Source organism: Gobius niger, assembly GCF_951799975.1.
Source record: "Gobius niger genome assembly, chromosome: 8".
NCBI classification, from domain to species: domain Eukaryota; kingdom Metazoa; phylum Chordata; class Actinopteri; order Gobiiformes; family Gobiidae; genus Gobius; species Gobius niger.
This window is the reverse complement of record NC_136859.1, coordinates 6318764-6458133: the sequence shown is the minus strand read 5'-3', so window position 1 is coordinate 6458133 and position 139370 is coordinate 6318764. Positions and strand designations below refer to the sequence as shown.

The window sequence follows — 139370 nt, the reverse complement described above, 5'->3', positions numbered from 1 at the left end:
ATTATTTGCTTCTTCTTTTTTATAGGCCTTCTATAACAACTCTCAGATCGTTGCCACTCCTACTTTTATGTTGCACTATTGCTGTGTGTCAGATGCCCTCCCATGCTCCTATGAGGGAAGGTCTTGTGCACTGTAACGCACCCAAATTACTGCACTTTCATTTTCTTTGGATTCTGTGTATTTGTCAGAAAACGATCCAGTGTTGCGTTCATTTCTCGCCAAGATCTTGCACTGATGATGGGAGAGTGTGACCACTGTGCAAAGCCTTCTCCAGCACATCCCAAAGATTCTCAATGGGGTTCAGATCTGGACTCTGCTGTGGCCGATCCATGTGTGGAATTTATGTCTCACACTCCCTGATCCACTCTTTCATAATGTAAGCCCGATGAATCCTTCTCCTCTTGGGACACGCCTGTGCCATCAGGGAAGAAGAAACACATTCAGGATGTTCAGGTCGTCAGCTGATTTGATTCTTGCTGAAACGTTTTAAAGAGGGGCAGAGGACAATTTCTTAGAAGAAAGTGAAACATCTTTGCAATCAAGACAAAAACATGTTCCAAACACATTACACCAGACCTATTGACAAATGTACAGTGACACTTTGGGTTATTTTTAAAACACTTTGGGCTCTTTTGCAAAAATGTCTTATCTCAGGGCGGCTCCTGGTTCAGTGTCAGTAGCTGCAGAGTTGCTATCAGTGAGATCAGAGTTGCTGATAAATAAGCACTAGTGTTACTTTCCAATCCTAAATGTCAATAAATAATCAACATCATAATAGTCAGGGTTTACATTGCAGCAAATCAAATGTAATGTTTTTTTATTTTTTCTATGCAGTTCTAATACCCAAACACTTGTCAAACAAAATTGTTAAGCAATGTGCCTGTCACTACCAAATAAAAAGTCAGCACCTGGAACTGTTTGACCTGCTTTGCTGTAGTTGACCTATATGAATGGAATGGAAAATGACCAAGTTTTCCATTCAATCATTTTTTTCCTTCCCTGATGGCACAGGCATGTTCCAAGATGACATCGCCAGAATTCATCAGGCTCACATTGGGAAATTTTCACTCGTGGATTGGCCTCCACAGAGTCCAGATCGGAACCCCATTGAGAATCTTTGGGATGTGCCGGAGAAGGTTTTACGCAGTGGTCGCACTCTCCCATTATCAATACAAGATCTTGTTGAGAAATGAACACAACACTGGATCTTTTGACATCGCAGAGGCTTGTCGAAACAATGCCACAGCGACTGCGAGCTCTAATCAAAGTATAGAGTGTATCAGTGTCAGTATCTCCTATTCCCGTGGGCCTACCGTGAATTGAGGCTGAGAAATGGCCTGGAGTGCCCTCTGAAGGCAGCAGTGGGAATGGCACGTTGCGCACTTGATGGAGAGTTTTGTCTTCTCTCCGTGACACAACAACAAACAGGAAATAAAATGCTACTAAGCAGTAGAAGAAAAACGACAAGATTTACTCAAACCCGCATGAAACGGCTATCCAAGTATAGTATTTGGCGAGGGAACAAGTTGATTAAAACTTTCCTTATTAATTCATGCGCGTTTGCTTTTGGTTTCAGTTTGGCTATAAGATCTTTTTACTCCACTTGCTCTTAAGCTAATAGCGCTCGAGTGAATGGCTGCGTGGGGGGCGGAGTTGATAGACCTCTAACGACCAATTCTGTGGCTCTGTATCTTTTAACACGCACTCGTTGAAACAATGGCCGCGCAGTAAAAAGAAAACACGCAGCCGAGAGAGACGTCGCACACACACGGAGGGCCAGCAATCACAGCGCGACTGGCCGTCAGAGATAAGCGCAGACCTTATCCAAACAAACAGCACATCTGGGAACCGCGGAGAGTCGTGATTGTGGGGCTCAGCTGGAGTAGGGTTACCATGCGCGCGCGGTGATTAACGAGCCCGCGCGAGGAGGGCAGGGCGTGGGCGCGAGGGGCACGGAGGAGTGGGGAGAGAGTGGGAGAGTTTACGCACGACTTTGGAGAGATGAGATGTATGGAGTTGTGAGCAGAAAGGTAAAGGTCTACAATGATGTTTGGGCTTTTGCGCCTTTCTGTGCGTAAAAATGGAGGTCATTAAGGGCTAAGGCGAAACACTGCAGGTTAATACAGGAAAAAGTGAATATATATGAATTTGAAAATGTTTCTGTTGATGACTGTGTTAAATAAAAGAGGGGACAATGCAGCGCAAGTATTATTTCCTTTAATATGTTCATACGGAAATTAATAATGCGCAATATCATAAAGCCTCACCCGAAAACTGTACAAGTGCGTAATTGTGCCATTGAATCTAATGGGTAGATCCATGTTTCATTTATTGGTAATTTTGTGGTGAATATTGGATGTAAATATTTTTGTCACTGAAGATTTTGTTTTCTTATTTTAATATTTGAATACAGTAGCTTTGACCGGGGCAACAAAAATATCAGTCTTATGTTTCTAAGATCAATCTATTGGGCTGGGAATTGCATTAAGCTCTAGGGGGGAAATAATTTAGCATTTTGTCAAGGATGAAAAAACTGGAACTATTGTTACGTTATTACGTGATGTTTTCAGGGGCGGACTGGCCATATGTCCATTCTGGAAGAGCACAGAAGGGCCACTGGCTCGAGGGCCACCAGTCCCGCCTCAACCGAGCTTTACCCAAATCTAAAAGCTAAAAAGAAAAGCATCAAAATAGAGAAAAAGAGGATGAAAAGTAAACAAAAACATGAGAAAAACACAGGAAAAAAAACACAACAAAAAATTATAGATTTTTTTTTTTTTTTTAAACAACAAAAATATGACAAAAATGTGGCCACATGACGAAAAGTTTCCATCACTTTTGTAGGTCTTAGCTTTCAAATGAGGTGTTACATTGTTGATCTCCAGTCGAGAAGCTTTTAGATTTGGGTAAAGCCCAGTATAAGAAAACATGAATCTAAAAGGAATTCCGTGGAGTATGGTGTGCCACAAGGTTCAATTTTGGCACCGTTATTATTTATTATTTATATTAATGATTTCGCTTCTGTTTCTACGACCACCTTTCCCGTTCTTTTTGCTGATGATACCAGTCAAAAAAATAATGATAAAAAGTCGACCTGGGGAAAATGCACTCGTTAATGGTGGCAGGTGGTAAGAGGTTCAAATATGTATTTGTGGAAGTGCACAATTACGCTAATTTGGGCCAGGCTGGTCAGAGTCCAGGGCTGTTTTTCAGTCCCAGTCCGCCCCTGGATGTTATCACATGCATTTTGAGGAAAATACTCTTCGAATATGCGTTTTTCCAGCTTTATTTATTTTTTCATCCGGGTGAAAGCAAAGTTGACGGGGAAAATGGGCCCAAACCACATATTTAGAAAGAGAAAGAGCGCCTCTTCTTATGGCTCCTCCTCGTAAATATCTGGCTTTCCATCACTAGAGCTAGAATAAAGAACAAACAACAGACTCAAGCTTGTCCAAACCAGCTCAAAAATCAGCCTAATCAGCTCTGAATCATGTCCAATGTATGCACCTACAATGCACGATTAAATGCGTAAATATAGCACTTTGTCTTCTCATTGATAAACAAAAAAAGATATAAGGTTCAATGAAACCAGAAGAGGCTCAAAACCTCAAATACCACCAGCGGTCCAGGTACCACTGTCTGAGAACCGCTGCGCATCATCCTTGTGTTGCGCAATGAAGTTTGGACATTGTGCTGCAGCCTGTGCGTAAAACTTACCCAAGTTTCATTATTTGCAATAAGTGTTTTAGTTTTCTATAGTAGATTCCTTCGATTATACTCTACTGTTGTCATCCACTTTGTTTTTCAGAGAATTTAGGTCGATTTCTTTCAATGCGCAACTTCTTTATGGCTTTTCCAAATCATTTTCAAAGTGTAATATGTCATTGTCGGACGCTTGTTGGTGTAACACTTCAGATAAGTCTACGTGCTCGTGCGTAAAACCTCTCCATTTGTTTAGGACAATATAATAATAAAGTAAAAGTTGAATTAGGCCTATAGCATAAAAAAAACTGACATGCAAAATCCAAAACATCTAGAACTATTTTTTACAACCCTTCACAAATCCAGCCCCTGTTGTGAAATTCTCGGCTGTTCTTACTCAGACTCTGGAGACGCGTTTATGAATGACCTGTTTTTTGGGGCCGTTCCTCTGACGCCGCGCTCGTGAGGAAACAGGAGCTGAGGAGTGAGTGAAGAGTCACGACGCGCGCGGGGGGTTCAGACAGGCAGGCGCGCCCCCGCCCCGCCGCGCGCTCCCGTGCCTGCCGTGGCCTCGTATTTAAGCGGGATCCCGGACGCAGCGCGCGACAGTCCGACGTGTTCGCACCGCGTAAAAGAGGACAATGTACTGGGACACGGCCATCAGACACGGAGAGAGCAAAGCGAAGGTACTGCGCCACTCGTGGGATTATGTTCTAGTTTGGAATTTAAGTTTTCTCTGTGGTTATTTTCTTTATTTGGAACTTGTGTTTTCAATAGGTTAGGCTGAAGCTTTTAATTCCCCATTTGCCATGATGTTAATTGGCGGAGGCGGGTAATTCATGGCGTAACATTGTGAAGTAACTGTACTTAGTCGTTACACAGTACTTATTTCTTCTTTAGTTGTTATAAAGTAACAGCACTTTTACTGGTTTCTAATATTGAGTAAACATGAGATACGAATAGGAATCAGAGTTTATCTAATTTAAGCTTTTGAGTCTTAAAGGGATGATTTGTTGATCTAATTTCAGGGAGAATTCTATATGTTTAGTTTGTCCTATGCGATACTATAAAACAGTTTCTTAATAGGTTTACTTGGTTTCCAAATTATTGTTTTTCCCACTAAATAGGCTACTTTTTACTTCTTCTTGAAGCTATTGCAAAGTAACGTTTCTCTCAAATGAGTATAAATACTTTTGGCTACTCAACCAGAACCAGAAGACATCACTTGATTTGATACGGTTTTAATTGAAGGTTAAAGACGCAATACCTGCTTTTTTCTTGCATTTGTATCAATTTCCTGAATTTGTAGGTGAGTTTTCTTGCATTGACCCTACGATTCATGAAATGTGCCTAACCATGAACTCGAATTAGGAAAGTTAGGAGAGTTTGGATCACAACGAACATTTTAACATCTGGTATAGTGCCTTTAAGAAGAGTAAGTGAAGCCAGTTTTTCACAACTCACTCTGGCCTGTGCTACTTGTTAACAATCCATTATCATTTTTGTTTGATTGGTTCTATCTCTCCACATGTATCGTGTGTGTGTAGAGGCTGAATGAATGACTTTTCCTGTTGAATGAAGGGGAAGAGGTGGACAAGGGACTAAAACTGGGAAACTTCTAAATGCCATTTTACAGGAGTGAGAATGAACGGTTTAGTCCTGGTCCCAGTTTTGTTCTGGTTCTGGTCAGAAGTGCAGGACTTAAGACTTGAGAACAGATACTACTGGTCAAATATTACTCCAATAAAAGATACGTTAGGAAAGTGCTGTATTTTGCTGTAGAAAATAGTGAAGTATTCAAACTTAAAGCCACACTGCGTAACTTTTGGACCATACTGTTGCCATCAATACAAACATGCTCCTAATGACTGAGCTCGATGCAGAAAATGTTATTTTTGCAATGTGTAATCAAAGAATGGATCTGGATGAGGGGCTAGCCCATTAAAATCTCAAATTCTTCTGAGTTTAGTCGACATCTCCATGGAAACGAGCCGGAGACGTACCCACTCCCAGTAAAGTTACTGTCATGTCTTAGGAGAGCTGAGCCGCTCACAGCAAAGGCACAAGTTTAATCTTAAGTTTTATCTCTTATAAAAAAAAATGCTTGTGTTTCAGTTTTATTTATTGGGTAAAATCTTACGTGGTGTGGCTTTAAATTGAAAGTAATAAATGATAAGTATTAGTCTTTAAAAAACACAACAGTTGTGCATGAATTCACTAAACACATGGCAACATGACCGGGACAAACTTTCTTCCTTGCTGCGAGTCAATGGCAATGACAGTACATCTGCACAGCGCCACCTATTGTTCTGGAGTGTGTGTTTTAGGCTTTTTAAATGAACAAAATTGCTTTTATTCTCCGCGTCTTCTCTTTTCATCATGATATATAGTCCTGGTTTAGTTCTGGTTTAGTCCTAAGCTCAAAGTTGCAGGCGTAACGTGCAGCATCTATGGGGTAAATGTTGATCACATGAATGAAATGAATGGTTTGTGTTTTTCAGATGGAAATTTGTCAAAGTGGATTCTACAGCGAGGACTACAGGACTCAAGAGGTCCCCGCCGGACTGGACTTCACGAACTACGGTCAGTCCAGGACTAAACTAAACACGGATGAAACCATTAAGACTAAACCATGACTAGACCAGGAAAAAATGCAGGACTTACTGAATCAGGAATGACCAAGACAAGGACTAAACTAAAGCTGAACAAAGTTGAACAACATCAGAACTGAGCCAATATTAAATCAAAACTGATATGTAAACATCAGGACAAAGGATTGTTGAGATTTAAACCAAGACTAAAATCAAGCTTTGTCCAGGCTTGGGGTTAAACCGGATTAAGCCATGTTAACGGTTTTCTTCTTCATCCAAAATGCTGAGTGTTATTGAACAAAGTGGTGGCTCAGATGTTATTGTTGTAGTGAAGAGCAGCTTCGACAAACGTGTTTCCTCTGTCCTTCAGATCAGGAAAGTCTGCTGTCACTATCTGAGTGTAGCAAAAGTCTGCTTCCCCCGGCTTTAGTCCTTGTTTTACTCCTGGTTCAAAGCCCTGGTTTCAACTTCATTCCTGATCTAACCTTAGTCTATATAGTCCACATTATGTATCCTGGTTTAGACCTTTTCTAGTCATGTTTTAGTCCAAGTTTAAGTCTGCTTTAGTCATACTGCAAGTTAAAAGTTATTTTGAAACATCTACCATTGGAATAAGTATTTCCATTTTAACCCTAGACCATCATCACTAACGCCGGGTGATTTTTACCTGAGATAATCCATCTGATAAAAAGTACTTCAAAATCTATCAACACATGACACATTTGAGTCGTGTTTTTTCATATTAAACTGTGTCATGTCTAATAAAATGAAAGAAAAGCATCATGAGGGGACCATATAAAAATGCCTCAAAATTACTGGAAAATTAGAAATTTGGGAACAAAAAATTCCTAAAAAATAAAATAATGAAGATGGAAACTTGTTTTTTTGTCGACCCATTCCTGGTATATGTGAGACTTCTCTGGTTCAGGCTCAGTGTCCTCGGCACAAACACCCACAGGAGAGAAAAACTAAATATGTCATATTTTGAATGGGTATAAATGACCAGCTGACTAAAATAACTATGTGTTACTCACTTACTGTGAGGCCAGAGACACCGAGCTCTGCGACAGGAGCAAAGCTGTAGATGAAGTTGCAAAATAAATGTGGCAGTCCTGAATGTCAGCCTTGAAAGGGGCAAGAGCCTGATTAAATACACTAACCCTACCCTACCTTCTATCACTATTGCTGGGTTATAAACACCCAAACATTTGTCTGTAGGAAAGTGTGTTTTGGATTAGGAAAACACCCAGGCCATCAAAGATGTCAAAGACAATGCTGAATCTGCCCAGAGATACTCAGATAAAAACAGCCTAATGAAAATCACATAAAAAATAGTGTTCTAAGGTTAAGTGCAATGAGATTTTCCCCCCTGAAGTTACCTGTTTCACTTGCCTGCTCAAAGCACTTTTCTGAAGAAGAGTTGACTTAATTCTAGCAGTTTAGACTTTAGTCGCCCCACTTTGTCAAATGTTGGGCCTGCCTTAGTCCTGCAGCTGCTCCTTCATTGTGCAAACTGTTAGTCTGCGTTACTATGTGTCTGTAATCACGCGCTGCAGACTTCCTTTGGGACAGATTTAGCGCGGGACGGTCCACTCCCCGCTCCGGCCTTTCCTCTCCATCAGACCCCCCTCCTCGCCTGAAACCCTCCCCAGACCCTCCACAGACCCCATGTTGTTTCCTCCGTGGCCCATTCACAAAGCAGCGCTGAAATGTCCGCTGCTGAATCGACACTAAACGCATCACGACCGCTTTCCTGTTCGACCCCATCACACGAGCGCAGCTTTTTCCTCCCACTTCTGCCCGAGACATTTGTGAATTAATGGGACTAAGGCTGGTCTAAAACAAGACTAAGGCAGGTCTGAAACAAGACTAAGGCACGTCTAAAACAAGACTAAGTCAGGTCTAAAACAAGACTAAGGCAGGTCTGAAACAGGACTAAAACTGGATTAAAACAGGGCTAAACCAGGACTAAACAAGGGCTAAACCAGAACTAAACAGGGTTAAACCAGGACTAAATCGGGGCTAATTCAAGTCTAAACCATGACCAAATTGGGTCTTAAACCAGGACCAAGCAAGGACTAAACCCGGGCTAAACCAGGAGTAAACTAGTTCTAAACCAGGACTAAACATGACTAAACCCAGATTAACCTGGGACTAAATTGGGTCTTAAACCAGGAATTAACCAGTTCTAAAGTAAGTCTAAACCAGGACTAAATCCAGGCTAAACCAGGCGTAAACTAGTTCTAAACCAGGGCTAAACATGGCTAAATCCAGATTAACCTGGGACTAAATTGGGCCGTAAACCAGGAATTAACCAGTTCTAAAAGAAGTCTAAACCAAGACCAAACCTGGTCTTAAACCAGGACCAAGCAAAGACCAAATCCGGACTAAATATGGGCTAAACCAGGCGTAAACTAGTTCTAAACCAGGGCTAAACATGACTAAACCCTGATTAACCTGGGACTAAATTGGGCCTTAAACCAGGAATTAACCAGTTCTAAAAAAAGTCTAAACCAGGACCAAACCTGGTCTTAAACCAGGACCAAGGAAGGACTAAGCCCCGGCTAAACCAGGCGTAAACTAGTTCTAAACCAGGGCTAAACATGATTAAACCCAGATTAACCTGGGACTAAACAAAGGACTAAACCCAAACTAATCTGGGACTAAACCAGGATTAAACCATGCAGTCCTAACCCTGTGTGACTGCTCTGTGTTTTAGACTTTGGTGGTGAAGACCTGTCTTTTCTGTTAGACCCCAGTAAGTCCGGACCTCAGGCGCTCGCACCGGAGTCCGGCTTCACGGAGGCCCAGGCCAAACCCAGCCAGGACTACTGCAGCAAAGGTAGAAAACACTTCAGTCATGTACTGTTTCATCACAATTTGGAAACTTTTGAGTAAGTTTTGTCTTGTTTTTCTGCAGTACATCCCGGTGACGGCATCTTTGGCCTGGACTCGTGTCAAGACTTCAGCTGGTGGAGCTCATATCCAAACGGTGAGAGAAATGATCTGGATGAAATAAGTTTTGGGGTGTCGGCCGTGGATCATTAGGTTGCTGTAATGAATACTCAAAGGCCATAGTGCAAAGTCATTCATACTGTATATTAGATTTGCCGTATAATTTGTAGTTACATATTCTTTTCCCTTGTCCTTCCTCAGAGGTGGTGAGTGTGGAGCAGTCCTTCCATGACTCCGGTACGGGCATGTCCTACCACAGCCTCGTGCCCCAGAGCAGCCACTTCAGCCCGGCCGCAGAGTCCAGCCACAGCCCCTACAGCTCCAGCCCCTCCATCACCTCCATCACCTCCATCACCTCCATCGCCTCCGCACCAGGTCAGCAGACGGGCAAACCTGAAACCCATCACTAATGCAGACACTGTTATTTTTAGCATTTTCAGTGTTTTATTTTTGGCAATAGCAGTATTTAATGTGTTAAGCTTCTCTCTATTCAAATATAAGGACTGTTGCTTTATCAAGAATTTAATACAACATTTTTTTCTACCTTTTCAATGGGGAAAAGTCCTCGAAATATTAGTTTTTTTCATGTCAAAGCTATACAGCAAAACTCTCAACACTCAATAAATGAAGCGGAAGAATTACTTTTCTTTTAGGTTTTTTTTAATCGGTAAAAAATGAGTAAAATCCTTAAGAATCATGTGTATATATTGAGTCACCTCTTCTCAGACTTGACTCATAACTTTGCTTTACTTAACTTTGTGAATGATAGGTTGTGTTCACGACATTCTAGATTGTAATAGTTTCAATCGGAGCAGGGGCCGAGACAAAAAAAAAAAAAAAACTTTTGTCTTCCTTGATCATTACGTGGAAGTGATTGGATTCTCAAACCTGCCACGTTCATCTTTCCTCTAACCAGCATCGAGCACATCATTCTGAATATCTGGAAAGTCATGTGACCTCAGTTCATATGTGGTGAGAGAGAAGGCCCTAAAGTTTGTGACAGTTTTTGTTTCATGTCGATAGATCCAGCCGTTACAGAGATATGACCCGTAAACCCAAGGCCGTGGGAACCCAGGGTGCTGAGGGGGCTGCAGCACCCCCTGGTGGATAGTTTGGGAACAGCAGGCAATATTAATAAATAGGAAGAATGTGCAGAAAAAGCGTTTTGGGGGGTAAATTTTGTCCCTCAGCATCCCCTAGCTAAAATATCTTCCCACGGCTCTGCGTAGACCAAGTCCAAAATCCAGCCTTTTGACGGTTACCATAGTTACCGCATTAAATTATGGGCTGTTTATGATTGCTGTATTCCTAATCATGAGGAGGATTTTTGGTTTGGCTGCAAGTTTGTCTATGCTTTGGCAACCTGGAAAGTTTGGCGGTGCGGCTTTAACAATAGGGTAAAAAAGTTATTATTTAACTCATAAAATTATTTAATATTATGAATATTTCATAACTTGACGTAAATGTATCTGTAGGTAATAAGGAAGTGTTCAAATAAAACATTGGTTATACAAAAATTTTTATACAGTTTTGGTTCTTCAGACAATTGAAGAGCGCTCCACACTTGTTGACAGATCCTGTGGCTAAAACCAGTTTATAAATGAACTTAAAGGAATTCTCTGCTACTTCCACAATTCACATGCTACCCTTTAATTCAGAATAAGAGTTAATGGAGCCTCCAGAAGTTAGTCCCCTGTGACTGAACTCCGGAGGTTCTTAGCTTTCAGTTCAGTTGTCGTAGTTGCGTCGACAGACTTCAGCTTTAATTCTAATCTAATCTCCGCTCCCTGCAGGCGTCAGCGACCAGTCCTACTCGTGTCCGGACTACTGGCCTGAATACCCCGCCTCGTCCTTCACCTCTCCTCCCCCCTCGGGCCCTGTTCCTCACCCGCCTCACCCCAGCGCCAGCCCTCGGACGGCGCACACGTACTGCCCCCGAGTGGTCAAACGCAAAACTGCACCCACAGCAACGCACAGGGTGGACAGAGAGGGGTCCATCACTGCCATGTCTGCATATCCAGGTACTATAAAACTTTCTCTCATGAAGCACATCCTGGACATTTATGAGATTGTAATGTATTAGTATTAGTAGTAGATTTATCTGTTGTAACAATGTACATAGTTGTAGTAGAAGTAATAATAATAGGCTTTGTGCATGGAATGTTTTTGGCTAACTTCCTGTTGGCCAGTGTAGGTAAAGACTACTTCCTGTCCACATTTTAATATAAATTAAAGATTAATAAGACTTAAAAACAGATGAAAACTTAAAAAAAAACCATCAAACTGAGTGTGTTTCATAAAAATTAGTTCAGATGGTGCCGCAATTTTATCACTTTTAAGCATAAAAGACAGTACTTAACAGCTGCTTGTTTTCTGCCATGTATTTTTTCATGTACTTTTTTTCTCCACAGTCCTATGTAAAAGGGAATAAATCAACCCCAAATTAATCTTATATATAAATATAAAAACTATCATTAAAAATAAAATATTTGTTTGACAGTGTTTGGTCCAAATGCTGAAAACTGTAGTGCTGCCCCCTGCTGTCCTGACTGAAGCCTTGATCATTTTTGGCCTCTATTGACTATTGCCTCATTATTATGCATGACGTCATCAAAAGTATCGATATAGAAATAAAAACATCGGTATCGTATCGTCCCGCAAAATATCGCGATATATTGGAAAATCGATATATTGTCACACTCCTAAGTAGAAGTAGACTCGTATTTACTCTTCTTGTTCTTCTCTGCAGGCTCTGGTCCCATCCAGCTGTGGCAGTTCCTCCTGGAGCTGCTGTTAGACTCGGCCTGCAGGAATTTCATCTCATGGACCGGAGACGGCTGGGAGTTCAAGATGTCCGACCCCTCCGAGGTAACTACACCGACAGAGCAGTCGAAGTAGTAGTAATATTCACTTTTACACACACCTATATAGATAATAGCTGTATTTACCAGTACTTATTTTCTTCACTTTTCTATATTGAAAAATAAACGAAAAACAATTAGATAGTAAAATAGTACTAGATACTGATACCTGAACAAACCTAAACTAAAATAGTTCTCATCAAGACCCATAAAACAGAACAATAATGATATTATGTTCCATAAAATACTATTTATTTTAAATGTGTATGATTTACTTGAGCTAAACCAAGTCACTTCCCTTAATGATGTCCTTGGATCCAACAGCATCAAAACTTTTTGTTTTATATTTTCAATAACAGTTCTACCGAAAACAATTTCCCATATCACAGTGTTATCAGCTAACAGCATCAAATCCTATATATTTTATTATTTCCAGGTACCAAGCACCGTAGTATTCATATGTTGTATTATTACCAGGTGGCTAAAGACTGGAGTCAGTATTGTTAGTTGTAGCGGTAGCGGTGATAGTAATAATAATACAGTAGTAGTAATTGTATTTGTATTATTTCCAGGCATTCAAACGTTTAGCCAATATTGCAGTAGTAGGAATCCTATTTGGTATTATTTCCAAGTATCCAAAATTGGGGCCAGTAGTAGTTGTAGAAGTAGCATTAGTACAGTAGTAGTAATGATATTTTGTGTTATTCCAGGTGGCCAAGCACTGGGGTCAGTAGTAGTAGTTGTAGTAGTAGCAATGCAGCAGTAGTAATTGTATTTGGTGTTATTTCCAGGTGGCAAAGCAATGGGGCCAGTACTAGTAGTAGTTGTAGTAGTAATAATGCAGCAGTAGTAATAGTATTTGGTGTTTTTTCCAGGTGGCAAAGCGCTGGGGTCAGTAGTAGTAGTTGTAGTAGTAGCAATGCAGTAGTAGTAATAGCATTTGGTGTTATTTCCAGGTGGCAAAGCGCTGGGGCCAGTAGTAGTAGTTGTAGTAGTAATAATGCAGTAGTAGTAATAGTACTTTGTGTTTTTTCCAGGTGGCAAAGCGCTGGGGCCAGTGCAAGAACAAGCCGAAGATGAACTACGAGAAGCTGAGCCGCGGTTTGCGATACTACTACCACAAAAACATCATCCACAAAACCGCCGGGAAACGCTACGTGTACCGCTTCGTGTGCGACATCCAGGGCATGCTGGGTAAAACGGCGCAGGAGGTGGTCAGCGGCGTCAACGGCCCGAGCACGACGGCGACATCAGCGGCGCCGGACGGCCACTGGAGCTCGTCGTGAAGGCGCAGGAGCCGCTTGAGCTGAATAATATCAAATAATATCAAATGACTGGAATCTGCCTCATGAAATATCCTTCCTTCCAAATACCACCAGTACTGACTAAAATAAGAGTAAAACAGAGCCAAAGTGGATTAAATGAGACTAAATGTTTAAATTACCAATGTATTATCAAATATGAATCTTTCTCAGGGCCAAAGCACTACACGGAAAACTTAAACTCAATGTACCTGTCCCAAAATGTCTGTACGCTTTGTAAATATGTAAATAATTGTGTAGAGTTTTGTGCATTTAAATATTTTTTATACAAAGCTCTGTCTACCTCTGTATAAGGAGATTATAAGTCTACGCACTCATTGTGAATAAATATATGGATGAAGTAAAGATTGTGTGCGCGAGTATTCACTTTGGATAAAAAAATACATTAAAAAAGACTTAATTAATAGCACTAATGGAAATGGTAGAAAATGGTAGGGAAAACATTAACTATTGAATATATTGCTTTTCCTACATTACCATAAAAATCTGTCTTTTTCTGGGGCATGGCCATAATATCCATAGACCAGGGGTGTCAAACATACGGCCCGCGACCCTGATCCGGCCAGTGCCTTGTAGAGCATAAATTCGAGAGTATGTAAAAAAGAAAAGCAAGTCTCTAGCCCATTCCTGTGCGGAGTTATGATATTTTTAAGAATAAGCAGAATGCCCATTCTAGCCACTAGGGGGCATTAAATTAAAAAAACAAGTAAAGAGTTCCACACGTGTCCAGCAGAGGGCACTGACATAATCAGAGCTCAGGATATGAACAACACACTATACAGCCTCGTAATAATAATAATAATAATAATAATAATAATAATAATAATAATAATAATAATAATAATAATAATAATGATAATAATAAGGTCTCCAAGGTCTGACAGGATTGGGCAGAGCAAAGGAAGTGTGGCCACCGGGTGGTAAATGGACATTCTGCACCAGGGCGGCTGTGGCTTCAATAACAGCTTACCTAGTGTGGAGTGAATGAATAATGACTATGTATTACTTTGAGGAACTTGTGACACAGGCTTGTAAAGTGCAATACAAGTGTAAGCCGTTATTATAAATGAAGCTACATCAAAGTTGGGGCTGACCAAATCACAGCTTATTATTATTCATTTATTGGAATTTTTTTCTCCATTATAAGCGGCCCGTGACCCGCCGTGGGAGCTGAATTTCAGCCCGCGACCCAAAATGAATTTGACACCCCGGCCATAGACTAACATTATCCAAGACAATGCACAAATGTAGCGCAAAAGGCCACGGAACAGCTTCGTTATACATATCGGGTCACTACTGGTAATGACATGTAACACTGTTGTCTTACTTCAGTATTTTTTTAATCGGGCCTCATTGGCATATTATGAAGGTTTTAAAGACACAATCTAGATCTAAACCAAGACAAATTAACAAAACATAAATATTAAAAGTGTTTTTTTAATTTGTGACACATTGTACACACATTGTACACACTCATTTCTCTACAGAGATTAATACAATGTAACTTAACTTAGCTTGAAGAAACATTGTCTTTCATTATTGCTGTTGCATAAATTAGGTTTTACAAACAGGCACTATATCCACAGCTGGTGCCGCTGCCTCTTTAAAGACTGTGTGTGTTGGCTCTCAGTCGTCACAGAGAAGGGTTGTTTCCTTTGTCGTCATGATTAAATCCAGTGATGGTCAAACTACAGAACAAAGCTCTAAAATATAACTCTAGATAGAACATGCCAACTGTTTCTGTGGCAATTGTGGTGGCTGTCTTGCGATTATTGGCCAATTTCTATTTGAAAATAAAGTAAAAAGGGTTAAGATTAAATCAACAGAAATGTCGAGTAATGAACCCAAAAACTGCAAAGTAAATTTACAAACCATCTTTGATTAAGTTATCATTACAGCGATCTAAAAAAAAATCAGTACAATAACAACTTAAATAGCCCTTACACAGTGTTTTTAAAACAGTTCATTTGCAACAGTGTAAATCGAATCACCAAAATCTAATTTTACAATGTCCACTGGGTTTGTGGGTATAAAATCTGCAGACAAATCTTATTTACAAATATAATTGGAATTCATTTAAAAAGTAGAATTGTAATTTCTGAATGTGAAGTATAAAATACTCAAAATAAAAGTCTGCTTTAGTAAATGAACTCTTCTTCAACTCTGTTTAATTTGGCTTTTAGACTTCATGTTAAATAAATAGATACAACATTTTCCCAGAGTTTGAAGCTCAGTCTGAGATGTTGTTGTGCAGCAGTTTGGATCTGAAAAAGAACAAAACAAAGAAAAGAATAATGATTTTATGAATATGTGCGTCTTATGAACTTAGTGAACAAGCTTCACTCTAATCCAAGTCTTACACAGGTCTATGTGAGTGCTAATGTTTGCTAATTCAAATTGTGACTATGATTTAAGTGTGAATAATCTTCACTTAAAATGACTGCACCTTGTTTATACTGAACTCAGTTTGAGTCTTCTTCCTGCTCTATTTGGCTTTGGCCGCAGCTTTCTTCTTGGAATTTTGCTTCTTGTTTTTCTGGAAAATGGAAAAAACAAAACATAAATTATTTGAACAACTAATATAAATTCTATTTGCAGAATGTATTAGTATGAGAGAAGTAGTGTTGCCTCCCCTTCACTCGGTTACTGCCTGTGGATTTGAGTAGTGGTAGTGGAAAACATTACTTTGACTTACAGACTGACTAAAACTCTGAATAAATATATTATAGATCAGTTATTATACCATCACATTAGCACAATATCAACACATGCCGAAGCCAAACCGCTACTAAAAATACATCAAATTATAAATCTGAATATTGTAACAATAGAAATCAATTACAAAAAAAACATCCCAATTGAGCAATTGAACTTTGGCCAAACAATGACAGGCCACTTCATGTGTAAATTATAATTTTTAGATAAAATGGGACCATCTTGTTTTTCCGTTAACCAAAGACAATTATAAAGTGACACCTCATGGACCTCTGGTCCTTAGGCCCAACCTGAGCTCTGCGTAAAAGACACTTACACCTAATTATTGCTCTAATCACAGCAATGTGATGCTTTACAAAAGGAACCTGTTACAAACATTTGGGAAATGCAAAAAAAGGAACCTGCCAAATGACAATATATGCATAATTGTGATCATGATTAGGTTGTAATGTTGGATTAATGTTTTTGGATTAATACGGCTGTACCTTGTTTTTGCTGGCTGCAGTTTGAGTCTTCTTCGCTTTGGCTTTTGGCTTTTTGGGCGCGTTTTTCTTCTTTCTGGGGGGCATCTTCTTAAAAACGACACAACAAATTCCACAAATGATTATAATGACTAACGTAAGTTGAATCATCAGTGTATAATGGTATAAGCAGCAATTGTGCCTCATCTTCACAAGGTTGTTGTTTGTGAAGTTGAATAGTAGTCGAGAAAAACACTACTCGGATTAAATACACAATGCATATTTTACACTATTACACTATTATCCAAATCAAATAGTCTGAACTCTGTATGTTGTGGAATGGACGGCCTCCAGATGTTGCTAACAATATGAACAAATGTACCAAATTTCACACTTTTATCAACAATTGAACAACAAAAACAATAACAAGCCACTTTACTGGATAGAACATCATGTTTTTCCCATTAAACAAATATTACCAAGTGGCATACGCTTCATGGAGCACTGTGGCTGAGGCCCAGCCCTGTAGACACTGTTATTGCTCTAGTCACAGTAATGTAGCTCGAAGCTTTACCAAAAAAAAAGCACAATTGAGATTTAATTGCTATTAATCCAGCTGTACCTTCTTTGCAGCAGGGCCGGGCACATTTGAAGCAGACGGTGTCCTCTGAAAGATAAATTATTTGAAAACAAACAAATCCACAAATTGTTTAAATTAAATGATTGATGCATAGGAGGTGGGCAATACTGTAGAGGTGGGCAATATTGTAGAGGTGGGCGATACTTTTATTTTATTTTATTGACCTTTATTTAACCAGGATGGTCCCACTGAGATTAAGAATCTCTTTTTCAGGGGAGTCCTGGCCCCGGAGGGGAAACTATTGTACATGTTTTTAGTGGTAGGGGAAACCGGAGTACCCGGAGGAAACCGTACACAGACACGGGGAGAACATGCAAACTCCACACAGAAAGGCTCCGTCCAGGTGGGAATCGAACCCAGGACCTTCTAGCTTTGAGGCGTGAGCGCTAACCGCTACCGTGCCTCTGTAGAGGTGAGCATTATTGTAGGCGATATTGTAGAGGTGGGAAATATTGTAGAGGTGGGCGATTTTGTAGAGGTGGGCAATACTGTAGAGGTGGGCGATGTTGTAGAGGTGGGAAATATTGTAGAGGTGGGAAATATTGTAGAGGTGGGCGATATTGTAGAGGTGGGAAATACTGTAGAGGTGGGCGATATTGTAGAGGTGGGAAATATTGTAGAGGTGGGCGATATTGTAGAGGTGGGAAATACTGTAGAGGTGGGCGATATTGTAGAGGTGGGAAATATTGTAAAGGTGGGCAATACTGTAGAGGTGGGTGATATTGTAGAAGTGGGTAATATTGTAGAGGTGGGCAATACTGTAGAGGTGGGCGATATTGTAAAGGTGGGCAATACTGTAAAGGTGGGCAATACTGTAGAGGTGGGCAATACTGTAAAGGTGGGCGATATTGTAAAGGTGGGAAATGCTGTAAAGGTGGGCAATACTGTAGAGGTGGGCAATACTGTAGAGGTGGGCAATACTGTAGAGGTGGGCGATATTGTAAAGGTGGGAAATATTGTAGAGGTGGGCGATATTGTAGAGGTGGGCGATATTGTAAAGGTGGGAAATATTGTAGAGGTGGGCGATATTGTAGAGGTGGGCGATATTGTAAAGGTGGGAAATATTGTAGAGGTGGGCGATATTGTAGAGGTGGGCGATATTGTAAAGGTGGGAAATATTGTAGAGGTGGGCGATATTGTAGAGGTGGGCAATATTGTAGAGGTGGGCGATATTGTAAAGGTGGGAAATATTGTAGAGGTGGGCAATACTGTAAAGGTGGGAAATATTGTAGAGGTGGGCAATATTGTAGAGGTGGGCGATATTGTAAAGGTGGGCAATATTGTAGAGGTGGGCAATACTGTAAAGGTGGGAAATATTGTAGAGGTGGGCGATATTGTAGAGGTGGGCAATATTGTAGAGGTGGGCGATATTGTAAAGGTGGGAAATATTGTAGAGGTGGGCGATATTGTAAAGGTGGGAAATATTGTAGAGGTGGGCGATATTGTAGAGGTGGGCGATATTGTAAAGGTGGGAAATATTGTAGAGGTGGGCGATATTGTAGAGGTGGGCAATATTGTAGAGGTGGGCGATATTGTAAAGGTGGGAAATATTGTAGAGGTGGGCAATACTGTAAAGGTGGGAAATATTGTAGAGGTGGGCGATATTGTAGAGGTGGGAAATATTGTAGAGGTGGGCAATATTGTAGAGGTGGGCGATATTGTAAAGGTGGGAAATATTGTAGAGGTGGGCGATATTGTAAAGGTGGGCAATACTGTAGAGGTGGGCAACACTGTAAAGGTGGGCAATATTGTAGGGGTGGGCGATATTGTAGAGGTGGGAAATATTGTAGAGGTGGGAAATATTGTAGAGGTGGGCGATATTGTAGAGGTGGGAAATAATGTAGAGGTGGGCAACACTGTAAAGGTGGGCAATATTGTAGGGGTGGGAAATATTGTAGAGGTGGGCGATATTGTAGAGGTGGGAAATATTGTAGAGGTGGGAAATATTGTAGAGGTGGGAAATATTGTAGAGGTGGGCAATATTGTAGAGGTGGGCGATATTGTAGAGGTGGGAAATATTGTAGAGGTGGGAAATGCTGTAAAGGTGGGCGATATTGTAGAGGTGGGCAATACTGTAGAGGTGGGCGATATTGTAGAGGTGGGCGATATTGTAGAGGTGGGCGATATTGTAGAGGTGGGCAATATTGACAAAAATGTATATCCTAATATTTTGGGGGACTTGATTAGTTTGATTATAAAGCAAAATATTAGCTTTAAGGTTGCATCAATAGGTTCAGATCACAAGTATACTTCTATTTTTATTGTTTACCAGTTTATGCAACTGTTTTGTTGGTTTCATGACACTGGATATAATTGTAAATCTGCATCAGCTTCGACATTATCTACAATATATTGCTAATGTCTATGTAGTGGCTAAACTTTCTTTAGCTTTGAACAGCAATTATACTTTTCCTCTCCTGTAGCTGAGCAATAGTAATAGAACATTTCTTATACAGATATATCAGATATATTATGTAGGCTAATAAACCTATTATCTCACAATACCAATAATAAATGGTGAACAGATTATGACAAAAAAGCAGAAAAATTATTCTTTCATTTTGAGGTTGGAAATTGTGGAAAAACTCACCTTTAACTGAGCCTTCATAAGTAGTTCTGTAAGAAAGAAAAAAATACAACAATTGTTCAGCAAACAACCCCTCAAAAGACACAGTAATTAGAATAAAACAAGAATTTAACCCTCACTTCAACCTATGGATTGTCAGTTTCCAGAAGGTTTACGCACATGTTTCCAACCGCGGTGTAAGTGAGTACAATTTTAGTCTCATGAAGTTGTAATTCGTTACATGACAAGAGTCGCATGGACATCATCTGAAAGCTCAACCCCTTGACTTACAATAGGCATTTCCTTTGTTTTAAACTTATTGCAGTAAATAGTGTTTTTTTACTGGTAAAAACAGGACAATTGATTGTGTTAGAAAAACAATATGTGCTTTTATGCTGCATTTCTTGCGATAAAAAGACAAAATCTGTTTTACAATACAGTACTTACAAATCAATGCATGATGACCTCCTTCATCTAATTTGACCTTGTTGTTAATTTTTCAAGAAAATGCTCTGGTCTGTCTGTGGTAACATGTTTCTCCAATAAAAGGTCCACATGTATACTGCTTTTATTTTATGTTTTTGCACAGAAACACTAATAAGAAAGAAGAGTTGATGGGTGTTAAACTTTGAAAAATCTTGCCAAATTATGATTTCTCATACTTCAAAAATGGCCGTAAATACTCAGGGATCCAAGTTAGTTGTCTAGCGTAATCAAAGATTGCTATTTTTTGATGGTAAACAGATCCAAACTCCTCTGCAGTACCAACTTGCGTACCACTGTTGCCCACTGTCCATTGTATAGACTTTAGGGCAACAGTGGCGAAGATGGTAGAGTGGGTCGTCTCATGATCGGAAGGTCGGGGGTTCGAATTCCATCTCCTGAAAGTGCTTGGGCAAGACACTACACCCCCATTGCCCCCAGTGTCTGCGTACATTGGTGTATGAATGAGAGTATGAATGGGTAAGTGGATCCTTACTGTAAAGCGTTTTGACTGCCTAATGTAGGTGGAAAAGCGCTATATAAGTTGAGTCCATTTACCTTTTAAATTTGGAAAAGTCTCTTTAATCATGGCGTCTGTCTTCAGGAGGTTGGTGAAATTCTGACATGTTTCATTTCCTTTATTCATGAGCTTGTCCAGCAGCTCACCAAGTTGGCCTTCCACATTTTCTTTGCTGCCTTTGAGATTGTTGTACTCCCGGTCAGAGATGAGGCTGTGTTCTTGAACCTTGTTGAGGATCAGCTTGTGGTCTGCAGACAGAATGTTTATAAGGGAAGTTTTATTCCCTCTGATGAAGTCTTTGGCAGGCATGGCAGACCTAAAACACAACACAATCAATCTGTAAGAATATGATTAGGTAGGCGTAAAATGACTTTATTTGAAATGGGTGTATTTAGTGTCTCTCTCAATTTAAAATACATTGTCCTCTTGACACTGCACTGGGAAATGAAGTTCAGTGATGAAAGATTGCGTAATTGGTAGTTACATTCCCTTCCTGTTAACCCTTGGTTTGGCGCTAAGATCTATACTACACTAATTGTTCATGGATTGTTTTCTCAGGCTTGTCCCTTCATGTTATGTTTCTTCGCTTACATAACCTTGTAAAAAAGTACAGACTCGCAGTAAATTCAACATGCTTCTTTCTTTACTTAAAGGAATAGGCCACCGTTTTTACATACTGAGATATGTTCTTACCTAACCTTAGCCGTGTTAATATATATCCGTCTGGTCTTTGTCCGTGCGCTCTGTCACGCAAACGGAGCACATACGCAGCCTCTCCCACATGTCATATAGCTCCAAAAAGGCTCACGATAGAAGCTACCAAGCTCTTCCACGAGTTGCCTATTTAAATAAAGTTACGTGAAGTGTTTTCATGCGAAGTATATTTACACAGAAATGTAACATGTCGATTTTATAAGCAGATAAAAAGGGGTACTATATTGTGAGGCGTAATGATACAGGAGCACAACGTCCGCGCAGTAACTCCTAAAGACTTCCCCCGCTCACTTCCGTCAATAGAAGCTGCGTGACTTGTACAGAGCCTTTTACAACAAGCAGAAAATATATTTTCGGAAAGTGCTGCGCATTCCTACCTCATGGTCGAGGTCCTGAGTCCTGTGTCGTTGCCCAGGGTGAGTTGGAAATCTGTGAAACATTACTACACTATATACTTTCTGCTTGTTATCACAGCCCCGCACGATGCACGTAAAAGGCATTGTTCACAAGTTATCGTGCTAAAACTTGACGCTTCTTCAACTGTTCTCTGCGAGCTCTCTACAAGTCACGCAGCTTCTATTGACGGAAATGAGCGGGGGAAGTCTTTAGGAGTTACTGCGCGGACGTTGTGCTCCTCGTATCATTACGCCTCACAATATAGTACCCCTTTTTATTCTTTTTATAAAATCGACAAACAAAAAACAAACAAAACAAAAACAAAACTTCACGTAACTTTATTTAAATAAGGAACACGTGGAAGAGCTTGGTAGCTTCTATCGTGAGCTTTTTCGGAGCTATGTGACATGTGGGAGAGGCTGCGTATGTGCTCCGTTTGCGTGACAGAGCGCACGGACAAAGACCAGACGGGGATATATTAACACGGCTAAGGTTAGGTAAGAACATATCTTAGTATATAAAAACGGTGGCCTATTCCTTTAACAAGTGCCACATTTCAAATCTCAACTCAGTCCGCTGACTTAGCACACATTAAAGAGTGCGGAGCGCAATGTTCCAACGAGACACAAAGTAGTGCGTACTACTACAGAATTATTTGGTTAGATCAATACATAACACTCCATATTCCACCAATTTGCTCAACTGGTCTTTTCTACATTGGAGGTGGTGGTGTGGTCACTGTTGGTCATACATGTGAGCTGGCCCCAGAGGCGCGCGCCGTGCGTAAAAGTGCAGTAACGCAGTACCTCTGACAAACAGGGTTTTAGAAAACAGAGAGTGGAGGGACGGGGACAGGCCGCTCAATCAGTCCCGTCGCCAGACGTCAGTCTTAAGGGGGGCATATTTAGTATTAGGCATATTTAGTATTACTATAAAGTACATATTTTTCATATGGTATTCGCGTAGCCCTGGCTCACACTGATCATTAGGCTACATTAAACATAATCAACAGAAAATGTGACCACACCAACTACAGCTGTAACGTCAGTCCTCGTGGCAGAAACGTCATTACAGTTGCAGGTGGCGTTTCTCCGAGCTGAACCTCCTCATCAACACATCCTTCCACTCAGACTTGAACCTATGAGTAAGGTCCTTTTCCAAAGCAGCTGAATGAGCTGGGCCTTGCATCTGTGCAGAATACTGCGCCGATGCAATAAAAACACGTTTCTGAGCGTGGAAAACGACCGGACTCTGGGGCTGTAGAACGAGCACCTGCACCCCCACACTCCCCCCCACACTCGCGACACCGTTTTGGACCATGAATGTGGCTCGGTCAGTGCTGTGGCCGCGTCCACTTGTCAGTCTCTCTCAGCCTTCACTGAAAGCTCCAGTGTCTGAGTGTAAAACGCACACGAACGCGGGCTCTTTTCGGCGGACTTCAGCGCTTTGTAGTAAAATACACACGAGCACCTGTCACTGCCTTCGCCAAGAGTCTCTCACGAGCCGGACGGGAAATGAGCATAAAGAGGCGACATCGTGGACTCTCAGAGCGGAGGATGATCGTTAATACGACTCTATCATATCAGCTATATTTTATTTTGTGCCCAGACAACACGGGAGCCGTGCGCATTGCGCACGAGCGCAGCTTGGAGGGAACCGTGCCAGTAGAGACAGAGAAAGAGAGAGAGAGGGATGAAATGCGCCGGTCCCCTCTCTCCGTGTCAGCGGAGGAAATAGTTACTTGTTGTGGAGTTTGGGCTGGTCTCTAGTCGGGCAGAAAGCGCAAAAGTAACACTGCGCAAATGAGTGATCTTTGCCCAATTTGTAGTGGTTATATAGTAATTATGTCTGGGGGCAACAGGCAGCTATGGCCCGCCCATAGCGACGGGTATGCGCTCAATGAAATAGCATCATACTTCTCTAGCCAACATTGTTTACTAGCATGCAGTATAGATCCATCTCACCTAGTTTCTCCGCCTCTTTGATGCAGCCGATGTCTCTCAATAGGTGTAGAACTTTTGTTTCTTTAGATCCAGGAGGGTTTTCAAGGTAGCAGCTCCTACGTCAGCAAGGCATCGCTCAGACCAAGCGAGAAAAAAACGCTTTCCCTGAATATTTAAGTGTTTAAGCGGTTTGGTTTGACCCAAATTGCCCAGCCAATCAGAGTGACATCCGAACGCTGTAACGCCGGGCTCCGACCAATGGAATGAATGGAAGCTCGCCGCTCTCCTCACTTCCACCGCTCTAGGCCTGAGCCCGGTGTTAAACACAAGGAAGTGAGACTGGAGGAGGGCAGTCACCGGTGGATGTGGGGACCGAGGGACAGCTCAACAGACCGGTGTGACAGATCAACGTAGGGATCAAATCAACGAAGGGAAAACAAAGCGGAAGTGCGCGACGCGGACGCGCAGCAGAGACGCGGCGCGCACCAAACCAAGAAATGAACGAGTTTTTCCCATGGTTATTCCCTTGGATTAGTTCTATGCTTGGAATCAACCCATCGGAGTAACTTTGCATGGAATTCTTAGACCAAGGCATCATCTACTTTAGAGGTTCTTCACAACGCTTTGAGTGGACCATGTCATGTGGCTGAGCCACCCGAACAGTGTACCACACGTGAGGAAATGTGACAACCACTCTTCGGATGTTCAGCATGAGGCCTCCTTGATATAGTAAGCAAGTTAAAATTGTTGTTATGACACCATACTTAATGAACAAGTGACATCCATATGAGGATGAAAAATGGCATGCGTAAGCTATGTGTGTACGTGTTATGATAAACACAGGCATCAACAATAGTGTCACGTGTCACAACATTGCTTGTGTTGAATGCTAGTAGCATACAAACAAACAAGGTTGGACGCGTGCTTGGTATCAGAGCTGACATCACAGTTCTTCAAATCGGTAATGTCACTCAAAGCACTTTGGAGGCAGGTTAAAGGAATATGCAGTTAATCTCAAAAAACAGAGCCTACATTTAATGTTCCAACAAGATATAGCCTATAGTACATCGAGCATTTGTGCGATGGAGCAAGATTATATAGCCTATCTATGTATCTGTAAAACACTACACATATCCTGTGGGTATTGCGCAAGGCATAGGCTTCTACATGATGGGATTAAGTATCTGTATCTAACATGAGCTTTGTGCGCAATGATACACCGAAATGCCAACAGCCCATCAAGCTATATGACCGATAGACCACATCAAGGCGTTATCAACCATATTTAGTTTTTTTTTTTTATCTCAATGAGGGTTTTTTTTCTCTCCTGGTTAAATAAAAGTTTGAATTAATAAATATTATTTTTTTCTACTTTTTCACGTTTCAGATGAGGACATATGCTGCATCATTACCTGTTCAAGCCTACAGCATTTCGAATATTTGGACATTGGATCACAGAGGACGTTTGTGTAATTTCCAGTGGCACACATCTTGACTCCTGGCATCAAAGATGGAACAAAAATGGCTTTTGCACAAATATTGTTGTAACATTATTTTTGCCTAATAAAACCACTGGAAAAGAATGCTTCCAATTGTTATTGCATGTGTCATACAAACTGAGTATTAAAATAAACATCTACTGGCTGCATTTATAAGCTACCAAGAAAAAAGAAGGATAGCATGTTTTTTTTTTATTGTTGTAACAAGTGCAATGATCAAAATTATAAGAAGTTGTAAATTTAAAAAATAGATATCTAAAATGAAACTTAAGGGAACTTATATCGGTGCTTAGCTGTTTGGGTGGTTATGAGGAAATGATGAGACATTGCCTTTATACAAGTTGTTATATTAGGCAACTGTAAGTGGGTTCCCAGTTTAAATGAATAAAAAATGAACAGGGGTAGGAATTGAACACGTACTCTCGTGGACGGGAGTTCAACGCTCTATCTATGTGTCTACGCGAGCATGACATGTATTGCTGCATTATCCCAGACTGTTTTGGAGAAAAATGTGTAGTGCCTTTACGAGTTAAGCAATATCAAGTGTAGCAAATTTATTGCGATTCGCCTGGGTGGCCAAAGATTTGACCGTGGTGAAACTCTAAACAGCAGGTCCTTCATCGGTGTGAAGTGGATGATGCCTTGGTCTAAGAACCACACGCAAAGTTTCTACGATGTGTGGATTCCAGGGGAATTATTCTTTGAATTCTTTGTTTGGTGCGCGGCGCGTCTCTGCTGCGCGTCCGCGTCGCGCACTTCCGCTTTGTTTTCCCTACGATGATCTGATCCCTACGTTGATCTGTCACAACGCACATCGACGCAGCAGCAACGCAGGCCAACCGGACAACGCAGCAGGACCGTGGACAGTGGGCCGCAGCAGCAGCATGTGACACGCCATTACCAGCTAAGTTAAGGGACGAACCCATGATTGCCGCTTGTGTGTGCGTGTGGGCTGAGGGTTTGGCGAGTAGTCTACTGACGGCCGCTGTTATCACTTACAGCTGCACTGTCCTACTACTGCACGGAGGGGTGTTGCAGACCTGGGGAAGAGTCGCGGGACGCTTGCGGAGGCGAACTCGCATGATACGCCTGGAACCAGAGGAGTAAAGGGACGCACCCTGAGTTATCGACTGCCTGCGTATTGGCCTTCCATTCGATTTGCCCCATACCAATTGTTGCACTTTGTTGTTGTAGCTGACGTGGAGCATCAATACAGCGGAGACGCGGGACTGGCGACTTGGCGCTGCTGTTTCGCTAGTCTCGGACGGCTAGTGCCTCTTGACCGGTTTCATCACTGGTGACTCGCATCCCCTAATTGCCATTGTCCCGGACAATTTTGGACCCCCACCTTTTAACAACGTTTTTATAAGAACAATTTTTATGAACGATTTTATCCCTAGAAGACTTTGTAGAAATAAACGTGTACATATCTTCAACTGTGTATTGTGTTGTGTGGCCCGGGCTTTGAACAATTTCAAACTGCGACATGTCCTTACCACACCTCCAGCGTTGACGATGTCATGGCGGTCAAATGTCTTCCTGACTTGGCATCATGGGCAAAGTGAGGCTTCATGACACATCAAAGCAGTTGAAGAAATTGTGCAAAAATCAATTCAAATCACAGTTCGAAGCAATCTCTCTCCACATTAACATCAAATGGAAAAATGTCATTACTCATGTATTACAACCACATTCACAGTGTTTCAGGGTTCAAATAAAACCACATCCTAGCTGATATTGCAGCTATTGAAATACGGGATTTATTCTTTTTGTTATTGTCTGATACTAGAACAATCATACAATTGTCTTACCTTTGGTGAATTATTCTTCCCACTGCTGCTTCTGTTTGCTAATCTATATAAATAACACATGCTTGCAGTTTTAATTATATAAACATAAGGCTTTTTGGCCTGTACAAAGTGAATGAGAAAGTCACAGATGTCCCTTAGTGAAATGTTTTAACCTCCCCCCATCTTAACCAAGCACAACCAAATCTAAAAGCTTCTCGACTGGAGCTTACAGCCTATAGGCCAGTGCAACCATTTGAAAGCTAAGACCTACAAAACTGATTGAAGATTTTTCCTCGCATTGTCGTCACTCTTTTGTCACAATTTTGTATGCTTTTTTTGTATTACTTATCTTTTTTATCATGTTTTTGTTGTTTTTCATCACTTTTTGTTGCCTTATTTGAACCTTTTTTTGTTGCTTTTTCATCACTTTTTTGGATGCCTTTTCTGTTGCGTTTTGTAACTTTTTTATGCTTCTTTTCGGGTGCGTTTTCACCTTCATGGCTACATCTTTTCATCACTGTTTTGACGTGTCAAGAAGCTTTAAGATTTGGGTAAAGTCGAACTGGAGAAATTGTGCTCAGCTACAATGGGGGTTAAGGGATTAAAACAACGATGTTTGAATCAATGAATGGTTTATATGGTTTCTCAAACAGTAACAAAACATATTCATTTGAAGCCGACTCAGTCATGTCCATTATTTTAGTCTGTGTGGTCGTGTGTGTTTCTGTGTGTTCAATGATTTCAATCTGAAAAGCAAGGAATGGTATTTGGTTTCAATATTTGTGAAATAACATGTTGCTAGTTGTGGGTGTGTTGCCCCTAATCCACTTTTGAAATAGTATGTGTTACAGTATGGCGCCCCCAAATCTGATGTCAATGTAAATGAGAGCATGCTGTGTGTGTGAATATTGAGCAAATTAAATGGTCAATATTTGTACTTTTCAAGGATCCACTCACATCATTCATGCACTAAGACACTGGAGGAAAGGTGGGTAAAGTGCTTAATGACATGACAGTGTGCACCAGCATAAACTAGGATTTGCACCGCCAACCTTCCAGTTTTCACGCTTAACCATTTGAGTCATATCGATGCTGAATAGTTTTGTTTCTCTTTGCTACAGAGACATTATGACAATGGTTATTATACAGTTGTCTTTGGTTATTATACAGTTGTCTTTGGTGGTGAAGCAGTGACATGTTAAAACTCAGACAGAAACAAAAGCGGCTTAATGGAAGCTTTATTAAGCACATATGAGTCGCTCAGACCCTGACAGGAGACATTATCTTACAATAAGCAGATGCGTGATCATGTGGAATGAGCAGATGAGATGCCTGCCCCGTGGAGAGGTGGCAGAGGATGAGGAGAGCAGGTGCTGGGAGATGATTGGCTGAGGAGGCTGCGGGGGAGCTGAAGCTGGAGATGAGGCAGATAGTGAATATTAGATTGTCCAGGTGTTTTCTCATTGTCTTGTAATGTATTAAAGTACTTTTGCATTATTTGATTTTTGCCCCTTAATGTTTATTTAAAAACATTTTTAAACCCTTTTTAAACAGACAAATAAATAAATACATATATTAACATTGGTTGAGTTGGGGATTGTTGATTTTCTCTCTCAAAAAAAAAGTTTCATTGATCTTCTGTATTATCATGCATGCGACTACACAAAGCCACCAGCACATCCCAAAAATATATTCACGACTATCTTCAGAAGCATCCTCAACTCAATCAATCCAGTCAATGATGAATATAAAATAAAACATTTCTACACCTACGACGAGTCTAAAATGCTTAAGTTCCCAGTTTCCAGTTTGAAGATGTGACTGTTTCAGTTAGAGCCGTCGTTTCTTCGCAGCAGGCTGGGAACTGAAAAAGAACGACACAAAGTCATGTTCACACTCAGAAGATTACATTACCAACACTTAACATTCAGAGAAAAACATAAATCAGTGCAATTTTGAAGGAAGTGAGTCAGGATAAGGCAAGGCAAGTTTAGCGCAATTCATGCACAAGGCAATTCAAAGTGCTTCACAGTCGAATAAAATTACAAGAAAACAGATAAAATCAATACAATAATTTAGACATGTATACATACCGTTTTTTTAAAGGACAACGGTGTGATGTGTAAAGTGTGAAGTAACAAAAGGGGCAGATATTATAAGACCTAAGTTCTTCTCCTCTGCTCCGTTTCCTTCATACTGTGTTGGCTTGGCAGTTTTATTGTGATTGTATGACATCTCTTTTGAATGATATAAATAAATAAAATAAAATAAAAATATAAAAATGAAATCATCAACATAAAATGTATCAATTACAGTAAAAGGCAAGAGTGCAGATAAAATATGTTCAGTCATACACTAGGAAAAAGAAGTGTTTTCAGCCTGGATTTGAACATTGTCAGAGTTGAGGCCTGTCTCACATCCTCATGAAGACTGTTCCAGATTTTAGCTGCATGAAACTGAAACGCAGCCTCACCGTGTTTGGTTCTGACTCTGGGAACCATCAGGAGACCCCTCCCTGAAGTTCTCAGGGCCCGAGATGGTTCATACAGTTGTAACTAAAAGAACTAAAATAATTAAAGTGTTCACGACTAAAAGTCTGTCCCAGGGCAGCTGTGGCTCTGGTAAGAGCTTGTCACTCCCAAATATGGATGCCTTATCAACAAGGATTAAATCAGGGACAAAAAATCCAAAGTAAACAACAACAACAAAATCAGAGGTGAACAGCGGAACTCGAGTTGTGTCTCCTTCAGTGAGCCTGAGCCTTTTATAAGGACTTTAAAAAGCTCTAAGTTACACAAAGCGTAGAGTAAACCCAAGTTTAAAACTGGGCTAAACTTGTTAGAGGTTATAATGTTGTAAATGTGATTTTTGTTTAGATCAATGGATTAGTCTTACCTGGTTTCTGACTGGTCGGTCTTTGTGGGGGAGCGGTCATGGATGTATTTTATAGTGGCCGCCATCTCAGGATTTTCAGGAGTTTTCTTTGACTTGAGCCGCTGAACGTATCTACACACATGGAGAGAAATACTTAATAAAAGAAGTAGTAGTAATACTGGGCCTCACCTGAAATTTTATTAAAAATAGTTCGGCCACTCAGGACTCAAGAGTGCACTCAATTTGGTTAGAAATCAAAATTTGATCCTACAGTATAACCACTCCAAGGCAAATTTATCTGTAGATTTATTTGCACAATTCATACACAAGGCAATTCAAAGTGCTTTCCAATTGCATAAAATTACAAGAAAGCAGATCAAATAAATAAAACATCAACATCAAAATTGATTAATTACAGTAAAAGGCAAGAGTGCAGATAAAATACGTTCAGCTGTCATGCACGGGTAGTTTGTGGCCATACCGCCTTTGCGATGCCCAATCCTGTCAGACCAGCTAAGCAGGAAGGGCCTGGTCGGTACTTTGATGGGAGACCGTTTGGGAACGCCAGGAAGCCTGGTGAATGTACTGAGTGAGTGGTTGGTGGTGGTCGGAGGGGCCGATGGCACAGACTGGTTGCCTCCTCGCTTCTGTCTGTCTACCCCAGAGCAGCTGTGGCTACAATAGTAGCTTACCACCACCGGGTATGGAGTGAATGAATAGTGAAATGTAAAGTGTCTTTGAGTGTCCAGAAAAGCGCTATATAAAACCAATGCATTATTATTATTATTAATGAGAACCATTTTTCAGCCTGGATTTGAACATTGTCAAAGTTGAGGCCTGTCTCACATCCTCATGAAGACTGTTCCAGGAGACCCCTTCCTGAAGTTCTCAGGGCCCGAGATGGTTCATACGGCTGTAGCATGTCAGAGATGGACTTCAGTCCTAAACCATGAAAAGACTTGTAACAAGCAGAGCTGTTTTAAATTCTATTCTCTGAGTGACAGGAAGCCAGTGCAGAGACCGGAGCACTGGACTAATATGGTCATATTTCCTGGTTCTGGATGTTCTGCAGTGAGCAGCTATTACAGTCGTCTAACCTGCTGGAGACAAATGCATGGATAAGTCTCTCTAAGTCTGGTTTTGACACTATTCCTCTGATCTCAGCAATGTTTTTCAGATGGCAAAAAGCTGATGATGTTCTTGCTTTGATGTGGCTGTTTAAGTTCAGGTCTGAGTCCATGATTACGCCGAGATTTCGAACCTGTTTTTTGTTTTGTTTTAGAGAGAGAGACTCAAGGTGACTGACTCTGACTCTGTGGGCCAAAAACAATGATCTCAGTTTTGTCTAGTTTAATTGGAGAAAGTTGCTTTGCATCCATTCACCAATTGCACAGGTAGTACCTGTAAACACAACTGTAGTAGTAGCAATAGTAGCCATCACTGTCACAGTAGTAGAAGAAGTGATAATATTTACAAACAGGTTAATATAAACTCTTACTCCTTTTTTTTCTCATCAGTAGACTCATACAATTCCTTGCAAGTTGATGTTTTATATTTTCCAAATCCAACAAGAGCCTGTCCCTCTTTGTAGAGACGCACCTTCTCCTCAGCATCAGGGTAATGGGACACGTACGCCAGATCGTCCTGAGAAAGAATCCGAAATGTATGTTTAAAATAGATTCATAACTTCAATTATGATAATTCGGTGCATTGTGGACTGAGCTGTGGCTACACAAGGAGCATCATCAGGAGGTCAACACTGACACACGATGGAAATGTCACCTTAAAACTCGACATACTTAAGACATGGTGTTGTGGCACTTGAAGGCATGTGTGGTTTATTTATGAAAAACTGTTGTTGTTTTGGTGTTGGGGGTTTGCGTGTTGATCTACTGTATCAAGGTAAGCCCGTGTGTAGAGGCGAAACGGCCCTATGCTGGTCGCCTCCTGGCTGCTGAGTTTTTAAGGGTTCCCAACGCGTGTCTCCACAAAATCACTCCAATATTGTGCTTTATTGGCCCCTGTGACCAATTCCTTTATTTTCGTACACAACATAAGATGTCCACATGACACGGTAAGAAATAGTTTACCTCAAAACCAGCCGCACCTGGGTCACTAATTAGGCCCCTTTTGTAGGGAAATCTAACAGTCAATCAAATTCACCAGCGCCCCCTACCGGCTGGGAGAAAGGTGCATTTTGGCTCCTACACCGTGCATAACGTATGCTCAAACAGACTTTTCAAGGCAATTTCGCTTTTGTTTACAATTTGACATCGATTCTAAGGAAGAAAACAAGGCAGCGCGATGTAAAGAGGAACATAATGTGACAGTTTCCATAGAAGAGTAGCGTGAGGGTTGCTTGTAATGAACCACGCCTCAGTCGGCCTCTTTTTCTTAAATAACGCCCTCTCCTCGTGGTGCAGCCTTAGGCGCAAAACCTGCGCTGCACGCAAGGTCGCGCGTGTACCACGATGCATTTAGAGTTGCCAGTCACAAGATCTGGACCCATGAGAAGCCTAAAAGCCATCTACCAAATGATGGTGATTGCTTTTTGGAAACGTTTGTACCTTGAAAAGCCTTACCAGGTGCGGGGACCGCTTATGGCTATATGCACATAACATTGGTTACCAATAGGGGTGCAACTGATCAAAAACTCACGGTTCGGATCGTTCCTCGGATCAGAGTCACAGATCAGAATATTTTTTTCCGAGCAGCAAAAGGCATATTATCTTGTTCATTTAAACATGGACCAATGACCAATAATAAAAAACTTTATAAGATTGTACATGTAATTCACCCCCCCCCCCCCCCCCCCCCCATACACACCCCATGTGCGCTGCTTCATGGAGAAGGACGTGTTATTAGAAAATGTTTTGAACGAAGGGGAGCGCATGGCTCGGTCAGCGCTGTGGGCGGGGCACATCCACTTTACAGACTCTTTCAATCCTTCAGCGACAGCTCCTCATTTCGAACAGTCTACGTGGCGTCTTTCCAGCAAACTTCAGCGCTTTGTTGTAAAATACAGACTAGCCCACACCTGCCACTGCCTTTACCCAAAGCCGCTGTCACGAGCCGCTGCAGGGGGACGGAGAAATGCGCATAGATGGGCCGGCATCGAGGACTCTCAGAGCGGGGATGAAGGTGGCGTTGACAAGGGAGACGCTGAGCTGATGAGGATGGTTAATAAGCCTCTATCATTATCAGCTATTCTCAGGGTTTTGTTCTGTGCCCAGACAACACGGGAGCCGTGCACTCTGTCCAACCTCTTTCCTTCATCATTATCTGACAGGGAAGCCCAAATGTTCCCATTTAAATGATGCGGGCTGTTCAAGCTGCTTCGTTCCTCCGCTCGCCATGACCACTCTGTGTGTGGAGTGAATGTTTTTTTTTCATAAATCAATCAGCGGATCATGTGTGTCCCGCGCAAAGATATTGATCCGAATCACCACTAGTTACCAAGTTGGTGGCAAAATTTAAACGTAATAAAAAGTTTTGTTTCCATGGAACCCACCTTGTGACAGAGGGATAACTACAAAGATATGATTTGATAAAGTTTATAAAGTGAATTTCAGAACGTTTGTAAAGGTGTTATCAACAGAGTTAGCAGCTTTTAGACAAAATAAGCGGCTGTCTGCTTTTGCAGCTTACCTTGTGTTTTAGGTAGATAATTTGAGTCTCCCCCTTCTCTTTCTCGATCTGGTGGCTGCCCAGCAGAAATGCAGCGTACCCCACATCGTTCTGCCGCAGCCAGTCAAAGGTTTTGCCTTCCAGATTTTGGTAACTTCTTGGCTTTGGGTGCGGCTTTTTGGGCCGTTTTAGGCACGTTGTTGGTCTCATAGTTGTGAGGTTTTGGTGCAGGGCCGGGTTCATTCAAACTTCTTCTTAGGAGAAATGGCAAAACAAATATAAAAAATGTCTTATTACTATCTTTTCTTTGTATTGTTTAAACAGTATTAAAACATGACCTTGATAGGATATGTTTTATATGGCCCGTTCAAATCCACTTTAACGAAATTAAGAAATAATTATTATTACTGCAACTTCTGGAGCATCCTAGGGGCACCAGGTTAACCACCCATACAGCTGCTGGGTCACTGAAAGGTCAAATATGCACAAATATATATATTTTTCCCATAAAAAGTTGCATAATGCACCTTTAAATGTTTCACTCAATACAGAATGTGAGCATTTTAGGGTGTCCTACTTGACCAATCACAGGTCTCACTTTAACAACTGCTTAATAAAGCAATTTGTTTCCTTCTCTGGTGTATAGCAGAAATATTGAGCTGTTTGAAAATGTATAATATTGAACACATTAGCATTTTTCTATATAAAAATAGAGAAAATCTAAATCTATTGAATCATCATCACAACATCAACAAATGACAAACTATGACCAAAAATGCACCACAATATTAAGATGAAATTATTTCACAGTTAATAATAGGCCTCAAAATAACCCATAGCCTAACTGTAAAATGAATGCTTTATATTAAAGTGATAGTCTGGAAGTCTACATGTTTTACAAATGAAAAAATAATGTGAAAAATCAAGCACCTGGTCTTGCGTTTTGATGTGAAGTAAGTGATATTTTTTTGTAAAGTCCCTCCTTCCTGGATCTCAGCAGCTAATCAGAGTCTAGTATCCTCCCACGTTGAACAATGAGACGAGCTTTTCCTGTGAACCAGCCTGCCAGGTCCAATCAGGAGGGAGGAGGAGGGGCTTGATTGTTAATTTTTGAAAATTCTATCCTGCTCTCCACATTTTGTAAAGAATGGCTTTCTGGTTAAAGAGAGGAGGAATGTGATTGTTCACTTTCAAATGTCACTCTCTCCTCACTTTGCAAACTTACAGACCATCATTTTAAGAGGCGCTTGATAAATATTAGTGTTAATAAGCATTAATACAATGTGCTTGTAAATATATCAATAAGCTGCTCATTATACTATTATCAACTACCATGCTAATAAACCATGAACAATATGCTTATTCAATACTTTATTACGATCATCCCTTAATATAAAGCTGTATCTATGTTGCCTCACTAGCTATTTGTTTGGCATACTCACGTTGGAATGAGCCTCTTTTCGTGATTCTATAACAAAGAATAAAACATCTTTAGAAAATAAGCATCACATTAATACTTAACTTCACATAACAAGACTTAAACCTCTGGATGGTCAGTTCCAGCAGAAAGTTTACTATTGTTTCCATCGAGGAAAGCTACTTCAATTATGTCCATCTCACCCAATTCCGTCGCCCCTTTGTTGCAGTCGATGGCCCTCAGAGCTCGGATGGTTCTGTCCACAGCTTCTGATTCATTATTATGTCGCGACATCAGGAGTCCCCTGACCTCGACGCGGCTCTTGCCCTCCACTTCACCTTTTCTGATGCGCGGATTCTCATTGGGATTATCTAACTCGGAAATGAAGTCACTGAATTCACCGTCGTTTAGATCCTTCAGCGCATCCAGGATTTCTTTCCGTGCATCGAAGCAGTTTGGCATTGTTTCGGCTTGTATTGTGGAATCCTCCCTGTCCCAACGGCAAGTAAGTGTCCTTTCAGACCACAGTAAAGGCGTGAAATCGATGCATAAATGTCACTTGTTCACACCACCATTAAAGCCATTTCAAAGTGGCTCAGGTGTGCACCCCATGACATAGTGTATCCTCTTCTCTGTGGAAATGAATTAGTGTTGGCCGTGTTTTACTACTTTTAAGTCCCGCCCCTCCGCTTCATACAACCTGTTGAAGAGGCGCTCTCCGCGGACATGAAGCGCAAGCGCAATCAGAACCTTCGAATGTAATCCGGTGGCCAATGAGCTGGATAGTGCGCCTTTTTACGCACGGTACGCGCTAAGATTTGGCAACGGTCAAGGCCTTTGAAACATCCCCTTTCACTTTCATTTCTGTTACGAGACATGGCAAGTGTGCACCTTTTAGTCCTCGCAGCCTGTAACAGTTAAATATTCATCCAGTGAGTCACTCAGTGTAAGCTTTATGCAGCAAACAATTCAGTGTCCATACAGAGAAATTAGGTATTGCTTTAGGTTAGGGTGTGCTCATTATTAATAATTAGTAATAGTATAGTTAAGGGTTGGCTATGAATAAGTGATTATTAATGGCCTAATTGTATGTTAACAGATAAAAGTATAATAAGCAGTGTGTTAATGCTTTACAAGCATGTTATTAATGCTGTCCTGGAACCCAATAGCATCAAAACTTGTTTTTGTTTTCGGCACCTTCTTTTGAAACTTTTATTTTTTCAATACTAGTACTACCTAAACATTTTCTCCCATACCACAGTGATATTGTTTAACAGCACCAAGTCCTATATGTTGTATTATTTCCAGGTGGTTAAACACTGGAGTCAGCATTGTTAGTCGTGGGCTCGTGGCAGTAGTAGTAGTAATAATGCAGTAGTAGTAATTGTATTTGGTGTTATTTCCAGGTGGCAAAGCACAGGGGCCAGAGCAAGAACAAGAACAAGCCAAAGATGAAATACGAGAAGCTGAGCCGCGGTTTGCGATACTACTACCACAAAAACATCATCCTCAAAAAGTCGCATCTATTTCAGTCCAATAAAAACGATAAGAACATCAATAGAATTGTAATTTCTAAAGTATAAAATACTGAAAACAAAAATAAAGTCTGCTTTAGTAAATGAACTCTTCTTCAACTCTGTTTACTTTGGCTTTTAAATAAATAGATAAAAAATGTTCCCAGAGTTTGAAGCTCAGTCTGAGATGTTGTTGTTGTGCAGCAGTTTGGATCTGAAAGAGAAGAAAACAAAGAAAAGAATAATGATTTTATGAATATGTGCGTCTTACATGGACTTGAACAAGCTTCACTCCGAGTCTTAGTCTTGTGAGTGCTTGTGTTTGCTATTTCAAATTGTGATTATGATTTCATTGCGAATAGTCTTCAATTAAAATGACTTTACCTTGTTTATTCTGAACTCAGTTTGCTTCTTCTTCCTGCTCTATTTGGCTTTGGACGCAGCTTTCTTCACTTTCTTGGGACTTGGCTCCTTGTTTTTCTGGAAAATGGAAAAAAAAAAAAAAAAACTGAAATAATTGAAAAAGCTAGTGCATGTTTTTTTTTTTTTTTGCGGAATATGTTAGTATAAGAGAAGTGGTGCCTCCCCTCACACGGGTACTGTCCGTGAAGTAGAAGTGGAGGAAAACATTACTTTGATAGGATAAATATATGCATGATTTTCAAACTGAACAAAAGAGTCTAAACTTACTCTGAATAAAGGTCAATTATTACAACATTAAAGGAGAACAATATCAGCAAAACCAGGACTAAAAATGTATCAAAATATTGTACAAATAAAGAAGAAAAAACTGTTAACCAAAGAGATTAATCCAGTGGCCCTTCATGGATCACTGGTCCTTAGACCCGGCCTGAGCCCTGTGCACAGGACACTTACTGTAGGTTTAATATTCATGGTATATAAGATACCTTATATACAATCTAGTTACATTATTCTGTCTATTTGCTCCCCCTGAGTGTTTCTTGAGAGCTGATGTAAGTGAATTTCTCCATTTTGAAATCAATAAAGTCCTGTTTTATCTTATCTTGTGCGTTTCAGTTTGAGTCTTCTTCCTTTTCACTTTGGCTTTGGGCGCAACGGTTTCAATTTGTTTCAGATTTTTCGGAAAAAACGGCCAAACCAGTGCCGACTATGGCGCGGTAAGAATGTCCGGTTCATGGCAATAATTTCTGAAGTTTGTCCATAATACATAGATTATTAGATTATGTTTAGTGGCCATTAAATGTGAACCTGATCCACTATATAAAAATGGTTTTGGATTTGGATCAGTCAATGACAGTCTGTGGGGCTTTGCTTTCCTAACACCTCGTTCCAGCTTGTCACGCCGGCCATCACTTTGATACGACACTGGGACTATTGTTTAACTCACAGTGGGCTAAATAAGAAGCTTGGTGTCCACTGAAGGTACGGAAAAGAAAGGAGGAGATGAGAATGAAACGGAGGGACTCTTGTCTGTGTTGCTTGTGCTCGTGATATATATATGTACTTTTTTCTTTTTTAATTTAGTTGGTGCGCCGTGTATTCAGGTGCACTCAATATTTAGATAATTATATGTTGCAAGTTTTTTTGGCATGGGAACACTAAATAAGAACAAAAAGTTGTCTGACAAGTATAAATAAATTTGAATTTGAAACTTTAAAAAATCCTGCAAAATTACACTTTTCAAAAATGACACTTTCTAACCCTTAAATTGATTCAAGAATCAAAAACATTTGTCTTGAAAGAGCATAAATTGCTATTTCTCTTAGAGATCCAAACTCCCCCACAATACTAACTTACGTACCACTGTTGTCCACTGTCCATTGTATACTTAAATTTGGGAATGTCCTTTGAATCACGTCGTCTGTCTTCAGGAGCTTGATGAAAATCTGACATGTTTTTTCTCCTTTTTTCATGAGCTTGTCCAGCAGCTCACCAAGTTGGCCTTTTGCATTTTCATTGTAGTCTTTAAGATTTTGAATAGCCCGGTTAGAGATGAGGCTGCGTTCTTGAACCTTGTTGAGGATCAGCATGTGCTCTGCAGACAGAATCTCCAAAAGGGAAGTTTTATTCCTTCTGATGAAGTCTTTGGCAGAAGACATGGCAGACCTAAAACACAACACAACCAGTCTGTATGATGATTATGTTAGATGCAAAATGGGTTTATTAAAGGTTAAGGTGTACTTTATTGTCCCCTTAGAAAATGTTGTCCTCTGCATTTGACCCGTCTCTCCATGCTGCTGGGGCGACTCGTCAGGAGCAGTGGGCGACGGCAGGGCCGCACCCGAGGACCCATCTCCAGATGTCGAGTTCGGTAGATTGTCAGAATCACCAGGCTGGAGGACTGACCTATTTAAAATGGGTCAATTTAGTGTTTTTCTCAGTTGAAAAGACACTGACACTGCGCTGGGAGAAGAAGGTGGGTTCATGGACTCTTATGAAAGATGAAAGATGAATTGGTAGTGTTTACCTTTCTGCTAACGCTCGGTATGGCACATCGGCACTATGACTTTAACTAGACTAATCATTTGAAGCTATGTTTCCGCCAGCCCATCCTTCCATGTTCTATCTTTGAATTTGTTCAACTGGTCTTTACTCTAGAGACGTGTGTGATGTAGGCCACAGTCAGAATGCTAGATTGTTCATTTTTGTTCAGTTCCAGAACTCTTCATTTTTTTTTGCCTCGATATGTTGTAAGATATCATATGGTTTCCAAACAAAACGTTCTCCACTGATTATTTTGCAGTTAATGAGAAAGAAGTGATTAATTTGCGCACTACATTTGGGGCCTGATTTACTAAGCCTGGTGCTAAAGTACGTAGTATTGCTATGTGGGCGTGTTGCACCTGATTTACTATTAGACTTTGTAAAAGGTTCATACTGTCTTCTTCGATTAGACTATTACTAAGTAAGTCTTTAGTAAGACAGAAGGTTTGTTTACCTGCTTTACTAGTTTTGATCACTTCCTATGATCTTCCTCAGAAGCACCACCTGGTGGTGGAGGTGTCCTGTCGTAGGCAGCTTATATGGAATTTCCAGTCAGTAGAGTGAGCTTACGCCCCCTACTGACTGGCGCCTTCTCCAGGACAGCATACCAGGTGTGGGATAAGGCGATCTCGATAGCAGGAAACGTGCACCATCAAGATCAGGAAACATGCACCAACATCTATGAACCGGGATGACGGAGCGTACACCTTTCCGTACTGACTGGAAAATCCATGAAAAGCTGCCTCGACAGGAGAGGTGTCCTGTCGACACCAGGTGGCGCTTCTGAGGAAGATCACAGGAAGTGATCGAAACTAGTAAAGCAGGTAAACAAACCTTCTGTCTTTCTAAAAGAACAAAACAGTAATAGTGTAACTGAGTTTACTGTGTAAGCAGAAGAATCGCAAAACTGCTTCTCTTTAAAAGGTTAAATGGTCTCAACTTATATGGCGCTTTTCTACCTTCACTAGGCCCAAAGCACTTTAGAGCACAGATCCACTCACACCAACGTACACAGAGGCAACGAGGGTGAAGTTTACACGTCTGAGCGCCTTTGAGGACGAGAACCACTTATAAAAGCCCTCAAGGATAAAGGACAAATAGCCACTGATGATAATAATTCTATTGATACGAATACTAATTATTATAGAAAATACATTTTCTTATCTGAATCCCTGGCTTTAGAGAAATAGCCCCACTAGCTGCGATTTGAGTCTGTCTCCAAATATCTTATCCATGTTTGCACTGCGTTGATAGTGCACGTTTAGGCGCATGATACGTCCTGGTTCAGGGGCCCCTCACAGGTGCCTCTCACAGGGGCCTCTCACAGGTGCTGTGTGCTTCACCACACACAATCTATCACAATCACTGGCTTTTTCCTCCACTTTCGTAAACACTATGGTGTAAACAATTAGTAAATCAGCCCCTACGTCACACAAAGCTGTTGAACTTTTAAACCAATCAAATTTCTTTGCTGAACCCTCCAAAATGATTGGATCCTTTATCCAGAAAAATTGAGTTCTGGGGGATCAAATGGAGCACTGGCAATATGTGATCATTTGGCTCACTATGTGGATTTGTGTTGTGGTAGGTTTGGTTTATTACAGTTCACTTTGTTCAACATTATTTAAGTATGTTTAACTTTTTGAGGAAGCAGAGATGGAATAGAGTCTCTGAAAGGTTGAGTGAACACTAAAAGCTGCTTTATAACTTCCCATGCATAATTTTATCTGTGAAGTTTGGAAAATTAAAATGCCCCTACTCTCCTGTGCCTTTTTAAAAAAATAATTGTGAGTGCGGAATAGAGATGAATTGAAGGTTATAGTGTTGTAAATGTGGTTTTGTAACGTTTAGATCAATGGATTAGTCTTACCTGGTTTCTGACTGGTCGGTCTTCGTGGAGGAGCGGTCATGGATGTATTTTATAGTGGCCGCCATCACAGGATTTTGATGAGTTTTCATTGACTTGAGCCGCTGAACGTATCTACACACATGGAGAGAAATACTTTTTGTAAAAGAAGTAGTAGTAATACTGAGCCTCATCTGAAATGTTCTTAAAAATAGTTCGGCCACTGAGGACTCAAGAGTGCACTCGATTTGATTATATTTCCCATCAAAATTTGATCCCACTGTATAACAAGTAGCTGTAAACACAACTGTAGTAGTAGCAATAGTAGCCGTTATTGAAGTGATAGTATTTACAGGCAGCTTAATATAAACTCTTACTCCTTTTTCTTCTCGTCAGTAGACTCATACAATTCCTTGCGAGTTGACGTTTTATATTTTCCAAATCCAACAAGAGCCTGTCCCTCTTTGTAGAGACGCACCTTCTCCTCAGCATCAGGGAAATGGGACACGTCCTCAGCCAGATCGTCCTGAGAAAGAAACCAAATGCATGTTTAGATCTGGGTAGACCTTGGTCAGAGGCCTGGTCAGAGGGTCAGGTCATAAGTGATATTGATTAAGCAAATGTAATGGTTTAATCATCACCCAATATGACAGACAAAGGAGTACAGGTGCATGAAACACTCCAATTTCCTTTTATTTGCATGACATAAATGCGTAATGGCAGGGCGCTAGCCATTTTTTTCCTTTTATTTATATTTTTGCGTCTGTCTTGATCCAAAAAGCATGCTACAGTTGTTCTTTAATTTTGTTTTTCAATCCTTTTGGACACTAAGGATATTGAAATGGCTAGTTTTATTTTATTTTATTTTATTTTATTATGATTATCATTGTTATATTTCATGATGATTATCATTGCAATGTATGATTATCTATTCATTAAAAAGGAAAAAATCAGAACATGTGCATCTTGAAACGCACAACAGTTCCTCCACTTCTGAAGTAAGTTTATGAGAGTGGCATGACTACAGCATGTGTAGGGGGTGAAGTGTCAGGTTGGGAACCACTGGTTAACCTGCACCAATCACAGCACTGTGGCTGGTCGCTGCAGGAGGAAAGGCTCCTGTCACACAAATCTGGTCAAAACACCTCTTCCAAAAAGAGCAGGTGATAAACATGTGATAACATGTGATAAACAAGTGAATTTCAGAAAATGTTTGTCTAAAAAGTTCACAACATTTGGACAAAATAAGAGGTGTGGAGACACAGGGACAGTGCATGACCAACACTGTTTCAGCGTTTGCAGTTTACCTTGTGTTTCATGTCTGGCCTTAGAGTCGTGCTCCCATTCTCCCTCTCCATCTGGTGACTTCCCACGACATCTCCAGAATCTGGTAACTTCTCAGCTTTGGGTGCCGCAATTTTCACTTTTTGGGGCGTTTTTGGCACGTTGTTGGTCTCATGAATTGGGGGTTTTGCTGCAGGGCCGGGCTTATTCAAACTGGGGAGATTCTTGGGAGAAAATGTAAAAATATAAGAAAAACATTTTATTAATTGAAGGCACGTGTTAGCATTAGCAGTAATTATAACATTTTCTTAAAATCATTTATTTATTTAGTTTTAAGTGGGACAATGTACATTAATGAACATTAAGACAATGTAAATGTACCCGAATTAGCCAAAAGTCTAGTTTTCATCGGTAATCTCCCTGCCAGATCTCATTCGTGGTCATACCGCCTATGCTATGCCCAATCCCGTCAGACCTTGGAAGCTCAGCAGGGAAGGGCCTGGTCGGTACTTGGATGGGAGACCGTTTAGTAACACCAGGAAGCCTAGCGAATGTAATGAGTGAGTGAGTGGTTGGTGGTCGTCGGAGGGGCCGATGGCCCAGACTGGTTGCCTCGCTTCCGTCAGTCTACCCCAGGGCAGCTGTGGCTACAATAGTAGCTTACCACCACCGAGTATGGAGTGAATGAATAGTGCAATGTAAAGCGTCTTTGAGTGTCCAGAAAAGCGCTATATAAAACCAATGCATTATTATTATTATTATTTAAGCTAAGCAGTGCAAAACCTTAGGGTAAACTTTTTTAGATGAAGGTTCTTCTCATTGTCTGTAGGCTACTCTGTAGGAGCACTTTGTAGGAGAACAGACGATGACTCTAGAACCAACACCTGTACGACTGGGACCTTACACAGACATAAGATAAACTATAGTATGTTTTATGTTGATGATCCCAATCAGTGCTCATGTTAATATGGTATCAATAAGCATGAGTAATTAATGAATAATATGCTTAGTGGCCTATCCTAACTCTTTAACCCGTAGCCCTTAAAGAAACAGGTCACCCTTTTTACATACTGAGATATGTTCTTACCTGAGCTTAGACGAGTTCATTTGTACCTGTCTGGTCAGCACAGACAGCGTTAGCATTTAGCCTCTTCTCCTCTATAGCTCCAAACCAAGTGAAGATAGAAGCTACCAAGCTCTTCCACGTTTTCCCTATTCAAATACATGAAGTGTTGCACCAGGAGTACGCACGTACAATATAGTTCCCCTTTTTATCCGCTTAGAAAAACTTTGTGTATCTACTTTATCGTGTAACACTTCACGTAACCATATTTGAATAGGGAAAATGCGGAAGAGCTTGGTAGCTTCTATGTTCACCTGGTTTGGAGCTATAGAGTGTGTGCTGTGTTTACGTGACTGAAGACACGCATGAAGACCAGACAGGTACAAATGAACTCGTCTAAGCTCAGGTAAGAACATATCTCAGTGTGTAAAAACTGTGGCCTATTCCTTTGAGAAGAATACTTTATTGTCATTAACACTAAACAAGCAACCAATATGTAGCCTCACTAGCTATTTGTTTCTTGGCATACTCACATTGGAATGAGCCTCTTTTCGTGATTCTGTAACACGAAAATAAGCTTCAAAATAATGCTTACATTCACATGAAACAAGACTGGACTGTCAGTTTCCAGAGTTTACTAATGTTTCCATCGAGGCACTTTCAACGCAGTTATGTCCATCTCACCCAATTTCGTCGCCCCTTTGTTGCAATAGATGGCCCTCAGAGCTCGGATGGTTCTGTCCACAGCTTCTGATTCAGTGTCATGTCGCGACATCAGGAGTTCCGTGACCTCGACGCGGCTCTTGCGCTGCACTTCACTGGTTCTGATGGGCGGATTCACCATGTCATTCTTTAACTCGAAAATGAAGTGACTGAAATCATCGTCGTTTAGATCCATCAGCGCGTCCAGGATTCCTTTCCGTGCATCGAAGGAGGCTGGCGTTGTTTCGGCTTGCATTGTGGGATCTTCCCTGTCCCAATAGCAAGGTAAGTTTACTTTTTTACCGCAACACGCTACTTTTAATCAACACATGTCCAGACCACAGCAAAGAGGTGACATCGATGCATAAATGTCACTGTCCACACCAATTAAAGCTAGTTCAGTAGCTCAGGTGTGCGCCCCCTGAGAAAGGGTATCCTCTTCTCAGCGGAAATAGAAAAGTGTTGGCGCGTGACATCCCAACTGTGAGGCACTATTAGGTCCCGCCCTCCGCTTCAGAAATTAAAACTTCATCAAATTCTTCTGTAACCTGTTGAAGAAGCGCTCTCCGCGGACATTTAGAGCAGAGCCATCAGAGCCTCCGACTGTAATCCGGTGGCGAAGGACCTGAGTGCGCCTTTACGCACGGCACGCGTCTCTGTTTTGGCAACGGTCTATGCCTCAGAAATATCCTCTTTCACTTTCATTTCTTTTACAAGACATGGCAGGCGTGCACCTTTAGTCCTGACTGTAGCAGTTTAATATTCATCCAGTGAGTCACTCATTTATGTGTCCAGGGCTATAGCAAACTTAAACTGTCCAAGCATTTCAAATGGTCGCGAGGCACGGTTGAAGGGGAGCTTTACGCAGCAGACAAAGTCGGGGTGTCCATACAGAGACATTAGTTTCGGTTGTTGTTTTAGCAGATTTTTGGCCTCTAACTTGTGGACAGGCAGATCTTGTCTTTTAGCTTTGTCTCAGTCTGTTAGTTTAAATAAGATAAGATAAGATAAGATAAGATAAGATAAGATAAGATAAGATAAGATAAGATAAGATAAGATAAGATAAGATAAGATAAGATAAGATAAGATGATAGTGTATTGATCTCACAGATAGAGAAATTGCATAAAAGGGGGTTATGTCCTTTCAGATCTTGACCCATTCAAGCGAAGAACCGTGAACGTAAAGAAAACCGTTGCTGTCTATTTCTCTTCTGACTTCAGCACTTTTGAAGTTGCCATCCGGAATTGTTTTCTCTTTATCAGGAGGGATCTGTCCCATGAGCCTGACCTTTTTCACATTTGTCTTATTGCGTCACATCTTGGTCACAAACCTCCACACTCCATTGTTCAAGGAGGTATTTGACAGAAAACCTGAGGCCTCACTGTGACGTCATTCACCAACATCATCTTTTTACTTTTGAAAACTTATACATACAAACATATACATTTTAGCACTCTGTCATGTGTCGTCGCTGTCAGGGCTCCCTCAGACCCTCGGTCAGTGCGGACTTTGTTCTCCCAAAATGCACAATTGTTGATATTGTAGACCCCTCCTGGAACCGCCACCTTAAAGGGGCTAGATGCAAGTTTGTCATTTTATGCTCACTGCTGCCACCTCAGGTCTTATGCGCAACTGCAGCTTCTATATGACGCTCGTGCATGACGGTACTTCAGACCCGAATTAACACCTTTTTGACAGTGCAGGATTTTAGAGGCAGTTGTGGTGAACAGGTCTGAGCTCATTCTACACATTAGGACATGGCTGGAACACGTAGGGGGAGGGAAATACATAATTTTAACATTTAAACTCTGTATAGTCCCTGTAACGTGGTGGAGGGGTTTGAGCGCCCGAATGATCCTGGGAGCTCTGTTGTCGTGGCTTTGTGCCACTGGTAGGGTCTCCCATGGCAAACTGGTCCTAGGTGACGGGTCAGACAAAGAGCGGTTCAGAAGCCCCTTATGAGAGACCACCAGGCCCGGTTAATCCTGAGGCCGTCCTCCTGTGGACCCACCACCTGCAGGAGGAACCATAAGGGGCTCAGACAGTTGCCCCCACGACCCAGCAACAGACAGGTGGAAGAAGATGGATGGATGGATGGATGGATGGATGGATGGATGATGAACAGTCTGAAAGGATCAACCTCTAATACGAAAACAAGTGCGTGGAACCTTCAGCAGATTCTGATCCACAGACCTCAGAGCCTAACTATTAAAATCATGAAGACACAAAAGCATGAATGACAAGCTTATGACCATATTCTTAAGTTTAGAGATGTTCCTCAGAGGAAAGTGGCTGTTCCTCGTCAGCTGCTTACAGTGCTGCACTAATGACAGATCAAAGATAACTCCCAAGTTTCACAGTACTGTTTAATCCCTGGTACTAAATCATCAGCGGCAATAACCAATGTTTCTGTTTTGTCTGCATTGAGCTGCAGAGAGTTATCCATTAGCCATTGTTTTATTTCATCTGGACAATGGAGCAAGGCATATTTATTTATACCACGCATTTTGTACAAAAGGCACCTCAATGCACCTCCATTTCTTATTACTGTATACTGCACAACTTTGTTATTAACTGCACAACTTTGTTATTGTAAAAAAAAAATAGAAATATAACTTGATTGAGATTTAGAGGAATTTGATATAGGACCTTACTTTTCTTTATTTCCATGTTTAGGTTATTCCAGTGGGCAACTTTCTTCACACACTTCTCTTCCCTTTGCTGTGACTCATCTACAGCTGCAGTTGCCGTCTCCCTGAAACCTGACACTGCTGCTCACTGGGCTGCAGCAAATGATGTCTCGTGCGGATGTTGACTTACACTTTATTTCACAGTACTGTGATACATTGTACCAACAGAATTTAGTACAATCTACTTTAAAATAATATGTAATAACTTTTTCATACACAATGGAATAAGACGACCCTTAGGGAAAGGCATAAGGTTAGGGTTAGAGTTATGTCTTATTACATTACGTACCTCCAAACTACAAATACATATTATTCTATTGTGTGTCTAACCCATAAGTACATGTTATTACACATTGTTACAGAGCACATTGCATTGTACTAAATTTGGCAGGTGCAATGTATCAAGTGTATAGTGCAAAATAAAGTGTTAATGTTAGTCTTTTTGACTGTAAACTGTGGTGTAGATCAGTCTAATCCACACAATAACACATTGAAAAGGTTCTGGCCGTTAAAGATTGAGAATAAACTTTTATTTACATGACACACATTTCATAGGTTATAATGAATCCTGCTGGAAGCATTATCATTTTCATCCAAATATATAGTTCTGAGCAAATTCTAAGACATACGTTTTCTGACTGGCTTCTTAAAACATATTATAAAAATGAACTAGTCTTTTGAACGGCTGTTTTAAATCAACAAATCCCAAAGATTCAGCTTTCATGGTTTCAGTGTGGACTGCAGATGTGGTTGGTACAGTACAGACTAATTCCTCGTTTCTAATCTTAGTCTGTTGATTCTGTTGACATTGATCGCTGCACTGAAAGTGAACTCATGTGGGTGTTGTCATAATGTTGTGCCTGGTTTTGTGTTTGGTTTTAGTTATAACTGTTGAAGCTGGTGCTGACAGCCTGTGTATTGAGGCTGAGGGTATCAGAAGGTGTTACATATAATGTTTAATATTCATTACACAGTATTTCATTATAATATATTGACATGCTTGTAAAAGGGTCCTATGGTACCTCTCAGATTAGTAGATCAATGACATCTTAAAGACCCTATACCTGATTTTTGATCAATGAAAGGGGAAGCCACTAAATTAAAATGTTAGTTGTGGTCCAAACTCAGTTTTATTTATAATTTATTTAAGTTTATAGGCAAATGTCACAACTTGCAGGGTCTCTTTTCAGGCTCACATTCACAAAAATGCTGCAAAAATAGCCTGAAAGTTCATGAAATTGATACAAACGTTATATAATTTGATGCACAGTGTTTTCCTTAAAAGCATTTTAGTTTACAATATACTAAAGGAGGATAAAATAATTTTCATTCCATCTCTAGAAGTAAAATCAAGTGTAGCTCCTTGAAGGCTGTAACTGTGTCTCTGAAGAAGTGTTTGATAAATCACAGAAAGTCTGCCTGCTTGTGTTAATGGAAGTAGCAGTAGTACAGTTGTAGTATTTATATATTTTATTATTTCCAGGTGGTCAAACGCTGGGGCCAGAGCAACAATGAACTGTGAGAAAAACATCAACCATAAAAGTGCCCACAAACGCTACGTCTAAAGCATTGTTTGCTACATGCAGGGGATTTTGGGTGAAAGTGTGCAGGATGTGGTCAGCTGCATCTGTTCAGAGCTAAAGGTTTGCCGCTGCTCAACTTTCCCTCCCCTCAAGTCCTCATATGCAATCTTTTGGTGCACAGAGATAATCTGAAAATGTGACTCAAGAGGGCCAATATAGAGATTAGATTAGAAATATTTAATAAACGTAAACCTAAACCTATTCAGAAACTTCTGTCCCTGTGCCCATGAGCCTGTCTTTGAAAGTGATTATGTGATGATATTATCGGTCAGCCTCCATCTTGCTGAGTGAGTGATATACTGAACCACATACAGTGATGTTTGAGCTCTCAGAACAAGCACAAATCACTAATTTCCTCTTTATGTCTCTACATGCTTTTGTAAAAATGTAAATAAGCAAAGTTCTTGTGTGCACTTCAGACAAACACGTCATGCACAGGTCATAGTAGTTGTAGTAGTAGTAGTAGTAGTAGTAGCGCTAATAACAGTATGATTCTTTACAGCTGGCCAAATGCTGCATTAATGTAGCTGCAGCAGTTGTAGTTATGACATCTTTCTGTTTATAGGGAGCCCAAACTATGGTCCATGGTAGCAGTATTAGTAGTAGTACTAGTTGTAGTCGTATCAGCATGTGATATTTGTGTATGTGTTACACTCGTGAAGACAGACACATGGGCCGGTGGGTAATAGTTTCACTTGTACTCTGTAAACACAGCTGGCTTCTCTGCCTTTAGGCCCTTTACACTATGGAGATATTTTAATTACCCTGTCACTTATCTTCTTGTACAGTCTCCCTGTTACATGAGTTATACAAAACAAAAACATCCTTAAACTTGACGTGTAATGCTACCAATTGCAAATCTCAATTCATTATTTATCAATGGACAAGTGCTACAACAATGATTTACCTGGAACTATACAGAAGTTGTTCAGTCGTAAATTAGGTGGGTATATCAACTAAGGGGAATTGGGAACTTTAAACTCAAGGCCCACTAGTAAAACAAGGAAAGGTTTCTGTGTGTCTGTGTGTGGTGTCAAACTATGAAACGGTCTGGAGGATGAGCACAAGAAATGCAAGAGTATTCACATATTCAAGTCAATGTATAAACAACTCCTAATTGCAAAGTATGAAGTAAATAAAAGCTCATGTCGATTACTGTCATTGAATTTTTTGAATGTGTTTATATTTGATTAAACCCCTCCTGGAACCGCCACCTTAACGTGATGGAGGGGTTTGAGCACCCGGATGATCCTGGGAGCTCTGTTGTCAGGGGGCTTGGTGCTCCTGGTAGGGTCTCCCAGGGCAAACAGGTCCTATGTGACAAAAAGCGGTCCAGAAACCCCTTATGAGAGACCAACAGGCCTGGTTAGAACCATGTGGCCGTCCTTCTGTGGACCCACCACCCACAGGAGGAGCCATAGGGCCTGGTGCAATGGGATTTGGGCAGCTCCAACAGCGGACAAGTGGGAAAAAATGGATGGGTGGAAGGACTTTTTTTTTTTTTCATATGAAAGACAGGAATTATAATTTGCATTCAGTATATATTGTAAATGGGGTGGGGATAATAATAATAAGTTCATCCCACTCCCATTCGAGCATGAGAACAAGTCTGATTATGTTTGTATTTATGATGTTTTTCATATGTAAACATAATGTACATATGGAAAAATGTATTGGTTTGTAAGTTGCTTGAATAAAACAGTATATTATTTCACAGTAGGTGCAGCTCTTGGACTGGTTAAGCACTTTACTTCTATAAGGAGCTGAAGTATTGCATGTTGGTTTTTCTTTCTTACTAAAAAAGATACATAGATAAAAATCTGTTATAGAATTATGATCACACACAAACATGTGTATAAGCATTTAAATTGGGGCGTTTATCAAGACAGGTTCTGAGTGCAAACAGGAAATATTTTGCACCTAATTTACCTTTTGAAATGTGCAGTTACAGTATTAGGGCTACAAATCTGACATATACATGAGGTAATACTTCATGTGTGAAAATTGCACAAATTAATCTGTTGGTGGATCCACCTTTGCACAAGTTGCTTGTGTGAACACTTGTTAAATAATCCCTCAATGGCAAAAATAGGCTCATTACACCAAGAATCCACTCGCCCCTTCACATCACTGGAAAGGTGGCTGAAGTGCAGTTTTTAAGACGACACTGTACCATTTGAGACATATTGATGCTTAATGGTTTTGTCTGTCTTTGCTATAGAGAGATACGACCATAGTTTGGATATCATGACAGCGTTGATCTTCAGCACTGAATCAGGAAGCCGTGACATAAAGACTCAGAAACAAAAGAGGCTTGATGGAAGCTTTATTGAGCGTGTAAGCGGCGCTCAGACCCCGGCAGAAGACATTATGCATGAACATGATGACTGAGCAGCAGCCGGACACTGGCAGAGGTGGCAGAGGATGAGGAGAGCAGGTGCTGCGACGTGATTGGCTGAGGCGGAGGCTGCGGAGGAGCTGAAGCTGCAGATGAGGCGATGATCGGATGTGGGATATTGGTTCTGCATATTAGATCGTCCAGGTGTTTTCTCAATGTCTTTAAATGTGAGTCTATTTAAAAAATGGTTTCAAATGTATTTATTTTTTGTTTTTTGTGCAGTAATGTTGCTTTAATTGATTTTTGCCCCTTAAATATACATGTTTGAAAAAAAAAAACATTTTAAACCCATTTTTTTTCAAAACAAAAATAAATAAATAAATACATTGACATAGTATCACCTGGACTGGGTTGGTTGAGTTGGAGATTCTCTCTCTAAATTTTCAATCAAGAAATGCAGACGTCTAATTCTCCTTAGATGTGTTGATTTTCTCCAGTGTCTTTCTGCATCTCAGGTTAAAACATAATGTAATGTAAAATGTGGCTACAAAAAAGGTCACACGCTCTTAATATTTTGCTGGACTGCGTTTCATTAAGCTTCTGCAATGCTGTACATTTTTCACCAATCGTGACTTGATGATGGGAGAGTGTGACCACTGCACAAAGCCTTCGCCAGCACATCCCAAAGATTCTCCATGGGATTTAAGATCTGGACTCTGTGGCCGCGCCATCTTGTACTCCCTGAACCACTCTTTCACTATGTGAGCTCGATGAATCCTGGCATTGTTATCTTGGAACATGCCTATGCCATCAGGGAAGAAGAATCCCATTGATGGAATAACCTGGTCATTCAGGATGTTCAGCTGATCTCATTCTTTGAGCTCTTTGTGTTGCTGAACCTACACCTGACCAACTGCAACAGCTTCAGGCCAGAACAGTTAGTTACTATTGCTTTAAAGCATTTAACCAATTTCTTGGCAGCTTTTTCCAGGATGTTTCACGAGAAGCATCCTCAACTCAAGCAATCCAGTCAATGATGTTTTAAAATTAAAAATTTCTACACCTACGACGGGTCTAAAATGCTTAATTTCCCAGTTTCCAGTTTGAAGATGTGATTGTTTCAGTTAGAGCCGTTGTTTCTTCGCATCAGGCTGGAAACTGAAAAAGAACAACACAAAGTCATGTTCACACTCAGAAGATAAACATTACCAAAACTTAGAGACAAAGAAAAAAATAAAGGAGGGTGGGTTTGAAGGAAGTGAGTCAGGATAATGAACTTAAAGTCTGGAAGTATAGTCTGTCTCAGGGCACACCCAACAATGGATGCTCTATGTTAGAGCCATATGAACCATCTCGGAACCTGAGAACTTCAGGGAGGGGTCTCCTGGTGGTTCCCAGAATCAGTAATAAACATGGTGACTTTCTTGAAGTGGACAAATAAGGCATAAATGATGCTTTTAAAATCCTTTTGGCACCTCATTTTACATTTTAAATATAATATTAAATATAATGACTTTGAGACACAAGGGCCAAACCTTTGCAACTCCATTGTGCTGTGATTTACATGAGCACAGAACTACTCAGGACCAATCCAATTGGTACCGCTACTGCAGGTTTGTTTCTGACGATGCTGTAACACGATTAAAAGCTAAAACAGAAACACAAAAACTTCTGGTATCTCCCCCGGACAGGACCCGAGGAGAACAGTGTCTGCTGCTCACCTCTGTATCATTATTATAGGACTATAGGAACAGTGGTCTCACCTGGGCTCTGGAGGCGCTCTCCCCAGGGTGGAGCTCCTCCCCTGAGGTCCAGCCTTGGAGCCAGTGGAGACGGCAGCCATTTTGTCACGATAAAGGATGTACTTTATCATGGCCATCATCATCTCTCCTGCTCCAGTCTTCTCCATTGACCGGAGCCATTTCACATAGCTACGCACAAAGAGAGGAATATGTTTAGTGAAAGTAGAAGTAGTTGTAATAATTAGCAGAGGCAGCGTTTGCAGACGTGCTCCCGAGGTGGAGAGTGAAACATCCACTTCATTCACACAGGGAGTGTTTTACCCACAGACATATTATTAATGATGACGCCTTGTGCTCACACCTCCCCATTTACATTAGACTCCATTTGAGAGAAAGTGCATGATGGCTGCTCAGTGTTGAAGTCTTAAAATACAATACTTGGGCCAAGTCCATATGTTTAGATACTCACTTTCAGTTTTATTTTAGCGTTTTGCAGCTGAATTAGTAATAGTAAGCATTGCTTGGTGAGTATTTTAAAGTATTTGGTAGTACTGAAGTATTTGCTTTTCCCTCAAAAATCAGTTAAAGATCAACTAAATTCATGTTAACACTCAAAAGTCAATAGTGACAAGCAGTTCGCTTAGTGGAGGGGGAGGGGTGGATGTGCGTCAGGGTCTACAGTAGGTGCTGCCAAGAGTGAGAAGTAGCATGGCTTCCACTTGTTCAGGCTTTATCAATTATATTCAAGACACCGTTTAATTTCCAGCACTGTGTTCTGTATGAATCAGTGAAGTGCAGCGAAAGACAAAACTGCTGCGTGCATAAAGGGAGGGTGTTCATATTATATTAGACTTGAAGGCATTTTTGTTGTGAGCCCTGTTTCTCTGAAGTGGTGCGCCTCAGTTAGGTCTTAGTGTCTGCAGCCCAGGAGCCTTCAGCGCACAGTATCACCTCATCATTAAAACATCAAAAAGACAAAACAATTACAGTAATACAATTATCCTCCCCCTCCCCGTCTTTATGTCTGTCTCTTTCTCCTGCTGTGTGAACTTTCCCCGCACATGTAACCTGACACCACTATTAGGGAGCACTTGTATATGAAGAGTTTGAGACGTCACTGATTAGACACACGTGCACTCACAAAGAGGTCTATTCAAACTATAGAGAGCAAAGAATGCAGAAGATCTACACTGGCTACACTGTTTTCAGAGGCTGAAGGACAGACATGTTTATGGGCCCCTGCCTGGCTGGCAGAAGGTGATGAATAAGTTTAAATTCCTGGATGAATGTCAAACCATGTGACATCAGGCAGTGTCTGATATTTTGGAAGGCTAGTCGCAGAATGGGCCATCGTAATAGGATTTCTGTCAGTGTCCCATCAACACCGCACGCCGCCAGAGTCACAAGCAAGAGGCCAGGCATGAGCGGGTCTGACTCCGCATTTTACAGGACTTTCCCTGCACTTTTCCACAGAAATAAACAGAATGTGGCACCATCCTCAGCTAAACACACGCCGCCTGGAGCCTGAGACTGCTACGACAAAACTGTGGTCGTAGCTACAATTCTCTATTTGAACCATCGCACAGTAGCAGATTTTATAATCCCCACGACGTGCAATGTGACATCTAGAAATCGCACAGTGTGCACCAGCTATTAAGGCCCCGCATGATGCACGTAAATATTTAAAAAACTATCGGTGCAAACAATCCAAAGTTAGTCTGGAGCCCGGCCAATGAGCTGGAAACTGATTTGCAGCACCATGATTATTAGTAGTAACATGGAGACATTAATAAACATCAATTCTCACCTCTTCTTTTCCTCTTCCTTGGAGTTGTACAAATCCTTTCGAGTTTCGTCTGTATATCGGCCGAATCCCACAGGAGCCAGTCCCTCTCTGTAGAAGTGCACCGCCTCCACAACATCAGGGAAAGGGGACACGTATTCAGCCAGAGCGTCCTGAGAAATCAACCAGAAGTTTGCTTTCACCTCCACCTGAGTTCATTCTGTCAACTAAAATACTATGTCTGAGATTTCGTCAGTGTCATTTTCTCTAACCATAATAAAAAGAACTACTACAATGAAAAATCGGACTTGTGTTAATTCTTGTTTGTCGCTGACTGTTTGTGGTTGTACCTTGTTTTCCTGGTTGGACACAATCTTTTTCCCCTCATCGATCTCGCTCTGGTGAGAGCCCACCAGATAAACGGCGTACTGACGATCGTTCTGCATCACCCATTTGAAGGTCTTGCCTTCGTGTTTGCCAAACCGGAGCTTGGTTCCTCCAAGTTTTGGCGATCTATTGGCTTTGGTTTGCGCTTTCTTCGGCTTTTGGGGCTCCTTTGGCTCCCTGTTGTCCCGATTGCGAAGGAATGGCGCAGGACTGGGTTCACGTTCATCAGAGGGATTGTTCTGGAAAATAACAGATAAATCAACCAGTTATTCACGACTGATGAAGAAAAGGCGTCTTACAATCACATTAAATATTTTAATTGGTAGCAGTAATGTTAGTATTGGTAAGAGAAATCATAGAAGAGACCAAAAGACAGTAATAGTAGTGATAGTGGGAGGAGGGGCAGAATGAATGGTATTAGTGGCAACAGTGTGAGTAGCAAATGGATGGAAGAAGTTGTAGTGGAATTAATAGTGGACAGTAGTCACGGCTTATGAACACAACATGAGCTTTACCCCCAGGCTATATGCCTCATGAACACTTAGCTTCTTTTCATGCTTTTTTTGACTGCTTAAAATGACAGAGGTGTGTGCCCTATCACTTCACTACATATTATGAACTAAGTGTTTTAACATTGTATGTGGCAAATAAATGGTATGTCTGTCTGTCAGTCTGTCTAGTGTATTGTATTGTATTGTATTGTATTGTATTAACTATCTTTTGTTATGTAATCCCCCTCCTGGAACTGCCACCTTAACGTGGTGGAGGTGTTTGAGCACCCGAATGATCCTGGGAGCTCTGTTGTCGGGGGCTTCGTGCCCCTGGAAGGGTCTCCCAGGGCAAATAGGTCCGAGGTGACGGGTCAGACAAAGAGCGGTTCAGAAGCCCCTTATGGGAGACCAACAGGCCCGGTTAATCGTGAGGCCGTCCTTCTGTGGACCCACCACCTGCAGGAGGAGCCATAAGGGGCTGGTGCAATGTGATTTGGGCAGCTCCAACAGCTGCCCCCACGACCCGGAAACGGAAAAGTGGAAGAAGATGGATGGATGGATGTTATGTAATCTTTATTTGTAATTTGCCTTTTGGTATGTAATTTTAATTGTGTAGAACTACAGATGGAAATTAGCATAGTGCTAAATCTGGTGCTTTTCAAAGCCATCTCAAAGCCATCTTTTCAATGTAGTTGCACACTGTCCTGATATAAATAAACTAAACTAGTAGTAATAAAGTGTCAGTGTCCCAGTGATAGCTCAGTAGTAACAATAGAAGTAGTTGTTGTTATAGCAGCAGTCGTTTATTGTAGTCGCCTAGTAGTAACAGTGATAGTAGTAGATTAATAGCAGTATATACAGCAGAATAGTAGCAGTAGTGGAAATGGGATGTAGCGATATTTTGATATGACGGTCACAATTTTGATTCAATTTCTCTCGGTGTAAGAAAAAATGAAGTATGAATCTTATATGAAGTATTCTTTAAATAAACAGACTTTTGTGAGCTCTACATCTTAAAGCCTTAATGATTGTGAACTAGCAGTTATTTGTTTCTCTTTACATTCCCATGACAGGATTCCTCTCTGGAAGTAGTGAAACTCATAAACTCACCCCGTGATGGATTGGGATGTTAGAAAATGAGATTAAAAGAGACGTTCATGTCGAATACAGCACGAATAGTTGTCGTCTAATACACATGTAATCCTATATTGAAAAAAAGACTTGAATAGCTGCGCCTGCAGAAAACTTAACAGGAAGAGAGTGAAAGAAAGCAGAAGTGAAGAAAGACCACAGTAAGTGTAAGTCATCCGTCTTATACTTTACACTTACTGGTGCTTTTGAGGGAAGCTTGCACTTGGATTCTTCTGCAACATGCAGACACATTAATAAACACATTTATAAACAATAAATACATTCAATACTATTTCATTTATTAATTTATTTGAATGGCACAGTGCATATTAATGAACAGACAACTAGTGCTGTAAATATGCCGGATTTAGCTCAAGGCTAATTTCCATCCGCAGTCCCATGAGGTAACTATTTTTGTAGTACTTCATACAGTGGAAGAAGTACTGAATATCTTTAAGTAAAAGTATAGATAAAGAAACAATGCACCTGTGTTTAAATTTGAGATGAAAGTATTACTAGTGAAAAGTTCTGAGTATAAAAGTACAATTTTGAATGCTATTTAAAAGTTAAATAATACTGAAAGAGTGTGTAGAGGACAGAAAGTACATATACCCTTTTCAGGCAAGATAGATGAATAGGAAGAAGTAGATCACTGACACTGATTGATTTTATTCATGTTTCTGTAGCCTACTTTATGCGTAAAAATGGCCAAAATGACTTAATCGTAATCTGAATAATACATATATAAGATACAAAGAGTTTTTTTCGGATGGGATTCAGGCGTTGAATGAACTAGTTATAACGAAACAAATCTGGTAAAAGCGGCTAGCGGTTCACCGACAACATTATGCTGTGGTCTTGGTGTCGTGGATGTTGTTGTTCGCCACTTAGAGCAGATAACCGAACTGTTCCACAACCTGGAAACTGAGAACTACAACAAAAGAGTCTTTCCAGCGTCTCCCTTTAACAGATGTCTAAGCAAATAAACAAACAAACTACGCCGTCACAGGAACACATGTCTTGTAGCGAAACTATCCCCGCCTCCACCACCCGCGGAAAGATCTAGCGAAAGTGACAAGCTACAGTAAGAACGGTCTATGCCCCGCTGTATTGACTCTCTCAGCTGCGCTTCCAGGCTCATATGCAGCCTATAGTCGCTGACAAAGTGTATTTTAGTTGCACTTTATGAACCTCCACAAGATAGACTTCATGGATTATCTCCAATTTTGCGCTCACGACCCAAATCAGGGCTGCTTGTACTTTTACGCACGGCTGTTTGGCTACCGCCCCGCCCCCCCCCTCACAACTTTAACACTGACTTTTAACGCCATTTGAACTCGTCCATCTTACCCAGTATGCGCGCCTCGTTGTTGCAGCCGATCGCCCTCAGAGTTTCCACGGTTCTGTCCAGAGCCCCGTCCTCCTCGCACCGGGAAATCAGTAACTTCATGATCTGCCTGCGCGTCTTCTTCTCTACCTCAGAATCACAGATGCGCGGCGCCTCCTCGGGGTCGGTCAACTGGTCACAAAACGCACGGAATTCGTCGCTCTCCAGGAGCTTGAGAGCATTCAGGATCGCATTTCTGGCGTTTTCGAGCGTCATCGTCGTTCCGGGGTTGTTTTGTTGCTGTTTTCTGTATGCGCCTTCCGTGTGCGTGCGTCTGGGAAGGTTTTGATATCGCCGCGTGGAGTTTTCTTCCAATGAATGAGCGCCGGTCGCGTTGCTGATATTCGTTACCTCGGTTTGGGGGAGGGGCTTAAGACCTGAGTGCGGCGGCGCCAAGTGAGTTTAGTGAGTCCCGCCACTTGTTGGAGAAGAGAAGAAAAGAGAGAGAGAAGATAATCACTTCTTAACCCCACTTGAACCGAGCACATTTTCTTAACCTCTTAACTCCCGCCTGAACCGAAAGGATCTTTTTCCTCACGTCAACAGATTTTTTTTCCATAATTTTTTTTGTTGGGTATTCAAATCATTTTTGTAACTTTTTTTGTAACTTTATTTTTTGTCATTTTTTTGTCAATTTTTTATCAATTTTTTGCCATATTTTTGTCATTTTTATGGTTACATTTTGTCACATTTTTGTCATTTTTTCGTCAATTTTTTGTCAATTTCTTGTCAATTTCTTGTGACATTTTTGTGACATTTTTGCCACTTTTTCATATTTTTTTTGTCACTTTTTTGTCACATTTTTGTTTTTTTTATTCAATTTTTTAATCAATTTTTAGTCATTTTTTGTCCATTTTTTGTCAATTTTTTATAAATTTTTTGTCATATTTTTGTAATTTTGTTGTCACATTTTGTCACATTTTTGTCATTTTTTTGGTCATTTTTGTCACATTTTTGTCATTTTTTCTTAAATTTTTTAATCATTTTTTTAGTAAATTTTTTATCAATTTTTTGTCATATTTTTGTAATTTTTTTGTCACATTTCGTCACATTTTTGTCATTTTTTCGTCAATTTCTTGTGACATTTTTGTGACATTTTTGCCACTTTTTCATAAATTTTTCGTCACTTTTTTGTCACATCTTCATCATTGTTTTCGTCTCAGTTTTGTCGCTATTTTCACAGCTTTTTTCCAGAAGCTTTTGGATTGGGGTAAAGCCAAACTGGAGAAAATGTGCTCGGTTCAGGTGGGAGTTAAGGGTTTAAGTGACAAAAAAGTGACAAAAAGCGATGGAAAAACGAGGAAAAAGATCCATTTAGGAGACTGTTGTAGGTCTTAGCTTTCAAATGAGGCACTACACTGGCCTATAGGCAGTGACCTTATGGATTTGGGTAAAGTTGAATTGTAGAAAATGCACTTGGTTAATGCGGGCGGTAAATAATATCACAATGGAGAAATGTACTTGTTAAATAGCTTTACTTTACTATATTTGTTTATTTAAAGAGGACAGTGCACATTAATGAACACAGTACAGTTACTTGTGTAAATGTGCCAAATTTAGCCATGGGCTGCTTTCCATCCGTAGTCCTCGTACATGTAAGACAAAACATGTTTAAAACAAAGAAAGAACACTCATGGAAAAGATTGTTTTTGGTTTTGGCGCCGCCGTGTCAGCAAATGGGGAGGGAGAGGAATCTGATTTGCATAGCGCGCATCACACGAGTTATCCAATAGGCGTGCAGTGTAACCCGTCATCTGACAGGTCAACATGAGCACGTGGAATGGAAGCACGTGGAGCGTGACCAGAGGGGGGCAGAGTAGCTAATTTACTAGAGTACTTTTAAATATTTTGACTCAAGAAGTATAGTCAAAAATAGTGACCAAAATAATAACTCAAGAGTAAAAAGCGCGCGGGGAACATGTTAAGTACTCGAGTGAGAAACTGCTCGAGCGTAAAGGTCTGATTTATGATTCAATAATGATTCAATTCATAATGCATAATTATGAGAAACAAAGATTGCAGATTGTGTTTAATGCATTGCCTACGTGAAACATTAGGTGCACGTGCGATAATTGAGGCATTTGTTTTAATCCCTAATCTGACTCTGGAAGCTTCTGTAAAACACTTGTAGCAACATTGTAATAAGTTTGTTCGCGTGTTTGGAGTGGATCTGTTTCGTTTCCAGCTGTTACGCCCCGCCTCTCGGCCTCACTTAACACACGCTCACACCACTGTTCTGTCTGAATCTCACAGCATTTCCGCATTTTACCGGGAGAGCACCCGGGCGCGCGAGCTGCCATGGCGGCATCAAAAAAATTTCGGGTTCCGATCACTCAAGCTCTGGAGAAGCTGAGCGCGGAGGATCTGGTCAGATTCCGGACCTTGCTGCGGGAGCCGCGGGGTGACGGGCTGTCGCCTGACCGCTTCAGAGTGGCCCAAGTGGAAGGGAAGAACTGCCAGGAGCTAGCTAAACTGCTCGTGGACACTTTCGTGGGAAAGGCCATGGATATTGCACTAAAGATGCTCAGAATAATCGACTGTAATCTGGCGGCGGACGAGCTGGGTGAGTGCATGCGCCTTACGCACGGCACGCGCCTCTCCAGGAAGACGCTATAGCGACAGCGCGCAACGAAAATGTGTTGACACGAGCGTGGATATGCTGTGTTTACTTTCACTTTCACGAAATTAATTTTGAGATGTGGTGGGACATGGAGGGTCAGACTTCAGAAACTGAACTTCAATTAGACAAAGACCAGCCTTGGTTTTCTTCCTTTGCTATTTTAGCACCAAAGCAAAAACAGGGAGAGATACAAGCAGTGTTGGGTAGGAACTAAATACTTAAATTCATAATACATAGAATAATCATTTTGAGTGAGTATTCTGGTAAAGTTACTCTTTCATTTGAGGGTATTTATAATACTATTACTCTCCTAATATCACTGTACTAAATCATTACCATCCATCCATTTTCTTCCGCTTTATCTGGGCTGGTCGCGGGGGCAGCAGTCTCAGCAGAGATGCCCAAACTAAATAACTACATTTCAGTTTTATAATCATAACAATAAGAATGAGAAGAACAAAAGAGACTCGGTCATTCTGTGGGGGCGTTTGCAAAGTGCTTTTTTTTTTACATTCCATGTTTATTATTCCATACATAAAGTCTCGCTGCATGTTTCTAATCATACACCACTTTTATGCATGATTATAAAGCAAATCATTGTAAAAGTATTCCCAATGGTTGATCTGATATCACCAAGTAATTAAGAGTCCAGGATCGATGTTAAGTTGTTTTCCCAGGACAAAAGTTCCAGCCAGTCAATCAGCCGAACCCTAACATTGGTCCTGGACTCTTAATTACTTTGTGATATCAGGAACACCTAATCCCAATGCAGTGCTCTGATTGGACAAAATAATACACTACAGAATACACATTAAGGCAAGTATTCAGTGTTCTGTAACTAAATACAATTGTAAAGTATTCTCGCCAACACTGGATATGATGAACGAGGTGGCTGCTGACCAGTGAGATGATGCCCGGTGCTGAGCTTCTGTTCTTGACGACGCGCCCGCCCGTTCACCTCCTGAAGTCCCCACGGCCCGTGCTCCCCGGGACCCCGCCGCTCCGCTATGGCTGGGTTCAACGTGTGGTTCCCTACCTCGGAATCATCTCCTGCCCTATATCCCCCTTACCAACCTCTCCCATTGTTCAGTAAACCGTGATGGGACGAGAACTTAGCCCGTCCATAAATCTGGAGACCCTAATGCCAGGACTTGTTCAACATCCTTACACAAATTTTACACTTGAGAATGCTGACTCTTGATTCTACCACACCAGCTTGAAAACCCAACAAAGCTTAGAGTAAAACCAACACTGCCAAACAGATAAAAAACCAAAGCCTCTAAACAGTACTAAGTGTTAAGTTTTTAAATAGTAGCAGGGATCAAACTAGAGCTTATAAACAGTAATTACTAATATAGTACTTAAACAGTGCTAAAATTAAACCAAAAGTAGATACATGCAAATGCAGTGAAGAGACTCACCAAAAGTTGTCTTTGAAGATTTTTGTATTAAAATATTAAAGGCAATACAAGATGTGACCTTTCATTGGATGGATGCAAGCCAGTTTATGGAGATTCAGAAGCCTTATTAATAACCTGCTATCTACCTTTGGAGCCAAAACATGCAAGTAGTAGAAGTTCTACTGAATACCGGCATAGAATCGGGAAAGTATGAAGCGGATGGTTATCGACTAATGATTATAGATTACTGACTGCTCCTTAAAAGGTCACAGAAAATAGCTACAGTAAACAAGGGCTTCACTAAGAGTTCGAAGAAGTTTCTCAAAGCTCAAAGTTCAGAAGGTCTTTCAGATGGTCGAGAGCAATGTTGCCCCACGAGCTCCGGGCGGCCAAGGAAGAGCGTCTGACCCCGGCCTCTCTTCCGGGCCCAGCTTAAATCCTCCGCCATCAGGATGAGAGGGAGGAATCACTTCTCCATCTCTTACGTCAGGAGCAGATGCGAAAGCGGCTCTCTTCTCCACACCTGTCTCACTCCTCGATCATGTGGTCAACCACGGCTCGTCTCCTTTCTTCGGAAACCACCCTGATGTTCGCTAGATGACCTTCACCTTCATTTCACCTTCTCCGCATCCTCACCCCGTCTCTGCGAGCTGCTGTCACAACAGGCGACCCCGTCTCATCCCAAGACGCAGTTGACACATGCAACTCAAACACATCCGTTAACAACGTTTAGCGATACTTCACAATTCAAAACATCAAATGAAGTAAAATGTTTCCTGTTTTTTGTCTCAAAATCTCTCTCCGTATTCAGGTGAGGGCAATAAAATACTTATAAAAGTTATATAACAAAACAATACCCATAAGAGTAACACAAAAATAATCATGATAAAACAATACATATAAAAGTAATATGGTAAGAGTAAGAGAGTAATATGTCAAAATAATATGTCAAAATTATACTTTTAAGAGTAATATGTATGGTTAATATGTATGTACACATCAAGGGGAGGTGACTTCATTACAATCCTCTTGAGGCAGCAGGCCATATATACAGTAAGTGACAAAACATTGCGTTCCAGGAAGTTAGGACGCCCAATATTGCACATTTCATGCTATGAGTCTGGATAATATGGCATTGTTTTGTAATTTTACAGAAGCTATAGAGTTCACTGCAACTTTGAAAGTGGAAAATGTAAAAGGAAAGGTTTAAAAGGCTGTGCAGGACACCTTAAAGAGGGGTTAGTCTATACTTAGTGTGGTCATATAGAGGCTTGGTTGAGTGACCATAATATTTACTCAAGTAAAAGTAACATTACTTTCAAATCTTTCAAGTAGAAGTTCAAAGCAGAAAATCTTGATATTTCCAAAGGAAAGTATTGTTACTTCAAATAAAAATGCTCAAGTAGACCTAAAAAGTTCTGTATAAAACAACTCCAAGAAGTATAATCAGTACTTCAAAAAGTTCAAGTGTTTTATCATTTATTATGTCCAGCTAAACTCACTTCTTTCTATTCGAAATTTCCGAATAAACAGAGGAGAGTCGTCTGGCCAGGCTATATCAAAGTAGCAACATCTTCTTATTTGCCTGTATCTTTTGTTTGATTGTGTTTGTTTATTTGGTTGGCACTGACTGTGCATGTTCAAGAACATACATGGGACTCATGCATGTAAACACGCCACCCCTGGGCTAAATTGTAATTTTTTGTACTTTGTGTTTTCTTTCTTTAGTGGAAGCCTTAGAGACGACACCAAGATGGGGAAGATCAAAGACACTGCCTGATGCTTCTCTATCCAGTAATTACAAAAATTTTTTTAGTAATATTGAACTGGAACCTAGTATTGTGAAGTAGCCTGTGAATTGTAGGGGAGACAGGGCTGTTTGTCACATTGCTTTTTATAGCCACACTAGGGGGCGCTGTGACTTGACATTGTTATTCTTTTAGTAGGCACGATTTTGTCAAAAAAATATCCTCAATTTTAGTCTAGTTTTAGTCGACTAAAATTGCAAGTAAATTTAGTCGACTTAATTTAAGACAAATTTAGTCGACTTTGCATTTATAGTATTCATTATAATCATATTAAATCTCGCTCCTCTGCTTCATGGAGCTGCTCCACATCAATAAAGCTCAGAGCTGATCCTTTGGCCGTGACTTTACATGATCTGAGGCTCTGTCAGTCTGTTAATGGAAGTTTGGATGACATTAGTCTCTCCATTTCATTTTTATTTAGTCTTATTTGAGTCCATTAAAATATCTGGACATTTTAGTCATAGTTTAGAGTTTTCTCATGAAAAACTTTTTATTTTGTTTTATTTCAATTTTAGTCGTCAAAAATATCACTTTGACGAAAATTAAAGCTAAATATTTTAGACGACAAAATGAACACTTGTGCACACATGGGGCACACAACTTGTGCCCTGTTTGCCCTCATAGATGCAATAAAAACAAAAGGGTAAATATGGATTTAAACAAACTTCTGTGCCCTGAGATGAGGCGGACTGCAGACAGAATGGTGTCTGACAAACTACAATGACAGCATGAGCTCCTGAACATGGAAACGTTTGTTAGACACTTTGTATTTACGGACATTAGCCTGTAAGAATCGCCTTTATAACAGAGCTGTAAGAGCTAAAACAGTCTGTCTGCTAAAGGTCAGACTGAGCTTTCATTATTATGAAGATGGACGCTCACAAAGCTTAACTTTGCCATGGACAGTCATCATGAGTCGTGTATTTCAGCAGATCTGAATGGAATTATTGTGGATAAATGATGTTGTTTTTTGTTTTTTGTTTTTTTGTTTGTGTGTGTGCGGACCCCGTCCTGAATATCAGGTCAACTCATCTGGTCGCCCAGACCTTACATTTTGTCAAAATTCATGTTGACACCTAGAACCCTCATTAAAGGTGCATTATATCACTTTTTTTTTTATGTTTGTGCATATTTGACTTTGTAGTGACTCAGCGGCTGTATGAGGTCAGCATGGAGCCCTTTACTTTCCCTTCACCTTTACAGTGGTCTCTAGGACACTCCAGGATCAGTTGTTTGGAAGGTTTTCACTGCTGACGGACCGTTTTCTGTTTTTTACTTTTTGTGTCATTTAACATTAGCTCTGAGATAAAAACTCAGCCTGCAAAATCAAGACCTTAAATATCTTTAAAAACATGAAATTGAATTCCAACTTCCTGCAAGTGTGTCCATATAATCCTGTTGGTTTAATGTATTGTACTGATAGTGAATGTGCATTGTATCCCTCTGTTGTTTCTTTATTCTTAATTTTGTGTTTTTATTTTCCTTATAGACAGCAGTGACCAACCAGCGTCTCGATCGAAGGCATTAGTTCGTCAACAATGTAATTATCACAACTTTTCATTAACGATGTTTCACAAGAACCTGGATTTGCTGATGATACTCATGATATAAGATTGAGAATTTTTGTGCTCTTTGTCTTAATTTCAACAAACAGTCAAAAGGCCATATGTATTTCTGGGTTTTAACCTCATACCCCTCGCCGTAACCAAGTGCATTTCCTCCAGTTCAGTTTTACTCAAATCTAAAAGCGTCTGGACTCAAGTTTGCAGCCTATACGTTTGTTAAGTGATGATGTCATCGCTCTATTTCCGGATCCAACGGAGCTTTAGCCGTATTCACTATAATGGGATTTTTCTGATTTGAACCGGCTGTAGAGCCGACTACAAGGCTCTTTCTGGACATCTGATCACAATGAAATATTACATTTACTTTGGATTTCCATTAGTTATGCTTTTCTGGCATTCATCATCAAATGATTTTTTTACATAGACAATGAAGGCTTGTAATTTAGGCTAGATGCAAGTTGGCCATTTTATACTCACTACTGCCACCTCAGGTCATACGTGCAACTGCAGCTTCTATGTTAAGCTCATGCATGATCGTAATTCGGACCCAAAGTAACAACTTTCTTTTTGACAGTGCAGGATTTTAGAGGCAGTTGTGGTGAACAGGTCTGAGCTCATTCTACACATTAGGACATGGCTGGAACATGTAGGGGGAGGAAAATACATAGTTTTAACAATTTTAAACTGTGTATAGTCCCTTTAAATACAAAAATATCTTCATTTTAACTGGAGAAATTGTGAACTATATTGTTCGAATTCGGTGTAAAACAGTTGTTGGCCTTTTGTCTGTTGTTATTTCAGCAGGAGACTTAGATGAAGTTGTGTTTTTGTTTTTTTTGTTGCATTTTTGTCACGTCTCGGTCACTCCTTTGTTGCTTCTTTGTCGTGTTTTTGTAGCTCTTTCATCACTTTTTAGTTGTATTTTATAACTTTAAAAAAAATCTTCGCTTTTCTGGTTTTTGACGCTTTTTTGTCATCGCAATTTTGATGCTTTTTTTCGTCAAGAAGCTTTTAGATTTGGATAAAGCCCAATTGGAGAAAATGTGCTCGGATCAGCAGGGGGGTTAAGAGGTTAACCGAGTGCATTTTTTTTCCAGTTCAGTTTTACTCAAATCTGAAAGCTTCTGGACTGGAGCTTGCTGCCTATAGGCCAGTGTCACGCCTCATTTGAAAGCTAAGACCTAGAAAAACTGATGTTAACTGATCTTATTCCTCAAGTTTTTGCCGTTGTCGTCACTTTTTTCACATTCTTTAACATCTCACTGTTTTGTTGAGATTTTGTCACATTTTTGTTGCTCCTTTTTTGTTGCTTTTTCATCATTTTTCCATCATTTTTTTGTCACTTTTTTTCTTGCGTTTTCATCCTCGATTTCTTCGCAATTTTTTCATCTTTTTTTCAAGAAGAGTTTAGATTTGGGTAAAGCCAAACTGGAGACAATGTGCTCGGTTCGGGTGGGGGTTAAGAGGCTAAAGTTATGTTAAATAGGATGTTCTCACTCGTTCACCTGAATAAATGTACAGTAATCGAGTATTGCTTTAGTTCTAAATCACAAATGTCTCCTAATGTGTTACAGCGCTTGATATACCTGAAAAAGTGACTGGTCCTGTGGAAAGTAAGTGCCTCTCACAAACACATTTCACTGTTGACACTTCACAGTTCTGACCTCCTGTCTCTTCTCCTCCAGAGGGACACTTCGTGGACAGGCACCGGAACGAGCTGATCGAGCGGGTGTCATACATGTTCCCCATCCTGGACCATCTGCTTCAGGAGCAGGTTCTGGGGCAGGAGCAGTACGACCGGGCCCTGGAGCTCCGCCCCCATCAGGCCCAGATGAGCCTCCTCTTCCGCGGGCCCCTGAAGACGGGAGGAGACCGCGCCAAAGACGCGCTCATGGCCGCCATATGCATCCATTATCCGTCTCTCGTGCAGGATCTGTGGAAGAAAGAGGGGTAGACGGGGTCGGCTCCCTTCGCACTGGACGGACCCGTTTTACCTCCGGATAATATGAAACTAAAGAAGCTACAACTTAGTTCAACGCACGACTCACACTTGAAAGTCTTCTTCATTTGTGCGGCTCGTGACAGCACCATCTGCTCTTTACGAAGACTCAAAGTCACTGGAAAAACATTGCTCATGACTTTGAGTTTATGAAGTTACTTTTCAGCACTGTCCTGAGAAAAGATAAAGTCCCTGTGACGTCGCTGTCGGTGGTGCCGCATGTGAGTCATGTGACCTGGCGCTCGGTGTCACGTGTCGGCGCATAAGCTCTTGTTTTAAACAAAAAACAACAAACAAACTACTTTCTCCCACTTTCGTCTCGTCAACGTAAACTCATATACGTCTCATGTTTTAGTTGCCAGAGATTTTTTTTTTTTCATCGATATGATATCATTATTTTAAAAAAAAATCAATAAAATTATATTGTTATCGTTTTTGTAGTCTTCAACAAAAACAACATTGAAAAAACTTCCATAACGAAGCTTTAAAGCAGGGGTAGGCAACGTCAGGCCCGCGGACCAAATCCGGCCCTCCAGCACAGAAACCCCTGCCCTCAAGATGATTTTGATTAAAATTATTATGCAAATAAGAGATCAAATTCCTTTTACAGTACTCTAAAAATGCAAGAAATAGTGTCAGTATTTTAAAAATGCCCAGGGAAAATATCCCACTTGGTCCTACAGTATGTAACGCAAAACAGTGATTCTCAACTTGTGGGTCGCGGAACCTTTTTCAGGGGGTCGCGAGTCCATATGGAACTTTTTTTTTCAATATTTTCCAGCTGAAACTGCATGGAATTTCAGTTTTTAAAGGGATATCTACTGCTTGTTCATTAAAAACTTGTGTGGGAAAACACAATATTTTATACGATATATGACAAATAAAGGGTTAATTTGGGTCATTTGGGCCCGTCATCTGAGGGTAACGTTGGGTCGCGACTTGGGAACCACTGATGTAAAACTGGCATTTGCTGAAAAAAAGTTATTTACTTTAGGCCACAATGTTGAGGTTCGGCCCTTGGTGTTTTGGCAAATCGCCCTTCCATGACACAAACTTGCCTCCCCCTGCTTTAAAGGGACTATACAGCGAAAATTATGTATTTTACCTCCCCCTACATGTTCCAGCCATGTGTAGAATGAGCTCAGACCTGTTCACCACAACTGCCTCTAAAATCCTCCTCTGTCACTCAAAAAGTTGTTACTTTGGTCCAAATTGCCGTCATGCACGAGCTTAAAGGGATATTTCAGGATTTTTGACATAGGGCCTCATTTCCTAGTTATCCAGAGTGTTGCTGGTACCTGGAGATATTTCTTTTGTAATTCATGCAGTTCTTATGTTTGAAGAGTTTCGTGGCGCTAGGCTAATGCAAGGCTAGTGCATTTCTATGGTATCAGCAAGCCTGCATTAAAAACAGTCTGACCCGCTCCACAGAGCACCTGAGGCAAATCACTTATAACGCCAGACTAACCATATAAATGTCTGTGTCGATAGAATCATTTTAACCATTTTGCATTTAAAATAACTTATATTTGAGCAGCATCAGCTTTGTGGTTGTATAAGCTATGCAGCGGCGGAGTGATCTGCTAGAAAATAGTCATATGAGGTTATATTCCAAAAATTATTCTATCGACACAGACATTTATATGGTTAGTCTGGTGTTATAAGTGATTTGCCTCAGGTGCTCTGTGGAGCGGCTCAGACTGTTTTTAATGCAGGCTAGCTGATACCATAGAAATGCACTAGCCTTGCATTAGCCTAGCGCCACGAAACTCTTCAAATATAAGAACTGCATGAATTACAAACAAAATATCTTCAGGTACCAGCAACACTCTGGAGGAAATGAGGCCCTATGTCAAAAATCCTGAAATATCCCTTTAATATAGAAGGTATAGTTACATGTATGACCTGAAGTGGCAGTGGTGAGTATAAAATGCCCAACTTGCATTTAGTCTCTGTAAAACAGTACTAAGTAAGTTGTTTCACTGACTAAATCCTTTCCGTTGTCCCTTTGGGGGTAATGCAAGTGTTAATGGGATGATTGGGGCTGATTTGACAGAACAACTTTTCTTTTAAAGGAGGTTTATTTGACCAAAAGAATTTATACTTTTACTCAAGTATTGAAACAAATACTTTGATCAGATCTGGTCCCATCTGTGTGACACATGTGAACACCATGAAGGCATTCTCATCTATTTTACCCTCTGATCCAAATGTTTTGGTTAAATATTTTCTTTTCCTTTGCACTAGCTGAAGCTTCACTGACTTACATGGACATTCCTGGGTAACGCTTCATTTTACACTACCTTGATACATTGTACCTAGCAAAATGTAGTTCTATGTAATCTCCTTTGCAACAATCTGTAATAACTACTGTCTATGTAGTACATACACAATGGAATCATGTGTGTTAGTACTTTGCAGGTACATAATGTAGTAAGATATGTGACCTTTAAAGTTAGGCCTTAAGGTCAGGGTTAAAGCTTGGGTTTTATTTCTTATGTACCTGCAAAATACTAACACATTATTACTACATTATTCCTTTGTGTATCTGACAAGTTATTACACATTGTTACAGAGCACATCACATTGATTGTACTACATTTGGCGAGTGCAATGTATCAAAGGTAGTGTAAAATAAAGTGCTACCCTTTAACTCCATAATACATCTGGAAAGTCTTCATTTAAGGAATAAGGAGTGTTTTCACTAACCAGTATCTTTATGATGTTAGTTTACTGTGTTGAAATGGTTAGTAAAGTAATGTAGCTACAGCAATATTCAAAACAGTTATTGAATATCATGTTTTTTCCACATGTCGTGCAGCCACAAAGCACGATATGGCTTTATATAATATATCGTCAATGAGAGACCAAAATGATTCCTGTCTACTGCTGTTACTGACCTCAGGACCAAAGGAAACAGAGCTCAGCAGCGGGATGGACTTTTGTTATCCAGAAGTAAATGTAAAATGTAATGGAAAATATTACTGACAGAGTGTCTTTGTTCTTTACTGTCCTTATGCATATATTTAATACTTCTGTTAAACTTGACTTTTACCGTGTGAATGTGAGTGAACAAAAACATATGTAAAGGGATCATGGATTTTGCAGTAAAGATGAATTTGTCTGAGTATTGTGCTTAATGTTTCAAGAAATGAGGAAACACATTAACCCCTTAACTCCCACCTGAACCGAGCACATTTTCTCCAGTTTGGCTTTAGCTTCTGGAAAAAGCTGTGAAAATAGACAAAAAAGTGACGAAAAATGGATGAAAAAGTGGCAAAAATGTCACAAGAAATTGACAAAAATTGACAAAAATATGACAAAAATGTGATAAAAAAATAACAAAAATTTGATTAAAAAAATGATGAAAAACAAAAAAATGTGACAAAAAAGTGACGAAAAATGGATGAAAAAGTGGCAAAAATGTCACAAGAAATTGACAAAAATATGACAAAAATGTGATAAAAATTAAACAAAAAAATCACAAAAATGTGACCAAAAAATAACAAAAATTTGATTAAAAAAATAAATAAAAATGTGACAAAAAACTACAAAAATGTGATAAAAATTGACAAAAAATTACAAAAATGTGACAAAAAATGACCAAAATGTAAAAAAAAAAAATGACAAAAAATTTCTAAAAAATTGACAAAAAAATGTAAAAAATGTGACAAAAAAAAGAAAAAAAAATTACAAAAATGTGACAAAATGTGACAAAAAAAAATACGAAAATGTGAAAAAAATTTGACAAAAAAATGTGACAAAAAATGACAAAAAATGACAAAAAAGTTACAAAAGTGAGTTGAATACCCAACAAAAAAATGATGGAAAGAAAGTCTGATGACGTGAGGAAAAAGATCCTCTCGGTTCAGGCGGGAGTTAAGAGGTTAATAGATCTAAAAAAAGAGGGGAGTATTAGGAAATCTATAAGCCTTAAAACATGAACATTATAAGCTCTCAACTCCAATAACCACAGCAAAAATATTGTAATACTAAGTCAGAATCCATACTACTTGTTGCACTTGTAACAGCAAAGATGTGGGCCATGTCTACAGATGAAGCCTTTCAAATCCTTTGGAAATAGTAGAATGTGCACTCCAGTATTGTGTATTATGAAGACTTTACTTAAATTGTGTCGCTGCACCATCTTTTTTTTTATGAACTTCTCAACAGGCTGCTTCATTGAGGTCATTGCAGTTCCATAAACCAAAGAGCCATGTTTTCCAGTTGGACTTGTATAAACGCTGGCAACATCAGTGTAGTCAGGTTTGTTTGAGGAGAATCAGTTCCTCCTCCAGCTGTTAGGCTCCACCCCTCCGCTGTAAAGATACTATAATACATGACAGAACATTTCCGGGAAGACACCCGCGCGCACTTGTCTTGCGTGAGCCGTCATGCCAGGTCCTCGGATCCTGATCGCGAACGCTCTGGAGGATCTGGACCCGGGGGACTTCGACAAGTTCTCTGCTCGGCTGAAGGAGCTCCGGGATGACGAACATAAACCGGCGCGCTTCAGACAGGGCCAGCTGAATGGGAAGAACCACCTGACGTTGGCTAACCTCCTGGCGGACTCTTTCTCGGTACATGCTGTGTCAATTACCGTGGCGCTGCTCAGAGCCATCGACGCGCACCGGGTGGCAGACGACCTGGGTGAGTGCGTGCGCCTTTACGCACGGGGAGTGACTGTTCAGCTGCAAAACCAACATAGGATTTGTTAGTCTCGTGTCACTCTGGTGTTATGCAACCATTTTTTACTTTCAGTTTCTATTTCTGTTTCGAAACAAGGCGACTGTTGCATTAACCTGTTGATCCAAGGATTTGCACTGGTGGTTTAATGACGTCAACTATTTTAGACTTTAGTCCTTTCTTTTTAGAGTGATTTAGATCTGTTTTTCCGACCTGCCCAAAAAGTGTCACATTTGTTATGATTGTAATTCTTTCTGTCTGTTTGTTTTCTGTTTGCAGTAGAGGAAGCCAAGGATCTGCTTGCGCCCAAGAGTCAAAGCTGTGAGAAATTTCTGTTTTGTTTCCTGGAGCGCACAGGAGGCCTATTCTAATGTGCATCCAGTTTATAGTTTACTTGAAGAAGCAGACATGTAGCCCATCCTAGAACCTATTACTCTCAGGTATAAGCTTTCCACTACAATTACTGCTATACTACGATTACGACGACTACTACTTCTCCTACTGCTATCTATACTACAATAACACTTCAGCTATTACTACTACTAGAAGAAAAAAAGAGGATTTTTCGAGGATACATCCTCTTTTCAAATGAAAGACTTAGCCTGGCATCTGGAGTCTGTGGTTGATCTAAATATTGCAAATGAGACATTGAGTCTCCAGGGACTCTGGCCCTGCTTCACTTTGTCAACACTCAATGCTGTAAATGGGTGTGAAATGTGCATATAGCTACATTCTTTGAACAATTTTAATACACAGGAGGGACTGTGAGAGCTAGAAACAAGTTTGGGCCAAAACAAATAAATTCACTGTTTGAACAGGGAAAATCAGGTACCCCAGCTTTAATATATGATGAGTTAACACTTAATTCATCATGAAAACTAGTACTAGTACTAACTAGTATTTAACTGTGGTAGTTGAGTAGTTATTAAGTGTTAGTGAAACTTATTGAATTGTTCATAATTAGGGTTAGGTACCGTTAAACATTACTTGGTACCGACTGAAAAGCTCCGGTAAGGGAGGGGTATTGAAAAACAAATATTCTTTTGGTGCCACGTTTCGGTACTTTACCCACCAAACGTCAATACAGGACCCGCAGTGAGTCTAAAAAAAAGAACATGAATGTTTGAGCAGATAATTAGCCGCTTCAGCGCAAATGCATCTGCTTTCCTAAAGCCAGGCAAGGCTATAACTTACTGACACTTTTGCAATTATTAGAGATGGGAGTGTCGGTCTGCGGCAGGTCTGAGCCAGAACTCAACCAGGAAATACTATATCAGTTATAAACCAGGACTAAACCGGGACTGAAAAAGACATGAGAGGTTCTCAGGCAATTTGAAAAGCACAATAAAGTAGTGGTATTGAAGAACAGTACCCAGCCCTCTTCATGGGTTAACTCTTCATTTATTAAGGCTAAATAAGGTGTATTTATTATAAAGTGTTACCCAATCGGTAGGAAGTAAGCATGGCCCACCGACTAAGTACCACAACCCCATAGTAGTAGTAGTAGTAGCTGTTATAATGGCAGTAATAGTGGCTGCTGCCTTTACCTATTTGTTTTTATTATCTTACATGCAGTAGTTTCATTAGTGGCAGTTGTTGTAGGTCAATACACATAAAAACATAAATTAAAAGTATGTCGCAGGTGAAGGAGGTCACACGTGCACCACATTCAACACAAACTGCTGGAACGACCCAGCGCTGTATGTAGTAATGTTAGTAGTAGTAGTGGAAGCCACACCATTTTAAAAATACTTTTGTAGTAGCATTAGCCTTTGTAGCACTAGTGGTAGTAGCCTAGTAGTAGTAGTAGTAGTAGTTGTTGTTGCAGAGGTAAAAGTGGAAGTTGAAGTGGCAGTGAGAGTCATATTAGCATAGTACAATACAGATTGTCGACATTTACATTTGCTTTAAAGAAATAGGCCACCGTTATTACATACTAAGATATGTTCTTACCTGAGCTTAAACAAGTTGATGTGTACCTGTCTGGTCTTTGTGCGTGCCCTCAGTCACGCAAAAAGTCCAAAGATGTTGTTAGCATTTAGCCTCTCCCAGCAAAGGCATAGCTCCAAACTGGGGTGACGTTAGAAGCTAAAGCTGTTCCACGTTTTCCCTATTTCAATTTCAATACAGTTACGTGAGCCTTTACACAATCCAAAGTCTAGTTACACAACATTAAACATGGCGTAATAACGATATGACTGTGCAGACGTTGAATTACCCTAGATGTTACTACGCCTCACAATATAGTGCCCTTTTTTTTCCACTTAGAAAAAGTTTGATTTTCTGTAACTAGACTTTGGATCGTGTAACTTTTCACGTAACTGTATTGAAATAGGGAAACGTGGAACAGCTGGGTAGCTTCTAACGTCACCCCTTGGAACTACGCCTTTGCTGGGAGAGGCTAAATGCTAACAATTAGCGTAACTGAGCGCACGCACAAAGACCAGACAGGTACACATCAACTCGTCTAAGGTAAGAACATATCTCAGTATGAAAAAACGCTGGCCTGTTCCTGGCCACTGGAGCTACATAATATATAATTACATTTGCTTTTAAATAATGACAGTTTTCTTATTTTGCAGCCGCTGGAGCGTCTCCTGCTCCCGCCAGGAGTGATGCAGCTGGCAGAGCGGCGGGTGCTGCTGCTCGCGGTAAGTCCATTTCTTATTTCCGTGGAGATTGGTTCTCAACCTTTGTTACTCCTGACCCCTATAGAGCATGTTTTGCTTTCGAACAGGGTTGAGAACCGTAAGTTTAGTTTGTTTTTATGACTTTACTTTTCTCTGTCAAAAAACGTTGCTTAAAAACAGCCATGTTAGAATGCGCTCGTCTGCCCCTTTTTATTTATTTATTTATATATTTACAGGTGCTCGTCATATTATTAAAATATCTTGAAAAGTTCATTTATTTCTGAAATTCAACTTAAACTGTGAAACTAATACATGATAAAGACTCATGACATGCAAAGTGACATAAGTCAAGCCTTTGTTTGTTATAATTTTGATGATTATGGCTTACAGTCCATTTGCAAAAAAATTCTGAGATTTTTAATTTGGGGCCATAAGAATCAAAATTATAACAAATAAAGGCTACATATCTCACTTTGCATGTAATGAGTCTATCATATATTAGTTTCACAGTTTATGTATTTATTTATTTGACAGGGACATTGCACAACAAATGTGTTGCACCGACCAGAGATGGCTACAAGCTAATTTTCATCTGTAGTCCCTGGGCAGAGGCAAAGTGACAGCAAGTTTATACAGTGGCCAATGAGCGTTCTTACTTAAAGGATTAGTTCACAATTTTTCCATACTGAGACATGTTCTTACCTGAGCTTAGACGTTGATACCTGTCTGGTCTTTGTGCCCGTGGAAGAGCGTGGTCACTTCCAACTTCACCCCCATTTGGAGCTATAGGAATACATTGGGAAAGGCCAAATGCTAACAACATCTTTGGTCGTCTTGCGTGACTGAGGGCACGCACACAAAGACCAGACAGGTACGCATCAACTCGTCTAAGCTCAGTCAAAAACATATCTCAGCCAGTAAAAACGGTGAACTATTCCTTTAAGAGTCCATTCACAATATAAATACATATAAAATACATGTAAAGCACCGGCAAAAGGATCACATCAACATTCACTACTCTGATTAACCAGTTTTTGCCATTTTATACTCACTACTGCCTCCTCAGGCCATATGTGTAACTGCACCTTTTATATTCAGCTTGTTCATGACGGCAATTCGGACCGAAGTGACACCTTTTTGAGTGACAGTGCAGGATTTCTGCAGGTCTGAGCTCATTCTACACATTAAGACATGGCTGGAACATGTAGGTGGTGGAAAATACATAATTTAAACATTTTTAAATAACAGAAGTAAATGCACTTTTTCTTGATACTATATATTATAATTATATGACGAGCACCTGTATAGGCCAGAGTAACGCCTCATTGTTGATGCGTTTTTGTCAGTCTTTTTTAAAAAAATGTTTTTTTTTTGTGGTTTCCTTCATCGCCTCTTCCCCTTGATTTTTTTTTATATAGTGTTTTTTGTGGCTCTTTTTTTAGTGTGTCTTTTTTGTTCCTCATTTTTGTCACTGTTTTCACACTTTGTTCAGGTGGGGGTTAAGAGGTTAATACATCCTTTGGCGAACAAATGCCACGTAAAAAAAGCTGCTTTATCCATATACGCCTTTCTATTGTTGATCAGTTTATCTGCGTTTGAGTGAGTGAACAAACCCACTGTAAGAATTTAGAGCGTAATAGTCGAAGTCTGTGAATGTCCGTCAGCTGGAGCCTGAATGCCACACACACACTGGCCCTAACCGATCCTCTCTCTCTCTCCTGCAGAGGGGCACTTCGTGGACAGGAACCGCAAAGAGTTGATTGATCGCGTGTCCAACATAGCGCCCATCCTGGATCATCTGCATGACACGGGTGTTCTGGGGGACGAGCAATACAGCAACGCCATGGCAGAAAGCACCACACAGGCCAAGATGAGGTTGCTCTTCAATGGCCCTCTGAAGTCGGGAGGAGTCAGAGGCAAAGACGAGCTCCTGTCTGCGCTGAAGGAGCATGAGCGTTACCTCATCGAGGATCTGGAGGAGAACGAGGGCTAGACTCGTCCCTCTCCACGGCTTCTGCCACACATTGGTCTGAGGATTTTTGTGTCATCAGATTTGAATCAATCCCCACACTCTGCTTTAGTTGCAGAAGAACCTTTATTCTGACCCTGTTCTGTTCAGATTTTTTCATTTTAAATCGTGTTTTAAATTGGGTATATTATGCAAATGTTGGGCTTTTTCCATGTTACAATGTGCATAAACATTCGATATGCACTCCTAGGGATGGGACGCTAAACAATAATATCGTGAAGAGCGATAAAAATCTGGCAATTAATCTATCGCCACATTTTTCGATTATCGTGATTATCGTGCTAGAACATAATCGCTAAATCCATCTGACAACCAGTGCTGGTAACTTTACCGGGAGTGGCTACGTGGGCAGTATTTAAGATTTCAGTAGATTAGTTCCTCATCTAAAGCCATTCTTTGATTATCCACGGCATAAATAGCATTTTCTGTGTCGAGCTGCTCATTAGCTGCATGTTTTGTATTGATGACAATAGTATAGTCCAAAATGTGCCTTTAAATACTTACCTTTCATTCAATATGACATATACAGCAGACAATGAAGAGGAATATTTAATAATTGCCCAATCCCCATCATTTCTGCAGTTTCAGTGATTTTTTTAAAATCATAGATACAGATACAGGCATCTCTGGAATCGCCCATATATGGTCATGTTTAAAAACAGTTACGGGGGAAAACCATTTGGAGAAAAATCTAAACTTTCGCTCATATTTTCACTTTAACAAATGCTGAAGTATTGATATATATTTCTACCCAATACAGACACAGAGACATAGAGAGGAGCAAAATGGTTCAACAGCCCATAAATACATAAATAACCGAGAATGCTAATATGATGATACATGTTAGCATCGTGCTAATGCTAGCGCTAGCTACGATTGCCGTTTTTTTTTTGCTTCTACTGAACAATCTGCTGTGGAAAAATCCATATGGACCCGATTTAGACTTGACTTTATTTGTATCTGATAAATAAGTTCATATTCCACCAGAAAATGGCTAAAAAGAGTGGAGAACTGTGTTTCCCCAAAGATTCTGGTTTTCCCCCTCGGCGAAGCCACGCCCCTTTCTATGACTCTGTATCTATAGGCAAATATCGTGATAATATTGTTAATCGCAATTATTTTGGCCACGGTTGTGACCCCAAATTTCATTATCGTCCCATCCCTTCTGATGACACAAAGGTTCCGTAGGTGTACCGGTCATGGGCTTTTTTTATTTTTTTAAGATTATTTTTAACTTGTGATGTTTCATTAATACCGGCAGTACCTCATTCACAGAACACAACACTTTGAGATACGCATTGACCACAATCTAAAACAGTGGCAAGTTATTACAGTGGGATATTATGAATGTTTTAACCATGTATCTCCCAGTTTTTAAGGAAAATTCCTCAAATCAAGGCTGTAGTGAGCCATGGTCTATTAGGTCTGTGTGCTCCTATAGGCACCATCTCTAGAGCGGGTATGGTCCTATACCTGCTTTTTCTTTGGTTTAAATTGCAAATAATAAAAGAGGAAGCCGCAAAGTTAAAATGTTTCTTCACTTAAAGGTACACTTGGCAACTTTTTATGTAAAAACAAGTTGATATTAATACGTATTTGACCTTTCAGTGACCCAGCAGATGCTTGGGTGGTCAGCAGTGCCTTTTACTAACCATCCTGATGACCTGTAGGACGCTCCAGGATCCATTGTTTTTTAGGTTTTCACTGCTGATGGAACCGTATCCATGGTTACATATGCATTCCATTATAAAAACCTACCAGAAACTCTAAAAACATTAAATAAAATTGATCCTGATGTATAGTAGGAGCCACCGAGACGGAAAGTAAAGGGAACCACCCATACAGCCACTGCGTCAATGAAAGGTGAAATCCACACTAATACCTTTTTTCTTCTTTTTTACATAAAAAGTTGCATGGTGCACCTTTAAAAGCATATATGTAGCGTCCAAATTCTTCACAGGGACGAGTTTATGGGCACATTTTAGGATCACTGTCTAGAAATGCCAGAAATCTAGCCTGCAAGTTCATAAAATTGATGCAAATGCTTTATATTTAGATGTTTTTTTCCATCTCAAATATATGAGCTTACAATGTACAATATAACAAATTCCGTTCTATTTCTTGAAAGTCACTCTGTTCTTGGTGCTGGTAATTAAACTACACCCATTTGCACCAACAGATTCTGCCACCACCCCCCACCCCCAACTAACCCCAGTCACACCACAAGCTCTGGTTATTCCCTCAGTCTCCCATCCAGACACTAACCAGGCCTAACCCTGCTTAGCGTCCGAGTTCAGACCTGATCAAGCCTTCACAAGAGGAAATGGTTTTCAATTTCCAGAAACTGCTTCTGGATCCCGACAAACCAGTTGAGAACCACCCTAACATTTCCAAAGAAACCACGGGACAAACTTGCGTAACAAGACTTTTGTTTGATAATGAGGGACATAAAAACATTGCTCACAACTGGAATACTCACTGCATCTGTACGTAAACATGTTCATTCTGGTTGAATTTTTCTTTTTTTTACAATATTACATCAACATTATGTATTGTCCAGATGCTGCGGTGGAAATATCAAAATCACTCCAGTGTGAATTTTCTATTCATTGTCACTGGACTCCAAAAGAAAAATTGTTTCAGGGAACAAACGTCTGCTTCGGAAAGTACTTTTATCATTAATTTTGCCCGAAAAACAAACAAAAAATGTTTTAAAGAAACTCCTCCTCACCCTCCATGAGCAGTGTCTGTCATTCCTCCAAGTTCGGGGCCTCCACCAGAAGATAAGAGAAGCATTTATTGAGCTCAGAGGCTTAGGGCAGTATTTTGGACTGTTTTTGGTCCAGGGATCTGCTGTAGCCACTCCTCCAGTTTGGGGGTTGCTCCATCTCTTCTCTGAGTCCCTGCTGTTTCTCTACTTTCTCGTGCTCCTGATGTTGCAATCACTTGGTATTGCTATGGCAACCACGACTGCTCTACTCTGCTCTTTGTCCATTTTGTCCGTCTATACCTCGAAGTCCTACAGGATCTTTGCTCTGCCACCTCTGATCTTGGGGTTTCCAGCCCATGCTCTGCACAGATGTTCCTGTACACCAGTGGTTCCCAACCAGGGGTAGGGGGATCCCTTGGGGTACTCGAGGACGTAGCAGGGAGTACTTGGGACTATTTCAGATTTAAAAAGAGCATTTTTGTGAATGGAAAAGCTATATTTTTGCAGTAAAATGTATAGGTTTATTTCAAACACAACATTTTGTTTTTAAATAGTTATTTTAAAGTGGCTGCTTTATAAATAAGCAGCAACAACTCACGAGGCAGAGAACACACAGAGTACCACTCAAGGGGTCCGCAAGACAATACAGGTTGGGAACCACTGCTGTACTCTATGCCAACCACTCCAAATAAGCTTTCCCTGCAGCATCTTACACACTGCAGTTATGAGCTGATTGTCTCAGGGGCCTCTTTTCACAGTCTGGGGTCTTATCTGGTGTGGTAGATCTGGGCCTCTATTGCTCTGGTGCTCAAGACCTGCTCCTGTGCAGCCATGATGAGCCTCTGTGCTTCAGTCCAGCTCTGTCTGGCCATTGGTATGATTTCTATGGGGAAAATGAATGTGAATTTTACTTCCTGAACCGTACTCTCCACTCGCTGTTGCACTCCTTAAGTGTCATTATTGAAACAGGATCAAATTTATTTTTATATTGTAGAATTAGAAACATATTTTTACAAGTGTCATTGTGATTTTTACGCAGGATTTTGATTGTGCATTTTTGTAAACCCAGATTTCTTATGTGGCCAGTGTGATTGAGCCAAAATATGTAATTGGATGAAATAAAGGTGCTTGTGTTCATTTGAGTCTGAAAACTGTTCATTGTCACATAAAAGAGGAGGAACAGATGTCAAAATGTGTTTACTTTTCCCCGCCACTAAATAAATTTAGTTGAAAAGTGCATTTGTGAGTTTTCATTGGGACTTTGTGAACGTGGTTGTTTGGTTTGGTTAAGGGATTTCCTGATCAGAAGAACATTTGCTGTTGCTTTGTTTCACTGTTTGTGACTGACACAGGAGACGTGAGCCTGATGTGCTGCGGTCATTAGTAAATGATTCTGATTCTGGAGGTATTTTGTCATGAGATGTTGAGAAAGTCAATGTTGAATTAAGTGCAGTTATTTTTTTCCGGCCATTAAGTATAAATGTGTTAATAAACAAACACACTTGTAGTGGAATCTCATATGTTGCATGATTTTTTATAAATCTTACTAGCTGAGACCCGGCCTTCGGCCGGGCCTCGCTAGTCTCCACATTTGATATTCTGAGATTATGAGTGATTACAAAGAAATGTCCAACCCGTCACACAGTTCAGCTGTAGACCAGTGGTTCCCAACCCATTCCAAAAACTATGGCCACGACAAATGTTTAAAAGAATGAAGGCAAAAAATAATTTCAAACAAACAGCAATTGGAGAGTTTGATGCACCCGTGCTCCTTTCTTATTAACTACAACGACAATATGCTATGTTATATGCTAAACTCAGGGAATAGAATTCAAGAGATAGTGGAATAATTATGGATAAATATGAGGGGTTGAGCTCTAACGGTTTGGGTCACGGTGCAGGACCCGTGGTTTGGTGCATCACGGTAGTGTACAATAAAACAAATAATGAGTAGGTTTAGAACTGAAATAGCCCAATGATCGTTGTTAGACAGTATTTATAACCTTACAATAAAATTGGCAATGCTTTCAAAGCTGCTTTAGAATAAAATGTACCTCTGGGCTCACAATACGTGAAAGCAAAATAGAAAACAAATGGTCCAGCAGCAAAGTAAAAAGAAAGAAAAGAAACTACGCAGTGCAGGCCATGTGCTCGTTAAGTGGTAGTGTCATTTTCGCTTTCACTCACACGGAGGATAAATCAGTCGGAGCAGCGCGTTTGATTAGAGGCTCGTGTTTGAGCAGGTTTTGGGCAGGAGAGACTTAAACAAAGACACGCAGATGTGTTTTGGAGGATGTACCTGTACCTGTGCGGAGCGTCTACAGCTGCAGTTTAGGGTGAGTGACGATGGCACACAGCGGCCTGTTTGGATGCGCGCGCGCACACACATACACGCCTGCGCACGCACACACACACACACACGCACGCACGCGCACACAGCCCTGTTTGGATGAACGCGCGCACACATACACGCACGGCCGCTCACACGCGCACACACACAAACGCGCGCGCACACACACAGCGCCCAGGTTGAAGGCGCGCACACGCACGGCAGTCAGATCTCGTGCACTCGCGTATTTGTGACGGTGGGTTGTCCTCGGACAGCAGCACCGCAGCACCGCGGCTTTCTGGTGTTCCCAAACGGTCTCCCATCCCAGTCCTAACCAGGCCCGTCCCTGCTTAGCTTCAAAGTCGGTATGGGAAATAAACATGGCGGCGCCCAGGCGGCGGCCATTGAGATAGCGTTTTCTATAATAGATTGTTGCATTTCTCAAAGACTTTCCTGCAATCAGTCTACAAAAGCAACACAGGTGCAAAAACTGCTACTAGGACTATCACGTGTGTAAAAACCCTTTGTAGGTTTTGGTGTTGGAAAAGTGTCCTTCACATCTTGACGTGTCTCCAACACATGTAAATGTATTGTCTCTGTCTCCAACACACTAATGAACTGTAGTCGCTGCCAGACTAATGTTAGTTAGCGCCTGAGTGGATGCAGAAGCGTTTGTTCTCCAGTCACACAGTCAGTTCCTCATGATGTAATGCTATTTAAACCGGGATGTTCTGTATTTCGGGCTCTGACTGTCCGAGTGCTTGGAGACATTCTGTCGGACCTTTTACTGCTTGCAAGGAATAAAACTTTGTCTTTGTTTCATCCCTCACTGGTGTCCACCAAAAGGAGACTTTTCTACAACACACTGTTTCACTCTCCTCCCTTCCTCTCTCTCTCTCTCTCCCTGTCCCTCGCTCTCCCCTCTCAAGCACCGGAAACCAAGGACAAAGTGAAAGCGAACAGAAGGTCCACAGTCTCTGAACGATGCCTCCCAAAAACGCAAGGGTTGCAATCCTAAATGCTCTTAAGAGCCTGGAAGATTCAAACTTCCGTGAGTTTTGCGACGAGTTGGCGACGGCCGAGGGAGATCTGCGCATCTGGCCCAGTGAGGTGGAGAAGAAGAGCCGCACCGAGGTCCTGAATGTCCTGCTGTCGCGCTGCAGCTCCGGAGCCGTGGACCGAGCCATTACGACTTTGAGAGACATCGGCTGCAACGACGAGGCGGAGGAACTGGGTGAGATGGACCTACACTCATGTTACAGCAGCCAGTGGTTCACAACTTTTCTGAGCTCGTGCTGCCTTTGAGTTTTTCACTTCTACTCAAAGTCCCCCTCGCTTTTTTAGAAATTGATCCCCTAATCTCAGATGTGTTGGTATTTAGTTGTATATCGGGATTAATATAAAGCAAAATCAGGCCTTTTGATGCATAATTCTCCTATTCTTAATAATATAAACAACAATTCCAAGTATCCGCCCCCAGCGCTCGTGTCGCCTGTTGTTAAGTCCCGCCCCTCGGTTTATCCCCGCTGTGTGTTTGTATTGCGCCTCACAAGGATCACAGAGCACTGTGTCATTGCCCATTCATTCCTTCAATGGCTGGTGGTGTCAATGGCAGGGGGCGAGTGAGCTTTTACGCACGGCACGAGTCTCCCCAGCTTTTACGCACGGCACGAGTCTCCCCAGCTTTTACGCACGGCACGAGTCTCCCCAGTTTTTACGTACAGCACGAATCTCCCCAGCTTTTACGCACGGCACGAGTCTCCCCAGCGGCTACGAGTGAGATCAGAGGAGGATCAGTTTTCAAAACATACACAGGATTGTGATTGTTTAGCACTGGTTCTCCTACTTCATAATGTGGCACTCAAAGCCATCTGCATTTTTAGGTTCTGTTCATTATAATTTGAGATTTAGACCAGTTTGTCCAATAGTTCTTTTTAGAGATTTACTTTGAGTACCACTCGTCTACGGCACATTTTCCAAGCAGTTATAGTATCCAAAAATAAATCAGCAATGTTCACAGGACATCAAATATCATTAAAAATCATCTAAATTCCTGATGTACAGCCATTATCCCCAGCAGATACAAAACCCAAAGCCTTTAAAGAAGTTCAATTCACAACATATATGATTCAAGACATGTTCACTTCCATCATGGCGTTCGGTTCCAAAACATGCACAGTTTTATATTCAACCAAACAAGGTCTGCTTTAACCTGCTGTGATCGTGTAGACCAAATCATTGCAACTTAATTTTCCCTATTTAAAATGTTTTGGTTTACTTTTTGTGTTTTAGCCGCAGAAGCCGGTGCAGACCGGTCACAGCCAGCACCGAGGAGGGACACATCCCGCTCACCACTTCCAGCCAGTAAGTGTTACAATAATTAAGCTATGGTTTGGTGCACACAGTTTAGAAAGGCAGACAAACAGAAGTAGTAGTAATAGTGTTATAATAGTTGTAAGACGTAGCCGTAACAACAGTTAGTATAGTTTAATTTTCAGATCAAGACCACGAGATAGATTGGAGACTTTCATTCAGTGAATCGCGATGTTTGATTTCTGCAAAAAATTGCGATCTGGCTGGGTTTAGTGGTATTACTAAAGTACTGAAAATGTGAACTGAACCAAATGATTTTGTGAACCTGTTGTAACTGTAAGGCCAGAGTCATAGTCGTACAGTCTTTAATCCCAATCTATTTTCTCCTGTGGCCATTAACCAGTTCTCTGCCATCCACCACCTGTGAGTTGTGTTTTACTCAACCAGATCTTCACGTATATTTTCAGAAACTGCAAGGTCTTTGTTTTCAAATGAGGCCTTGCACTGGCCTACAGGCTGGAGACAAAAATAAAAACACAACAAAAAAGCAACAAAAACACGTTTTTTTAAGACAAAAACAAGCCACAATGACTAATTGATCTTAGGTCTTAGCTTTCAAATGAAGCCTATCGGCTGTATTTACTCCAGTCAAGGAGCTTTTAGATTTGTGTATAGCAGAGACATAGCACTCAGTTAAGGTGAGGGTTAAGCTCCGTCAGTGGAATCTCTATAGCTTAAAAACTCCTGCTGATAAACTGATGTGTATATTTGTTTCTTCCAGAGCCATCGTTGAGCAGAGACGACTCCAGCCCCACTCCCCGAAATGATCCCAAGGAGCTGCTGTCGTCTGTTCGTCCGGACTTCGTTAAAAATGTGTCTGGGGCCGTGCTCGACCAACTGCTGGACCGACTTCTGAGGCAGAAGCTGCTGAACGAAGGGGAGATGGAGAGTGCGAACCAGAAAGGACGAGCGGAAAAGGCCCGATATGTGGTGGACACTGTCCTGGGGAAGGGCCCAGAGGCTGCTTCATTTCTGATAGAGGAATACTGTGAACTCGATCCCTGTTCAGAGCTCTGCGACAAACTCAGACTGTAGCTGATGGGAGCGGGACGTCCCGTGCTCGGCAGCCAAATATGAGATTTAAATATTTTGATTACCCACTGCAACAATAACGTTTTCTGTGTCGAACCTTTTTTTGTAGTGATGCACGATAATGCCAATTTGAACCGATAACCGATAATTCAGCATGTCCCGATACCGATAACCGATAATGACACCGATAATTATGTATATATATTTGCACTTTATTTTGTGACAAGAACTCAATGTAACAGTTCACAGTTCTGCCCAAAATGTATTAACTCTACCAAGCAATATACAAGTGTATAAATATTAATCAAATAATGAGTTTTACTTTGGGTTTGGGTCTCCACCTTTTTCTAAAGCTCTGTTTTTTTTTACAGTTCCATCATCTATTTAAAAAAATAAATACATCATACTAATGAATTCTTATTTACAATACTGGAATATAAACATTATAGTATTTCACTGAGTCTAGAGGCGTCTCTGACATGAGGGAGAAGTGATGCCAAATCTGTGACAGATTCAACTTTGACTAATACGATACTAAAGCACAAAACAAGACTCTCTCGTGCATTGGGCTCATTTATGCATTTGTGCCTCGTGCGGCACTTTCTATGACTCTGTATCTATAGGCAAATATCGTGATAATTTTGTTAATCGCAATTATTTTGGCCAAGATAACCGTGACCCCAAATTTCATTATCGTCCCATCCCTTCTGATGACACAAAGGTTCCGTAGGTGTACCGGTCATGGGCTTTTTTTTTTTTTTTCAGATTATTTTTAACTTGTGATGTTTCATTAATACCGGCAGTACCTCATTCACAGAACACAACACTTTGGGATACGCATTGACCACAATCTGAAACAGTGGCAAGTTATTACAGTGGGATATTATGAATGTTTTAACCATGTATCTCCCAGTTTTTAAGGAAAATTCCTCAAATCAAGGCTGTAGTGAGCCATGGTCTATTAGGTCTGTGTGCTCCTATAGGCACCACCTCTAGAGCCGGTATGGTCCTATACCTGCTTTTTCTTTGGTTTAAATTGCAAATAAAAAGCAAAGGGAACCACCCATACAGCCACTGCGTCAATGAAAGGTGAAATCCACACTAATACCTTTTTTCTTCTTTTTTACATAAAAAGTTGCATGGTGCACTTTTAAAAGCATAAATGTAGCGTCCTAACCCCAGTCACACCACAAGCTCTGGTTATTCCCTCAGTCTCCCATTCAGACACTAACCAGGCCTAACCCTGCTTAGCGTCCGAGTTCAGACCTGATCAAGCCTTCACAAGAGGAAATGGTTTTCAATTTCCAGAAACTGCTTCTGGATCCTGACAAACCAGTTGAGAACCACCCTAGCACTTCGAAAGAAACCACAGGACAAACTTGCGTAACAAGACTTTTGTTTGATAATGAGGGACAAAAAATCAGTGCTCACAACTGGAATACTCACTGCATCTGTACGTAAACATGTTCATTCTGGTTGAATTCTTATTTTTTACAATATTACATCAACATTATGTGTTGTCCAGATGCTGCGGTGGAAATGCCAAAATCACTCCAGGGTGAATTTTCTATTCATTGTCACTGAACTCCAAAAGAAAAATTGTTTCAGGGAACAAACGTCTGCTTCGGAAAGTACTTTTATCATTAAGTTTGCCCGAAAAAACAAACAAAAAATGTTTTAAAGAAACTTCTCCTCACCCTCCACGAGCAGTGTCTGTCATTCCTCCAAGTTCGGGGCCTCCACCAGAAGATAAGAGAAGCATTTATTGAGCTCAGAGGCTTAGGGCAGTATTTTGGACTGTTTTTGGTCCAGGGATCTGCTGTAGCCACTCCTCCAGTTTGGGGGTTGCTCCATCTCTTCTCTGAGTCCCTGCTGTTTCTCTACTTTCTCGTGCTCCTGATGTTGCAATCACTTGGTATTGCTATGGCAACCACGACTGCTCTACTCTGCTCTTTGTCCATTTTGTCCGTCTATACCTCGAAGTCCTACAGGATCTTTGCTCTGCCACCTCTGATCTTGGGGTTTCCAGCCCATGCTCTGCACAGATGTTCCTGTACACCAGTGGTTCCCAACCAGGGGTAGGGGGATCCCTTTGGGTACTCGAGGACGTAGCAGGGAGTACTTGGGACTATTTCAGATTTAAAAAGAGCATTTTTGTGAATGGAAAAGCTATATTTTTGCAGTAAAATGTATAGGTTTATTTCAAACACAACATTTTGTTTTTAAATAGTTATTTTAAAGTGGCTGCTTTATAAATAAGCAGCAACAACTCACGAGGCAGAGAACACACAGAGTACCACTCAAGGGATCCGCAAGACAAAAAAGGTTGGGAACCACTGCTGTACTCTATGCCAGCCACTCCAAATAAGCTTTCCCTGCAGCATCTTACACACTGCAGTTATGAGCTGATTGTCCCAGGGGCCTCTTTTCACAGTCTGGGGTCTTGTCTGGTGTGGTAGATCTGGGCCTATATTGCTCTGGTGCTCAAGACCTGCTCCTGTGCAGCCATGATGAGCCTCTGTGCTTCAGTCCAGCTCTGTCTGGCCATTGGTATGATTTCTATGGGGAAAATGAATGTGAATTTTACTTCCTGAACTGTACTCTCCACTCGCTGTTGCACTCCTTAAGTGTCATTATTGAAACCGGATCAAATTTATTTTTATATCGTAGAATTAGAAACATATTTTTTACAAGTGTCATTGTGATTTTTACGCAGGATTTTGATTGTGCATTTTTGTAAACCCAGATTTCTTATGTGGCCAGTGTAAATGCTGTGATTGGGCCAAAATATGTAATTGGATGAAATAAAGGTGCTTGTGTTCATTTGAGTCTGAAAACTGTTCATTGTCACATAAATGAGGAGGAACAGATGTCAAAATGTGTTTACTTTTCCCCGCCACTAAAAACATTTAGTTGAAAAGTGCATATGTGAGTTTTTATTGGGACTTTGTGAATGTGGTTGTTTGATTTGGTGAAGGGATTTCCTGATCAGAAGAACATTTGCTGTTGCTTTGTTTCACTGTTTGTGACTGACACAGGAGACGTGAGCCTGATGTGCTGCTCCGAAAACAACTCTTTTGTGCGGTCATTAGTAAATGATTCTGATTCTGGAGGTATTTTGTCATGAGATGTTGAGAAAGTCAATGTTGAATTAAGCCATTACGTATAAATGTCTTAATAAACAAACAAACAAACAAACAAACAAACAAACAAACAAACAAACAAACAAACAAACACACTTGTAATGGAATTTCATATGTTGCATGATTTTCAGAAATCTTGCATTTCTTAAAGAATTTCCTGCAATCAGTCTACAAAAGCAATACAGGTGCAAAAACTGCTACTAGGACTATCACGTGTTTGTAAAAACCCTTTGTAAGTTTTGGTGTTGGAAAAGTGTCCTTGACATCTTGATGTGTCTCCAACACATGTAAATGTATTGTCTCTGTCTCCAACACACTAATGAACTGTAGTCGCTGCCAGACTAATGTTAGTTAGCGCCTGAGTGGATGCAGAAGCGTTTGTTCTGTTGTCAGTTCCTCATGATGTAATTCTATTTAAACTGGGACAGGGACGGACTGGCCATATATCCATTCTGGAAGAGCACAGAAGGGCCACTGGCTAAAGGGCCACCGGTCCCGCCTTAACCGAACTTTACCCAAATCTAAAAGCTAAAATGAAAAGCCTAAAAATAGCGACAAAAGAGGATGAAAAGAAAACAAAAATGTGCCAGAAAAGCAACACAAAAAGTGACGAAAAATGTGATGAAAAGTCAACAAAAACACGACAACAAAGCAATGAAAAGGCCACAAAAACGTGACAAAAACATAACAGAAAAAATGTGACCAAAACACAACAAAAAGCCACAAAAAATAAAAAACAACAACAATATGATAAGAAATGTGGCGACTTGACAAAAAGTTACAATCACTCTTGTAGGTCTTAGCTTTCAAATGAGGCGCTACATTGTTGCTCTCCAGTCGAGAAGCTTTTAGATTTGGGTAAAGCCGAGCTGGAGAAAATACGCTCCGTTAAGGCGGGTGGTAAGTGCACATTTACATTAATTTGGGCCAGGCTGGTCAGAGTCCAGGGCTGTTTTTCAGTTCCAGTCCGCCCCTGAACTGGGATGTTCTGTATTTCGGGCTCTGACTGTCCTAGTGCATGGGGACACTCTGTGGGACCTTTTACTGCTTGCAAGGAATAAAACTTTGTCTTTGTTTCATCCCTCACTGGTGTCCACCAAAAAGAGACTTTTCTACAACACACTGTTTCACTCTCCTCCCTTCCTCTCTCTCTCTCTCTCTCCCTGTCCCTCGCTCTCCCAAATCTCGCACCGGAAACCAAGGACAAAGTGAAAGCGAACAGAAGATCCACACAGTCTCTGAACGATGCCTCCCAAAAACGCGAGGGTTGCAATCCTAAATGCTCTTAAGAGCCTGGAAGATTCAAACTTCCGTGAGTTTTGCGACGAGTTGGCGACGCCCGGGGGAGATCCGCGCATCTGGCCCAGTGAGGTGGAGAAGAAGAGCCGCACCGAGGTTTTCCAGTTGGACTTGTATAAACACTGGTAACATCAGTGTAGTCAGGTTTGTTTGAGGAGAATCAGTTCCTCCTCCAGCTGTTAGGCTCCACCCCTCCGCTGTAAAGATACTATAATACGTGACAGAACATTTCCGGGAGGACACCCGCGCGCACTTGTCTTGCGTGAGCCGTCATGCCAGGTTCCCGGACCCTGATCGCGAACGCTCTGGAGGATCTGAGCCCGGGGGACTTCGACAAGTTCTCTGCTCGGCTGATGGAGCAGCGGGATGACGAACATAAACCGGCGCGCTTCAAACAGGGCCAGCTGCATGGGAAGAACCACCAGGGGCTGGCTAACCTCCTGGCGGACTCTTTCCCGGTACATGCTGTGTCAATTACCGTGGCGCTGCTCAGAGCCATCGACGCGCACCGGGTGGCAGACGACCTGGGTGAGTGCGTGCGCCTTTACGCACGGGGAGTGACTGTTCAGCTGCAAAACCAACATAGGATTTGTTAGTCTCGTGTCACTCTGGTGTTATGTAACCATTTTTTACTTTCAGTTTCTATTTCTGTTTGAAACAAGGCGACTGTTGCATTAACCTGTTGATCCAAGGATTTGCACTGGTGGTTTAATGACGTCAACTATTTTAGACTTTAGTCATTTCTTTTTAGAGTGATTTAGATCTGTTTTTCCGACCTGCCCAAAAAGTATCACATTTGTTATGATTGTAATTCTTTCTGTCTGTTTGTTTTCTGTTTGCAGAAAAGGAAGCCAAGGATCTGCTTGCGCCCAAGAGTCAAAGCTGTGAGAAATTTCTGCTTTAGCTTTGTTAACACATTTGCTTAAGAAATATTTCCTGGAGCGCACAGGAGGCCTATTCTAATGTGCATCCAGTTTATAGTTTACTTGAAGAAGCAGACATGTAGCCCATCCTAGAACCTATTACTCTCAGGTATAAGCTTTCCACTACAATTACTGCTATACTACGATTACGACGACTACTACTTCTCCTACTGCTATCTATACTACAATAACACTTCAGCTATTACTACTACTAGAAGAAAAAAAGAGGATTTTTCGAGGATACATCCTCTTTTCAAATGAAAGACTTAGCCTGGCATCTGGAGTCTGTGGTTGATCTAAATATTGCAAATGAGACATTGAGTCTCCAGGGACTCTGGCCCTGCTTCACTTTGTCAACACTCAATGCTGTAAATGGGTGTGAAATGTGCATATAGCTATATTCTTTGAACAATTTGAATACACAGGAGGGACTGTGAGAGCTAGAAACAAGTTTGGGCCAAAACAAATAAATGTCACCATTTGAACATCGAAAATCAGGTACCCCAGCTTAAATATATGATGAGTTAACACTTAATTCATCATAAAAACTAGTACTAGTACTAACTAGTATTTAACTGTGGTAGTTGAGTAGTTTTTAAGTGTTAGTGACACTTATTGAATTGTTCATAATTAGGGTTGGGTACCGTTAAACAGTACTTGGTACCGACTGAAAAGTTCCGGTAAGGAGGGATATTGAAAAACAAATATTTTTTGCCACGTTTCGGTACTTTACTCACCAAACGTCAATACAGGACCCGCAGTGAGTCTAAAAAAAAGAACATGAATGTGTGAGCAGATAATTAGCCGCTTCAGCGCAAATGCAGCTGCTTTCCTAAAGCGAGGCAAGGCTATAACTTACTGACACTTTTGCAATTATTAGAGATGGGAGTGTCGGTCTGCGGCAGGTCTGAGCCAGGACTCAACCAGGAAATATATATCAGTTATAAACCAGGACTAAACCGGGACTGAAAAAGACATGAGAGGTTCTCAGGCAATTTGAAAAGCACAATAAAGTAGTGGTATTGAAGAACAGTACCCAGCCCTCTTCATGGGTTAACTCTTCATTTATTAAGGCTAAATAAGGTGTATTTATTATAAAGTGTTACCCAACCGGTAGGAAGTAAGCATGGCCAACCGACTATGTACCACAACCCCATAGTAGTAGTAGTAGTAGAAGCTGTTATAATGGCAGTAATAGTGGCTGCTGCCTTTACCTATTTGTTTTTATTATCTTACATGCAGTAGTTTCATTAGTGGCAGTTGTTGTAGGTCAATACACATAATAACATAAATTAAAAGTATGTCGCAGGTGAAGGAGGTCACACGTGCCCCACATTCAACACAAACTGCTGGAACGACCCAGCGCTGTATGTAGTAATGTTAGTAGTAGTAGTGGAAGCCACACCATTTTAAAAATACTTTTGTAGTAGCATTAGCCTTTGTAGCACTAGTGGTAGTAGCCTAGCAGTAGTAGTAGTAGTAGTAGTAGTAGTAGTTGTTGTTGTTGCAGAGGTAAAAGTGGAAGTTGAAGTGGCAGTGAGAGTCATATTAGCATAGTACAATACAGATTGTCGACATTTACATTACAAGAAATAGGCCACCGTTATTACATACTAAGATATGTTCTTACCTGAGCTTAGACAAGTTGATGTGTACCTGTCTGGTCTTTGTGCGTGCCCTCAGTCACGCAAAAAGTCCAAAGATGTTGTTAGCATTTAGCCTCTCCCAGCAAAGGCATAGCTCCAATCTGGGGTGAGTTAGAAGCTAAAGCTGTTCCACGTTTTCCCTATTTCAATTTCAATACAGTTACGTGAGCCTTTACACAATCCAAGGTTTAGTTACACAACATTAAACATGGCGTAATAACGATATGACTGTGCGGACGTCGAATTACCCTAGATGTTACTACGCTTCACAATATAGTGCCCTTTTTTTTCCACTTAGAAAATCGGCATGTTTGATTTTCTGTAACTAGACTTTGGATCGTGTAACTTTTCACGTAACTGTATTGAAATAGGGAAAACGTGGAACAGCTTTAGCTTCTAACATCACCCCAGTTTGGAGCTACGCCTTTGCTGGGAGAGGCTAAATGCTAACAATTAGCGTGAGTGAGCGCACGCACAAAGACCAGACAGGTACACATCAACTCGTCTAAGCTCAGGTAAGAACATATCTCAGTATGAAAAAACGCTGGCCTGTTCCTGGCCACTGGAGCTACATAATATATAATTACATTTGCTTTTAAATAATGACAGTTTTCTTATTTTGCAGCCGCTGGAGCGTCTCCTGCTCCCGCCAGGAGTGATGCAGCTGGCAGAGCGGCGGGTGCTGCTGCTCGCGGTAAGTCCATTTCTTATTTCCGTGGAGATTGGTTCTCAACCTTTGTTACTCGTGACCCCTATAGAGCATGTTTTGCTTTCGAACAGGGTTGAGAACCGTGAGTTTAGTATGTTTTTATTACTTTACTTTTCTCTGGATGTCGCGCTCTGTCAAAAAACGTTGCTTAAAAACAGCCATGTTAGAATGCGCTCGTCTGCCCCTTTTTATTTATTTATTTATTAATTTACAGGTCGTCATATTATTAAAATATCATGAAAAGTTCATTTATTTCTGAAATTCAACTTAAACTGTGAAACTAATACATGATAAAGACTCATGACATGCAAAGTGACATAAGTCAAGCCTTTGTTTGTTATAATTTTGATGATTATGGCTTACAGTCCATTTGCAAAAAAATTCTGAGATTTTTAATTTGGGGCCATAAGAATCAAAATTATAACAAATAAAGGCTACATATCTCACTTTGCATGTAATGAGTCTATCATATATTAGTTTCACAGTTTATGTATTTATTTATTTGACAGGGACATTGCACAACAAATGTGTTGCACCGACCAGAGATGGCTACAAGCTAGTTTTCATCTGTAGTCCCTGGGCAGAGGCAAAGGGACAGCAAGTTTATACAGTGGCCAATGAGCGTTCTTACTTAAAGGATTAGTTCACAATTTTTCCATACTGAGACATGTTCTTACCTGAGCTTAGACGTTGATACCTGTCTGGTCTTTGTGCCCGTGGAAGAGCGTGGTCACTTCCAACTTCACCCCCATTTGGAGCTATAGGAATACATTGGGAAAGGCCAAATGCTAACAACATCTTTGGTCGTTTTGTGTGACTGAGGGCACGCACACAAAGACCAGACAGGTACGCATCAACTCGTCTAAGCTCAGTCAAGAATGTATATCAGCCAGTAAAAACGGTGAACTATTCCTTTAAGAGTCCATTCACAATATAAATACATATAAAATACATGTAAAGCACTGGCAAAAGGATCACATCAACAAACATTCACTACTCTGATTAACCAGTTTTTGCCATTTTATACTCACTACTGCCACCTCAGGCCATGTGTGTAACTGCACCTTCTATATTCAGCTTGTTCATGACGGCAATTCGACCCGAAGTGACACCTTTTTGAGTGACAGTGCAGGATTTCTGCAGGTCTGAGCTCATTCTACACATTAAGACATGGCTGGAACATGTAGGTGGTGGAAAATACATAATTTAAACATTTTTAAATAACAGAAGTAAATGCACTTTTTCATGATACTACATATTATAATTATATGACGAGCACCTGTATAGGCCTCATTTTTGATGCGTTTTTGTCAGTCTTTTTAAAAAAAAATGTTTTTTTTTGTTGCTTCCTTCATCGCTTCTTCCCCTTGATTTTTTTTTTATACAGTGTTTTTTGTGGCTCTTTTTTTAGTGTGTCTATTTTGTTCCTCATTTTTGTCACTGTTTTCACACTTTGTTCAGATGGGGGTTAAGAGGTTAATACATCCTTTGGCGAACAAATGCCACGTAAAAAAAAGCTGCTTTATCCATATATGCCTTTCTATTGTTGATCAGTTTGTCTGCGTTTGAGTGAGTGAACAAACCCACTGTAAGAATTTAGAGCGTAATAGTCGAAGTCTGTGAATGTCCGTCAGCTGGAGCCTGAATGCCACACACACACTGGCACTAACCGATCCTCTCTCTCTCTCCTGCAGAGGGGCACTTCGTGGACAGGAACCGCAAAGAGTTGATTGATCGCGTGTCCAACATAGCGCCCATCCTGGATCATCTGCATTACACGGGTGTTCTGGGGGACGAGCAATACAGCAACGCCATGGCAGAAAGCACCACACAGGCCAAGATGAGGTTGCTCTTCAATGGCCCTCTGAAGTCGGGAGGAGTCAGAGGCAAAGACGAGCTCCTGTCTGCGCTGAAGAAGCATGAGCGTTACCTCATCGAGGATCTGGAGGAGAACGAGGGCTAGACTCGTCCCTCTCCACGGCTTCTGCCACACATTGGTCTGAGGATTTTTGTGTCATCAGATTTGAATCAATCCCCACACTCTGCTTTAGTTGCAGAAGAACCTTTATTCTGACCCTGTTCTGTTCAGATTTTTTCATTTTAAATCGTGTTTTAGATTGGGTATATTATGCAAATGTAGGGCTTTTTCCGTGTTACAATGTGCATAAACATTCGATATGCACTCCTAGGGATGGAACGCTAAACAATAATATCGTGAAGAGCGATAAAAATCTGGCAATTAATCTATCGCCACATTTTTCGATTATCGTGATTATCGTGCTAGAACATAATCGCTAAATCCATCTGACAACCAGTGCTGGTAACTTTACCGGGAGTGGCTACGTGGGCAGTATTTAAGATTTCAGTAGATTAGTTCCTCATCTAAAGCCATTCTTTGATTATCCACGGCATAAATAGCATTTTCTGTGTCGAGCTGCTCATTAGCTGCATGTTTTGTATTGATGACAATAGTATAGTCCAAAATGTGCCTTTAAATACTTACCTTTCATTCAATATGACATATACAGCAGACAATGAAGAGGAATATTTAATAATTGCCCAATCCCCATCATTTCTGCAGTTTCAGTGATTTTTTTAAAACCATAGATACAGATACAGGCATCTCTGGAATCGCCAATATATGGTCATGTTTAAAAACAGTTACGGGGGAAAACCATTTGGAGAAAAATCTAAACTTTCGCTCATATTTTCACTTTAACAAATGCTGAAGTACTGATATATATTTCTACCCAATACAGATACAGAGACATAGAGAGGAGCAAAGTGGTTCAACAGCCCATAAATACATAAATAACCGAGAATGCTAACATGATGCTACATGTTAGCATTGTGCTAATGCTAACGCTAGCTACGACTGCCGTTTCTTTTTTTGCTTCTACTGAACAATCTGCTGTGGAAAAATCCATATGGACCCGATTTAGACTTGACTTTATTTGTATCTGATAAATAAGTTCATATTCCACCAGAAAATGGCTAAAAAGAGTGGAAAATTGTGTTTCCCCAAAGATTCTGGTTTTCCCCCTCGGCGAAGCCACGCCTCTTTCTATGACTCTGTATCTATAGGCAAATATCGTGATAATATTGTTAATCGCAATTATTTTGGCCAAGATAACCGTGACCCCAAATTTCATTATCGTCCCATCCCTTCTGATGACACAAAGGTTCCGTAGGTGTACCGGTCATGGGCTTTTTTTTCTTTTTTTTTCCAGATTATTTTTAACTTGTGATGTTTCATTAATACCGGCAGTACCTCATTCACAGAAAACAACACTTTGAGATACACATTGACCACAATCTAAAACAGTGGCAAGTTATTACAGTGGGATATTATGAATGTTTTAACCATGTATCTCCCAGTTTTTAAGGAAAATTCCTCAAATCAAGGCTGTAGTGAGCCATGGTCTATAAGGTCTGTGTGCTCCTATAGGCACCACCTCTAGAGCCAGTATGGTCCTATACCTGCTTTTTCTTTGGTTTCAATTGCAAACAATAAAAGAGGAAGCCACAAAGTTAAAATGTTTCTGCACTTAAAGGTACACTTGGCAACTTTTTATGTAAAAACAAGTTGATATTAATACGTATTTGACCTTTCAGTGACCCAGCAGATGCTTGGGTGGTCAGCAGCGCCTTTTACTAACCATCCTGATGACCTGTAGGATCCAGGATCCATTGTTTTTTAGGTTTTCACTGCTGATGGAACCGTATCCATGGTTACATATGCATTCCATTATAAAAACCTACCAGAAACTCTAAAAACATTAAATAAAATTGATCCTGATGTATAGTAGGAGCCACCGAGATGGAAAGTAAAGGGAACCACCCATACAGCCACTGGGTCAATGAAAGGTGAAATCCACACTAATACCTTTTTTCTTTTCTTTTTTACATAAAAAGTTGCATGGTGCACCTTTAAAAGCATATATGTAGCGTCCAAATTCTTCACAGGGACGAGTTTATGGGCACATTTTAGGATCACTGTCTAGAAATGCCAGAAATCTAGCCTGCAAGTTCATAAAATTGATGCAAATGCTTTATATTTAGATGTTTTTTTCCATCTCAAATATATGAGCTTACAATGTACAATATAACAAATTCCGTTCTATTTCTTGAAAGTCACTCTGTTCTTGGTGCTGGTAATTAAACTACACCCATTTGCACCAACAGATTCTACCACCACCCCCCACCCCCAACTAACCCCAGTCACACCACAAGCTCTGGTTATTCCCTTCCTGTCTCCCATCCAGACACTAACCAGGCCTAACCCTGCTTAGCGTCCGAGTTCAGACCTGATCAAGCCTTCACAAGAGGATATGGTTTTCAATTTCCAGAAACTGCTTCTGGATCCTGACAAACCAGTTGAGAACCACCCTAGCATTTCCAAAGAAACCACAGGACAAACTTGCGTAACAAGACTTTTGTTTGATAATGAGGGACATAAAAACATTGCTCACAACTGGAATACTCACTGCATCTGTGCGTAAACATGTTCATTCTGGTTGAATTATTATTTTTTACAATATTACATCAACATTATGTGTTGTCCAGATGCTGCGGTGGAAATGCCAAAATCACTCCAGGGTGAATTTTCTATTCATTGTCACTGGACTCCAAAAGAAAAATTGTTTCAGGGAACAAACGTCTGCTTCGGAAAGTACTTTTATCATTAAGTTTGCCCGAAAAACAAACAAAAAATGTTTTAAAGAAACTCCTCCTCACCCTCCACGAGCAGTGTCTGTCATTCCTCCAAGTTCGGGGCCTCCACCAGAAGATAAGAGAAGCATTTATTGAGCTCGGAGGCTTAGGGCAGTATTTTGGACTGTTTTGGTCCAGGGATCTGCTGTAGCCACTCCTCCAGTTTGGGGGTTGCTCCATCTCTTCTCTGAGTCCCTGCGGTTTCTCTACTTTCTCGTGCTCCTGATGTTGCAATCACTTGGTATTGCTATGGCAACCACGACTGCTTTACTCTGCTCTTTGTCCATTTTGTCCATCCTCGAAGTCCTACAGGATCTTTGCTCTGCCACCTCTGATCTTGGGGTTTCCAGCCCATGCTCTGCACAGATGTTCCTGTACACCAGTGGTTCCCAACCAGGGGTAGGGGGATCCCTTGGGGTACTCGAGGACGTAACAGGGAGTACTTGGGACTATTTCAGATTTAAAAAGAGCATTTTTGTGAATGGAAAAGCTATATTTTTGCAGTAAAATGTATAGGTTTATTTCAAACACAACATTTTGTTTTTAAATAGTTATTTTAAAGTGGCTGCTTTATAAATAAGCAGCAACAACTCACGAGGCAGAGAACACACAGAGTACCACTCAAGGGGTCCGCAAGACAAAAAAGGTTGGGAACCACTGCTGTACTCTATGCCAACCACTCCAAATAAGCTTTCCCTGCAGCATCTTACACACTGCAGTTATGAGCTGATTGTCCCAGGGGCCTCTTTTCACAGTCTGGGGTCTTGTCTGGTGTGGTAGATCTGGGCCTCTATTGCTCTGGTGCTCAAGACCTGCTCCTGTGCAGCCATGATGAGCCTCTGTGCTTCAGTCCAGCTCTGTCTGGCCATTGGTGTGATTTCTATGGGGAAAATGAATGTGAATTTTACTTCCTGAACTGTACTCTCCACTCGCTGTTGCACTCCTTAAGTGTCATTATTGAAACCGGATCAAATTTATTTTTATATCGTAGAATTAGAAACATATTTTTTACAAGTGTCATTGTGATTTTTACGCAGGATTTTGATTGTGCATTTTTGTAAACCCAGATTTCTTATGTGGCCAGTGTAAATGCTGTGATTGGGCCAAAATATGTAATTGGATGAAATAAAGGTGCTTGTGTTCATTTGAGTCTGAAAACTGTTCATTGTCACATAAATGAGGAGGAACAGATGTCAAAATGTGTTTACTTTTCCCCGCCACTAAAAACATTTAGTTGAAAAGTGCATATGTGAGTTTTTATTGGGACTTTGTGAATGTGGTTGTTTGATTTGGTGAAGGGATTTCCTGATCAGAAGAACATTTGCTGTTGCTTTGTTTCACTGTTTGTGACTGACACAGGAGACGTGAGCCTGATGTGCTGCTCCGAAAACAACTCTTTTGTGCGGTCATTAGTAAATGATTCTGATTCTGGAGGTATTTTGTCATGAGATGTTGAGAAAGTCAATGTTGAATTAAGCCATTACGTATAAATGTCTTAATAAACAAACAAACAAACAAACAAACAAACAAACAAACAAACAAACAAACAAACACACTTGTAATGGAATTTCATATGTTGCATGATTTTCAGAAATCTTGCATTTCTTAAAGAATTTCCTGCAATCAGTCTACAAAAGCAATACAGGTGCAAAAACTGCTACTAGGACTATCACGTGTTTGTAAAAACCCTTTGTAAGTTTTGGTGTTGGAAAAGTGTCCTTGACATCTTGATGTGTCTCCAACACATGTAAATGTATTGTCTCTGTCTCCAACACACTAATGAACTGTAGTCGCTGCCAGACTAATGTTAGTTAGCGCCTGAGTGGCTGCAGAAGCGTTTGTTCTGTTGTCAGTTCCTCATGATGTAATTCTATTTAAACTGGGACAGGGACGGACTGGCCATATATCCATTCTGGAAGAGCACAGAAGGGCCACTGGCTAAAGGGCCACCGGTCCCGCCTTAACCGAACTTTACCCAAATCTAAAAGCTAAAATGAAAAGCCTAAAAATAGCGACAAAAGAGGATGAAAAGAAAACAAAAATGTGCCAGAAAAGCAACACAAAAAGTGACGAAAAATGTGATGAAAAGTCAACAAAAACACGACAACAAAGCAATGAAAAGGCCACAAAAACGTGACAAAAACATAACAGAAAAAATGTGACCAAAACACAACAAAAAGCCACAAAAAATAAAAAACAACAACAATATGATAAGAAATGTGGCGACTTGACAAAAAGTTACAATCACTCTTGTAGGTCTTAGCTTTCAAATGAGGCGCTACATTGTTGCTCTCCAGTCGAGAAGCTTTTAGATTTGGGTAAAGCCGAGCTGGAGAAAATACGCTCCGTTAAGGCGGGTGGTAAGTGCACATTTACATTAATTTGGGCCAGGCTGGTCAGAGTCCAGGGCTGTTTTTCAGTTCCAGTCCGCCCCTGAACTGGGATGTTCTGTATTTCGGGCTCTGACTGTCCTAGTGCATGGGGACACTCTGTGGGACCTTTTACTGCTTGCAAGGAATAAAACTTTGTCTTTGTTTCATCCCTCACTGGTGTCCACCAAAAAGAGACTTTTCTACAACACACTGTTTCACTCTCCTCCCTTCCTCTCTCTCTCTCTCTCTCCCTGTCCCTCGCTCTCCCAAATCTCGCACCGAAAACCAAGGACAAAGTGAAAGCGAACAGAAGATCCACACAGTCTCTGAACGATGCCTCCCAAAAACGCGAGGGTTGCAATCCTAAATGCTCTTAAGAGCCTGGAAGATTCAAACTTCCGTGAGTTTTGCGACGAGTTGGCGACGCCCGGGGGAGATCCGCGCATCTGGCCCAGTGAGGTGGAGAAGAAGAGCCGCACCGAGGTTTTCCAGTTGGACTTGTATAAACACTGGTAACATCAGTGTAGTCAGGTTTGTTTGAGGAGAATCAGTTCCTCCTCCAGCTGTTAGGCTCCACCCCTCCGCTGTAAAGATACTATAATACGTGACAGAACATTTCCGGGAGGACACCCGCGCGCACTTGTCTTGCGTGAGCCGTCATGCCAGGTTCCCGGACCCTGATCGCGAACGCTCTGGAGGATCTGAGCCCGGGGGACTTCGACAAGTTCTCTGCTCGGCTGATGGAGCAGCGGGATGACGAACATAAACCGGCGCGCTTCAAACAGGGCCAGCTGCATGGGAAGAACCACCAGGGGCTGGCTAACCTCCTGGCGGACTCTTTCCCGGTACATGCTGTGTCAATTACCGTGGCGCTGCTCAGAGCCATCGACGCGCACCGGGTGGCAGACGACCTGGGTGAGTGCGTGCGCCTTTACGCACGGGGAGTGACTGTTCAGCTGCAAAACCAACATAGGATTTGTTAGTCTCGTGTCACTCTGGTGTTATGTAACCATTTTTTACTTTCAGTTTCTATTTCTGTTTGAAACAAGGCGACTGTTGCATTAACCTGTTGATCCAAGGATTTGCACTGGTGGTTTAATGACGTCAACTATTTTAGACTTTAGTCATTTCTTTTTAGAGTGATTTAGATCTGTTTTTCCGACCTGCCCAAAAAGTATCACATTTGTTATGATTGTAATTCTTTCTGTCTGTTTGTTTTCTGTTTGCAGAAAAGGAAGCCAAGGATCTGCTTGCGCCCAAGAGTCAAAGCTGTGAGAAATTTCTGCTTTAGCTTTGTTAACACATTTGCTTAAGAAATATTTCCTGGAGCGCACAGGAGGCCTATTCTAATGTGCATCCAGTTTATAGTTTACTTGAAGAAGCAGACATGTAGCCCATCCTAGAACCTATTACTCTCAGGTATAAGCTTTCCACTACAATTACTGCTATACTACGATTACGACGACTACTACTTCTCCTACTGCTATCTATACTACAATAACACTTCAGCTATTACTACTACTAGAAGAAAAAAAGAGGATTTTTCGAGGATACATCCTCTTTTCAAATGAAAGACTTAGCCTGGCATCTGGAGTCTGTGGTTGATCTAAATATTGCAAATGAGACATTGAGTCTCCAGGGACTCTGGCCCTGCTTCACTTTGTCAACACTCAATGCTGTAAATGGGTGTGAAATGTGCATATAGCTATATTCTTTGAACAATTTGAATACACAGGAGGGACTGTGAGAGCTAGAAACAAGTTTGGGCCAAAACAAATAAATGTCACCATTTGAACATCGAAAATCAGGTACCCCAGCTTAAATATATGATGAGTTAACACTTAATTCATCATAAAAACTAGTACTAGTACTAACTAGTATTTAACTGTGGTAGTTGAGTAGTTTTTAAGTGTTAGTGACACTTATTGAATTGTTCATAATTAGGGTTGGGTACCGTTAAACAGTACTTGGTACCGACTGAAAAGTTCCGGTAAGGAGGGATATTGAAAAACAAATATTTTTTGCCACGTTTCGGTACTTTACCCACCAAACGTCAATACAGGACCTGTAGTGAGTCTAAAAAAAAGAACATGAATGTGTGAGCAGATAATTAGCCGCTTCAGCGCAAATGCAGCTGCTTTCCTAAAGCGAGGCAAGGCTATAACTTACTGACACTTTTGCAATTATTAGAGATGGGAGTGTCGGTCTGCGGCAGGTCTGAGCCAGGACTCAACCAGGAAATATATATCAGTTATAAACCAGGACTAAACCGGGACTGAAAAAGACATGAGAGGTTCTCAGGCAATTTGAAAAGCACAATAAAGTAGTGGTATTGAAGAACAGTACCCAGCCCTCTTCATGGGTTAACTCTTCATTTATTAAGGCTAAATAAGGTGTATTTATTATAAAGTGTTACCCAACCGGTAGGAAGTAAGCATGGCCAACCGACTATGTACCACAACCCCATAGTAGTAGTAGTAGTAGAAGCTGTTATAATGGCAGTAATAGTGGCTGCTGCCTTTACCTATTTGTTTTTATTATCTTACATGCAGTAGTTTCATTAGTGGCAGTTGTTGTAGGTCAATACACATAATAACATAAATTAAAAGTATGTCGCAGGTGAAGGAGGTCACACGTGCCCCACATTCAACACAAACTGCTGGAACGACCCAGCGCTGTATGTAGTAATGTTAGTAGTAGTAGTGGAAGCCACACCATTTTAAAAATACTTTTGTAGTAGCATTAGCCTTTGTAGCACTAGTGGTAGTAGCCTAGCAGTAGTAGTAGTAGTAGTAGTAGTAGTAGTTGTTGTTGTTGCAGAGGTAAAAGTGGAAGTTGAAGTGGCAGTGAGAGTCATATTAGCATAGTACAATACAGATTGTCGACATTTACATTACAAGAAATAGGCCACCGTTATTACATACTAAGATATGTTCTTACCTGAGCTTAGACAAGTTGATGTGTACCTGTCTGGTCTTTGTGCGTGCCCTCAGTCACGCAAAAAGTCCAAAGATGTTGTTAGCATTTAGCCTCTCCCAGCAAAGGCATAGCTCCAATCTGGGGTGAGTTAGAAGCTAAAGCTGTTCCACGTTTTCCCTATTTCAATTTCAATACAGTTACGTGAGCCTTTACACAATCCAAGGTTTAGTTACACAACATTAAACATGGCGTAATAACGATATGACTGTGCGGACGTCGAATTACCCTAGATGTTACTACGCTTCACAATATAGTGCCCTTTTTTTTCCACTTAGAAAATCGGCATGTTTGATTTTCTGTAACTAGACTTTGGATCGTGTAACTTTTCACGTAACTGTATTGAAATAGGGAAAACGTGGAACAGCTTTAGCTTCTAACATCACCCCAGTTTGGAGCTACGCCTTTGCTGGGAGAGGCTAAATGCTAACAATTAGCGTGAGTGAGCGCACGCACAAAGACCAGACAGGTACACATCAACTCGTCTAAGCTCAGGTAAGAACATATCTCAGTATGAAAAAACGCTGGCCTGTTCCTGGCCACTGGAGCTACATAATATATAATTACATTTGCTTTTAAATAATGACAGTTTTCTTATTTTGCAGCCGCTGGAGCGTCTCCTGCTCCCGCCAGGAGTGATGCAGCTGGCAGAGCGGCGGGTGCTGCTGCTCGCGGTAAGTCCATTTCTTATTTCCGTGGAGATTGGTTCTCAACCTTTGTTACTCGTGACCCCTATAGAGCATGTTTTGCTTTCGAACAGGGTTGAGAACCGTGAGTTTAGTATGTTTTTATTACTTTACTTTTCTCTGGATGTCGCGCTCTGTCAAAAAACGTTGCTTAAAAACAGCCATGTTAGAATGCGCTCGTCTGCCCCTTTTTATTTATTTATTTATTAATTTACAGGTCGTCATATTATTAAAATATCATGAAAAGTTCATTTATTTCTGAAATTCAACTTAAACTGTGAAACTAATACATGATAAAGACTCATGACATGCAAAGTGACATAAGTCAAGCCTTTGTTTGTTATAATTTTGATGATTATGGCTTACAGTCCATTTGCAAAAAAATTCTGAGATTTTTAATTTGGGGCCATAAGAATCAAAATTATAACAAATAAAGGCTACATATCTCACTTTGCATGTAATGAGTCTATCATATATTAGTTTCACAGTTTATGTATTTATTTATTTGACAGGGACATTGCACAACAAATGTGTTGCACCGACCAGAGATGGCTACAAGCTAGTTTTCATCTGTAGTCCCTGGGCAGAGGCAAAGTGACAGCAAGTTTATACAGTGGCCAATGAGCGTTCTTACTTAAAGGATTAGTTCACAATTTTTCCATACTGAGACATGTTCTTACCTGAGCTTAGACGTTGATACCTGTCTGGTCTTTGTGCCCGTGGAAGAGCGTGGTCACTTCCAACTTCACCCCCATTTGGAGCTATAGGAATACATTGGGAAAGGCCAAATGCTAACAACATCTTTGGTCGTCTTGCGTGACTGAGGGCACGCACACAAAGACCAGACAGGTACGCATCAACTCGTCTAAGCTCAGTCAAAAATATATCTCAGCATGTAAAAACAGTGAACTATTCCTTTAAGAGTCCATTCACAATATAAATACATATAAAATACATGTAAAGCACTGGCAAAAGGATCACATCAACAAACATTCACTACTCTGATTAACCAGTTTTTGCCATTTTATACTCACTACTGCCTCCTCAGGCCATATGTGTAACTGCACCTTTTATATTCAGCTTGTTCATGACGGCAATTCGGACCCGAGTTAACACCTTTTTGAGTAACAGTGCAGGATTTCTGCAGGTCTGAGCTCATTCTACTCATTCTAATACATCATTTTAACATTTTTAAACTCCCTATAGTCCCTTTAAGTTGAATAACAGAAGTAAATGCACTTTTTCATGATACTATATATTATAATTATATGACGAGCTCCTGTATCTTTTTTAAAAAAAAATGTTTTTTTTGTTGCTTCCTTCATCGCTTCTTCCCCTTGATTTTTGACCCTTTTCCATAGTGTTTTTTGTGGCTCTTTTTCTAGTGTGTCTTTTTGTTCCTAATTTTCATCACTGTTTTGACACTTTGTTCAGGTGGGGGTTAAGAGGTTAATACATCCTTTGGCGAACAAATGCCACGTAAAAAAAAAGCTGCTTTATCCATATATGCCTTTCTATTGTTGATCAGTTTATCTGCGTTTGAGTGAGTGAACAAACCCACTGTAAGAATTTAGAGCGTAATAGTCGAAGTCTGTGAATGTCAGTCAGCTGGAGCCTGAATGCCACACACACACTGGCACTAACCGATCCTCTCTCTCTCTCCTGCAGAGGGGCACTTCGTGGACAGGAACCGCGAAGAGTTGATTGATCGTGTGTCCAACATAGCGCTCATCCTGGATCATCTGCTAAACAAGGGTGTTCTGGGGGACGAGCAATACAGCAACGCCATGGCAGAACGCACCACACAGGCCAAGATGAGGTTGCTCTTCAATGGCCCTCTGAAGTCGGGAGGTGTCAGAGGCAAAGACGAGCTCCTGTCTGCGCTGAAGAAGCATGAGCGTTACCTCATCGAGGATCTGGAGGAGAACGAGGGCTAGACTCGTCCCTCTCCACGGCTTCTGCCACACATTGGTCTGAGGATTTTTGTGTCATCAGATTTGAATCACTCCCCACACTCTGCTTTAGTTGCAGAAGAACCTTTATTCTGACCCTGTTCTGTTCAGATTTTTTCATTTTAAATCGTGTTTTAAATTGGGTATATTATGCAAATGTAGGGCTTTTTCCGTGTTATGATGTGCGTAAACAGTCGATATGCACTCCTAGGGATGGGACGCTAAACAATAATATCGTGAATAGCGATAAAAATCTGGCAATTAATCTATCGCCACATTTTTCGATTATCGTGATAGAACATAATCGCTAAATCCATCAGACAACCAGTGCGGGTAACCTTACCGGGAGTGGGTACGTGGGCAGTATTTAAGATTTCAGTAGATTAGTTCCTCATCCAAAGCCATTCTTTGATTAATAGCATTTTCTGTGTCGAGCTGCTCATTAGCTGCATGTTTTGTATTGATGACAATAGTATAGTCCAAAATGTGCCTTTAAATACTTACCTTTCATTCAATATGACATATACAGGAGACAATGAAGAGGAATATTTAATAATTGCCCAATCCCCATCATTTCTGCAGTTTCAGTGATTTTTTTTAAACCATAGATACAGACGGCATCTCTGGAATCGCCCATATATGGTCATGTTTAAAAACAGTTAAGGGGAAAAACAATTTGGAGAAAAATTTAAACTTTCGCTAATTATTCAAAAACTACTTTAACAAATGCTGAAGTACTGATATATATTTCTACCCAATACAGATACAGAGACATAGAGAGGAGCAAAGTGGTTCAACAGCCCATAAATACATAAATAACTGAGAATGCTAACATGATGCTACATGTTAGCATCGTGCTAATGCTGACGCTATAGCTACGACTGCCTTTTTTTTTTTGCTTCTACTGAACATCTGCTGTGGAAAAATCCATATGGACCCGATTTAGACTTGACTTTATTTGTATCTGATAAATAAGTTCATATTCCACCAGAAAATGGCTAAAAAGAGTGGAAAATTGTGTTTCCCCAAAGATTCTGGTTTTCCCCCTCGGCGAAGCCACGCCCCTTTCTATGACTCTGTATCTATAGGCAAATATCGTGATAATATTGTTAATCGCAATTATTTTGGCCAAGATAACCGTGACCCCAAATTTCATTATCGTCCCATCCCTTCTGATGACACAAAGGTTCCGTAGGTGTACCGGTCATGGGCTTTTTTTTTTTTTTTCAGATTATTTTTAACTTGTGATGTTTCATTAATACCGGCAGTACCTCATTCACAGAAAACAACACTTTGAGATACGCATTGACCACAATCTAAAACAGTGGCAAGTTATTACAGTGGGATATTATGAATGTTTTAACCATGTATCTCCCAGTTTTTAAGGAAAATTCCTCAAATCAAGGCTGTAGTGAGCCATGGTCTATTAGGTCTGTGTGCTCCTATAGGCACCACCTCTAGAGCCGGTATGGTCCTATACCTGCTTTTTCTTTGGTTTCAATTGCAAACAATAAAAGAGGAAGCCACAAAGTGTCTTCACTTAAAGGTACACTTGGCAACTTTTTATGTAAAAACAAGTTGATATTAATACGTATTTGACCTTTCAGTGACCCAGCAGATGCTTGGGTGGTCAGCAGCGCCTTTTACTAACCATCCTGATGACCTGTAGGACGCTCCAGGATCCATTGTTTTTTAGGTTTTCACTGCTGATGGAACCGTATCCATGGTTACATATGCATTCCATTATAAAAACCTACCAGAAACTCTAAAAACATTAAATAAAATTGATCCTGATGTATAGTAGGAGCCACCGAGATGGAAAGTAAAGGGAACCACCCATACAGCCACTGGGTCAATGAAAGGTGAAATCCACACTAATACCTTTTTTCTTTTCTTTTTTACATAAAAAGTTGCATGGTGCACCTTTAAAAGCACATATTTAGCGTCCAAATTCTTCACAGGGACGAGTTTATGGGCACATTTTAGGATCACTGTCTAGAAATGCCAGAAATCTAGCCTGCAAGTTCATAAAATTGATGCAAATGCTTTATAATTAGATGTTTTTTTCCATCTCAAATATATGAGCTTACAATGTACAATATAACAAATTCCGTTCTATTTCTTGAAAGTCACTCTGTTCTTGGTGCTGGTAATTAAACTACACCCATTTGCACCAACAGATTCTACCACCACCCCCCACCCCCAACTAACCCCAGTCACACCACAAGCTCTGGTTATTCCCTCAGTCTCCCATCCAGACACTAACCAGGCCTAACCCTGCTTAGCGTCCGAGTTCAGACCTGATCAAGCCTTCACAAGAGGATATGGTTTTCAATTTCCAGAAACTGCTTCTGGATCCTGACAAACCAGTTGAGAACCACCCTAGCACTTCCAAAGAAACCACGGGACAAAATTGCGTAACAAGACTTTTGTTTGATAATGAGAGACATAAAAACATTACTCACAACTGGAATACTCACTGCATCTGTCCGTAAACATGTTCATTCTGGTTGAATTTTACAATATTACATCAACATTATGTATTGTCCAGATGCCAAAATCATTCCAGTGTGAATTTTCTATTCGTTGTCGTTGAACTCGACCTAAACAGTGGGTTGGACGTAGGCTTCGAAAAGTACTTTTATCATTAATTTTGCCCGAAAAACAAACAACAAATGTTTTAAAGAAACTCCTCCTCACCCTCCCGAGTAGTGTCTGTCATTCCTCCAAGTTCGGGGCCTCCACCAGCAAATAAAAGAAGCATTTATTGAGCTCAGAGGCTTAGAGCCGTATTTTGGACAGTTTTTGGTCCAGGGATCTGCTGTATCAGTGTCTCCACTGATACCTTCACCTTCTCCAGCTCTTCTCTGAGTCCCTGCTGTTTCTCTACATTCTTGTGCTCCTGATGTTGCAATTACTTGGTATTGCTATGGCAACCACGACTGCTTTACTCTGCTCTTTGTCCATTTTGTCCATCCTCGAAGTCCTACAGGATCTTTGCTCTGCCACCTCTGATCTTGGGGTTTCCAGCCCATGCTCTGCACAGATGTTCCTGTACACCAGTGGTTCCCAACCAGGGGCAGGTGGATCCCTTGGGGTACTCGAGGACGTAACAGGGAGTACTTGGGACTATTTCAGATTTAAAAAGAGCATTTTTGTGAATGGAAAAGCTATATTTTTGCAGTAAAATGTATAGGTTTATTTCAAACACAGTGTTTTGTTTTAACTTACAAATCGTCCTTTTAAAGTGACACTCTAGGGTCCAAGAAGTCCGCAAGACAATACAGGTTGGGAACCACTGCTGTGCTCTATGCCAACCACTCCAAATAAGCTTTCCCTGCAGCATCTTACACACTGCAGTTATGAGCTGATTGTCTCAGGGGCCTCTTTTCACAGTCTGGGGTCTTGTCTGGTGTGGTAGATCTGGGCCTCTATTGCTCTGGTGCTCAAGGCCTGCTCCTGTGCAGCCATGATGAGCCTCTGTGCTTCAGTCCAGCTCTGTCTGGCCATTGGTATGATTTTTATGGGGAAAATGAATGTGAATTTTACTTCCTGAACTGTACTCTCCACTCGCTGTTGCACTCCTTAAGTGTCATTATTGAAACCGGATCAAATTTATTTGTATATCGTAGAATTAGAAACATATTTTTTACAAGTGTCATTGTGATTTTTACGCAGGATTTTGATTGTGCATTTTTGTAAACCCAGATTTCTTATGTGGCCAGTGTAAATGCTGTGATTGGGCCAAAATATGTAATTGGATGAAATAAAGGTGCTTGTGTTCATTTGAGTCTGAAAACTGTTCATTGTCACATAAAAGAGGAGGAACAGATGTCAAAATGTGTTTACTTTTCCCCGCCACTAAATAAATTTAGTTGAAAAGTGCATTTGTGAGTTTTCATTGGGACTTTGTGAACGTGGTTGTTTGGTTTGGTTAAGGGATTTCCTGATCAGAAGAACATTTGCTGTTGCTTTGTTTCACTGTTTGTGACTGACACAGGAGACGTGAGCCTGATGTGCTGCGGTCATTAGTAAATGATTCTGATTCTGGAGGTATTTTGTCATGAGATGTTGAGAAAGTCAATGTTGAATTAAGTGCAGTTATTTTTTTTCGGCCATTAAGTATAAATGTCTTAATAAACAAACACACTTGTAGTGGAATCTCATATGTTGCATGATTTTTTATAAATCTTATTGTTGCATTTCTCAAAGACTTTCCTGCAATCAGTCTACAAAAGCAACACAGGTGCAAAAACTGCTACTAGGACTATCACGTGTGTAAAAACCCTTTGTAGGTTTTGGTGTTGGAAAAGTGTCCTTGACATCTTGACGTGTCTCCAACACATGTAAATGTATTGTCTCTGTCTCCAACACACTAATGAACTGTAGTCGCTGCCAGACTAATGTTAGTTAGCGCCTGAGTGGCTGCAGAAGCGTTTGTTCTCCAGTCACACAGTCAGTTCCTCATGATGTAATGCTATTTAAACCGGGATGTTCTGTATTTCGGGCTCTGACTGTCCGAGTGCTTGGAGACATTCTGTCGGACCTTTTACTGCTTGCAAGGAATAAAACTTTGTCTTTGTTTCATCCCTCACTGGTGTCCACCAAAAGGAGACTTTTCTACAACACACTGTTTCACTCTCCTCCCTTCCTCTCTCTCTCTCTCTCTCCCTGTCCCTCGCTCTCCCCTCTCAAGCACCGGAAACCAAGGACAAAGTGAAAGCGAACAGAAGATCCACAGTCTCTGAACGATGCCTCCCAAAAACGCAAGGGTTGCAATCCTAAATGCTCTTAAGAGCCTGGAAGATTCAAACTTCCGTGAGTTTTGCGACGAGTTGGCGACGGCCGAGGGAGATCCGCGCATCTGGCCCAGTGAGGTGGAGAAGAAGAGCCGCACCGAGGTCCTGAAGGTCCTGCTGTCGCGCTGCAGCTCCGGAGCCGTGGACCGAGCCATTACGACTTTGAGAGACATCGGCTGCAACGACGAGGCGGAGGAACTGGGTGAGATGGACCTACACTCATGTTACAGCAGCCAGTGGTTCACAACTTTTCTGAGCTCGTGCTGCCTTTGAGTTTTTCACTTCTACTCAAAGTCCCCCTCGCTTTTTTAGAAATTGATCCCCTAATCTCAGATGTGTTGGTATTTAGTTGTATATCGGGATTAATATAAAGCAAAATCAGGCCTTTTGATGCATAATTCTCCTATTCTTAATAATATAAACAACAATTCCAAGTATCCGCCCCCAGCGCTCGTGTCGCCTGTTGTTAAGTCCCGCCCCTCGGTTTATCCCCGCTGTGTGTTTGTATTGCGCCTCACAAGGATCACAGAGCACTGTGTCATTGCCCATTCATTCCTTCAATGGCTGGTGGTGTCAATGGCAGGGGGCGAGTGAGCTTTTACGCACGGCACGAGTCTCCCCAGCTTTTACGCACGGCACGAGTCTCCCCAGCTTTTACGTACAGCACGAATCTCCCCAGCTTTTACGCACGGCACGAGTCTCCCCAGCTTTTACGCACGGCACGAGTCTCCCCAGCTTTTACGCACGGCACGAGTCTCCCCAGCGGCTACGAGTGAGATCAGAGGAGGATCAGTTTTCAAAACATACACAGGATTGTGATTGTTTAGCACTGGTTCTCCTACTTCATAATGTGGCACTCAAAGCCATCTGCATTTTTAGGTTCTGTTCATTATAATTTGAGATTTAGACCAGTTTGTCCAATAGTTCTTTTTAGAGATTTACTTTGAGTACCACTCGTCTACGGCACATTTTCCAAGCAGTTATAGTATCCAAAAATAAATCAGCAATGTTCACAGGACATCAAATATCATTAAAAATCATCTAAATTCCTGATGTACAGCCATTATCCCCAGCAGATACAAAACCCAAAGCCTTTAAAGAAGTTCAATTCACAACATATATGATTCAAGACATGTTCACTTCCATCATGGCGTTCGGTTCCAAAACATGCACAGTTTTATATTCAACCAAACCAGGTCTGCTTTAACCTGCTGTGATTGTGTAGACCAAATCATTGCAACTTAATTTTCTCTATTTTAAATGTTTTGGTTTACTTTTTGTGTTTTAGCCGCAGAAGCCGGTGCAGACCGGTCACAGCCAGCACCGAGGAGGGACACATCCCGCTCACCACTTCCAGCCAGTAAGTGTTACAATAATTAAGCTATGGTTTGGTGCACACAGCTTAGAAAAGCAGACAAACAGAAGTAGTCGTAATAGTGTTATAATAGTTGTAAGACGTAGCCGTAACAACAGTTAGTATAGTTTAATTTTCAGATCAAGACCACGAGATGGATTGGAGACTTTCATTCAGTGTATCGCGATGTTTGATTTCTGCAGAAAATTGCGATCTGGCTGGGTTTAGTGGTATTACTAAAGTACCGAAAATGTGAACTGAACCAAATGATTTTGTGAACCTGTTGTAACTGTAAGGCCAGAGTCATAGTCGTACAGTCTTTAATCCCAATCTATTTTCTCCTGTGGCCATTAACCAGTTCTCTGCCATCCACCACCTGTGAGTTGTGTTTTACTCAACCAGATCTTCACGTATATTTTCAGAAACTGCAAGGTCTTTGTTTTCAAATGAGGCCTTGCACTGGCCTACAGGCTGGAGACAAAAATAAAAACACAACAAAAAAGCAACAAAAACACGTTTTTTTTAAGACAAAAACAAGCCACAATGACTAATTGATCTTAGGTCTTAGCTTTCAAATGAAGCCTATCGGCTGTATTTACTCCAGTCAAGGAGCTTTTAAATTTGTGTATAGCAGAGACATAGCACTCAGTTAAGGTGAGGGTTAAGCTCCGTCAGTGGAATCTCTATAGCTTAAAAACTATTGCTGATAAACTGATGTGTATATTTGTTTCTTCCAGAGCCATCGTTGAGCAGAGACGACTCCAGCCCCACTCCCCGAAATGATCCCAAGGAGCTGCTGTCGTCTGTTCGTCCGGACTTCGCTGATAATGTGTCTGAGGCCGTGCTCGACCAACTGCTGGACCGACTTCTGAGGAAGAAGCTGCTGAACGAAGGGGAGATGGAGAGTGCGAAGCAGAAAGGACGAGCGGAAAAGGCCCGATATGTGGTGGACACTGTCCTGGGGAAGGGCCCAGAGGCTGCTTCATTTCTGATAAAGGAATACTGTGAACTCGATCCCTGTTCAGAGCTCTGCGACAAACTCAAACTGTAGCTGATGGGAGCGGGACGTCCCGTGCTCGGCAGCCAAATATGAGATTTAAATATGTTGATTACCCACTGCAACAATAACGTTTTCTGTGTCGAACCTTTTTTGTATTAAAGGCAACAATGAAATCTAAATTGTTACAGAGTGTGCCTTTAAATACATTTCATACATTTATATCTTTAGAGACCAAGTTTTGATGCTGTTGGTCCAGGGACTGCATTGAATGGAAGTGACTTTAAAGGGACTATACAGAGGACTATACAAAAATGTTAAAATAATGTATTTTCCTACCCATACATGTTCCAGCCATGTCCTAATGTGTAGAATGAGCTCAGACCTGTTCACCACAACTGCCTCGAAAATCCTGCACTGTCACTCAAAAACGTGTCACTTCGGGTCCGAATTCAGAATCAGAATCAGAATCGTTTTTTATCGCCATTGCTTGTAAACAGGTTCACAAACTAGGAATTTTTCTTGGTGTGACGTGCAACATTAAACATAAAAAACATATAACACAGAGTTTAGATCAAAAATAAGCTATACACTTTAATTATAAGGCTTTAGGGGCATGCATAGGAATACTAAAATAAATAAGATAAAAATAAGAGGTAAAATATGGTAGACGACAACAATTGACATAGAACAACGGGATTGGATTTACATATGGTGCATAAAGTGATATAAAGTGATAGTGGATCTAAGTGCGGACATACCACATAGTGCAATAGAGCAGACTACAGTCTGTACTGAGTTATTAGGTCTTTTTATCGTTCATGAGTCTGACGGCTGTGGGGAAAAAACTGTTCAAGTGGCGGGATCTATGGGTCTTGATAGACCGTAGCCTCCTGCCTGAGGGGAGAGGGGTGAATAGTCATCATGCCCTCATGCACAAGCTTAATATAGAAGGTGCAGTTACACGTATGACCTGAGGTGGCAGTAGTGAGTATAAAATGACCAACTTGCATCTAGCCCCTTTAAGCTCAAATAAATGATACCAATTTAAAAGAAATAGTCTTTTAAGGGATAAATTAACATTATTGTTCTGTTTTATGGTTCTAGAGGTCGAATATTTTAGTATAGGTGTCGAAAAAAGTAACGTTCAGGCATCAGTATCATAAAGTTTGTATCATTAATGTACTGGCATTTGAAAAATGGTACACAGGCCTACTGGAGGGTCAAGAAAAACTTGAGTAGGACTGGGTACCATTAAACGATACCACTAAGGTATAAAAAACAACAACACAAAAAACACACAAAAAAAGATTGTAATACATGCTGGGGTAACTTAAACAAAAGAAATAAAAACAGAGGCCACGTCATGTGATCTGCTTCAAATAGAGGTTTATTTAAATAAAAAGAACAGTGTCTCTCTCTCTCTAACCTCTCATATGCTTAACCTCAGGTGGGGTCAGTCCACAATACAGGTCTGAGTCAGATAATCAGCCAACACTTCCTCCTGCACCTCAGAGATCCCATGAGCCTTTGCAACTGACTGTCAAGGCATTCTGTAAAAGTATTAAAATCAATAAGCGTTATTAACTGTAGGGGATGATTGTGTTACAACCATCCCCGCCCCTGTCAGCCATTGTTTAGCTGTATTAGCATAATGTTTTCAGATTAGCCGGGGAAATGTGCATCACATTTTGCCTGAGAAACTACAATTTAATCTAATGTAAGTCATATGGTTTTATGTGCAATAAAGCACTAAACAAATTATAGTCTTGGGCCAAAAATGTATTTTCTTACCTCAAAATATTTTTTTCTCTATAGAATCTGCATGAACCTGTTTACAACCCTGACAACCACCATGTGGGATCAGGGAGGAAGTGGATAAACACTGATATGTCCATTTGACTCCTATCTTACAACTTTCCCCATGTTACAACCATACCTGGTCGCGACAATATTTTTCCTAGGAGAGTTGGCAGTCACAAGTCATGAGAGTGAAACATCATACATTATATCAACCAATCAGCTTAACCTTGACCCTGCCCTAGCCAACCTTAAAGGAGCTATACCTGATTGCACAAAGAAACAGGGTCACTTAAATTTCAAATAGCTATTTTCTGGTCTAAACTCATCTCAAACTTTCCTAATTCATCACTGGGACTGAGTTTAAACCAGGTTTCACAACTTTCAGGGAGGAAAACTGTCACTTCACTGTAAAAAATGCCCACTAGCCTAACATTTTATGACTGTTTAAAAGGCTTTAAAACCAGTGTTTTATGGATAAATGTCTGCTTTTACCATATACTAAAGGACAAAACTAATTTTATTCCAATAACAGAAAATATCACTAACAACCTGTTAATGTGCAGCTCCTCCTCTGCCTCCATGGCTAACACTGTTACAAGATCCCGGTAATTTAATAACCATTTTATATTAGCCTTTATAGAAATACTTTGTATAAGGAAGTTTATGTCAAAATAGGTCAATTTATTATCTGTCCTGTTTAAATAAAAAACACAAGAAGCACATATTATAATAGCCTATTTTATAATGAATTGATCAGAGAAACGATAAAGAACCGTATCAATAAGAGAAATGATCAATGGTATTAGCCTAATATCGATAAAAAAAAAAAAATCTACAAATAAGTATTACACAAAACAAACAAAACATAAAAAATCATTTCAATCAATATTGTGAATAAATTTGTATTAAAAAATGGTCCGAAATGGCTCTGCTGATGTTGTGGGTTGCAGACCCCTGAACTAGGATGTGGTTTTATTTGAACCCTGAAACACTGTGAACGCGTTTGTAATAAATGAGTGATGACATTTTGCCAATAGAAGTCAAATGTGGAGAGAGATTGCTTCGAACTGTGATTTGAAGTGATTTTTGCACAATTTCTTCAACTGCTTTGATGTGTCATAAAGCCTCACTTTGTCCATGGGATGCCAAGTCAGGAAGACATTTGGCCGCCATGACACCGACTGTAGGTTCTAAAATGAAAGGAAGCCAGCATGATTCGCTGCGCCCTTAGCATGTCCAAAGTTAGTAATCCAAAACACCGTCAATAATAAAATCCAGGGAGTCAAGATGTGCGGTTAAAAACTCTTTAGTGAGTAAAAAACATACATTAAATGACAGACAGGGGATTACAAAAAAGGGGTAGCAGAGGTCAAAAAACTGCTTGGCTCCATTCTGTGAGCTGCGTTCCCCACACATGCGACACTGTGCGCAGCGTCATGATGTAGCGACACATAACCAAACGAAATATGACAAAAAACAATTTACCAAATACCAAAATTATGATTATGAAAATGATTACTTAAACCAAATAACTTGAAGAAAAGAAAATTAGACTAAAATTAACAAAAAACCCATAACGAAATTACCAAAAAGTTACCAAACAAAAATAATTATGACTTAAAATAATAAACTATTCACAGAACAAAACATATTTTAGGCTCCTCCACCGACAATGCTGTAGGAGGAGTGGCAAGGACACAACACATATACCCGGAGTACACCAAAGCGCGGAACGTACGAAACACGGAAGATGCACACGAGCTGAAGCTGCTTTAACCGAACACTCTTCTTCGAGCGATGCCTTGTTGACGCGCAGGAGCTGCTACCTTGAAAACCCTCCTGGATCTAAAGAAACTAAAGTTCTACACCTATTCAGAGACATCGGCTGCATCAAAGAGGCGGAGAAACTAGGTGAGATGGATCTATACTGCAAGCTAGTAAACAATGTTAGCTTAGAGAAGTATGATGCTATTTCATTGAGCGGCCTGTCCCCGTCCCTCCACTCTCTGTTTTCTAAAACCCTGTTTGTCGGAGGTACTGCGTTGCTGCGCTTTTACGCACGGCGCGCGTCTCTGGGGCCAGCTCACATGTGTGACCAACAGTGACCACACCACCACCTCCAATGTAGTTGAGCAAATTGGTGGAATATGGAGGGACAAGCCTGAGAAAACAATCCATAAACAATTAGCCTAGTATAGATCTTAGCGCCAAACCAAGGGTTAACAGGAAGGGAATGTAACGCTACCAATTACGCAATCTTTCATCATTGAACTTCATTTCCCAGTGCAGTGTCAAGAGAACAATGTATTTTAAATTGAGAGAAACACTAAATACACCCATTTCAAATAAACCCGTTTTGCGCTGATCTGAATATTTTTTTTACAGACTGACTGTGTTGTGTTATAGGTCTGCTATGTCTGCCAAAGACGTCATCAGAAGGAATAAAACTTCCCTTTTGGAGATTCTGTCTGGAGACCACATGCTGATCCTCAACAAGGTTCAAGAACACAGCCTCATCTCTGACCGGGAGTACAACAATCTCAAAGGCAGCAAAGAAAATGTGGAAGGCCAACTTGGTGAGCTGCTGGACAAGCTCATGAATAAAGGAAAAAAAACATGTCAGAATTTCATCAACCTCCTGAAGACAGACGCCATGATGAAAGAGACTTTCCCACATTTAAAGTCTATACAATGGACAGTGGACAACAGTGGTAAGTAAGTTGGTATTGTGGAGGAGTTTTGATCTGTTTAGGCCAACCATCAAAAATGACTAATTTATGTTGCAAGACAAATAGTTTTGATTCTCGACTAATTTTAGGGGTTAGATATTATTTTTCAAAGTTGTCAGTCAGCTTTTCTTATTTAGTGTTTCCATGGCAAAAACAGTACAAGTGTAAACCTTTTATTGGTAACCACAATATTCAAACTATTGAGCGCACCTGACCATAAGAAACACCAACTAAATTTAAAAAGAATAAAGTTCATGTATATAGACATGTACCTTATAATAAGCTGCAGGTGCACTGTCCATGTAATAACATGAGAGCTCACACACAGAGCCAAATAGTCATTGTAAATGAGAAATGGTTCTAAATTGACTGGAAAAATGAAGAATAAAATAAAAGAAATAAACTAGAAGTATCTGGTATACAATGAGCTCCGGAGCCTTGAACCGAGCCATTACAACTTTGAGAGACATCGGCTGCAACGACGAAGCGGAGGAACTGGGTGAGATGGACTTACACTCGGTTTACAGCAGCCAGTGGTTCCTAGCTTTTCTGAGCTCGTGTTCCCTTTGAGTCTTACATTTCTATTTAAAGTATCCCTCGCTTTTTTTTAGAAATTGATCCTCTAATCGAAAATGTATCGGGATTAAAATAAAGCAAAATCTGACCTTTTACTGCACATCCTCATCGAAAATAATTCTCCTATTCTTAATAATGTAAATAACAATTCCAAGTATCCGCCCCCAGCGCTCGTGTCGCCTGTGCCGCCCCTCGGCTTATCCCCGCTGTGTGTATTGCGCCTCACAGTGATCACAGAGCACTGTGTCATTGCCCATTCATTCCTTCAATGGCTGGTGGTGTCAATGGCAGGGGGCGAGTGAGCTTTTACGCACGGCACGAGTCTCCCCAGCGGCTACGAGTGAGATCAGAGGAGGATCAGTTTTCAAAACATAAACAGGATTGTGATTGTTTAGCACTGGTTCTCCTACTTCATAATGTGGCGCTCAAAGCCATCTGCATTTTTAGGTTCTGTTCATTATCATTTGAGATTTAGACCAGTTTGTCCAATAGTTCTTTTTAGAGATTTACTTTGAGTACCACTCGTCTACGGCACATTTTCCAAGCAGTTATAGTATCCAAAAATCAATAAGCAATGTTCACAGGACATCAAATATCATTAAAAATGATGTACAGCCATTATCCCCAGCAGATACAAAACCCAAGGCCTTTAAAGAAGTTCAATTCACAACATATATGATTCAAGACATGTTCACTTCCATCATGGCGTTCGGTTCCAAAACATGCACAGTTTCTGTGTACATTGGTGTATGAATGGGTGAGTGGATCCTTGCTGTAAAGCGCTTTGAGTGCCTAATGTAGGTGGAAAAGCGCTATATAAGTTGAGACCATTTACCATTTATATTCAACCAAACCAGGTCTGCTTTAACCTGCTGTGATCGTGTAGACCAAATCATTGCAACTTAATTGTCCTTATTTTTAATGTTTTGGTTTACTTTTTGTGTTTTAGCCGCAGAAGCCGGTGCAGACCGGTCACAGCCAGCACCGAGGAGGGACAGATCCCGCTCACCACATCAAGCCAGTAAGTGTTACAATAATTAAGCTATGGTTTGGTGCACACAGCTTAGAAAAGCAGACAAACAGAAGTGGTCGTAACAACAGTTAGTATAGTTTAATTTTCAGATCAAGACCACGAGATGGATTGGAGACTTTCATTCAGTGTATCGCGATGTTTGATTTCTGCAGAAGATTGCGATCTGGCTGGGTTTAGTTGTATTACTAAAGTACTGAAAATGTGAACTGAACCAAATGATTTTGTGAACCTGTTGTAACTGTAAGGCCAGAGTCATAGTCGTACAGTCTTTAATCCCAATCTATTTTCTACTGTGGCCATTAACCAGTTCTCTGCCATCCACCACCTGTGAGTTGTGTTTTACTCAACCAGATCTTCACGTATGTTTTCAGAAACTGCAAGGTCTTTGTTTTCAAATGAGGCCTTGCACTGGCCTACAGGCTGGAGAAAAAAATAAAAACACAACAAAAAAGCAACAAAAACACGTTTTTTTTTAAGACAAAAACAAGCCACAATGACTAATTGATCTTAGGTCTTAGCTTTCAAATGAAGCCTATAGGCTGTATTTACTCCAGTCAAGGAGCTTTTAGATTTGTGTATTACAGAGACATAGCCCTCAGTTAAGGTGAGGGTTAAGCTCCGTCAGTGGAATCTCTATAGCTTAAAAACTACTGCTGATAAACTGATGTGTATATTTGTTTCTTCCAGAGCCATCGTTGAGCAGAGACGACTCCAGCCCCACTCCCCGAAATGATCCCAAGGAGCTGCTGTCGTCTGTTCGTCCGGACTTCGCTGATAATGTGTCTGGGGCCGTGCTCGACCAACTGCTGGACCGACTTCTGAGGAAGAAGCTGCTGAACAAAGGGGAGATGGAGAGTGCGAAGCAGAAAGGACGAGCGGAAAAGGCCCGATATGTGGTGGACACTGTCCTGGGGAAGGGCCCAAAGGCTGCTTCATTTCTGATAAAGGAATACTGTGAACTCGATCCTCGTTCAGAGCTCTGCGACAAACTCAGACTGTAGCTGATGGGAGCGGGACGTCCCGTGCTCGGCAGCCACGAGCCATGAAGTTGCTTTCACTGCTGGTGATTAGGACTGGGTACCATAAGTTTGGTACTATTGTTATTGAAAAAAAAAAAGTATTGAAAAAAAGTTATATCTTTAGAGACCAAGTTTTGATGCTGTTGGTCCAGGGACTGCAATGAAAGGAAGTCACTTAGTTTAAGCTCAAATAAATGATACAGGTTTAAAAGAAATAGTATTTTTGTGGAATGAATTAACGTTATTGTTCTGTTTTAAGCAGGGGCGGACTGGGACTGAAAAACAGCCCTGGACTCTGGCCAGCCTGGCCCAAATTAGCGTATATGCGACACTTCCACAAATACATATGTTCACCTCTTACCACCCGCCTTAAAGGGGCTAGATGCAAGTAGGTCATTTTATGCTCACTACTGCCACCTCAGGTCTTACGTGTAACTGCAGCTTCTATATTAAGCTGAACCTGAATTAACACCTTTGTGAGTGACTTTAGAGGCAGTTGTGGTGAACAGGTCTGAGCTCATTCTACACATTAGGACATGGAGGAACACGTAGGGGGAGGAAAATACTTAGTTTTAACATTTTTAAACTCCTTATAGTCCCTTTAACCGAGAGCATTGTCTCCAGTTTGGCTGTACCCAAATCCAAAGGCTTCTTGACTGGAGAGCGCCACTGTCACGCCTCATTTGAAAGCTAAAATCTAGAAAAGTGATGTTTGTCACGTTGTCGCTGCATGTTGTTTGTTGATGCTTGTTTTTGTTGCTTTTTGCTGCTTTTTCATTTCTTTTTTTGTGGCTTTTTGGCGTGTTTTCGTCACTTTTTTGTCTTTTATTGTGTTTTTGTCTCTTGTTTTTCAGGGGGGGTTGTCATGTTTTTGTTGTTTTTTCATCGCTTTTTTCATTGCTTTGTCGTCACGTTTTTGTCACATTTTGTTGTTTGTTGTTATGCTTTTCTTTTAAGCTTTTAGATTTGGGTAAAGCTCGGTTGCGCCCGGGGGTGAGGGTAAGGTAAAGGGAGAGGCCAGACCGGTGGCCCTAGAGCCAGTGGCCCTTCTGTGCTCTTCCAGAATGGACATGTGGCCAGTCCGCCCCTGGTTTTATGGTTCCAGAGGACAAATATTTTAGTACCTCACACAAAACCAACAATTGATCCTGGACCGTGATCGAAAGTAAAGGTGCCATAATAATAACCATACATCCATTGGGCCACAACAATAATGGTCAATTACTCACGATTACACAAGTTCCATAATGCACCTTTAAGGTACGAGAATTCAAGATTTCAGGAAAATAAATGACATTGAAATTAAACTCTTATTCATTTGTTCTGACTCGAGAGTAAACTTCATTTTTCATTATTTCTTCTACTCAAGTAAATGTAGGCCTAAAACTGTTACTTAACTTACTTCAAACTCATGAGTACTTAGTCATGCTCCATGCTACTTAAAAACTCAAGTACCTGAATAATTTTGTCAATTGTCTTCATGGCTCAAGGCTGAGGTGTCCCACAGGGAGGAGAAACCGGTACATGTTCCTTTATACCTGCAGCGATCTCTATTGTAAATACTGTGTGGATGACGTCTACCCTGGGGTAAACCTTGTTTTTGACTCTGTTGTGATTCAAGTCTGAACTGGAGGACCTTGTGAGTGTGTTTGTTTCATATGTTTCTATGTTTCATTTCTTTTGCTGTAGAACCAGTTCCCCCCTTGGAGAGACAGAAATGAAGTGAAGTGAAGTAGACTCACCCCCTCCTTCTCTTTCCATACTGTCTCCCCCCACACTCTCTCACTATCTTTAATAATAATAATACATTTAACACACACATTAAATTAGCACATTAAAATAGAGGGCAGCTACTCGACATTAAAAGCCTTTTTAAAGAGGTGGGTTTTGAGTTCTTGAAGGTGGGGAGGTCAGAACAGGCACGGAGCGGTTGGGGCAGTGAGTTCCAGAGTGTGGGGGCGGCGATGGAGAAGGCTCTGTCTCCCCAGGTTCGGCGCTTGGTCTTACAGGGGAGGGACAGGAGGTTGGCGATGGAGGAGCGGAGGGAGCGAGATGGAGTGTGATGGTGGAGGAGGTCGGTGAGGTATGGAGGGGCCACATTATGGAGGGCTTTGAAAGTGATGGAGGACCTTGAACTTTCTTCCCCTCTCTCTTTCTCTGTCTCCTCCCTGCCTCTCCTCCCCTCACTGCTCTCCCTCTGGGCGAGGCGAAAGTGAAACTACGCGCCCGGTAAGAGCGCGAGGGGGAAGTGTTGAACGCACGACGCGCGGAACCTCCTCACAAACAAAGCTCAGATCAGCTTAAGCGCGATGTCCCAACAAAGGAATATCCTGAATGCCCTCCAGGATCTAACGGAGGAAAAGTTCCGCGAGTTTTGCCACGTCTTGACCGCGCTCGACGAGCAGCCGCGCGTCAGAACCTCTGAGGTGGAGGGGAAGAGCCGCGTCAAGATCACGGAGCTCCTGGTGTCGCGCTTCGGCCAGAGTGGAGCTTTGAGCAGAACCATCACAACTCTGAGGGACATCGGCTGCAACAACGAGGCGGAGCGTCTGGGTGAGATGGGTCTTGTTAGTAGCTGGTCAATAGTGTTTGTTTGGAGAGAGTGATTTTATCTTGACAGTTGACAGCGTTTAAGCCGCGCCCTTTGCCGTGTCTGTTTTCCAAAAGGCTGTTTCGGGGGGAGTGCGCTTTTTCTCTCAAGGCCACACGTGCAGACTGACCTGCCCCGCGTTTTGTTGCACTAAACACATTTTACTCCTTTGAAATATGAGACAACAGAACTTATCGTCTCATGTATGCAGAGCCGGTGCTGGCCCATCTGGGGCCCTAAGCAAAAATCCACACGGGGCCCTACAGTTCGCATCCCATGGTTATGTAGCAGAGTGGTATATTGTGGGTCTGATAAATTATATCACATTAAAATTAAAGCCAGACAACGCCACCTAAGTTTAACTTAGGACCAAAAGCAAAAGGTCCGTTGATTGAGGCAGAAATTATATTTAAGTTAACAGTTTTTATTTTGTTTATTATGAGTTAGCTTAGTTTCGGTTTGTTTCATCATTGTTTCATGATTTTCACGATTAAAAGACCAGATATCCATAATACATATATCCATACTCCGTGGTTACATCTTGTTCTTGGAAAAATAATAGACAGGAGCAGAACAGCAAGACGGGCAAGGCAAGACAGCAGGATGCAGACTGAAGAGATTCATTTTCTGTAGCTTGGATATTTTAGTTAGCTCAAATTACAGTAATTTTATCTATACACCGAACAAAACAAACCGCCTTAAAATACGCAGTCGTGCGCCATCAGCGACTTCATTACGGCCGGGTGGCAATGACGCCCTCAACACCGGCCACCACACCACTGAGACGGACGCACGCCATGGCCCACAGTAGAGCGCCATACGCTGCTCGGCGGGAGCTCATAACAGCACTACAGAGGAAACTACATTAGGATCTTTGCTGACAATACGTTTAGGACAGAAATAATCTTGCATCCTGGCATCGCAGAGGATGGGGCACCACGGCACAAACGCCACACCACGCCCTACGCAACTTGCATAATTTGCCTATAGGAAAAACCGGCTCTGCATGTATGTGCCTTCTTGTCCATTTTTCAGAAAATAGTTCACCCTGTTGTTATTGCCATTTACTTTTTTTCTTTTGAGTTTTGAGAAGCTATATAGGAACAGGAAATTGATGTTATCGACATTCGGAACTAACCAGGCTAACGCCATGCTGCTGTGTGCGCTCAAATTATTTCGAACTGCACAACAGCCTGGGGACCATGGCCCAAATTTTCCGGTGGCTTTGGGAACCAATCACAGAGCGAGGAGGGATGGCAAGACGATGACGCGCTATTCGATATACGGAAGCTTGTAGTTTATTCACGGATAATAAAAAAAAAGTTTATTTACGGATCCAACATGTCAGCAGCAGACGCGACGCTATTTTTCGATCAAGCTTTAGACCTTGTTCTAAATAATTTAGCTCAAAAGTTTACAGCGGGTACATCATACGTCATCTCATACGATGATACGATTGGCTGTGGCTATCGCCCAATAAACGACTATGGACGATCGTAAACCACACCTCTCCTACGAGAAAATGAATTGGTGGTCCCCAGACTAAATATCACTTGTGATTTTAGTCTGGTGTCAGCCAGGCTAATTCGGAACAGGGGGTGGGGTTAACTTAGTTAAACTTCTCCTCACTCCTTTTTGGACATGTGCATTTGTATATTTGGCTGTTCAAGGGAACTGACAAGTTTGCTTTTGTCTTTTTGATTTGTAAAAGCCTTTTTGTTTTAAATTTTGTAAAGGTGCGTTATGTTTTTCCACTGTGAGTGAATCTTTAAGCGGTAAATGTGTTTGATGAAATAGATGTAGATCATCTCGTGCACCTTGTTCTTTAGAATTTCTTTGGAAATATCACAATTTGCAAATGATTTTATGTTTTGTTTCACACAATTTGTGGCGTCATAGAAAATAAATCCAAATCCTTTCACTCCGTTACTCACAGCACTCAAGTAACATTTACTCTTGTAAATATTTTGGCTCCTCCACCCACCTCTGGGGAACCCAAGCACTTTTCAAGCCTTTTATCTAAAGTTTAGAAGTGTTGTTTCAGTGTTTGTGTTTGGGCAAAAAAAAAGAGGAAATAAAACACTTTGAAGCTTGTCTTCATCCAAGGTTTATTTCTCAAGTTCTACTTTTACTATTTGAGGTCACAGGTGTGAGTGACCTCCTCGTCCTCCTGTAGAACAGAGTTGTAAAGGTGAACCTCCTTTGTCCCAAAAACTCGTTTGAAAGAGACGAGCTGAGTGTCTCTGTACATTGTCCCTCAGATTAAAGATTAAATTATAAGCAGTGACATATTACAAAAGTAACACGTTACAAAAATATACTGCTTAATAACGAATAAGGAATATAACTTATATGTTCTTACTTACTTTATATGAAAACGCGTGGTTGACTTTGCACATTTTATAAAATTTGTTAAACATTTAGACTTCCAGACTGTCACTTTAATGTCCTCAAAACAAACAAAAAACAAGACAATGGGGGAAGCAAAGAAAAATGAAATCTCTGATTGCACTTATGCTCAGTGGCATCATTACTGTATTCAGTTTATATTTGGCCAAAAGTAACTCAAAGTAGTGTAACTCAGGTACAGTTTTGAAACAGTGATATGTAGTAATACAAACATGTTACAGAGCTGTAATCATTAATATAGAATATGTTACAATTTTAAAGTAACTTTCCCAACACTGACAGTTATAATGTACTTGACTGTTTGTGTGGAAGAGAAGGAGCCTTTACTTTACTTTACTTTACTTTACTTTACTTTAGCACACATTACGTCCTGAGCCAGACTGTACCTTTGCTTTATTTAGATGTTTCTCTTGTTTTGCAGAAAAGGAAGCAAACCTGTCTCCGCCACAAAGGCACAGATCAAGGTCGAGGACGCCTCCGCCTGAATTTTCATCAAGTAATTATTTCAGAAACCCTTTAGTAAAGAAAGTGTCTTCTCATTCGCTCAGTGTCTTGCAGGAGCTCACAGAGAGGTCGTGATGAGGCAACAGAAGAAAATAGTTTTTAGTTTGTTCCCAAAAGTTCCTTTGTTCAACATTTCTGTTTGTGATGAGTCCAGTCTGCTTCTCCCAAATCTACAAAAGTCTATCTATTTTAATGTATCTATTTGTTTATGTGCATGTTAATGAACAGATTCTAGAATTAATCTAGATTAATCTAGATTAAAAAAAATAATCTATACCCACCTCTAATATATATATGTTATTACTTACTTTATATGAAAACGCGTGGTTGACTTTGCACATTTTATAAAATTTGTTAAACATTTAGACTTCCAGACTATCACTTTAATGTCCTCAAAACAAAACAAAACAAAACAAGACAAAGGGGGAAGCAAAGAAAAATGAAATCTCTGATTGCACTTATGCTCAGTGGCATCATTACTGTATTCAGTTTATATTTGGCCAAAAGTAACTCAAAGTATTGTAACTCGGGTACAGTTTTGAAACAGTAATATGTAGTCATACAAACATGTTACAGAGCTGTAATCGCTAATATAGAATATGTTACAATTTTAAAGTAACTTTCCCAACACTGACAGTTATAATTTACTTGACTGTTTGTGTGGAAGAGAAGGAGCCTTTACTTTACTTTACTTTACTTTACTTTACTTTACTTTACTTTACTTTACTTGACTTTAGCACACATTACGTCATGAGCCAGACTGTACCTTTGCTTTATTTAGATGTTTCTCTTGTTTTGCAGAAAAGGAAGCAGACCTGTCTCCGCCACAAAGGCACAGATCAAGGTCGAGGACGCCTCCGCCTGAGTTTTCATCAAGTAATTATTTCAGAAACCCTTTAGTAAAGAAAGTGTCTTCTCATTCGCTCAGTGTGTCCTGTAGGAGCTCACAGAGAGGTCGTGATGAGGCAACAGAAGAAAATAGTTTTTAGTTTGTTCCCAAAAGTTCCTTTGTTCAACATTTCTGTTTGTGATGAGTCCACTCTGCTTCTCCCAAATCTACAAAAGTGTATCTATTTTAATTTATCTATTTGTTTATGTGCATGTTAATGAACAGATTCATTCTCAGCCTTTCCCCACTCACACTCTCAGTTAGCTTTCAAATGAAGCCTATCGGCTGTATTTACTCCAGTCAAGGAGCTTTTAGATTTGTGTATAGCAGAGACATAGCACTCAGTAAAGGTGAGGGTTAAGCTCCGTCAGTGGAATCTCTATAGCTTAAAAACTACTGCTGATAAACTGATGTGTATATTTGTTTCTTCCAGAGCCATCGTTGAGCAGAGACGACTCCAGCCCCACTCCCCGAAATGATCCCAAGGAGCTGCTGTCGTCTGTTCGTCCGGACTTCGTTAAAAATGTGTCTGGGGCCGTGCTCGACCAACTGCTGGACCGACTTCTGAGGCAGAAGCTGCTGAACAAAGGGGAGATGGAGAGTGCGAAGCAGAAAGGACGAGCGGAAAAGGCCCGATATGTGGTGGACACTGTCCTGGGGAAGGGCCCAAAGGCTGCTTCATTTCTGATAAAGGAATACTGTGAACTCGATCCTCGTTCAGAGCTCTGCGACAAACTCAGACTGTAGCTGATGGGAGCGGGACGTCCCGTGCTCGGCAGCCAAATATGAGATTTAAATATGTTGATTACCCACTGCAACAATAACGTTTTCTGTGTCGAACCTTTTTTGTATTGCAGGCGACAATGAGATCTAAATTGTTACAGAGTGTGCCTTTAAATAAATGTCATACATTTTGTGAAGGTTCCATGAGTTTATACACTTGCAGAAGTATTTCATGCAGGAGCGAGCCATGAAGCTGCTTTCACTGCTGGTGATTAGGACTGGGTACCGTAAGTTTAGGTACTACTGATATTGAAAAAATAAAAGTATTGAAAAAAAGTTATATCTTTAGAGACCAAGTTTTGATGCTGTTGGTCCAGGGACTGCATGGAAAGGAAGTGACTTAGTTTAAGCTCAAATACATGATACAGGTTTAAAAGAAATAGTATTTTATGGAATGAATTAACGTTATTGTTCTGTTTTAAGCAGGGGCTGACTGGGACTGAAAAACAGCCCTGGACTCTGGCCAGCCTGGCCCAAATTAGCGTATATGCGACACTTCCAACTAATTACATATGTTCCAAATACATATGTTCACCTCTTACCACCCACCTTAAAGGGGCTAGATGCAAGTTAGTCATTTTATTCTCACTACTGCCACCTCAGGTCTTACGTGTAACTGCAGCTTCTTTCCTAAGCTGAACCTGAATTAACACCTTTGTGAGTGACTTTAGAGGCAGTTGTGGTGAACAGGTCTGAGCTCATTCTACACATTAGGACATGGAGGAACACGTAGGGGGAGGAAAATACTTAGTTTTAACATTTTTATCTTATAGTCCCTTTAACCGAGAGCATTTTCTCCAGTTCGGCTGTACCCAAATCCACTGCACCACAGTAACGCCTCATTTGAAAGCTAAAATCTAGAAAAGTGATGTTTGTTACGTAGTCGCTGCATTTTGTTTGTTGATGCTTGTTTTTGTTGCTTTTTGCTGCTTTTTCATTTCTTTTTTGTGGCTTTTTGGCGTGTTTTCGTCACTTTTTTGTCTTTTATTGTTGTGTTTTTGTCTCTTGTTTTTCAGGGGGGGTTGTCATGTTTTTGTTGTTTTTTCATCGCTTTTTTCATTGCTTTGTCGTCACGTTTTTGTCACATTTTGTTGTTTGTTGTTATGCTTTTCTTTTAAGCTTTTAGATTTGGGTAAAGCTCGGTTGCGCCCGGGGGTGAGGGTAAGGTAAAGGGAGAGGCCAGACCGGTGGCCCTAGAGCCAGTGGCCCTTCTGTGCTCTTCCTGGTTTTATGGTTCCAGAGGACAAATATTTTAGTACCTCACACAAAACCGACAATTGATCCTGGACCGTGATCGAAAGTAAAGGCGCCATAATAATAACCATACGTCCATTGGGTCACAACAATAATGGTCAATTACTCACGATTACACAAGTTCCATAATGCACCTTTAAGGTACGAGAATTCAAGATTTCAGGAAAATAAATGACATTGAAATTAAACTCTTATTCATTTGTATCACATGAAGCAGACTGACTCAAGAGTAAACTTTATTTTTCATTATTTCTTCTACTCAAGTAAATGTAGGCCTAAAACTGTTACTAACTTACTTCAAACTCATGAGTACTTATGCTCCATGCTACTTAACTCAAGTACCTGAATAATTTTGTTACTTGTCTTCATGGCTCAAGGCTGAGGTGTCCCACAGGGAGGAGAAACCGGTACATATTCCTTTATACCTGCAGCGATCTCTATTGTAAATACTGTGTGGATTGACTGTTGTGATTCAAGTCTGAACTGGAGGACCTTGTGAGTGTGTTTGTTTTGTATGTTTCTATTTTTTCATTTGTTTTGCTGTAAAAAACAGTTCCCCCTTTGGAGAGACAGAAATAAAGTGAAGTGAAGTAGACTCACCCCCTCCTTCTCTTCCCATACTGTCCCCCCCCCACACTCTCTCACTGTCTTTAATAATAATAATAATACATTTAACACACACATTAAATTAGCACATTAAAATAGAGGGCAGTTACTCGACATTAAAAGCCTTTTTAAAGAGGTGGGTTTTGAGTTCTCTCTTGAAGGTGGGGAGGTCAGAACAGGCACGGAGCGGTTGGGGCAGTGAGTTCCAGAGTGTGGGGGCGGCGATGGAGAAGGCTCTGTCTCCCCAGGTTCGGCGCTTGGTCTTACAGGGGAGGGACAGGAGGTTGGCGTTGGAGGAGCGGAGGGAGCGAGATGGAGTGTGATGGTGGAGGAGGTCGGTGAGGTATGGAGGGGCCACATTACGGAGGGCTTTGAAAGTGATGGAGGACCTTGAACTTTCTTCCCCTCTCTCTTTCTCTGTCTCCTCCCTGCCTCTCCTCCCCTCACTTCTCTCCCTCTGGGCGAGGCGAAAGTGAAACTACGCGCCCGGCAAGAGCGCGAGGGGGAAGTGTTGAACGCACGACGCGCGGAACCTCCTCACAAACAAAGCTCAGATCAGCTTAAGCGCGATGTCCCAACAAAGGAATATCCTGAATGCCCTCCTGGATCTAACGGAGGAAAAGTTCCGCGAGTTCTGCCACGTCTTGACCGCGCTCGACGAGCAGCCGCGCGTCAGGACCTCTGAGGTGGAGGGGAAGAGCCGCGTCAAGATCACGGAGCTCCTGGTGTCGCGCTTCGGCCAGAGTGGAGCTTTGAGCAGAACCATCACAACTCTGAAGGACATCGGCTGCAACAACGAGGCGGAGCGTCTGGGTGAGATGGGTCTTGTTAGTAGCTGGTCAATAGTGTTTGTTTGGAGAGAGTGATTTTATCTTGACAGTTGACAGCGTTTAAGCCGCGCCCTTTGCCGTGTCTGTTTTCCAAAAGGCTGTTTCGGGGGGAGTGCGCTTTTTCTCTCAAGGCCACACGTGCAGACTGACCTGCCCCCCGTTTTGTTGCACTAAACACATTTTACTCCTTTGAAATATGAGACAACAGAACTTATCGTCTCATGTTGTTTTGTGCCTTCTTGTCCATTTTTCAGAAAATAGTTTACCTTGTTGTTATTGCCATTTTTTTTTTTTCCTTTTGAGTTTTGAGAAGCTATATAGGAACAGGAAATTGATGTTATCGACTTTATTCGGAACAGGGGGTGGGGTTGACTTAGTTAAACTTCTCACTCCTTTTTGTGTTTTAAATTTTGTAAAGGTGCGTTATGTTTTTCCACTGTGAGTGAATCTTTAAGCGGTAAATGTGTTTGATGAAATAGATGTAGATCGTCTCGTGCACCTTGTTCTTTAGAATTTCTTTGGAAATATCACAATTTGCAAATGATTTTATGTTTTGTTTCACACAATTTGTGGCGTCATAGAAAATAAATCCAAATCCTTTCCCTCCGTTACTCACAGCGCTCAAGTAACATTTACTCTTACTCTTACTTACTTTATATCAAAACGCGCGGTCGACTTTGCACATTTCATAAAATTTGTTAAACATTTAGACTTCCAGACTGTCACTTTAATGTCCTCAAAACAAAACAAAAACAAGACAATGGGGGAAGCACAGAAAAATGAAATCTCTGATTGCACTTATGCTCTATATTTGGCCAAAAGTAACTCAGAAGTAACTCAAAGTAGTGTAACTCAGGTACAGTTTTGAAACAGTAATATGTAGTAATACAAACATGTTACAGAGCTGTAATCGCTAATATAGAATATGTTACAATTTTAAAATAACTTTCCCAACACTGACAGTTATAATGTACTTGACTGTTTGTGTGGAAGAGAAGGAGCCTTTACTTTACTTGACTTGACTTGACTTGACTTGACTTGACTTGACTTGACTTGACTTTAGCACACATTACGTCATGAGCCAGACTGTACCTTTGCTTTATTTAGATGTTTCTCTCTTGTTTTGCAGAAAAAGAAGCAAACCTGTCTCCACCACCAAGGGACAGATTGAGGTCGAGGACGCCTCCGCCTGAATTTTCATCAAGTAATTATTTCAGAAACCCTTTAGTAAAGAAAGTGTTGTCTCTTTCGGGTCGCTCAGTGTGTCTTGTAGGAGCTCACAGAGAGGTCGTGATGAGGCAACAGAAGAAAATAGTTTTTAGTTTGTTCCCAAAAGTTCCTTTGTTCAACATTTCTGTTTGTGATGAGTCCACTCTGCTTCTCCCAAATCTACAAATCCGCCACAGAGGTGGGTAGAGGAGCCAAAATATTTACTCAAGTAAGAGTAACTTTACTTTGAAATCCTTTTGCTCAAGTACAAGTAAAAAGAATTGACCCAAATGAATGCTGAAGTAAAAAAGTAAAAAAGCACTTGGACAAAATGTTACTCGAGTACTGTGAGTAACCGTTTAAGTCTGATTTATGTTTCAGTTGTGACAAAAATTCTGAGAAACAAAACATGTGATAATGATTTAAAAATAGATATTTCTGAACAAAAAGGGGCACAAAAAAGTCGATATGAAGCTTTTGTAAATTTAAAATTGACTCACAGGGGCAGAAGTAACTATATTTTTACTCAAGTAAGAGTAAAGATACTTCATTACAATATTACTCAAGCAGTAAAAAACACTGAATGATATATGCTACTCTCATAAGTACAGTTTCTTTAAAAAGTTACTTGAATATGCATTTCCCCACGGGGACAATACAGTAGTACTACCCACCTCTGCTCAAATATATATTGTGTACTAACACTGACAATAAACAGAGATGAAGCATTTTATTTGGATTTTTGTAATAATAATAAATAAAATTGACTGTGATCCCAACCTTTACGTAATATATAAATACAATGTATGTATATATTAGATAAAAGTTAAATCGTTTGAACCCTAAATCATTTGATTTGTATAAACTTGAAAGTTATGAAGAGTTTGTAATTCAATTGTTTGATTATCAACAAACCAAAAGCTTTAGTATCCATGAAGGTAAATTATTTGATCTTTATAAACTTAGAATTAAATCAAATTGTTTAATTTTTAATAGTTTTATGTTCAACTAAGATCACATTTTTAATTAACTGATATTGTAAGATTTAAGTTTGTTAAATTAAATCCTTTTTGGCAAACAATGGCGTCAGAGTTTTATTGCTAAATGCTCAGGGTTTACAGTGTAGATGGAGTTTTTAAACACCACAAAGATTATGGTCATTTACATTTGCTATAAAATATTGACTCTCTTCTTCTTTTGCAGCCGCTGGAGCGTCTGCTGCTCCGGCCATGGGTGAGCACATTTCACTATTAGGTTTCAGTCAGTTTTACATTTAAAGCACAGTTTTAATCCTCTCTCTCCTCAGAGGGACACTTCGTGGACAGGCATCAAATCAACCTGATCAAGCGGGTCTCCAACATAAACCCCATCCTGGACCATCTGCTTACGAAGAAGGTCCTCACACAGGAGCAGTACGACCAGGTCAGAGTGATCCGCCCCACACAGGAGCAGATGAGGCTCCTCTTCTGTGGGCCCCTGAAGGCCGGAGGACCCCGGAGTAAGGATGAGCTCCTGTCAGCGCTGGAGAGGGAAGAGAAGTATCTCATGATGGATCTGAGGGGGACAAAGTGAGGGCGAGACCTGCCCCGGTCCCTCAAACCAGGCCTTTTAAAAGTTCTGACGTTAAATGGGTGTTCAGTGATGGGGAGAATACTTTAAAAATATATTTTTTTACTTAATATGCCTTGGAAGGTAAATGAAATTCAGCACCAAAACTCTAACAAAAGTAAAGACAAGGGTTTCCGTGGGGCATTAAAAAGCATTCAAAGTCATTGGCTGAATTATGCCGTAATCAAGGCCTTAAATGTAAAAAAAATAAGGCATAAAATCTACATTTCATGGTAAATTGTAGCATTACTCAACTGTTTAAATTAATTGAAAACATCAAAATGATGGTCTGTGTTGGCTGAAATTGACAACATTTCATCCTGTTTGATGAAATGTTTGTAAATATTAAACTTTTTTTTTTTTTCAGAATTTGTGGCTTTAAAATATCATATTTGTGGATTATAATGTCTTTAAAAAGCATTCGATTTGACTCCCTTCTGCCTTTTGTCACATTTTCTGCAAAAATGTGACAAAATGTGACAAAAATGTAATAAAAAAACAAAACAAAATGTGACAAAAAAAATGATAAAATGTGACAAAAATGTGATAAAAATCTGACCAAAAATGTGACAAAAAAATGACAAAAATGTGAAAAAATGTGACAAAAATGTAATAAAAAAAATAACTGAAAGACTAAAAAACACTGTTTGAAAACATAAAACCTCTGCTCATGACTAACTGCAACTTTTATAAAGTACAAGAGACAGATGCTTTCATTTCGTCCATATATGTATATTTATACATAAAATATGTAATGAAAGGCGAATTCCATTTGTTGTTTCACTTCGTTAGTGTCGTTATTGAAATTGTATTATATTTGTTTTGTATATGATCCAGAATGAGGGAATTTTTTTTTACAAGAGGCACTGACTGTGCTTTTTATACAGAATTCAAGTCAATTGTTTTCATTGTTTTTTGTAAGACTGGTGTGAGTCAGACCAAATGCTGTCAAGTATTATCTTTGGACCCTGCAATAAAGAAATACTGTTTATTATTATATTAAATTATGGTGAATTATATAAATAGTGCATTTATAACATACATTTATAACTAAATAACTTCTGCAAATCCACCACCTCTGTCAAAGGTATTTCTGGCAGTTCAGATATATATATATATATATATATATATATATATATATATATATATATATATATATATATATATATATATACAATTTCTAAGCTTTATTTGAATCTTTGTGTGACTCTTGTTGAGGGATGTTGGACAAACAGCCCCAGTCTCTGCTGCTCCCCCGATAAACCTGCTCACCACATCCTCTTCACCACCGGAAACCAACAGTGACATAACTGTTGGGCAAGTTCCTTTAGTGTATATATTCTATATTACTAATTATGTCATATGTTTGTATTACATATTACTGTTTCAATAATGTAACTGAGTTACACAACTGATTTACTTTTCAGCAGGGCCTGGGCATAGGCAACCCAGGCAGCCACCTATAGGGCACAGGTGGGCCTATAGGTGGGACATCCTCCAATATAAAATAATGTGAGCATGTTTCATGATTGCACATGTTCAGATTCTTTTTAAAAAGAATGGATAAACATAATAAAATAAAATAAATCTATCCTTTTCCATATCCAAAGTTGGTCATAAAATGTGCTCTGATCTTTATTAAAGGGACTATATGGAGTTTAAACATGTTAAAACTAAGTATTTTCCTCCCCCTACATGTTCCAGCCATGTGCAGAATGAGCTCTGATCTGTTCACCACAACTGCCTCTAAAATCCTGCACTGTCACTCAAAAAGGTGTTAATTCGGGTCTGAAGTGCCGTCATGCACAAGCTTAATATAGAAGCTGCAGTTACGCATAAGACCTGAGGTGGCAGTAGTGAGTATAAAATGGCTAACTTGCATCTAGCCCCTTTAATATCACAAGAATGAGTAAACAGCTTAAATGAATACCACACAAACATGTGATCATATTTTTATTGGCCATAACATGTCACAGGAGAGCGAGGAATAAGTAAGTACACCCTTGGATTCAATAGCTGGTTGACCGTCCTCTGGCAGCGATAATTTCAACCACATGTTTCCTGTAGTTGCAGATTAAACACTCACAACGATCAGGAAAAATCATGGACCATCTACAAACCTGTTGCAGATCAGCAGATTCCTGGGATGTTTGGTGTGAAAGGTTTTCTTCAGTTCATACACAGCATCTCAATGTTCAGGACTCTGACTGGGCCATTCCAGAACGCGTATTTTATTCTTCTGAAACCATTCTGGAGTGGACTTGCTTCATTGCTTTAGGTCATTGTCTTGTTGCAGCTCATCCTCTTTTGAGCTTCAGCTGTTGGACAGACGGCCTCAGGTTTTTCTGCATAAAATCTTGATAAACTTGTGAAATCATTTTTCCATTGATGACATCAGGTTGTCCAGGCCCTGAGGCAGAAAAGCAGCCTCACACCGTGATTCTCCTGCACCAGACTTCACAGTGAGGACAGGGTTTTGATGTCGGTGCTGTTACATTAAGGTTTGGGTTATGAGTCATTACATTATTGCATTATGTACCTACAAATACATATTATTCCATTGTGTATCTAACCCATAGGTACAAGTTATTACATATTGTTACAGAGCACATTACATTGTACTAAATTTAGTTAGGTAGAACGTATCAAGGGTAGTGTAAAATAAAGTGTTACCGAATACTTTGCCAGTAGTGCTGTGGAGCATCCGAGCGCTCTTTCACAAACTACTTCAAACATGCAGCAACGTTTACAGGAAAAAACTCGACAAACACACTTTCTGACAGACAAAGTCAGTCAGAAAGTGTGTTTTTTGGGGGGGAAGGTTCTCTTTGGTGTTTGGGGAAAACAAAAACAAGGCACTCATCCTCCCACATCATAAATCTGGATTTACATTTAACCCCTTAGGAAGGAGGAACCGAGCACATTTTCTCCAGTTTGGCTTTACCCCAGTCCAAAAGCTTCTGGAAAAAAGCTGTGAAAATAGCAACAAAACTGAGACGAAAACAATGATGGAAATGTGACAAAAAAGTGAGAAAACATTGACAAAAAAGTGACGAAAAATGGATGAAAAAGTGGCAAAAATGTCACAAAAATGTCACAAGAAATTGACTAAAAATTGACTAAAAATGTGACAAAAAATGACAAAATGTGACAAAAATGTGATAAAAATTTGACCAAAAATGTGACAAAAAAATGACAAAAATGTGAAAAAATGTGACAAAAATGTAATAAAAAAAACAAACAAAAATGTGACAAAAAAATTACAAAAATGAGGCAAAAAAATTACAAAAATGTGGCAAAAAAATGACAAAATGTGACAAAAATGTAATAAAAAAACAAAACAAAAATGTGATAAAAAATGACCAAAATGTGACAAAAAAATGACAAAAATGTGACAAATAAATGACAAACATTTGACGAAAAAATGACAAAATGTGATAAAAATTTGACCAAAAATGTGACAAAAAATGACAAAATGTGAAAAAATGTGACAAAAATGTAATAAAAAAAATAACAAAAATGTGACAAAAAAATGACAAAATGTGACAAAAATGTGATAAAAATTTGACCAAAAATGTGACAAAAAAATGACAAAAATGTGAAAAAATGTGACAAAAATGTAATTAAAAAAAATAACAAAAATTTGATAAAAAATGACAAAAATGTGACAAAAAAATGACAAACATTTGACGAAAAAATGACAAAAATGTGACAAAAATGTGACAAAAAATGACGGCCTCTCCTTGGAAGTAAAGCAGTAGCGCTAAACTGTCTCCCTTTATAGCCAATCTGTCTAACGGTGGATTTATGAACATCAAGAGATGATCATTAGAGATTGTTTTGTAACCTTTTCCAGCTTTATTTACATTAGAGCATTGCTGGAATTTACACCAATAGGTTTGTGAAAGCTCTCCTTCGTCCAGGGAGTATTCATATTCGTAGAGAAGCCAAATCATCAACGGGACTCAACTTTACCAAAACCCAGTCCCAACCCTGTCACTAAAATCTAGTAAAACAATATTTCTCAAGTCAAATTAAATAGTAACTGCTGTAAGATAAAACTGCTCTTGGTTGAAGTACAGTTACTTGCAGGTATTACTATAACTGACTGAGCACTGAGTTGACAGTATTTCTATCTAACAGTTCCGTGCATGTTACTCTCTAAATACCTTGGTAACCATAAGTTGCCCGAACTCAAGGGGTTGTTGATTAAACTATTGCCAGCCCAGAGTCAAAATCAGGGCTCGTCCGGGATTTGAACCCGGGACCTCTCGCACCCTAAGCGAGAATCATACCCCTAGACCAACGAGCCATGAGACACGTCAGGGTAAACAACCGTCTGGACCGAGGACAGCGCGCGCCACGTTGTGTGTCTTTACTTGTGGAGCTGCAGTGCCCTCTGGTGGCCATTATTTACTTCACTTACGGTCCTGTCAGTGAGAAACATACACCACCTACCTAAATGTAATCCCCATAGTACACCCATTTGGAATTGTAGATATGTCACAAATAGAAATAAATCTCTTTATAACTATAACTAATATACATATGAATGTGACCTCATAGAGCACAGAAAAGAAATCAATGCTATTCCCAAAAATGTACCTGTTATGACCAGGTATGTTCTGGATTATACATAATTCAAATATCACAAATGTTTTGATTAATTCCCCCATCAACCAAAACATGCACATTAGGTGAATCCTCCAGCCAGGTGATACTGGCTCCACATCTGGAGATGGGTCTCTGTGCCGTCGCCCACTTCTCCGCACGGGTTTCCCCGAGTAGAGGAAAGCTGCAGACCTGGAGGCGAAGCAGATCCACCGTGTGCCCTCTGCTGGAAAAGCAGATCGAGACCAATCAGCTTTAAGGTTGATGTTGATCTACGAGTATTTTAATGTTTTAAGAAAATCTTAAATTTATTATTAACATATTTGGAAAGAGTAACTAGATGCTGCTGTTGATTGAAAAAGATAACATTCAAACAGCATACGTATTGCTTGTTATTTTTATTATTTGTTCCCAAGCGTAACCTAATCCTAATCCTAATCCTAACGACCTAAACCTAATCCGACCCTAACCCTAATCATAACGTCCCTAGCCTAACCCTAACAATATAATTGTAAAACATGTGAACCGCTCTGCTCCCAAAGGGGGTCCAGCCCCAGACCACTTCAGCCATGGAGTTTGGAGCAGTTTGCCGACTAGACCGGTTTGGGGGAAAAGGAGAGGGGGACATGTCACCTCTCTGATTGGTCAGGCCTTTGAGAGTCAATAGTCGGCTTGCATATTCAAAGTTTTCTTTCTCTTCACAAATTTAAACCAGGCTCTATCATGACTTGTTCACAGAAAAAATAAGCACTTTTGGCATTCTCCACTCATAGCCTACATGCCTGATTTTTATGTGAAAACATTCAATAAAGTTATATGTTTTCCTCATTTATGTCAGTAATCTACTGCTCAAGTTTCAAATTTGATTTGCACAACAGTTTTCCCCATATATTCTTTCTTACTCCCTAAATGACAGGAGCGAGACCTCGTATCTCCCTTTTTTATTCATGGATTCACTGTCACACTTAAAATAATAAGCCTATTTGTTTTAGGCGTTGTTGCTAATGCAAATGCAAAACTCCAAGGTCTTGCCGCTGCTCTTAACTTTGGTCTGACGTCCAAAAGTGAAACTTAACATACACTGTTGATGTTTTACTTGGTCTATCAGGGATGGGCAGCCTATACTAGAGTGTTGTTTTATACATTAGTTTAGGAAAACATTTACATATGATTTTTCCTATTGCTGTTCTATATAAAAGTCACAATATAGAATAATAATTACATATATGCATTTTTTGTTGGCAAATGCTCTGCCCAACCTAATGTTCAAATTTTGCATATACGAAAGTGCTTTAATGCAGAACTACAGCACAGTGATATCAGCCTGTAGTTGCCTGTCACATGTACATAAACGTCCTTGGCCATTCTCATAACGACCCAGACCCTTTACCCTAAAAGGCGCTTGAAACCCAAAAGTGCCTGGGGTAGTACACTTCGGATCAGGGTCATTTTGGTACTTTCTTATTTCAATATGATTTAGAAAAGGATAAAGTCAGTTGTTTCACCATAAATGGCTTCACACAACCACTAGCTATGAATAAAAAAAAAAAAAAAGACATTTTGTTTTATCTCTCATTTGCTCGTGCCTCACAGCAGGAAGGTACCGGGTTTGATTCCTTTCTGTGTGGAGTCTGCATGCTCTCCCGTGTCTGCGTAGGTTTCCTCCAGGTACAGTGGTGTGCATAAGTATGGGCCCCCTTTAACTTTTCAACATTTTGCCATGGATTATGGACCATAAACATAAATATATTTCACTGAAATGACACACATAGTGACACCCTATCGTGAAGTGAAATTTATACATGATTTAAACATTTTTAAATAAATAAAAAAATGAATAGTGTAATGTGCATAAGTATAGGCACCCTTCACTTTTAGCGAAACCAATTGCAGCAGTTGAGCTTCAGCTGCTCTGTGATGGTCTCAGAGGTCTGTTAGAGACGATTGTGGAGCTGAAGCATCGTGAAGTCCAAGAACACACCAGACAGGTCCAGGATAAAGTTACTGACAAGTATAAAGCTGGGTTAGGTTATAAATAGATTTCCAAAGCGCTGAACATCTCTCAAAGTACAGTTAAATACACCATCCAGGAATGGAAAGAGCATGACATCACTGCAAACCTACAAGACCCGGCCGTCCTCCTAAACTTACTGACCGAACAAGGACAGCACTGACCACAGCTGTTACCAAGAAACCTATGGTGACCCTGGATGAACTGCAGAGAGACATAGCTCAGGTGGGGGAAACTGTCCACAGAAAAACCTTTAGTCGTACACTGCACAAATCTGGGCTTTATGACATTATGACGTTTTCTGTTTGCCAAAAGCCACTGGACTTCTAATGGTTTTCTTTCAAAAATGCCACTCTGCCATAAAGGCCAGATTTGTGCAGTGTACGACTAATAGTTGTTCTGTGGACAGTTTCCCCACCAACTATGCTATGTGACAGGAGCTTGCTTTTAGTTAAAATACGTTTTAAATTGTATGAGAATGTGTGAACTATTTTTTCATGTGCTGTGGTATGTGATACTGCCTCAGTGTTGTGTGTAGCAGGTGACGTGCAACAAATGGGGGATGCATAGATTCTCTAACAGGAATTGTTTAATTAAGCGTATTCAATTTAATGCAATCAGGTGTGTTTTAGGTGACCCCATTCTGTTTTAATCACCTTGATTATTACACAG

General features: G+C 40.6%; 10 protein-coding genes and 1 long non-coding RNA gene across 14 annotated transcripts; 8 read left to right on the top strand and 3 right to left on the bottom strand.

Annotated features, from left to right (window-relative positions):
* Positions 1–4311: 4311 nt before the first annotated feature.
* Positions 4312–13395, top strand: etsrp (ETS1-related protein; the record flags this gene model as incomplete). Its single annotated transcript, XM_079561623.1, has 8 exons — positions 4312–4388; positions 6204–6285; positions 9013–9135; positions 9214–9285; positions 9450–9623; positions 11042–11269; positions 11998–12116; positions 13147–13395. Exons 1-8 carry the CDS (start codon positions 4344–4346, stop codon positions 13393–13395), a joined length of 1092 nt encoding a protein of 363 aa, XP_079417749.1. The 5' UTR covers positions 4312–4343.
* Positions 13396–28856: 15461 nt separating this feature from the next.
* LOC306966322 (uncharacterized protein) lies at positions 28857–96846 on the bottom strand. 3 transcript variants are annotated; one of them, XM_079561047.1, is made up of 7 exons: positions 96555–96846; positions 57448–57601; positions 56296–56330; positions 54439–54714; positions 54113–54261; positions 52327–52494; positions 28857–29022 (listed from the first exon to the last, which is right to left on the bottom strand). In XM_079561047.1, exons 2-7 carry the CDS (start codon positions 57545–57547, stop codon positions 28989–28991), a joined length of 762 nt encoding a protein of 253 aa, XP_079417173.1. In that variant the 5' UTR covers positions 57548–57601; positions 96555–96846; the 3' UTR covers positions 28857–28988. The 3 variants fall into 3 exon arrangements, with proteins under 3 accessions (XP_079417173.1, XP_079417171.1, XP_079417172.1); XM_079561045.1 differs by lacking the exon at positions 96555–96846 and having other exon boundaries at positions 57448–57713; XM_079561046.1 differs by lacking the exons at positions 28857–29022; positions 96555–96846 and adding an exon at positions 51298–51721 and having other exon boundaries at positions 57448–57713.
* On the bottom strand, positions 38711–42274 carry LOC306966712 (uncharacterized protein; the record flags this gene model as incomplete). The annotated part of the gene is made up of 4 exons (XM_079561525.1): positions 42210–42274; positions 41280–41428; positions 40927–41037; positions 38711–38918 (listed from the first exon to the last, which is right to left on the bottom strand). Exons 1-4 carry the CDS (start codon positions 42258–42260, stop codon positions 38711–38713), a joined length of 519 nt encoding a protein of 172 aa, XP_079417651.1. The 5' UTR covers positions 42261–42274.
* On the bottom strand, positions 42282–44176 carry LOC306966345. Its single transcript, XR_013793095.1, has 3 exons — positions 43934–44176; positions 43783–43808; positions 42282–42410 (listed from the first exon to the last, which is right to left on the bottom strand). It is a non-coding gene; the product is annotated as an uncharacterized lncRNA (long non-coding RNA).
* LOC306966505 (apoptosis-associated speck-like protein containing a CARD) lies at positions 59777–66992 on the top strand. The gene is made up of 5 exons (XM_079561275.1): positions 59777–60047; positions 63233–63298; positions 64802–64852; positions 66452–66490; positions 66563–66992. The coding sequence occupies exons 1-5, from the start codon at positions 59783–59785 to the stop codon at positions 66829–66831; spliced, it is 690 nt and encodes a 229-aa protein (XP_079417401.1). The 5' UTR covers positions 59777–59782; the 3' UTR covers positions 66832–66992.
* On the top strand, positions 71271–76185 carry LOC306966805 (apoptosis-associated speck-like protein containing a CARD; the record flags this gene model as incomplete). Its single annotated transcript, XM_079561621.1, has 4 exons — positions 71271–71526; positions 71842–71883; positions 74145–74213; positions 75917–76185. 4 exons carry the CDS (start codon positions 71271–71273, stop codon positions 76183–76185), a joined length of 636 nt encoding a protein of 211 aa, XP_079417747.1.
* LOC306966947 (uncharacterized protein) lies at positions 89348–90027 on the top strand. Its single transcript, XM_079561807.1, has 2 exons — positions 89348–89635; positions 89950–90027. The coding sequence occupies exons 1-2, from the start codon at positions 89380–89382 to the stop codon at positions 90009–90011; spliced, it is 318 nt and encodes a 105-aa protein (XP_079417933.1). The 5' UTR covers positions 89348–89379; the 3' UTR covers positions 90012–90027.
* Positions 96847–100097: 3251 nt separating the features above from the next.
* On the top strand, positions 100098–105105 carry LOC306966334 (apoptosis-associated speck-like protein containing a CARD). The gene is made up of 4 exons (XM_079561062.1): positions 100098–100385; positions 100700–100741; positions 103052–103120; positions 104801–105105. Exons 1-4 carry the CDS (start codon positions 100130–100132, stop codon positions 105067–105069), a joined length of 636 nt encoding a protein of 211 aa, XP_079417188.1. The 5' UTR covers positions 100098–100129; the 3' UTR covers positions 105070–105105.
* Positions 105106–109788: 4683 nt separating this feature from the next.
* On the top strand, positions 109789–119386 carry LOC306966332 (uncharacterized protein). 2 transcript variants are annotated; one of them, XM_079561059.1, is made up of 4 exons: positions 109789–110085; positions 111172–111243; positions 118292–118363; positions 119063–119386. In XM_079561059.1, the coding sequence occupies exons 1-4, from the start codon at positions 109836–109838 to the stop codon at positions 119374–119376; spliced, it is 708 nt and encodes a 235-aa protein (XP_079417185.1). In that variant the 5' UTR covers positions 109789–109835; the 3' UTR covers positions 119377–119386. The 2 variants fall into 2 exon arrangements, with proteins under 2 accessions (XP_079417185.1, XP_079417186.1); XM_079561060.1 differs by lacking the exons at positions 118292–118363; positions 119063–119386 and adding an exon at positions 111975–112456.
* A 2240-nt stretch (positions 119387–121626) lies between these two features.
* Positions 121627–126619, top strand: LOC306966447 (uncharacterized protein). Its single transcript, XM_079561211.1, has 2 exons — positions 121627–121947; positions 126220–126619. Exons 1-2 carry the CDS (start codon positions 121704–121706, stop codon positions 126531–126533), a joined length of 558 nt encoding a protein of 185 aa, XP_079417337.1. The 5' UTR covers positions 121627–121703; the 3' UTR covers positions 126534–126619.
* Positions 126620–128932: 2313 nt separating this feature from the next.
* Positions 128933–132191, top strand: LOC306966337 (apoptosis-associated speck-like protein containing a CARD). The gene is made up of 4 exons (XM_079561065.1): positions 128933–129242; positions 131672–131701; positions 131775–132072; positions 132114–132191. The coding sequence occupies exons 1-3, from the start codon at positions 128999–129001 to the stop codon at positions 132038–132040; spliced, it is 540 nt and encodes a 179-aa protein (XP_079417191.1). The 5' UTR covers positions 128933–128998; the 3' UTR covers positions 132041–132072; positions 132114–132191.
* The last annotated feature ends 7179 nt before the right edge of the window (positions 132192–139370 follow it).

What these genes read in the sequence shown, in the direction of transcription:
- LOC306966332 (XM_079561059.1), top strand. Translation starts at nt 109,836, where the DNA reads ATGCCTCCCAAAAACGCAAGGGTTGCAATCCTAAATGCTCTTAAGAGC. An exon ending in CGACGAGGCGGAGGAACTGG is followed by an intron (nt 110,086 to 111,171) that starts GTGAGATGGACC and finishes TTTGTGTTTTAG; the next exon opens with CCGCAGAAGCCGGTGCAGAC. An exon ending in CCGCTCACCACATCAAGCCA is followed by an intron (nt 118,364 to 119,062) that starts GTAAGTGTTACA and finishes TGTTTCTTCCAG; the next exon opens with AGCCATCGTTGAGCAGAGAC.
- LOC306966505 (XM_079561275.1), top strand. Translation starts at nt 59,783, where the DNA reads ATGGCGGCATCAAAAAAATTTCGGGTTCCGATCACTCAAGCTCTGGAG. An exon ending in GGCATTAGTTCGTCAACAAT is followed by an intron (nt 64,853 to 66,451) that starts GTAATTATCACA and finishes AATGTGTTACAG; the next exon opens with CGCTTGATATACCTGAAAAA. An exon ending in AGTGACTGGTCCTGTGGAAA is followed by an intron (nt 66,491 to 66,562) that starts GTAAGTGCCTCT and finishes CTTCTCCTCCAG; the next exon opens with AGGGACACTTCGTGGACAGG.
- LOC306966447 (XM_079561211.1), top strand. Translation starts at nt 121,704, where the DNA reads ATGTCCCAACAAAGGAATATCCTGAATGCCCTCCAGGATCTAACGGAG. An exon ending in CAACGAGGCGGAGCGTCTGG is followed by an intron (nt 121,948 to 126,219) that starts GTGAGATGGGTC and finishes TGTTTCTTCCAG; the next exon opens with AGCCATCGTTGAGCAGAGAC.
- LOC306966322 (XM_079561045.1), bottom strand. Translation starts at nt 57,700, where the DNA reads ATGACGCTCGAAAACGCCAGAAATGCGATCCTGAATGCTCTCAAGCTC. An exon ending in TGTCCAACCAGGAAAACAAG is followed by an intron (nt 54,262 to 54,438) that starts GTACAACCACAA and finishes TTGATTTCTCAG; the next exon opens with GACGCTCTGGCTGAATACGT. An exon ending in AGAGCGCCTCCAGAGCCCAG is followed by an intron (nt 29,023 to 52,326) that starts GTGAGACCACTG and finishes GTTCTTTTTCAG; the next exon opens with TTCCCAGCCTGCTGCGAAGA.
- LOC306966947 (XM_079561807.1), top strand. Translation starts at nt 89,380, where the DNA reads ATGCCAGGTTCCCGGACCCTGATCGCGAACGCTCTGGAGGATCTGAGC. An exon ending in CCGGGTGGCAGACGACCTGG is followed by an intron (nt 89,636 to 89,949) that starts GTGAGTGCGTGC and finishes TTCTGTTTGCAG; the next exon opens with AAAAGGAAGCCAAGGATCTG.
- LOC306966337 (XM_079561065.1), top strand. Translation starts at nt 128,999, where the DNA reads ATGTCCCAACAAAGGAATATCCTGAATGCCCTCCTGGATCTAACGGAG. An exon ending in CAACGAGGCGGAGCGTCTGG is followed by an intron (nt 129,243 to 131,671) that starts GTGAGATGGGTC and finishes CTTCTTTTGCAG; the next exon opens with CCGCTGGAGCGTCTGCTGCT. An exon ending in GTCTGCTGCTCCGGCCATGG is followed by an intron (nt 131,702 to 131,774) that starts GTGAGCACATTT and finishes CTCTCTCCTCAG; the next exon opens with AGGGACACTTCGTGGACAGG.
- LOC306966334 (XM_079561062.1), top strand. Translation starts at nt 100,130, where the DNA reads ATGCCAGGTTCCCGGACCCTGATCGCGAACGCTCTGGAGGATCTGAGC. An exon ending in CCGGGTGGCAGACGACCTGG is followed by an intron (nt 100,386 to 100,699) that starts GTGAGTGCGTGC and finishes TTCTGTTTGCAG; the next exon opens with AAAAGGAAGCCAAGGATCTG. An exon ending in TGCGCCCAAGAGTCAAAGCT is followed by an intron (nt 100,742 to 103,051) that starts GTGAGAAATTTC and finishes CTTATTTTGCAG; the next exon opens with CCGCTGGAGCGTCTCCTGCT.